We start from the raw sequence: 144179 nt of genomic DNA on the forward strand, positions 1-144179 counted from the left end.
CTGTACTTATCTGGCAACATAAGACTAAGACTGATCACTGATCAGTACTGTAATTCACCACTGGGGACCCCTGATGCATGCAGTGTTGTTATGAACGTGCATGACTGCTGCAGAGTATTATTGCATACCTGAAAAACAGAATATATGTGATCAATCAAGACAAAAAAATATAAAGTAAAAATGCCCAGAAATGCAAAAACACAAAGTTCAATTTTATTATTATTAGTTTGCCTATTTATTTTCTGATTTAGTTTACATGACATACAAAGCACTATTTTAGGAGCAAACATCAATGATCATTTAAAATATATGCAATTTACATAGTTTTTACATCAAAATATTATAAGAGTTGCTGCACTGGAATATCATCGAGTAGTTTTTCCATTACACCTATCCTTCACATGCTCTGTTCCTCATTTCAGTGAAAATCTGAAAGGTGTTTAAAACTTTATGCATGTCATCTCATCTATGTTTCACAGAAAACGACACACAGGTTTGGAACATCAGGGTAAGTAAATGAAAACTTTCATAGCTTTACAAATAGGACCGGAGACCATATCTTGCACAACTTCCTGCTTAATGCAGAAGTTAATTACTGAGAAATATTCTACAGAAGCAGCCTTCATACAAGCATTATGCTATTTTTAAAATGTGTTAATGCTACAAGGAAATGATCTCATTATCGAGGGGTAAGAACTAGAAAGGGCGTAAGTGACATTTCAATTTCCCAGTAGAGCCATAGTTTGATCTGACATGATCTGCTACTTTTCAATTTTTTATAAAACAAATTTGTACAGTCATGGATGACAGAACATTTGCCACGATCTCTAGAAAGAGATCATTAAGAGCTTTCGTTTGATGCGTGTGTGTGTGTGTGTGTGTGTGTATATATATATGCCTATTTAACCCCTAGACTATACAAATATAATTGCCTAAAGGACAACCATAAAACACACAGCTCATGTAAAATAAAAATGGTAATGCATTACCTGGAATTTAAACGCATATTTTCTTAAAAATCTGGCTTTGCAAAGCATTATATATAAGCTATACAGATAAAACAGAGCTCAACTTAACAATGTTAAATTAAGACTTTCAAAGAATTTATACAGAAATGTTCTTTTCAGTTCAAAGATTTACAATTAAGAGCAAAGTGAGTCAAAAACCTACGTTTTGTAATTAGAATTACTAAACTTTGTGGGGTGAAAATGGTTTTATAGATCAAGAAAATGGCAGTTTGCTGGTCATTTTAAAGTTTGAGTGCTCATTTCCAGGGGATGTGTGCAGCTCAAGTTCCCCATTCTAGAAAAAACATTGCAAAACCATACATAGGTTTCCTCTGTGGCATAACAACTGACCCAAAGGTGCAGCCTCCAGCATCCTCTTCACTCAAGAATGTCTACTGATATGAAATCATGCTTTCATTATTCTTAACACAGGAAGTAACACCACAGCTACACATTTCAAACCCCCCCCCCCAACATTGGAAAACATTTGAAGGCATAGTTCACAAACAAAAAACGTTTTTTGTCATCTTTGTGTTCCACAAAAGAAGAAAAAAGTATGGTCCTTTTATAGTGAATTTATTTCTTTAAGAGACAATATGAAAATATATAAATTAATTATGAGGCTAAAAAAAAGCCTCAGTATAACAGATGTAGCATCTGCACTGAATAATTTGAAGAGCTTGAATTCTCTTGTTTGTCTGCAAGGGGCAGCAGTTGAAAATCACGTCAATCATTTGATTACAAGTTCACCTAAAAATGGAAGTTCTATCATCATTTGCACAGTCTCGCGGCTACTTAAGTGGAACACAAAAAAGAGATTTTGACTGGCTTGTTTAAGGCATTTTTAAATAATATATTTAAGAATCCAAACAGAACCTCATTTGGAATTAAATTCCACTAAAATCTAAAGATTCTAATTAGAATAACCAGGCAACAAATATGTCTCGGCTGTTTTCTACAGCGAGAAATCTTCAATGTTTATAATTCGCTCTGATTTCTGCTCTTCAGTGACATAGCTGTGCTTAATGTGTTGCGTGAGCAGTGTTTGTTATTCCTGACCTTTGAGAAATGGTTCTGGATGTACTTGCGGAACTTTGTGGTGGCAAAGCAATACACCAGTGGGTCTAATAGGCAGTTAAGCGCCATGAGCAAAAGGGTGATCTGGTGAGCATCGTTTAAGCTTTGATGAGTTTTCTCGTGCCAATCTTTCCTCAAGTGCAGCACAGACAACACCCAGGGACCCTGAACCACATGGTGGGGCAGGAAACAGATCACAAAGACCCCTATAACAGCACACAGCATCCTCAAAGCTCTACGCTTGGTACCACCGGGGCGCTTTCCTGTGCTGGCTTGAGGCTGACTAATGGGTTGTGTCAGAAGAACTTGAGCAATCAAAATGTTGCAGATGATCACCATTGAGAAAACGAGAAAGAACAAGCCAATAATGATGAAGTGGGCGACGGCCACTGTGTTTTTTTCAGTGTCGGCATTGTTGTGATAACCTTCAAAACAGCGAGAAATGTTGGTTGTTTTGTCCTCGTTTATTCCTGGCTGAATGAGAAATGTAACCGAAAATGAAAGAGTGACGACCCAGATGAACGCTGAGACGATTGCTCCACGTTTCCAGCAGTCGGAAGAAGCGGCCACTAGTGGCCTGGTAACGGCCCAGTAACGGTTAATGCTGATGACAGCGAGAAAGAGAATAGAGCAGTATGTGTTGATGAAGAAAAAGGAGCCTGTGATACGACAGAGGAGATCTGTGAACCTCCAGTCACCGTGATTCGTGTAGTAGCTAATCCAGAAGGGTAAAGCGGACACAAACAGCAAGTCTGCAACAGTCAAGTTGGTCATGTAGATTCGAATCTCATTCATGGCTTTAGACTCCCGCATGTGGTGCAGCACATAAAGGGCATAGCAGTTGGCTGTTAACCCGAAGGCAAAGACCAGACCATAGACTACAGGAAAGACAGTGTAACGAAACTCTGAGTCAAGGAATACGTTGTCGGTCCTGTTATTTTCAGCGGCCCCTGGGATGGTTGGAGTCATCTTGTGCATCTGAGAACAAAACAGACCAAAATGGCAATATACAATTAAATGTAGTTCATTCCAATGTACTTTGAAATAGTCTTCAAAAAGTGCTATTGCCTCGAGCTGAAGATGGACGATGTAGTAGGCTATTCCCCTCTCTGTTTGTAAGGGTTAGGATTTATTAAACACTCCATAGGCTTTCAAGTTTTTTGTAGTGAGTGTTGCCTTAAAAGTAACGTGTCTAATTTCTGCACCACATTAAAATTATGGAAATGACTGAGTAAACTAACAGTCCTGCCCCGAGCTCAGACACAGCTCAGACGCAATGTTTGATACTGTCATAAAACATGATGTTTGCACAGGACACATTTTTTGAACTGAACATATAGGCCTTCTTTGGTCTTTAGAGTGGTCTCTGCATTCAACATAGGTTAAGTGAACATCACTTTAATTAACTAGAAATGTAGAAGTTGCATTTAGAGTGGTAACACTTATTTCTCACGGTTACATGTTCTGGAAAGCATTGAGGTTTTTTTTCTCGTCGTTGTACGTTTATCTGCAATCTCTTACCGAAAGCAGGAAATGAATTTGTGTAGCTTTTGTTAAAAAAAAAAAAACACTAAAAAACCACAGACACCATATTACATCAAATGTTTATCTTGTCAGAACTTACAGCGTCAGATACTATCGTACTTTTCATTAAGCATGTTCTAAATGCAAAACTTATTTAGTCTATTATTCTTCAGTAAAGTAGAAGCTATTGATAAGAGACCTTGAAGTCTTGACCTCAAAATCTTGTGAACATTTCAGTTGTTATCACCCAGGAGCTGCACTGACCATATAACCCTTTGTGGCTTGCAAGTGGCATCTTGCACTACATAGGATATTATCACATAACATGTGCAAGTTGTCGCGATGGAACCTGTCAGCAAACGGCGGCTTCTTGGGAAACAGTAAGGGTTTTAAAAGGAATGCAAATAAAATAGCATTTTATACAGTGACTACATTATACCCGAATTTGTTTTGTGTAGGAATCAAACGCTGGGCTTTTCCAGCATTACACGTGTGTGTGTGTGTGTGTGTGTGTGTGTGTGTGTGTGTGTGTGTGTGTGTGTGTGTGTGTGTGTGTGTGTGTGTGTCAGTCCAGACGGATTGACACACACGTGCAATGCTGGAAAAGCCCAGTGTGTGATTCATTACACGTTAAATTACACAAGCAGAACAAACGCCATTAAAATATCGTAACAGTCGATACTGAAACACCAACAAACTCTAAAGAGTTTTACAGAACTGGTATGTAGTATGATAAAAAAAAATAATAATAACAATAATAATGGTCATGCTGTTGGTTGGTATCTGATCACTAGTTATCGTCTATCGAACATCACCAAAAGTGAACAGGCTGTCTGTGCTGCGAGCTCCACCAGAACTATGTTTTAGTCAGTACAATTACACAAAACGACACATTTACGCGCGTTTTCCTCTGTCGTGCCACTCGCTAGACACAGTGTGAATAAATTTAAATAAGAACCAAACTACATTTATATCTTACCTTGTGAATGTGATACTCGAGCGCTTCGCTCTGCCTTCGCGCTTTTAGCTCTCTGTTATTACATCACGCGCCAACACCTCCCTCTGTCACTTTCTGTTTACCCGCCTCTTTCCAGCTTTGCTCGGTCAGTCAAACATTTTTATATGTTTTAGCATTTCTAAAGTAAAGCTTACAAGGTGTACCAGCAAAAGCGGTTTTACTATGATCAGAACCGCAGCAAGCGCGTGAGGTTGACACGAATACATTGCACGCGAATTATAGTAAAGGCTGCTCTAGCATTAAACGCGTTGAGTAGGATGCACCATAAACATGTTTAAATCACAAAGGCTTTTTAAAGCAATTTTAAGCAAACCAACGAGTGAATTACCCAGTGGTTTAGGTTAAACGCATAAAGGCAGACACACAAATACATTTAGTAACGTTAAATCTCACTGAAAATGGCCAGCTAAGCAGTTTATATTCAGAAATGTATTTTGTTCTGTGTGCATTGAATTACATGTGGATGTAAATGCATCTTTTGCTGACATAAATGTAAATAAATTCACTTAGCTGCCAACGGAGCGTCCTGTGGATCACTTTTATGAGGCAGTCTGGGTCTGGAGTCAGGGAATCATCATCTGTCTTTATTTTGGCTATGTTCAGCTGCTTCTGAATAAGGTTTTTTATGTAACTTTAACGAATTAGTTATTTGAGGTTTGTATCATGAACGCCGTTAAATGTAATCCGTTACTCCCGAACCCTGCACGTGCTACGCGTTTCCAGGTGTTTTGTTTTTTTGTTTTTTTTGGTAACTTACAGTGACGGAGAAACGAGCTGCATATATCATCTTGAAAGTTTTATCATATCATCAGTTTTCCACTCGAGCCACTCCAGTCAGTTTTGTGTTCTGTGCTCACCGCTTGATTTAAATGCTCACCTAACTGAAAAGCTTCTGCCGGTTAATGAAGGTTTGAAGACGTCGCTATTTTTATATCGCTTTGCTCGCTGTCGCTGTGGTTGCTGGTAAGGAACTGGCTTGACTCCCGTTGCACGTTCATACAGACGAAATTCTAACTGCAAGCTCAAATATAGGACTGACAAATTTATTCTGCTGCTGTGTCAAAGTGGCCTTTGATTTGTTGTTAATATTACAAGGTGGAACTCATTAAGTAGAACTCTGCAATGAACCTTCAAAGCCTTTGGCTGTTAAGCCAGATCTAGAAAACCAAAACCAAAGCACATACAGTGTGAGTAGAACAGTAGAGCGCTCTAAGATCATTTGTCACACTGTCCCAGACAACTGTTTACTGCTCTTATGCTTGTTTATCTAAATGTATGAGAAGAAGGAATTCAAAAGGCTTTCAAAAAATGTCACTTTTGCCCTTACAAGTGCATGGTTCAGTCCCATGTTCATAAATAAAAGTGTGTGGGCAAATTCATTGGAAAACCTCCTCTTTGAACTTTCCCAGCCCCAGGGCTATTTTTATTTTTAAATTCAATTTTATGGTCAAACTTAGTTTGGGGACTCCTAATTTGAGTCTTATCAATAGTTAGTAGAGTAATAGTTTATTTTTAGGTGTGAAGTAGGGTAAGGGATCTAAAATATGAGCATAAGTGCTAATAAGCAGCATATATGCTAGCAATATGTATGCTAATTAGAAACTAGTTAATTGTGAGAATTGCTTCCAAATCTATTAAGTTATATAATGTGTGAATATATGGTACATTGATAGCGACACTTAAAACAATCTTTGTACTGTTTTAACTACTAATAGACTTCAATACACTGTAGAATCCATTTCCACAAAGCTGTATAATATTGTGGTTGTCTGATCTGATTTGTTTATTGCCAATTTGCCACTGTATGTTAGGTTGTCATCTGTATGGAAGTATATTTCCAATAATGTGATGTATTTGAAGTGCTTATAAACATTTAAGACAATCTTATAGAAGTGCCGGAAATGTTTTTCCATGTCCTGTCATCGGAAGGGACAATAAAACACATTTTAACACTGCTGAACATGCAGGCACAAGACCCACCCTTATTATTTTCAAAAAAAAAAAAAAAAAAAAAAAAAAAAATCCCACTTCTTATTAAGCCACGGCCCTAAATGATTAAAGACTGCCTGAATCACTTTATTGTTCAGTGGTTTCCTAATGGAGGAAGCAGCACATCAACTGCAGATCCTGAACTGGCTGAGGGTTTCTCGTATGTGAATTTGACTGTTTCATTTTTGTACATTTGTGTGCTGTATGCCGACTAATTCTGTCATGAATATAAAAAAAATGTTTTCTGAGCATCTATATCTCTAAAGATTCTTTTAATCAGAACATGACATTTTTAAGGGTTTGAGTCATTTGTGTGTATCTACAAGCCCCTTAAATGGCTGAAAGTTGAAATCAGTCACTGAGCTCCTTTTTTTTAACAAAAAAAAAAAAAGAAGGCATGTTGGATTCAATAAAAAGCTCTCTATATCAATAACTCATATGACCTTGTAACATGCAAATGATGTCTACAGCAGAAATGCTAAATGAATATGTGCAATCTGCAAAAAATGTTTACTCATGTTCTCAGTTATTTGGGGACGTTTGGTCAAATCAAGCCTCCACGTGTCATGCAGATTATCTAGTTGATACATGAAGTAACATCTTCACCATGTGAAGATTAAAAAAAAAATACTGTGAAGTGTTTTCTATTAGAGTTTAAAGTTTCAAATGCAGTTAGCTGATGGCAAAAATCTCTATAATGACTCTCATGAAAGTGTTAGGAAGAACAAAACTCAAATTAGTACAAATAAAGATGAATATTGTTTGATAATTAGACCACTAATGGGTCCTTAATGGCTGACACAGGGGGCAGCGAAATAATTATCTGCGTAATGCATCATTAGTGGTTTGATAACACAAGATACTTTGTCTCTAACAGTAGTGCTAAATGTTCACCATCTAATGGGTACACCCAAAAAGAAAACATTTAAACTGTACATCATTTTTATTTTGTACACTGTACTTTATAGTGGACACTTCCTGTAATGTATACAGTTTGTATGTTTCATTCTTTCTATTTTTCATTTTGCATTCTTTAGTACTGTAGCCACATTTCAAAACTATTCATATAGACTGCATTACCAACATGAATCTTGCCCAAACAGTTGATATCTTCTCCAAAACTCACTCAGACCAATAAAACTCTTCATATGTCTCAAAATAAGCTTGTTTCACCATAACACTACCTTCAAATGTCATTCAAAAAACATACATTTAGTTCAGTAATAACAGGGAGCATTACATATGAACTTTGTCGCATTATGTCACAGTATTTCATTATAAATTATGAACAGCATATTTTCATTTTATTGACTGCACAAAGAATAAGAAAAGCATACCACAAAACCAAAGTTAAAATTAAAAGTTAAATAAAATAAAATTGTGAAAACATTCCTGAAGCCTCCTTGGGAAAAGAGAATACATTTTAAAAATCCACCAATAGCATATCTAGTAATGAAGTATATGCAATATTGGAGTCCCAGCTGCTCTGGGGTCTTTCCGTGTTGACATTGGATTGTGGAAAAACCTAGAAGAAACCAAATATATACAGCACAGGTATCACAACGTTGGACTCCCACATGCTCTGTGTGATCTACTTTCTGTCTTCAGTTCATTGTCTCATTGTGTTCAGCTGTGTCATGTTAATTATGTCATTTACTTTGTGTATATAAGTTCCTGTTTGCTTCTGTTAAATTATCTGTTCTCGTCGTTTATACGTGTGGTTATATTCTGTCTGCCTGCCTGCCTGCCTGCCTGTAGTATTATTGTTTGTCCTTGTGTAGAATATTAAAACTGTTAAAAGCTATATTCTCGTCGAGTGCTTCTTCCATGAACCTCACCGTGACACAAGAACGGACCTTCAAACAGTTTATATAGCAGCGTGTTTCCCTGTTTTGTTGTTTTCCCCAATGAACGACCCTAATTTTCAGCAGGAGGAATGGAGGAGTTTGTCACCCTTGCGTTACCCGGACAGCTTCCTGTGCTCGATCCACTTTTGCGGACTCAACACCTCCACGCGAGCGAAGCTGTCCGGGCCGCTTACATCGAGTGGGTGCTGATGTCGTGCAGTTCACCAGTGACTGTTCAGCCCGAGGTCAGCAACACCAGCCCCACTCCAGATCCAGAGCCCAGCTCACCATTTCACCCACTGCAGCAGAGCTGAGGGTGAGCTGATAATCCATCTGGGGCTGCTGGATCTACAGGAAGAGCTGGATTACTGTGATTTGGCATAGACCTGGCACTTCCCATGCGTCCTGAATCCCTGGCGTTCCGTCCAGCCATTCTGAGTCTGCTCCCTCCAGTGATCTCGCAGCCAGCACGCCCTCTAGAGTTTGCTCCTCAAGCGTGCCCTCCAGTGATCACACATAAATTTTCGTCCCTCCAGCTTCACCTTGGTCTGTCGTCGACCATCCTTTGCCTCAGGATTCCACTCCTCCGGTTGCACCTCGTCCCTCAATCCCTCCAGCTCTGTCAGGCTCCTCCATCCCCCTGGCTCCACCTTGGCCCTCTGACGCTCCTGCTTCGCCACATCCTTCTCGTTTCCCATCTTCGCATCGGTCGTCGGTGCCAGCGGTGTTGCCTAGGACCTCTAGCTCCACGGTGTCACCCTGGCTCTTTCTCTCTCCGCCTCTGTCTCTGTCTCCTACACCCCCTGCTCCGCCGCCGACGGCCATTCCTCCTCCATAGCTCCTCCCTCCTTTCAGCACTACCGTGGGTCATCAGGGCTGTGCTTTGGGTCCTACGGATCTCTTCTTACTCCGGATTCCTCCTGTCTCTTCCCTGGCTACTTCCTCCGTCTATTCCTCCCTGGATTCCGTCTGTTACTGACTCTGTTTGCCAACCCCCCTCCTGGGAGTTCGTCCTCCACTGGACCTCCTCCTAAGTTCTGTTATCACCTTTCTAGGTTTTATAAGTATATAAGTTCCTGTTTGCTTCTGTTAAATCGTCCGTTCTCATTGTTTATACGTGTGTTTATGTTCTGTCTGCCTGTCTGCCTGTAGTATTATTGTTTGTCCTTGTGTAGAAGATTAAAACTTAAAGTTATATTCTCTCCTGAACACCCCACCCTCACCCCCAAATATGTCATGCTTTATACATTTTTCCAAAGAAATCAATTCTGAAACCATCCATTCATCCATTATCAAAAGATTACTACTATAAAAGGCGATGACTAAAAATAAGATATTTGACTTTGCTACCAGCTGAAATTGCAGTTACATTTGTTAGGAAAAATGATTATTCAATTATACAAGTTCAAAGGAAATATCCTGCTATGATTATTGTATGTAACAGTTTGCCATCAGTCTGATTTCAATGTTTTTATCATTTATGAAAGCAGTTTCTGTGCTGAAAATGTACAGTGTTTTGCATAAGAATGAACAACAAAAGTATTGTGATTTTGAGAAATGTGGTCTTTGAATGCATTTTATCTGAAAGCAATGAAAAATGACTCATAGTTTGTTTAGCATAGACCTCTGTTCTGTTTGCCTGAGTATTAAACAAAATTGTTAACAATAAAAAAAAAATAATATAGCATTCTACTTGCATTTTACATTACACAGTAAATATACTTTGTAAAGATACATATAACACACATGTATACCCTAAATAAACAATCATAGCCTACATAATGTAACGGATGCAGACAAAAGTTATGTAGCTTGTCAGATAAACAGCCCGATTTTATGAGAACAGATGATTTGATGCAAACGCCAGCAAAGTTGAAACCAGTTCTTATCTTTTCCAGGGAATGATGATGCAAGGAGAAGGGGGAGATCCAGGAAGCACACACCAAAATCACAGAGAACGAAGACAGGATCACAGGAGACAATGAAGAGCAGAAGGGAACACAAGAGCTAAGTTTCAGGGTAAGTTTTCCAAGTAGTCCTTTGTAAGAGCAGGGAATTAGTCCACATAGTAAGTACAAGCTTAGACACTGAGTGAACTGTGGTTGTGCTTAGTTAGTGTTGGTGCTGAATGAAATTCATTTGGCAGTGTTGAGTTTAGGATGTCAGCTCTAGGTACTCAAGATCTCTCCACTGGACCATATCCATCCCAGTCCACCAAGCACTCTAAACGGCCACCACAACGTTGAGAATTCAATAACGGAGGAGGGAACTCTTCGGCAGAACCAGGTTCTGTGGGGATAGATACAGGGTCAACATAGGGCTTGAGCAAGGAAACGTGAAACATGGGGTGAATGCGATATTGAAGGGGAAGTTGGAGTGTATATGTTACCGGGTTAACCTGTTCCACAATGGGAAAGGGGCCAACAAAGCTGGGTTTTTTACAGGGCAGGCACAGGCGAATATCCTGGATTGAAAGCCACACCTTCTGACCAGGTTTGAACGAAGGTGTGTACGATCTTCTCTGATCTACTTGATTCTTATGCCTGTGCACTGCCGTTGCAGATGAGCTCTGTCCCAGACTCTCTCACTCTCCCGAAACCAGTAGTCGACAGCAGGAACATCAGAGTGTTCACCGGACTATGGGAATAGGGGACGCTGGAAACCAATCACGCACTGGAAGTCCAGAAGTTGGTTGTCATTGCGAATTCTGTGCATACTCTGCCCAGTCTAGGAACTGGTTACAGGAGTTCTGGTGGCCATGGCAGACGGTGCGGAGAAATCGTCCCACTTCTTGGATCTTTCTCTTAGTTTGTCCAGTTGTTTGTGGGTGGTATCCTGATGAGAGACTAATGGTCACATCTAGGAGAGAAAATAAGGTTTTCCACACCCTGGAAATGAACTGGGGCCCATGATTAGAGATTATGTCCTTTGGGGGTCTAAATAACCTGAAAACTTGATTAAACAATATTTCAGCAGTTTCTAAGGTGTGGGTAAACCCTTAAGGGGTAATAACCAACAAAACTTGGAAAATCTGTCCGCAGTGACTAGAACACAAGTGTTACCTTCCGAGGATGGCAGGTGGCAGTAATGAAGTCCACTCCTAGGTGTGAACAGGTTTTAATTTGGGATTGGCAATGGACATAGCTTGCTGGCTGATAGGTGTCGTGGAAATCGCGCAATCCCTACATCCGCTTATGTACCTTCTTGAGTCCCTGCCTTCTCAGGCCACCAGAAGTGATCTTGTAACAGTGAGAGAGTGTTGTTGGCCCCTGGGTGGCCAGTGCCCAAGGATGAGTGTGTGGAGTGATGAGTTGGATTAATGGGAGCTGGCTCAGAGGAAACTGGAGGAGAAACCCATTAGATTGAGTTGATGAAGAGTTTCTTGGGGAGAACCATCTCAGGTTCTTCTTGATTCTCATCTTTTACATGGATATGAGATAGAGTGTCTGAATTCACATTCTTGTGTCCCAGTCTGTAGGAAGTTAAAGCGAGTAAAAAATAGTGCCCATCGAGCTTGCTGGGGATTAATCTCTTAGCATCCTTTAAGTACTGGAGATCAGGTGATCAGGCCACACTACAAATGGGTGTGCAGCCCCCTCTAACCAATGTCTCCATTCCTCTAGAGCCAGTTTAATTAATAGAGCCGAAAATGTCCTGTTGCTGATGTCATAATTCATCTACGCCAGGCTGAGCTTCCTGGAGAAGTAGGCGCATGGATGGAGTCAAGTTGGTTTCCCTTGCTGCTGGGATAGTATGGCTCCTACTCCTGTGGTGGATGCATCTGCCTCAACCACGAAAGGGAGTTTGGGATCAGGGTGAACTAGGACTGGAGCGTTTGTGAATGCTTCTTTCAAAGTGATGAAGGCTTAAGTAGCTGCTGGTGTCTAGGACAAGGACTTGGGTTTGCCTTTCAGGAGTGACGTGAGGGGACTATTTATGATACTGTAGTTATTAATGAAACTGCAGTCATCGGGGAATCGTTAAAGGTAAACTAGGAAAACATTTGTTGTGACAATTATTACCCCACTTTAAGATTTCCCCAGTTTTCCAAGAGAGGATGGGATTGTGTTTTACCAACCACGGTCGTCCAAGTATGATGTCTGTGGTGGAATATAATTTTTGATTATATTGGGGTTGTGGTGGGGTACTTTTTTATTTTAAATATTCCTAAATGTCTTAACTGTATCACATTTTTATATTTTTAAAAAAAGTAATAATAAACATTTCTGAAGGGGTGACTGCAACTATAATAAAGACTTGTAAAGTACAACTACTATAGCTACTATATGCCTTAATCAAGTTGAGAAGATAACAGGATGTTTTAACCCAGATAGCAAAATTGCGGTGGCCCAGAACCAGCTCATATCTGACACCTTCATCTGGCCGACTGCATAGAATGGTGGCACTTGACAAATTTAGGCCACAAGCAAACCAATGAAAGGCCTAATGTCAGCCATGAATAAACCAAATAAAGCAGAACTGGCCCAAATCTGAACCACATTGATTTAAATTTAGGCCTATATCCAACACCTTGTTCCGCCCCACATATTATGTGGCATTTAGCAGGTTGTTTGCTACATTTGGGCATCAGGTAAACCTTAGCATTGCTGCATGTAAGCCAACCAAATGCATCAAAAATTGCCCTAATGTAGGCTACAGTTGATTTATAATTGAGCTCTAGTCTTCATTACATTCATCAAGCCGACCACTACACAGCCACATTTTAGTTAACAATGAACCAAATAAACTGTAAGTTTACATTATTTTGGCCACATTAAACCTTAGTGAGTTCTGCATTAACTATACTCAATCAACTCAAACAAGTTAAGCAGAATGCCCTTCCAGAATGTTCAAATAAGTTCCATAAACATGTCCTACTTGGTAAAACATCCCAACCCAGGTTTTGACCTCATTCACAATTTTGAACCTAAGTGTTCCTCACTCAGACTCTGCCTCCACAATCTGTAAATGTCTCAGCTTTACTATGTTAAAGAGCACATAATGAAGATAAAAGGTCATCCGTCTTTAATCCAACAAGGGTAAATGCAAACATGATGTAGAACAGCAACATTTAAAACGCATAGACGTAAGATTAAACAAACTCAAAGTGAACACCCAGGAACTTGAGTACTCAGACCAAACAAGAATAATAAAGGCACACCTGAACAGCATAATACAATCAGCACAACAAGGGACATTTTTCAAATTTTAATTTCAATTCTGTAAAATGTTTAAAGAAATCAATTGCCATATCAAATGTGGGACAACTTAGGCTTATTGCCACATTAGCCAGTGCTTATTGTGCCATATCTTCGCCAAAACTATATTCAGATAACATATTGCCATCTTTGCTAAAAAGGCCCATATGTGATTTGATATATTTGGCCCATTTTTGCTGCTATTTTACATGAGTGCCACTTACAGCGACCTTGAGTTTGAAAAAAGCACTTAAATAAACTATTATAAATAAACTTTTTACTATTATTATTATTAACTGAAAATGTGCCTTTAGTCAGTTGAGGGGCCTTTATAAGGTTAAGAAAACGTAAAACATTGCCCACCTTACTTTGCAGATCTTATAGTGGCCACATGGAGGCATCAAAGAATCAAGAATATTGTCTCATGCCTTCAATTCTGTACAAATTTCAAATGTTTCCCATTAGAACTCTAAAAAGGTGTAAGTGTCATTGTTATTTTTTTCAATTAGTATGATTCTTATATTCTTAAGCAATTTAATCCTACTGGTCACAACAGTGACCATAAAAAAGTTTTTCATTCATAAGGCTCTAAAAACCTTACAGACTGATCTTTTAGTGCACTTCCTACAAATGAAAAACATAAAAGCTCTCAATTAAATATTTTAAGTTTCACATGATTTGTGAAAATTGTCATATGACTAGAGCCATTTATTTCCAGTTTGCGCCTTGAGAAGATGATAACTGCATTAAAGCTCCGAAATGAAGGGCTAGTTAAGCATGTTAACATAAAGATATGACAGATGTTTGGTACACATTATCTTTAGGGTCTCTAGTATTAAAATACATCTTGATGGTCACAATAGTGTCTGGTGGGATAATGGCCAACTTTTTTATGCTTTTTTTTTTTTAAAATGGCAACAAAATGTTGCAATGCCAAAATATTGTGCTAAGTTAAAAATTCAAATGTTACAGAAATTGCCCAATAATGATGTTGTAATACTCTCGTAGCACTGATTTAAAAATACGATTTGAGCTTTTTGAAAAATGTACAAAAAAGTAATAATTTTGAAATGCTGTGATGAATGAATTTTGTTTATTTTTTTATCTCAGTGTTCCTTTCAATGTTGCATAAGTTTTTATGCATGTTAGTAACCTTAGAATGTGAAAAAAAAATTTAAATTGCTGATGTAAGATCTTTTTAAAAAATGATTTCGTACCTCAAGAGGAGTGCAAGTAAAACAAGCAAGAACACAAAATGACTAAATATTTGCTATGGCAAATATTAGCATGAAAAAAGTTCAGCTATGGCTACACTGCAACAGAAAATCAGATGCAGAGCAGCTACTCCCCCTTCAGGCACAACAAATCCTTTTCCATATTCTCTCACAGTGCTCATCAGAACAATCCAGTCTGTGGAACACATACAAAAGACTAGCACAGCAATATATATTCACAAAATTATGCAGCTTTTCTTTGTTAAAAAACAAAGCTCATAAATAAAAAAGAGGGGTGGAAAAATACTTGAGTTTATGGTTAAAGTGACTTGCCTCATGCAATGCTAGTTTAGTTTTAATAGATATTAACTTTAACAACAAACGCACAGCTCTAGCCCTGATGGAGCCATAGGCTAAATCCCGGATTAAGGTTAACGATAGTCTTTAACCAAACTGCTGTTATGATGGGTAGCACAGCCTGCAACATAGATGAGAGCAGAACAAACCACAGGGCACAATAAAAACACACTCCATGCTCTTATCTGCGAGCCATGTTTATGAAACATTCCCACTGTGGTTTTTATGGTCTCTGAGATTAATTCTTTTTAAATGTTCAGGACTTCACACTTGGGTGGCACAGAATCAGGATAACGAGAGGGGGTCTTAGATGTAGTTTTATAGCATTTCAGCAAATATGGGACTTTTTGACTAAATGTAGGCCTGCATGCACGCAAAGTTCTCTAGGTGGCATTGTTTCCTCTGAAGTTCATAATCATAACTCGCATCTGTCTGTCTGTTTGTTCTGGTCATGGTTTTAACACTGCCGATATGCAGTTATATCATTAGAAGCGAGTCACTAATTTATTCTCTGAACAGATTCACTCAAAAACACTGATTCGTTCTGGAATTAAACCAGTACTGTGGAAAAGTATAAACTTTATTCTGCTGTGGCTTCGAATGCAACCATTTTTGATCACAGAAATAACTGGCAATAAATTAACAAGTCACATTTATTTATGTAGCTCTTTATACAGTAAAGATTATTTCAAAGCAGCATCACATTAATAATAGGAAAATGCAAACGTGTTATAAAATGTGACCAATCTGAAACAAATTCAGTTTTAAATCATCTCAGCTCAATTTAGTTGTTTCAATTTAGTTCATTGACTTGTTGCAAAGTTTACCAATTATGAAACAAGCTCAATTCAGCTATAAGCAGATTTACAGAAAGCTCAAACTCAACGTTGATTCAATAATTTAATGTATCTTACTCTGTATTAGCTCCATTCTTTATCACACTCACACTCGTGTTGTTGGTAATAAAAATTGGAATTTCGCATAACTCTGGAGCTATGTCACTTTTATTGAGTGGATACTTTCAAAATGCACTCTGTCTGGGCAACACACCATTATTTTCATTGCATTTCTCAAAACTTAAATCATTCTGTCCTGCAGATGGAATCTGGGGAAGAGATGGGGCAAATGCACCCAGGTGCTCTTTGGGGAATGTTGGCTTGAAGCCCAAAGGCATCATGCGATATTGTGGAGATAGACTGAGCCACATTCCAAAAGAAGCTGAAAAACCTTTCACTGCATACATCCCCTCACAATTAGATGACATAACAACACGGTTTGGCTTACATCTCAGGACTGCTCTGTTGAAAATAGTGAGAAAGACATGATGGGCCATCTTACATCTCAATCTGAGACTGTTAATACTATGAATATTATATTATGAATGATTTACAACTCTGCACTACAGATAAAACGGCTTGTATAATTGTCTAAGTAAAAAAAAAAAAATGCGATAAAGGATGATTACATTGCGCTTAATGTAAATCTCTTCTCCTAACATCTGCAAACCCGCATCTGAATGTGGGAGAGAGTGAAAAATATACCAGCACAAGAGAATAAGAGACAAGAATACTCAAAACGTCTCTGTGGTGTTGTGACGCACTGATACCGGGGCAAGTCCCAGCATGCCTTGCTTTTGTATCATGAATTTCACATGGCTGAGGCTGTTCTTTTAAATGATTTAACATCATAATGATTAGCATACAAATGAATGCAATGAAACAATTGAACAAATAGATATTTTGTTTGTGATCTGCATACGTCTTTCATTTTATTCATACAAAATAATTGCACTTTGCAAGCAAAGCGTAAAACGCTTCAACGTTTCTGTGCAAGGCAATAACCTAAATAACTGGGGTGGTCATATGATAAAGCGTCAAGTATGTTATGCAAGAGCATATTTTCCCATATTTAGCTCACCATTCGCCAAAGTGAGAGCTTGTAATGTTCCCTCCACCTACAGCTTTTCCTGCCGTGACATGCAGTGGCCTTATACAAAAATAATTAAAGAGTGAAGGACTTTGTTTTGATTTAACCGGTGACAGCTTGTGTAGGAGTGAGAGATCTGAAAGCCACTTGTGCTTTATCCACTGACATTCAAATTCTTTACGTGTTCAGATGTGCAGATGCAAAAAGTAATCTGTAATATATTATCTTTAATTTATATTATATCTTTTATGTAATATATAATCTTATTATCTTTTTAATTATTATCTTGCTAGTAAGTTATTCCAAACTTTTGTTGTATGCTATGGCATTCCTGTTAACCTAATGTTTAATACTATCAGCATGAATATAAATATATAAATGCTGTTGCATGGCACATAAAATACAGCATAATTCTCCTAAAACAGGCAGATCAAAGTCATATAGTGAAGATTATCCTTGACCATGGCAGGTGTTACACTTCAACCACTCTGGGGCCACTAGGCTGTTTTTAGATTTTTATTTCTGCCATGTGCTTATTCAGGAGAGATTTTAACTGCCACGAACAGAGTGTGATGAATTAAGCTTGGTTCACTGATGTCTACTGACCTGATGCATTAACATATGACATGATTGGAGTCGCTCTTGTTTCACTAGATTGAATGAAACAAAACACATTATGTTTTCTACACTTTTCAGGTTGTAATAATACTAAACGTACGCCTGGTTCACCGAGTTCACTGAGTGCTTAAATAGTAAATTGCAGAACTAGGATGAAGCTTGGCCACCACACTATCATACTGTTGCTCTCAGAATTAAATGTTTTCCATTCTTTTTGGACCGAAAACAAGACTGTCTGCATTTGGAGTGGATATAAATGTTTGCACTGAATCCACCATAGAAAATAACACTGTCACGCGTTCTTTCATCTCGCCATCTAGCAGAAAAAGTGGAGCGAGAGAGTTGTTTTTATAATGAGAAACCGCAATGCGTTGCTTTGAAATTACTCTAATGAAGAATAAAAAGAATGTAACCTAAAACAGCGTCGGTCCTAAAAATATAAGGGTGTTTGTGATTTTGGTGGTAGCTTGTGGGTTGAGGCCGTAAACCAGCAATCAGATGCTGGTTCATATCCTGCTTTGGAAACCCAAGGACATCAACTTTCTGTTGGACTGCTGCCTTTTCAGCAGTGCTTGAACTGTTTCTGACCACTATGTTTATGAAAGTGTTTAAGTAAAACACCTAATATACGTCATTATATATATATATATATATATATATATATATATATATATATATATATATATATATATATATATATATATATATTAACACAAATATGCTTAATTTAACCTGCACTGTTGCCTTTGGATAACTTTTTTTTTCCCACAAGCACAAACGTGTAGATACAACATATACGTGCATTTTACACAGAAACAGACAGTAATGGAGATATGACTAGTAAAATTAAAAGTAACAGTTGTTGTTGTCACTATGTCTGGGTGTTAATGTTGATATCTTTTATTAAATTAAATGTTTTATTAAATAAATGTCTATCAAATTTTAGCTAAATACAATACATTTGTTAATGGGAGAACTATTTATATGATACAAAAAAAAAACTGCTTTAATGTTTTTACTGCCTGACAGTGATGAGGCAAAAGGAAAACACGCACATGAGAGAAAAAACATAACAAACAAACGACAATCAGTCAGTAGGAAAAATATCGTTTTAAGCCTTATTCTTTTTATTATGAATGCGTTTAAGAGATTTAACAGTAAGCTAAATCTCAGCAAGAAAGACATCAGATGTATTGAGAGGCTGACAGGGAAATGGAGCTCGCTCACCTTGTGCAGTGACGTCACACATTTTATTCAGAGCAAAAAAAAATATTTTATTTATTTATTTACACTTTGCGTTTCGTTTTTACATTTATTCTTATGTTTATTCACAATTTCGGGAAGGGTTTTAACACGCGCATTAACAGCGCTTGAAAAGTCCAGCTCCGCTCGCGAACGCGTTTCCGTTATTCCACGCGCTTCCTCTAGAGCTCAGCGCTTGTCGGAGCCGTCGCTCTTTCCCTCTCATCGGGGAAGGCGGGACGGTATTAGCCGGGCAGGGCGTTCTTTCCGCGGTCACAGGCGGCGTAGTCGTTCTAGGGGTGGGTCTTTCTTGGCAGAGGAAAACCCACCTTTTTCATTGTTTGGATCTCGAAGGAATGTGATGGTTTGATCTCGCGGCGCAAGGGAGGGGGTGAGAGAAGGAACTAGCGAGGACCCTGCTGAGAGCTGCTCTATTCATCCTCAAAAAGTCAAACGCGACTGAGTGCTTTGCCCTTCCAGAGAGCTACCTAAAATCGCCGTCGTACTTCTCCCGGCGCTCAAGGTAAGAGAAACCCGAAGCGGGGGCTATTAGGCTAGTTTAGTTGGTGGGGGAGCCGAATGGTGGAATCTTGCCCCCTAGACACAACTCCAAACTGCGGCAACTTTGCCACCCTCCTCCCCCTCCTGTTCTCTGCAGCGGAGGAGCTCGATAAGCCGGACTGCGGCGATTTTAGCCGAGCTGTTTTGTGACCGATGCCGGAATGATAGCGTCGCAGAGATGCGAGAGTAAACTTATCCGGGACTTTCCAAACGGCGGATGTTCGGTAGCCGAGCGGTAACTAAAACATCACCGAGCATGTTCTGATTTTCAGGGGGCTTTGCCAGAGATCCCCCCCCCGTACTCTGATTGAGTCTTTCTACGTCGGCAGCATCGCACCGAAATAAAGTTTACGTTTACGGCGTTCAAGCTCTATTTGCGCTTTACATGTTGCGCGCGAGCGCTGAAACGTCAAGCCGAATTGAATTCCTCGCCACGTACGCCAGACGTTCCCAGGAATATCGTGAGTTTTCAAACAGGAAAAGTCGCTTTCTTAGAGAACAATACCGTCGACTTTCAGGGAATTTGGGTCGGTTACAAGCTGGAGTCTAAATAGTATCATTCTTACAGAAAGCAGTTTTCAGCTCGCTTAACCTTGAACGCGTTTTTAGCACGTTTCTACGGAATAAGCGAGCAAACAAGCAAGACTCATTCCTGTGCGGGACTGTGTTAAGGGCTTCGGTTACGGAGCTCGTGTTCGCCTGTCAGATATCAGATTAAATTTGGATTTCTGTACCGTAACGTGTAGCTTTTTGACGCAGTGTGCGTCTCGACCTGCACTACCGTGGGACGCGAATAGAAAATGTATTTCAAGCCGTGGCTATTAATGTTGACAGCCGCTATTAGAGATGCGAGGTGCGTTCGCACGCGGTGACAGGCACAATCAAACGCGTTTGATGTCTTTAAACATACGCCTGACCTTACACGGCTCATGTTTAAGCTCATATTAGAAATGGAAAGCCCTGTTTTTGCCTTGGCCTAAAAATCAGGTGTTTATTTTTGACTTGCGTGCTGTAAGAACGGTGGGACGTCGAGTAGAGGTCAGGAAGACTGATGCTTTCCTCATGTGTTTTGCCAGTGTGCGCATAATAGAGTACGTTCACGGTCGAGAATACGCACGCACGAGCGAATTAGTAGCATTTTTAGTGATTCGAATCTTTTAATCCTTTCACCAAAGCTTTGTTCAATGACTCTTTCTTTAGGTTACTTTTCGCCAATAGCTGGCGAGAATTTAGTCCACGCTTGTTTGCTACATAGCATGTAAAAAGTATTTCAATTAAGTAAATTGGCTGAGCAATGCACAATATTTAATATTTATGAAGTGTCTGACAATGCCAAAAATACAAAGTTGGAATGTTGATCACTTCACATGTTTAAACAGACAGTATACATAATGTATAGTAAGTAATAGAAGTAATTTAGGGTACAACTGATGACTCATTGAGTAAAGTGGGTGTGTTCATTCAGTAGATCCAACCAATGGTGTTGCTTCTTTACAGCCCATGCTCGGATGCTATTGGTTTGCGCTACAGTTATATAGTGGTATCCAGTAGGCAGGAAGGCAGTTTTATGTCTCAAATAAAGGCAGATATTAGTGAAGGTTGGAAAAAAAGTCGTTAAATAGAGCAGGAAAGGTTTATTTAATTAAAAGATTCATTCATTAAAAATCTATATGAAATATGTACACATCAGTGTTCATTTTTCAGGTAAGCGTTAGTGGCAGTGGTTGGGGGGTTGGGGAGCTGACAGAAAAATGAAACACTGAGCAAAGAGAGAACAGCAACCCCCATACAAGCTCCATTACATTAGGCAGGTGGGGCCCATAAAGCAAGAGAGAGGGAAGACGAGTACAGAGAGGACCTGCCATGACCTGTCCCAGACTCAGATGCATTGACGGATTTCCAGTAAGGCTCTAGAACACGAGCCTTACTGGAAAGCCGTCAGTGCGTTTGAGTCTGGTACAGGTGCGTTTGGGTGTTTTAGTATGAGCACTAAACTAGCCCACTTAACTAAATACCATTACAGTTTACTGGCAATCGGTCGTATCTTGCAACAGCCCTGTCTTTGTGCTGATAAAGGAATTTTATGGAGTCTGTATTAAATATTTGCACTTTCTTCTCAAGTTGCTTTGATAAAGGTGCCTATGCGAGTCGATGCATTAAATTAACTTTACTGACTTTACTCTCACTGCATTCTTTCTCAGTGAGAGTATTAATTTACTTCAAGAAACGATACAAAAGAAAAGACAATGACCTCAAAACTAATTAGCCAGATATAAACACTGAAAGGACGTTTGAGATGCCCTCATCCTCAAAAACCGTCAACAAATTTATGTAGCGTCAAAGAAAATACAACCCTGCCCCTGACTACATTAAGCATTAAATGTAGGTGCTGTGTTTGGTTGTTACTTGTAAAATCTGGGTGCTGAGGCAAAGCCAGCGGACAGCCACTGTATTAGAGTATGTTCAGCTGGAGATCTGAATCACATTCTAGAGCTGGATGTATTTGGTTTCTGTCGAAAGCCAGCAGACACTCTCGTGTTGTTCTTTGTCCGTTTCTATTGTAGCTTATCTCTCTCAGTCTCTCGTGTGTTTCATGACCTGCTGTGCCTTTTCACATGTCTCTCACCTTAGACGGGCAAAGGTTGATTTCTGATGAGCTGTTATTGTTGGTTATACAACAGTACATGTGAACTTTGTCAGCTGAAACAGGATAGGTGGGTGTTTATGAGAGGGGGAAGGCAGGGGCAGTTCTCACTTGAGAAAGGAGACAGTTTGCACAGCGATCAAGCGATGAATGCCGGTGTGCTGTAATTCCTGCCCTCTCTCTCCACTTTTCTTTATGAGCAGGCCCTGCGTCTGGTTTTGCCAGTCTACTGATTGCTTTTCCACTTGGAGGAAGCATGCAGCGAAATGCTTGTGATGGTTATCTGTGTCCAATAAGAGTAATTACCAGACTTAGCACCAGACCCAAGGATTATGGAGAAGCTAAATGACTAGTTTGAGGTTTAAATTGAATATTGCGGTTCAGCCCTGGTGTTCCCGCTCTTAATCTTCTCTCATTTCTTTCTCACTCAGATGAACCGACAGATTTTGACACCGCGTTGTCAGTAGGTCTTTATTCTGTTACAAAATCGTAGTTTTACAGGAACATTAAGAGACAGTTTTGGTACTTTACATTGTTCTCCTTTCTCTGTGAGAATAAGGCTTTGATTTGGCCTTACTTGATCTCCTTAAATGCAAAAGGAAGTGAATTTTGTTGTGTATTTTACCACATAGATGTCAGGCGGTAAGGTCATCTACGGATTATCTTTTGGAGCCCAGCAAACTTATTCGCAGCGCTCCTCTCACATTAAAATGATCTCAGAAATGGCGGTGGATATAGTTTACACAATCTAGAAAGAAATGACACAACTTTTTCAGCTATTCTCAGTGTTCCTGTGAACTCTGACATATAATGAGGTGTTCGTGGGGAAGGGTGACCAGATCTGGTGCACAGCTGAGTCACTCTTCAGTTTTGTGATTTCAGGGAGTGGGAGAGCTTGCTGACAGACATCTAGCTTGAGGAAGAGGTGTTAAAGTGTGAACACAAAAAGATTACAGCAGCTCCTCCCACTCACAAACATACACTGAACCAGTCCAGCTGTCCCAGTCTGCCCTGAGGACTGATCTTCACACAGTACCACAGGACTCCATGCAAGGGTGTTTCTTCTGTGACTGTTTACACCTGGTTTTAGAGGGATTATGAAAATTCTGTAATCGTTTATTCTTTTATTCCTTTAGACCTGTAAAATGCAAAGAAAGGTATTTTGATGAACAAATCCACACAAAAACAACGCTAGACTCCATTGACTTTGGGTGTAAAGACATTTTAATAAATACGTTAAATTAATTTAGTTAGTTTGCATTGGTGTTTTTGTAGTAAACAGTTCAGCTGTGCAAGTCAGTCCACAAAAAAAAATTGTTTCTCTTTCTAAATAAAACGCCTTCTTTACTACACACAGTCAATTTGTAGTAGAAAATACAAGCCATTCGATATTGTTCTCATTCAATATTCTGTTTCTCTCTGAAGTGCATCACAATACAGAAGTAAAATCGGTCCCAAACCTTCATGCAGGTGTAAATCGCATTTGGAACACCTGAAATGGTTCTTAATACATGTTAATACAAGCAGGGCCTGTACCATTTGATTGATGCATCTAACCAATACATTTATTTAATTTGTTGATGACATTTGGGTTGTGGTTTTCACATGAAGAAATCTGCACGTAGTCTGAACATTTCCTTAAACTTGCACACATGCGCATTAAGTTTGTTTAGCACTAATGGGTTGTTCCACAAGGTTTTAACACTGAAGGACAGTGCAGACACTGGACCAGGATAAACCTTTCTAGAGTCGACCACTTGCTTTACTCTATAAAAATACTTTTAAGAGAAATAGTTACTTTTTGTGGAAATGGAAAGAGAAAGTGTGTCTGATGGTCTGAAATCCTGGTTCTTATAGGTCTAGTTGGAATATTTTGCCATATTGTGACCCAGACAAACAGTTGTCACCATTCTGTCTGGTGTAAGACAGACAACAGTCTTTATATGTATATATGTTTTTTTATTTGAATAAATTTCAGTTCAGTTTTAATTGGGTGTACAATGACATGCTGCATTTTTTTTTCTATATTATATTTGCTGTAAGTAAACTGTATTACCTCTAGTATTGACCATAGGCGCCCCTTGCTATTATAGGCGATGGCTATTAAAAATCCACATCAGTTGACCACTATTAGCATGCAAGAACTCACAGCAGTTAAGTAATGAAGAGGCACACAGCCAGAACAGATATCCCAAGTACTGCACCACGTCTGGAATTGCTGATTTGTGCATGGATCTGCTCAGACCTGCTCCTTCTGTGATGTTTTGCATCATAGAAAATACTTGTGAGAGGAACTCATCTGATTCTCCAGTTCTAAGAACTCAAAAGTCATTGGTAATGGATGCCAAATGTCTTTTCTCCTCAAAAGCGCCCCACCCTTTCACTTTTTCACCTGCGCACAAACACGCCCGTGTTTACATTTGAGCATGTGTACAGAATACAGACGATTTAGTGCGCGTTAAAGAGCAGGTGTGCATTTATATGGTATTTTTACACCTGGATCCGTGTTGGTGACCAGATTGCAAGCGGTCAGCTGAGACCGATCGCTGTTCACACCTTGTTATTGGCTTGCATCTCAAATACTTGTCAGTCAGCAAATCATTCCTCGTTGATCTTTGACCCTGTTTTTTTGCGTGACGCTGCTGTTGAGCAGTGTGGGTAAGAGAGTGGGAGTGTGTTTCAAATATCTCTAAGGACTCCTGAAATAGCTCAGCGGAACCGGAGTGATGCTCTCACGGCAGCCCACATGCTCGGTGATGGTGTAATGTTCTCTTTGTATCCGAGACGGCACGCCGGACACAGCTGCAGCGTTCTGCCTCTGCAGAACCAAATGGTTATATTTCAGTTCATTAGCTTCTGTGCATGTTTGTATTAGGTGGAGATGGGGAATTCCATCAGGGATATGGCGGATGGCTCTCAAGCACTGTCCTGATTTCCTTCTCCTGTGTTGTAAAGTCTGGTATGCTATTAGACATGTGCCAGTATTCGGTAATGCGATATATCACAATAATGAACGTGCATGGTGTTGTTATCATGGGCACTTCAAAATATTGAAAATAATTATATATTATTCTGAATTTTAAATGTATTTTAAGAACACTTTTCTCATTAACTGGTTAAAGGCTGTAAGCTGCATCAAAGATACGTGTGTACGGATGAGAAGCTCATGGCTGAACATGAGAGACACGCTGAATGAAAGCGCACAGCCCAAACTGTAATATTTAATCTCAATACGCTATTTATTTTAAAGTAAAAACTGTTATAAACTGCTTTTTTTATGAGCTAGCTAGTTGTATTTTTTTGAACAAAGATGCAAATGTAGCTTTTGTTTATTATGTAAATTCATTAACTAAGGTTAAATAATGATATCTTACTGCAAAAGGATACTATTGATCTTTTAATTCATTTGCACTTTAAAGGATTAGTTTACCCAAAAATGAAAATTATGGCTTATTTTGCCTCATTCCCAAGCCATCCTAGATGTGTGCGACTTTCTTCTTTCAGACGAACACAGAAATTTTTTAAAATGTCTCCTGGCTCTTACATTTTTGTGCATTGCTTTATTGTAATTAAATGTTCATATAATTTTTTTATTATTTTTTTTTTTTGCAACTAAATTTCAATATCGTGATAATACCATATAAAAATTGATACCAACATATGCTTATGTGCTATAGAGGGCTAATAGGCCTCTTCTGGCTCTTTTAGAGTGCATGGTATGGTTCGGCTCAGTATGGCACGACACAGCTCGGTTTGCGTTTCCACTGCAGTTTAGTATTGTTTTAGAGTGGGCGGGATTATTCACATGTAGTTTTGGTTGCGCCGCATCTACTGCCGTGACATCATTGCAAACGTGCCACAAACAAACACAACAATTGAGCATATTGAAGGAAGGTGTTGTTCATTCTCGGCATGTGGATGTTTTTAACTGCAAGATGAAGGAGTTTTAAAATAGGTGCGTCGTTTAAACAGAAGTTCAGGTCGATCCGTCTCTGGCTGTGCTTCTTCAAATCTAGCGGGTCAGTGATGTGGCAGAAGTTTTCTTCAAACAGCGACGTTGAATTCAGTTTTATTAATCTATTCTGACAGCCTATTTTAATTATGAACTCAAACTATTCAGTAATTCACCTATTAAAATTACTGCCGTCAAATGATTAATTAATAAAGTTTTACTTAAGAGAATTAATAAGGAAGAGAATATATAAATGCATTAAATGTAAATACTTTCAAAATATACTGTATGTGTTTTTTTTATTTTGGATGTGATTAATCGCATTGTCACCATGTTGTATTGAAATGAAAATAAATTATTAAATGTAATTTTTCCTAAATATTACAGTTTACTGAAATCTCATTTGGATTTTTAAAAATGTATTTGATTTGATCGTTTTAAGTCTAATTGCCAATAGCCTTACAGATTTCCTGGTTTCAGGACTCATTCACTTTTCACGGCTTTGTTTACAGTGAAAGCTTTGCTTTTTTGATTCTGCACTGCTCTGCCTATTTTTACCTTCCACATGGAAACACAAGCAGAGATTCTCGGGTCCAGTGCTGACCTGATTTCCAGTCTAGCAGAGAGGTTCAAGCATGGGCAGGGAAAGAGGCTGTGCCCTTTCTCACTGATGCATGAACTCTAGTTTTAGCTGACGCTTTAGCCACGTTGCTGTCTTTACACAGTACTATAAGTTCAGAGTGAGTGTTATTGAATAAACATTGAATAAACCCATTTGTCAAAGATCTGACAGATGAAAGACTTCTTGGAGAGTGAGTCATTGCTTTCATAATACTTGTGTTTACTGCAATCCACGGGTAATGCAGCAAGGAGAATTTAGGAGAATCAGATTTTCTTTTATATTGAATATCTGCCATTCCCATCATGTATTTGTGCTCTATATAGAGAACAGCAACTTTAAAACGTTTGAGTGGGCTTGAGCCTGTCCTGAATGCAACCTCAAGTCTTGCAATGTGTCTCCAATGGTCACACTTTGTCATAATGCTGGTTGCTAAGTTAGTACTCGGTCCCTGACCATTATGACATCCGCAAGTTCACATCAAGTTCACCATTGTTTGAGCTGATGTATGTGAGATGGTGTAGATGATGAAATATGTAACAAGTCTTTCTTTTGTTAGTATTTCTGTTTCAGATCAGTTTTCAGCAAAAATTTCACCTTTCTCTTTTCTTGGTGGCCAAAATTTCAGTACACCCCTATTTTTTAGTGGCCTACTCTTGATAGCCATTAATATTTTATGGCAGTTATTAAAAGCAATGTTTGACGTTTAGTAACGCATAACTCAGATTTCCTCTATTGAACTGTAACCGTAATGGCTGTTTTTAAAGTGGTTTTATTTTGCTTTTGCATTACTTGTCAAACAGACCTAATTGCTGTCCATCCTACATCCTAACAACAAGCTTTTTTTTATTGTAATCAACTACTTGCAAACTCTTAATCTGTTTAAAAATCAAGGGGCCTAGAACGTTGCTTAGAGGAACACCACATATCAGGCTAATGGAAACATAGCATTTGATTGGCATTTTAATGTAACGCTACTGCTTAGCATTAGGGCAGAAGAAGGAGAACTGTATCAGCTGCATCCACTTACTGGTGATGATTCAGCATCATACTGTAAAATCGTATATGTAGAACAATTCCTTATGAGGAACAACATAACGCATTCTTTGACTTATTCTTGACTTTGGCACACACAGATGCACCAGAGTTAAATGCAAGACGTCTCTATTGTGGTTTATCAAGGGACAGCGGAACTGCTCTATCTTTTATTAGAGGCAGGATAGCTGTGACCTGTGAACCGTTCAAACACATTGAGAAAGTTAAACTAAGGCTGATGCACATTTGGGCTGCTCTGGTTCGTGGCCTATTCTCCCTTATCTCTGATAGAAAACATGTTTCTACTGTGACACTCGATTGTAAACATTTTCCTGAGTTCTGTAATGGCTTGCATATGGTCGGGAATGTTTGCAGTTTGAAAGGGCATTTCAAGCCTAAAGACTGAAAACTCTGCCCTGCGTGTTCATTCCTGTCCTTCACGCACGATAAAATTCACTCTGCTGTTACTTTTACACCTGTGAAGCGACGTTAAAATAATGCAGTTACAGTTATTAGTTTATAAAACATCACCAAAAGCAGTTTAATATCTCAGAACCAACATTGTGTTTTTAGCGTAGACAAAGCCAGACACATTCAGGACATTTTCCAAGAATGTTCTACAAAAGCTCTTTTAAGGCATGGCAAAATAGAAATGACCTCTAGGAATGGTGCACATTGTGTGCAGATGTTCAGACTATTGTTTTCCCTTTTGTGAAGAAATGGATGAAAAGTGAACAACTTCTTTCACAGTCAAAATAGATTATTTTGTCCATCTGGAATGGTTTATTTATGATTAATTGAATACTCAGTTTCACTAGTACATCTCTCAAAACTTTGTTCTTAAAAAAACGACTTAAAGGATTAGTTTACCCAAAAATAAAAATTACCCCGTAATCTACTCACCCCCAAGCCATCCAAGGTGTATATGACTTTCTTCTTTCATATGAGCACCTACGAGTTTTATTTAAATTTAACTTTCCAAGCATGGTAATAATGGTGAACATTTAAAAAAAAAAATTTAATTGAATCTCCATAAAATGGCATATATCCGTAATAAGACTAACCTATACTCCTCTGGGGGGGTTATTTATATTTTTAAATTATTACCCAAATCACTGACTTCCAGCAACTGTCATATGTGTGTTTGTGAGAGAGTTGAGTTCCGGCTTGTTGGCTGACCTCTGACTCATTTGTAGCACAACTCAAAAGAGAATAGGATAGAGCGAACGAGGATAGAGTGAAAATAAATGCCGGTAACGAACTAAAAGTTAATAATGAGAAGTAACAAAAAATGTCAGAGGATTTCATCATACGTCAAAGAAGCCCGAACTCGACTCTCTCACGAATGTGCATACAGCATTTTTTAAAGGAGTTTCAAAATAATAACCACTATCCACCAGCATTAGCGAACTTGGAAGAGCCAGGATAATTTTCTTTTTTTTTTTTTTTAAACTCCAACTGTGTTTGTTTAAAAGAAGGAAGGCGTGAGTAGATTATGGGGTCATTTTTATTTTTTCTGTGAATAATTCCTTTAAAGAAGATTGTTATGCAAAAAAAGGAGACAAGATGTCACCTAGAAATGTTCAAAACATTTTTAAAAGTGTCACTCCTTGGCAGGAATCGTTATATTTGTGGAGAAGGAGAAAAAGGTTAAAACCTCTTTCATATAAATTCCCATCACATTAGCTCTGTAAATCTGAATCTTATATGTATGTCCGAGGCCTCTGAGGGTTTTATCAAGTCGATCCAAATCTGTAAAGGCTGTTGTCTCTCTTTTTTTAGTCATCAAAGCCAGGAGATGTCAGCTTAAACTGGGCAGTGCAATGATTTCTCTTTCCTTCTCCTCGTTCTCTGTGTTCTTGAGGTATTTTTGGAACTTAATGAAAAGAGAAATCTGAACTGAAGGCCTTAAAAGGGATGTCTGGGTCAGCTGAGTGGAAAGTTGTGTTATTAATGTGTTTGACGTCTCTCTCACACTGTGTTTTGTTAAAGGGGCTGGAGAACACAGGAATGCTCTGGGTTGGATGGTTAAGTTGGGCTGGACTCAATCTTTGGGGAGGGAGAGGGGAAAAGGGGCATAGTTAGCATTTTTTAGAAGCCATTCCAGCTCGCTTCAAGGTCCACTTTTTGCCCACTGGGACATGCTAAGGAAGAGGCTTGTGTAACACTCAGAATCCTGTTCTGTACCGAGGACTTGAAAGTAATTTAAAAGAGCATTTACTAGAGGAAAACAGCATGAGTTTTGCCCATTAAATGAATCTCTCTGTCTCAGCAGAAACTTTGGGTTTTAACAGCTCATCATGTGAATACTGATCTCTTTCTTGTGTCTTTCCCATGCATGATCCCCTATTATTCTGGAAATTGTACTCAGTTCATAAAGAAGTATTTTAACTGGGTGACTCTGTTACAGGCCATTTACATGCTTATTAAAGAATGGATGAAGGAAAGATTGTTGTTGAGATTGGAGCATTTTGGTGGTTTTCCATGATTATTATCTATAATTGTGATGAATTATAGAATGGGAGTTGCAGAAATGAGTCTGTTTGTTTGACGTCGATTTTCTGTGCTGCCTTTGTGTGTACCATTTGAAAAAAGAAAAAGTGAAGTTGTTAAACTTGTTAGAGGTTGATTTTTATGGGTTTCTTATGTTCAAAGATTTTCAAATAAAGGTAGAAATATAAAAAAACGAGTACACTGATAAAAAAAAATCAAGCATATACTAAAAAAAACAAAAATAAACACACAATTGTAATTATTACAAAAAACGTGTTTAGATGTACTTTGTCTTTAGCCAATTATGCTTAATAAGCCTGAAAATGCACTTCATGTAAACGCGGTATCCTGTTTTCTTTTTATCAGAGTAAGGCCATAAATGGCGTAAGCATACACCTGTTGGAACAGGTAGTTGTTTTTGCCTCTTTTTGCCATTTCACACGGCATGTAAACGCAAGAACCCGCTCTCTGTCTGCTCACTGAAGTGCTCATGTGCTATATTTGACAGAAACACATTGTCAGTGCAGATTAAGTGCATCTAGTCCAAACAAATGTCTTGCTGTAAAGAAAGAAGGTAATATATCATAAAAGCATACCTTTTTTTATGACACAGAAAATGATGAAAATGTGTTCTCACTCATGTGTTTCAGTCACAGTGCTGCATTTATAGTTTCGCGAGACATGTTGCAAACTTTAACTATCAAGACACTGTATGATTTATTTAAAAAAATACTTAAACATACATTTGTATGTATAAGTAGTTTTTAATGATTTAAAAAAAATTCATTAAAACATCTTAACAAAAAGACCTTTCACTGACCAACTAAAATGGTGTTGGTAGTTTAGTTAATGTTCTTCTGTGTAGTTTAGACCCATTATTCTGCTGCTTAGTCCGTCTTCATTCATGCGTCACTGCAACAGGGCTGCTCTTAGCTGCTTCCACTGAATAAAATGATCAAAAAAGCGATCACTGATGTCATGGTCACCCTGACAACACCCAAAATCAGACCAAGCTCTCAAAGCCTTTGGCACTGCCTGGTGACCTGCATTTCCATAGGAATGGCTGCCGCACATATTCTAACCATCCCACGTCCTACCGATTGGTGACAAGGTGATTGGATTTAGAGCTGTCAGTCTGTCTGAGTATACACACGACTAAAGGCCTGAATGTACAGACTGGACGTCTTACTGCCTTTTTGATCTTTATTTACAGCTGCAGGCAGATGAGACGGTTTCTTTGTAAAAAATTCACGTTATTATTTCTGTTGTTGTTCAAAACCGTATTTCTGTGGATACCGTGGTAACGTCTTGAGGACATTTTTTTGTATAAAATCTAAGATTCATTTGTTTTGTAACAATATAAATATTCTTACTGCCACTTTTGATAAATTGATAGTGTCCCTACTGAAGTATTATTTTAAAAAAATTATGTTTTTGTGTCTGGTCTCCATAGGCACATGGGAGACACAACTACATGAAATGATAGAAATCAAATGAGTAGAAAGAGGGTCTGGATGTATGTGAGAGAGAAGGAGAAATAGGGGCGGCGCAGGCACCTGTATCAACATCCTGAAGCTGACTTCAGAAATCCTGTGCCGTGGTTGGTGGGATTGATTGAGAGGGGAGGGGGTATCAGTGCAGACACACTGAAACAGGAAGCAGCATGCAAGCACGGAGAAATAAATGGGGAAATTCAATTGTAGATGCTCTCCTCCTCATCTCTGAACAAGAAATGTGCTTTAGTAGCTATATGTCTAACAACAGAGACAGAACCAAAAAGAAAATGTGAATATAAACGTAAAGAAGAAAAATAATGAATGAATAATAAGAAAAAAAGCTGAAACTTGGCATGTGTTTTACTCAGCGGTTGGATTGCAGCCCCGCTGTCAGTCCTTGTTATGTCATCATCCGTCATCAACTCTCAGTCCAAGAGTGGGACAATAACTCCATGTCTGTTTCTCACGTCCAACTTTCCATCTGTCAACGGTTGCTCTTTGATTAAAAACCTCATTAGACACACAATGTTCAGCCGATTTGTTTTGATTCGCCTGATTGAGTGTCAGCAGCGCTTTTGTGTTTCAGCATTTGCTAGCATGTATAGAGCAACATATTCACCATGATTTAAGAGCTTATTAACTTCATGATTCATTGTAAGCAGAGCTGAGGGCACTCGTGCATGTGTTTGCCACTAAAGTAAGATCTTGTTGTCACTCTTGTACTCCAATTTCATCAACACAGGAAAAAAAAGTGGTTTTGGTAGATTGGCTTTATTAAAATAAATGGTCTTTGCTCTGGTCTCTTATAAAAACGTAAACTTGAGTGAGAGATGTAATTTTGCTGTACATGAGGAGAACCTCCATCATAATCCTAACGTCTTGAAACCTTCTCAAAGTTGAGTTTCTGCCATTTTAAGTTTTTTTTTTTTTTTCAGCCTGGGTTTATTCGGTCACATCCACAATAACCTCTTTATCTTCTATAAATCTGGAAATAAATCAAATTGTGTTCTGTTGTTTAACATAATTTGGTTTTAAATATATTTAAAGTTTGTGAAGGCAAAATATAGATATAGATACAAATACTAAAGCATTTGAAAAATCATGTTAATTTTTTTTTTTTTTTTTTTTTTTTTTTTTTTTTAAAGGTGACATATATCACAAAAATCTAACATTTTCAGATTTTAAGTGCTAAAATCAGGTCCTCTGTGCATAAATCAGTAACTTTGTTTTAGTAAGCCTTTTTCTACAAGCCTCTGAGAAAACGAGCACGTCTGATCTCACTCCTCTAGAGACGTTGCAGAGGGATCTCATTATAATATTACCACCCACCCAAGGCACTATAATTATGATTTCACAAGCGACAACAGCCTCAGGGGAGACAAGAGAGCAGAGGATTTATTAATTTATTTACTGTTACTTACTATTGCTGTTGCCACTTCTAGTATAGATCTAGATAACGTGTGATTTTTTATATTTATATATATATATATATATATATATATATATATATATATAGTTATATATATATATATATAATTATATATATATATATATATATATATATAATATATATTGTGTTTTTAATGTAAACCTGTGTTAAAAGACAATGTTTTTGTAACTTGTGTGTTTTTAATGTAAACCTGTGTTTGAACGAGCATGCCTTTGACAGCAACTTTCTGTTTGTAACTTTCAGATATGTGCACTCATAACAGAAGTTTAAACGAAGAGGTTTAAATATGGTTTAAAATGCACAATTTCAAAGCGATAGACATGGCAAGCAGAAGAAAGGATGTGTTTAGCAGGTACATGCTGTAATAGTGTAGATCTATTCTGGAAAAGGGGGCCGGGAGTATCAGCTCATTTGCATTTAAAAAGACTGGCATGAAATTCAGCCTTTTTCTGCTTCCACTCAAAGAAGGCTTTTGCAAAAATGATATGATAAATGATCTGTGGGGCATTTTAAGTTGAAACTTCACAGAAACATTCACCAGAGACTCGTATTACATATTGTAAAAAGGGGCGTAATATGTCTCCTTTAAACATTTAACTTATTGTTATTTGTTAATGTATTTTTAATAAAATGAAATGTTATTGTGTTAATGTTTATTTTATTAATTCATTTTAAAATGCTCTCATATGTGCAGACTGCAATGTATAATATTACTATCTTCATATTTCTCATGTAGCTAAAAAAAAAGCTCTGGTTTGGTTCACTTCGAGGTTCTTGGAGGTGACCGATTCTTTGTGTGCTCGGAAGACCCAATTTTTTTTCTTCTTCCTCTGTTTCTCTCTCTCCAAGCGTGCGATCTCATGGCCCTTCTGTGCTGGATTGTTTTTCTCTGTGATCAGTGAAAATATACATGTTCTCAGGGAGAGGAATGTACAGGCTAACATGTTGCAGGTCTTCTGCCTCCTCTTTTTTTTTTTTTTTTTCTCTGGTTTTCTCGTAAAGTATAAAGCAGCATGGACTTAGCAGACCTTTTACTCTCTCGCCTTCTTTTCAGTCTGATAAATGTGGTGGTTAAAGCCCTTGTGACGAGGCGTTTGGTTTGTGAATAGTTTGAGGGGCTTTTGGCACCGCTGATGCTCCTAAAAGAAGGATGTTGTTGATTTTGGCTTGCGTTAAGTGAGCTTTGCTGTGTCTGCGCACACACCGATTCACGAGCACATGCGAATCTTTATGGTCTGACCATCTGGATGACGATGCATCTCATTTTCGACATTCTTCTACGCGCTCCTTCTTTATCAGGCTCCTTCTCTCCCCCGCAACACTCATCATTTCCTCTTCATCCCTTTTTATGACTATCTTCTCAATCCATTTAAAGTATTCATTAATTTCCTTTATGCCTGACGTCACTGTGGCTAAATCAAAGTCTGTCTTGTCTAGCCGATTAAAAGTGTTTTACGTCTTCTTCCCTGTCATTAGTTGCTTCTTGATATTTATAACTAAAAAAATACCTGTGTTCAGTTGGTTGAATTCCATACCGCATTATGTCATTTAGAACTGTGGAAACCCTTGGTTAAGCTGTCAGAATATCGGCTTGTAATGCCTTTGCGAAAAGGCATATAATTATCTTGTGCGATACATATCTTTTTAGAGTTTTAATACATTATATATATATGTCTTAATTAGAGAGAATCCTGTTGGCAATTATGTGTTATTCAAAAACGAAAATAAGGATGCTTGACATTTTAAATATATTGAAAGTGAATGTAAGCTATTTTCTGTTGCTTATTTAATGAATAGTTCAATCAAGCATGAGAATTATGTCATTATTTACTTGCAGCCTGTTCCAAACACGTATGACTTACTTTCTTCTGTGAAACACAAATGTTTTTTTTTTTTTTTCTTTTTTTTGATTTTCGGTGCTGTTGCATCATTGAGCAGAACTTTAAAACTTGGATCAGTCCAATTTTTGAATCATTCAGACTGGTTTTGAATGATTTATGAATGTGTGTCAGCTGATTTATTAAAGATCTGACTCAAAAGAACAATTCATTCACTAATCGGGCATCTCAGGAATGCTAATAAACCTACCAAGGAGAGTTTAAGCAAATGGCACAACTAAGCACAACTTAAATTTAAGTCTGTTCCTTTATAAAAAAAGATGCTGTATGACTTGGAATCTAGCGCACATTTTGTATGGACCGCTTTTATAGTGCTTTTCTGATACTTTCGAGTTTGACAGACCTAGTCCTAATGAACAGAGCAGGCCTAAATAATGAAAAGAATGTGTGATTGTGAGGAATTGCAGTTGTATTTTGTACAGACACAACACTCGCTCTGTCTCATCACGTCAAACTCTGGTCATATGACAAATAGAGCAGTCATCAGTCTCCCATAAATGGTGCAATCAGTCAGTTAACGATTATTATTTCAGTTTGTACCCGCGGCCCCAAAGCTGTCAGTCTGTCTGCCGTGCTGCCTGGAACTATGTCAACATGACTCTGACCTGACTCATTCCCACCCATAATAGGATATGGACATGGCCTCCTGCTGCGGCATCGGTGCCTCATGCAGAAGTCTCTGTCTTTGTCCTTCGAGGCACACACACGTCAACAAACAGAATCAGGAATTCTTTTAGGAGAGCGAGGCGGTCCAGGTCCTGATAGAAATCAGAATTTCCAGACTGTTTCCAAATGTCCAGTTACTTCACAAGATTATGAGGTTTTCTGCGCAGATATTCCCTTCGTCTGCAGGCCGTAGTGTGTGGGTAGGGTTATGTCAATATAGCTTGTGAATTGTGAAAACAAAGTGTTTTTATACATATTCTTTTACTGTATAGACGCTTTTAGTGTTTGAGGTAACGTGAGTTGTGGAAGCAACTAATAAAGTAACGCATTACTTTTAAATTCATAACAAAATAGTTTTTTTTTTCCTATTTTTCACTGGCACATATCATGTCCCTTAATGAGAAAAAGCCGGAGTCTTATTAATTACACTTTTGTTGTGAAAGGGCCTTTACAGTTGTCAAAAAAGATAAATTATGGGGTTTTTTTTGTTATTAAAGGGATCACTCGTCGTTTAATGTAAGACATCCGTTCATCTTCGGAACACAAATCAAGATATTTTTGGTGAAATCCAAGAGCTTTTTGACCCTTTACGGTCAAGGCACCAAAATATAAGGACATTGAATAAGCCTAGCTACCACTTTGGAAAGTACAACGAAGCATGCGCATCGTTTTCTTTCCGTGGTGCTGCTGCCGAAGAACATGCATATGCCGTGCCTTTTTTACATGCAGCGCAATGCACGCGCATTTGTGGTACTCTCCAGTATGGAAGCACAGGGTGATTCACAGGAGATGAATTGTTGAATAAAGTCGTTACTTTGGGGCTTTCACACACAAAAATGACACATGGGCTATTTTAATGATGTCCTTGGTCCTTTCTGGGCTTCGAATGTTGCAGGACTCTTGCTGTCCAGGGAGGAACAGAAAGTTCTCGGATTTCTTCATTAATTTGTGTTGTGAAGATGAACAAAGGTCTTACTGGTTTGGAACGACATGAGGAAGACTAATCATGACAGAATTTGAAAAACACATGAGCAAGCCCAGCCCAGGCAAGAAGGTAAAATAGGTGCATTACTTTGTAACTAAGTAACACAATTAGCCATTTTTTTAAAGTAAAACGATATTGTAATGCATTTCTTTTAAAAGTAACTATCCCCAGCACTGCCCCTAACTTGTGTGTATGTTTTCAGTGTGTATGTGTGTGTCCACCCAATTACTGAGGGCAGTTTGGAGAGGGCTGCACAAACATACCACACATACAAGCCATTCTTTTTTTTCTGTCCGTTTGCTTTCCGTCTGTTTTCTACCCCAAAGTCAAGACAGAAAACGGTGCCAAAGGTCAAGCGTATTAAACGCCCACCCACTTTGATATATTCATCTCTCTCTCTCTCTGTTTTTTCATTCTTGCTCTAGAGAATGCAGTGTAAATGATGTCGTTTTATCATTTTGGTCTTCTGGTATTGTGTTTGTAGGTCATGCCAACCAGATGGATTTAGAGGGAAAAGGCTCTTTATTCAGGCCTTATAAGGACATGATGCAGTCAAATCTCACATTTACCATTTGCTCTTGGCATCTCTCTTTCTCTCTGGTTTTATCCACTCTCCCTCTACAGCCAGGCACTTCACATGGATTATATAAGCCTCCCTGACACTTGTGCAAAAACTATTCCTGGATTTATTTGGAGAAAAAAAAAATTAAAACATGCGCCAAGTTCTTAGCAGCGAACTCCTGGAATTCACGTTGGTTTCTTATGCCTTTTGAAAAACAAAAAACATGGTAACTTTATTTAAAGTCTTTATGCATAATGCATTATAAACGGGTGTTAAAGGTTGTAATGTATTAAAATGATCCATAATGTGTGTTTTAATAGATTTGAACTTGTAATAGATTTTAAGTATAAAAATAAATGCACAATGTAACATTGAATTAGACAAGTTGTTTTATGAAGTGTGGCAATTTATTTACCCCAAATAATATAATTATTGTGAGATTGCACACTGCATTGTGGTGCTCTACAAGGCCTGATTAATGTATTAAAACTACTTTTATAATGCAGTATAGATAAAGGTGCTAAATAAAGTGATTATAATTTGAATATTTGCGTACACGCATCTGAATCGTTATATTCAATAAAAATATATAATATTGATAATTATTATTTTATGTTTTTATTATTTATTAAATCTTAAGATCAAGATGTGTGCACAAGAATCTTAAATTAAAAATTCATAAATGTAATTAATTTTGGGGTGTCACATGACTTAAGTAATGCTTTGTAATAAAAGATCATAATTTTTCAAATTAAAGTCTTACCCCGATAGCGTTCTGATAATATAAGCATGTCTAATAATAATAATAATAATAATAATAATATTACAATTATGCAAAACTACTTACGTTTTTTTTTTTTTTTTTTTTTACAATTTTTTTAAAATCATACTTCTAAAAAGTCTTTACATTATGATGTCAGGACAGTTTTCTTACAAAAAAATGACTGTCATGTCATTGACCCGAGCTATTGTTTTGTTTTTCTTCACCTTCATCAGTCTTCTGTAATTGCTCATCCAGTTGTGAATGCGGCCTGTCATTTGAAATCACACTCAGGTTAATTCCTCGGGAGGTGGGTGTGAGTGTTTTGCATGCTGCAGAATGTGTGTGAGTTTAATAACGCATTGGAGAACACGTTCTTCAGGTCAGACTCAGGCGTTTTATTCAACATTCTTGCCTGTCAGAAAATACGAACACAAACACAAAACATTCAGCTGCCAGCCTAATGTGCCAGTAGACAATAAAAAAAAATGGATTCCAAAGATGTTACAAGGTTTTTCTTTTCTTCTCTTTAATCGCCCATCCACTCACTCTTCCCTCCCCCCTCGATTCTCTTGCACTCTTTCTTTCTCTCTCCTTCATTCTCTCTCACGCACACACTCTCTGCCGTTCGTGCCATCTTTTGAACCTTGTACCTCTTTGGGCGTCCTGAATTCCACGTGTTTAATTCGGGCATTCCTTCCCTTCACTCGCAGACAAAACAACAACAACAAAGAGAGAAAATTCTCTGGACCGTGATCCCCCCCCTTCTAATCATTCACAGGAAATGGGCTCCTGTACAGCATGAGAGAAAGAGGGCAAAACAGGCTTCGGATATACCGTGTGGAATTGAAGGAGATAATGAATGTTTGTGCTCAGGTAGGTTTTAGTTTGCTTTAAAGTTTCTGTTAGTGTGTATTTAAGTTTAGTTTGTGTAGTTTTTGAAACTGGTTTCAGAATGTGATTCCTAGTAGCGGTTCCTGATTGGTTGGTTTCTGTTCCAATCAGCTCATTTGTTGTTGGCACACTAAGCTGGGTTAGCTCGTATCTGCACGTCCATAATCTGCTTTTAGGCTTCCAGTTTTATACAGATTGTCACATTAATGAACAGATAGTTATGAAAGTCTTTTTCTAAGTAATGTTTGTTCAATGATGTATGTTACGCATGGTGGTTTTTTTGTTTGTTTTTTGTTTACCTCATTTCTCACGTGTAATTACTATTAACAATGATATTAATAATTCATCTGTGTGTCCTGTGTACAGTGTTAGTGAGCGAGAGAGATTAAAAACGAATTGAAAGTAACATGATACAGCTAGAGGAAGAAAGACTTACAACAAAGCAGCACAAGAGTGTGTGTGTGTGTGTGTGTGTGTGTGTGTGTTTATCTGACTGACTTCTGTTTACCTTGGCTAGCGTCTTACAAACTGTTTACTCATACAAGCATGAAGCAAAGAAAAACCACCAAACACACACATACATGGCTGTCTAAATAAGGACATGTTGCATATATGTTATTTATTTATAATAAGCTTATAAATACTGTCTTATAAATACAGTGTGTGTGTGTCCCAACAGCATTTAATTTTAATCAAGCTAATAGCATTTAATTTTAATAATCATACAATATTCTTGAGTGTTTTTAATTGTAATATTAAATCATTCTCCAAATTTTAAAAGATAAATTAATATTTTAAACCTTTAAAATTTAAATATTTTATATATATATAATTAGACATCTTTATAAAAACAAAATGTTTACTGACTCCAAATTATTACTTATTTTCAAACATATGGAGATACAGTTGTCCTTAACAAATTGCTAATTAAACCCACACCCATGGACATATTTCTTTTTGTTTGCATAGTGGCAATAATAATTTATATAGTTTTAATCGTCTCAACCTAATTAAAGTCCTAGATATTGAGTCAGTTGATGTGTGTCCCACAGTAGGTCGTGATGACTGATGGTAGTAAGGTGATTCACTGATTTCTTTTTTTTAAATTATAATTTTTATTTTTATTTTTTTTATGTGTCCAAAAGGAAGAGTAAAAATTGAAATATGTGCAACAATGAAAATGAGTGAGACACACCAAAGCTTGAACTCCTAGTACTTCATAGCTGTAGAGGGAAGGAACAGTGGCGCCGGGTTTAAAGGAAGTCACACACAAAGGCTTCAGATGGATTCTGGGACTGTGTACACACTAACAAACCATTTCCTCTTCACAAACTCACACATTGTGAACACTTTAACTGATTTTACACTAGCAGTCAACCCGTGGTTATCTGGATGTCAAAGTAAAAGAATAAAACGCTTTCAGAGTGTGTCAGTGAGGATGATTCAGTTATTAGTGCTGTAGAGCTGTAAACACACACGTAACAAACAAGATAATGAAGAAACACATCACCATCATCAACACTCGTGTTCCCTGTGGACAGTAACCTTTGACCTTTTTGTTTTTAAGGAACTCTCATGTCTCAAGATTGGTTTGTTTTGCATTGTTGGTATAACATTTTCTATAATGCCATGTTTGTTGCGCCTTTGTTGCTAGGTTGTGTTGTGTGTCTGTGCTTCGTCCAGGTGGTTCTCCATATTGTTTGGGGCAATGATACTGGCATTAATCTTTTGGGGTTAATAAATATTAATGGACCTCACGGACTAATCCTCCAGTGAGATCTAGATCTTTTTTTTAAGGTAATAGCTGCAGGTCTGTGATTTTATTTAAGTCTTCTGGTTTATATCCTGCTGTGCTGTAATCCACAGGCAGCAAAAGCAGGTCATCTAAACGGAGCTCGATCAAGACACGATTTCTGTGTCATCCAAGAGTGGGATTAGAAAATGTGGTCACTAATATACATTCACTGTCACACTGACTTCAGAAGTTTGGGATTTCTTAAATATATTTTGCAACTAGGCTGTATTTATCTGAGGAACATGCATTAATATTGTAAGTATTATTATTGTATTTTTGTTTGTTTGTGACTAGAGTGATAAGATCAGCCTGGAAAGTCTTCCCACTGTCTTTACCACTTTATCACACCCAACCTTTAAACCTTGTGTAACTGTTACACTTGTTTGCTAAGCGCAATGAAATGCACACATTTTATTTCATTGAATGATTTGAGCATCGGTGTAATACTACTTCCTTGTTTGTTTTTTTTGTTTTTTTTTTAATAATTCTGTATTTTGGGAAACAGGTGGTGTCTGCAAGTCAGTTATTGTTATATTACAGTTGTTCAGTTTTCAGGCGAGTGATTTATGACTGTTTCTTGAGAGGTTTTTCTTCAGAACCAAAGATTTATACTTGTTCAAGAATATCATTTCAGTCAGAGATTGAAGCTCATATACATATTGAGACACACACACACACACACACTCACACAATTGCCACATTTGATTCTTAACAAAAAACACTATGAAAAGCATTTTTATTCCTTTTTAAAAGTTTAAAAAACTGTTCATTCACTATTTAAAATATGCATGCGAATGCGGTTAGTTTAGCTTTTAATTATCATCATTTTTATTATTGTTCAGAACTGGTTCATTTTAGGTTGTGACCTATCAGTTGAAAACCACTAGTTAATGATATAACAGACATTGTTTCGTTTAGTTCCTTTCCCTTCCCGTTCAAACTGCCAAAACTAATAATGAGAAACAATTAATCTCTCTCTGATGTCATAATGTTTTTTTTTTAAACGGGCAGACTTTCTCTTACAGCTGTTATATGGCACAGAAACGTGTTACACAGACTCACACCGTTTTGTAGCCCTTTGGATGATTGTAAACTGCAATTATGCACGGTTTTCAGTAATGGGTCTGCTGTGTTCAATCTGCTGATCCTAAGGACAAATGCTTTAGAGTTTAGCTTAGCATCTTGAAATACACTGACACAGCATGCAGCGCTTCAGAAACGCCAGTGAAATTTTGTATCCCTGCTTTATAGGGACTGGTATTCTCAGAAATGCACACATAATCAAAAGACAATTGCAAACATACACACAGTGAGTGAGTCCCAAACCTCACTCGAAATCTCAACAGAAACTCAAATATAAACTCAAGTACCTGAGTTTATAACAAACATATGCGGCTGATCTCTCTCTCTCTCTCTCTTGCTCTCTCTGTCCTTTCCTGTTTAAGTGTCTATGTTGGACTGACGGTTTGTTTGGTTCTGCTGGGGTCATGATGCTGGGGGGTCATGATTTGTCTCTTTATTAAATCAAAATTGATGTATAATTGTTTGCTTGCTCTAAGTCAGGAGCTATAAACCTTAAAATAACATTTTACAACTGTTTGTTGTTTAACGTATTTGTCCCTGTTGTCCAGGAGATGGAGGAGAGTGTTTCTGTGACTGTTGTTCTGATACAATAAGGATACAGGAAAGAAAATGAAAGATTATTAAAGAGTACAGCGGTTCTGCTCCTGTTCACCATTATTACAGTAATGCCACATAGAGTTTTGCACTTTTTATTTACAGTAGCTAGTAGAAAAAGACACTTAAAAATTTTTAATGTATGATTTAAAATGTATCATTTTCTAAAGTGTGATCAATGAAAATTGCAATAAAAAAATATATATATATATATATACTGATAATGCCATTGTGTTGTAGGCCGCAAATATATATATTTTTTGACATAGAAGTAGTAGCTTGTTGGCTATTGAATAGTAAAAAACAGACACATTGTTTTGAATTATTCTAAATATTTTGACAGTCTGGTTGTTGAAAGTTAGTAAAACAAAAAACTACATAAGAATGAGTAAATGAATGAAATTTTTGGGTGTACTGTCCCTTTAAGTTGATGTGATAAACTACACCTGTGGTTGCTCTGACATTTTAGTTTGTTAAATGTAATCGGAAAAACATGTCTTAAAGTCAGTTCTGAGAAAAGCCCTTGAAGCCACTTGGTTTGCTATGTATTTATCTAAAGCTAAAGATATTTTCAAGTGTCTTAAGTGTCCAGATACTTTTTGAACTGACTGTATATTTATATTCAATAAAATCGGGTAATGCAGATGAACATCACATCTTGTTATTCTGGCATTATAAAGCTGTTGCATAAACCAAATTGTCTAAGTTTTTATGATGAAGGGTTTGTTTGCTTGTTTTGTGATTTGTGTCTTCCTTTGGTCTGATGGGGCTTAAATGAGCCTTTTGAGACATTTTTTTAAATCTTTAACTCTTTTGGAAAAAGACCAAACAAATCTGAGTTCAACATGTCTTTATTTTAAACACTAGACCGTTCTTTTCTCACCCGAGTCTTTTTGTAGCCCTGCTGTCTGCTCGGCCGTTCAGACGTACAGCCCCACTAAAACATTAGACTTCCTGTTCTTACTTTTCCATTTCTCCAAATGCGGTGAAGAGAGGGAGAAGAAAATGACATGACTGCACAGGAAACAACAAACTGAACATTATAGGCTGGTTTTTGCTTTCATGGAAAAATGTAAAAAATTGCTGCTTCAAGATTCAGGTTGCCACTATTTTGTGGTCTGTCAGTTTCTGCCAGAATTGCACGAGTTCAGAGGAGGCCAAACACACACTCATCACCATCTCTTTCTCTCTCTCCCTCCCTTTCTCTGTCTCGCTTTTCAATTCAGTGTGCTGTCTTGGCATTACTTTTAACCGTACAATATTGGAAAAGCATTCAATCAATACAGGATCAGCACTAGTAGGAAGGTTCGAGCACAGCATCGCTGTGCAGCAGCAAAGGACGCAGAAGTCATTCTTTTACTGCAAATTAGTCAAAAGAAACTATGACGGTTAGTGATCAGATAAGAAAAGATATAATGCAGTGACTTCCAATAAAAATGAAGTTACAAGACCACATGTTGGCAGATGGAAGAGAAGTTGATGTGACTATAAATCATTCACTATTTTGTGTGGGTTTTTGTCCACAAACAGAAACAAACTACTGCAATTATTCCCGTACACTTAAATGTTTTAGGTGCAAATCAGTTAATTGCTTTTAGAACAATGTTAATTTTATATATTCTATTTTTACTTATTTTCTAGAATTATTCTTTTTTTTTTTCTTGTGTCGTGACATTTGTGTGACTTTAAACCTCACCTTGTAGTGAAAAAAAAAAAATTCATCTGGAAACCACGTTTGTGAAACGTGCGCTGCACTCCCTCTGTCTCTTGTTGGTTGTGATTGGCATGATTTCTGGGTTTGAGGGATTATTAAGGGATGTTTATAAAGAATAAAGAGCTTCAGGCTGGCCAACCAAACTGATGTCAAGTGCAGGGGAAAGTCTTCCCCTTTCCTCTGGGGGAACAGAATGTTCAGGAGGCCGACGAATCACTTAGCGTGGCTTGGACTAATGATATGGTGCATGATTGCATGTGTGCTGCTCTTATGGAGGAAAGAGAAAGTGTGCGCGTGAGAGACTACAAACTAAGAAACAAGATAATTAAGTATTTCCTTTGCATTTAGGTAATTTACTATGCCTTTAGTTTCTGTGATATTTTTATTTATGGTTGTTTTTAATTTCTTTCCCACCACTATATTGCCTCGAGAAATTGGAGGACTTTTACTTGTCATGCGAAATGCACTCTAGCTTGAGCTCTAAAGATATTACATCAGACATTTATATTTTATGCTCCTTCTCAAGCTCTGGTGCAAGGCAAACCTCAGAGTTCAAAGCACGGCAAAATGTGGGTACAACAAAACTTGAGCCCAGTTATTGATCCACTATAAAGTTCTTTTAATATGATTTTTCTTCGTAATTTCCTGATTAGGTGAAAACTTGTTTGAGCATTTGTTTCCTTGATACCTTCTTTTACATGTCCATATGTTGAAGAACTTTTTTATATTTTCTTGGCACATTTTTAAATTTCACGTTTTTGCTTCTCCACACTTTCATTCACTTTTACAAATCTTTTTTTTCTTATTCATAGTTCACACTATTAGTTACCGATGTAGCTTCTGTAGCCTATGGATGTAGCTTCTGATTTTCTGTAATAACCACCTCTTATGTCACCGCTGCTGATTTAAGTGATGTTACCCCTTAAGCTGGTAGTTTGACAGCCCTGTTTGTGCAAGTTTCTTTGCATGTGTTATTGTTATGGTACATGGGCCTTATAGATATTCATATCTTAGTTTGCTCTTGTGTGCATGTTAATCATTGTGTGTGTGTGTGTGTGTGTAATCCTGACCTTAGAAGCCCCGTCACTGAGAGATCTTGCCAGAGTGATTATGAATGTCATGTGTCATGGAAATCTGTCTTGGATGTGTTGGATCTCCTTCCTGCTTGGCTGGTACATTTACTGGATGACTCGTTTCCTTTCAAAACCCAGAAGTACTGCTGCCTGTGCCTCTCGCACCATAAAATTATGGGATTATGAAAGTATTATGACAGAATTCCTGCAATCCACACACGGCAGCTCATTCATTTGGGCCCGTCTCCATCTTGGTGGGCCTGCCAATCGAATGGTCATATTGAAATTCACTTTAGATTAAGTTGTATAAAATGCTTTCTTCCCTCTGGACCTGCTGTTACTGTTAGTGCTTTCATTGTATTTAGTAGAATATTTAATAAGTCTTGGGATTTTTGCCAACAGAAAACTATTAAGACATGTTGCATTAGACTTGAGATTAATTTTGGATATACAAAGATTTGGATATAGATTTTGATTGGAAAATTAAAAATAAAAGCATTAAATATGTAAAAATGTATAATTAAAAATGGCTACACAAGTTTTATTTTTAATTTGAGTAGCACTGTCCTGTAGGCTACTTATAGTGTGCGTTGCTGTGGCCAGAACTGTCCTTGGCATTCTAAATCTTGCTCAGCATCCTGAGGGTGTGATTAGGGGTGGCTGAATGTTGCCATAGAGACAGGGGGCAATATCAATGAGATGTGCTGCTGTCAGCAGAAGTGCAGCGAAAAATCGATGCTGCAATTATCATAGGTTGTGGTGAGAGCCAATGAAGCAGTACATGTCCCTTCTCCTTTGTCATCCACTTCCCACTTCCAAGGTCTTCCTGAGCTTAGCAACCAAATCTTTCCATTTGCTTATAAAAATGCACTTTTATTTTTTAAAAGCACAAAAAATGGTTAGCCGAAGGTTGAAACTGAATGTTTATAAATGTAAAATCATGCACAGATGCAGTATATATTCAGTATCTATCTAAAGATGCAGTATAAACAAAAAGGACATTTATCATATTGTTTTTATCATAAATATGCCTGTATTTGTTTTACAAATGGCACTTAGGCTTTGTTCTTTTTTTGTCTTGCAGGTGGTCAGAACTCACTTGGATAACTAGTGATAGTGGAGAAGACTGAAATAAAGTATTCAAAGCACCCTCCTGAAGGCAGGAGGAAAACGGGGACCTTTCCTTTTATAATTTCTTCTCAAGAGTCCCAGACCACTTAGAAAACACCGCCATACAAATGTGTACCCCTCCATCAAACAATCATAAAGACCTCACAGTAGATTAGTATCAGAAAGAAAAAATGACAGACACAACAAGTCGCCATCTGAGACACAAGTTGCAGAGCTTAGGACGACGTCTGGATGAGCTTGAAGAGGCCAGAGGCAAATTACAAAAAGCTGAAGATGAACTTCTTGACATTCAGGACAAAATTATTCAGGCCGAGGGGAGCAATTCCTCACTGCTTGCCGATGTGGAGACAATGCGGAAGAGATTGCTCAAAATTGAAGGCAAAGATGAAGAGGTCAGGAAAGCAGAGGATCTTTGTCGTGAGGTTAGGGAGAAATTAGATCAGGAAGAGAAACTTACCAAGGATCTCAAATCAGAGATTGAGCGCCTTCAGCGCAGAATGACTGAACTTGAGAAGCTTGAAGAGGCTTTTGGTAAAAGCAAGTCGGATTGTACCCAGTTGTGCCTTAGTCTTAATGAAGAGAAAAACCTGACCAAAAAGCTTGCAGCAGAGCTTGATACCCTGAAGGCCCGTGTTAAGGAAGTGGATACCTCTGAAGCTCGACTAGACAGGGCAGAAAAATCCCTTACTGCAGAAATGGAGAAACTAAAGAGTCTCACTCAGACTTTTGTGACTGAACGCAAAAGACTTTTGGAAAGGCAGAGAGAGGATGAGAAAAACATACTCAAGTTGACTGAGAAGCTTGAACGTCAAAAAAACAAACTAGGCCCAGCTGACCATAGCCGATTTGATTCTAGAGATCTTCGAATTGAGGATGAGTTCTCAGCAGGCCTTACATGCAAACTGGCCAGGAAGAAGAGTCTTGATTACTTAAAGCTTTCAGGTGACCTAGATTTGAGGAATGAGTCAGAGAATGAGAAAAATAGTTTGGAGGGGCAAGAAGATAATAAGGTAAAAGACCTCAGCCAGGAAGTAGAAAGATTGAAGAATCGTTTGAAGCAGATGGAGTTAGTGGAGGAAGACCTGAAGAACATGGAATCCAAGAATGCTGAACTGATAGAAAAGTACCAGCAGGAGAGAAACCGTAGTCAAGCTCTCCATGATCAGGTTGAGCAGATGAAAATACAGCTCAATGGTTGCAGCAGCAGTAATGGAAATTCTGCAATTACTAGCACTACAAAGGTCCTAGAGAATGGTAAGGCAGAAATTGAAGAGATCCATGTACGAGGCTTCAGACAGGAGAAACCTAAATTGCTAAATAGGAGTCCTGCTGCTTCTGAACCAGTCACCTCAAAGTATAAAAGCAGAGAAGCATCCCCTCAGCAGAGGCGAGAAACTAAGCAAAGGAACAAAGACCTGTGTCATTCCACAGAAAGTTCCCCAAAGACTGTACGAAGGACTCTTAGTCCAGCACATAGTGTCAGGAAAGGTGTGAAGTCTGCTTCTTCCAGTACTACTTCTGATAATGGGACAAAAGATGGAAAGAAAGATGAAAAAATTGTAAGTGCCTCATCAAGTACTCTCAGTGAAAGCAAGAAAGTTTCAGTCCTTAGTCGCTATCCTCCAGCTGCTAATGATCAAAAATCTTGGAAGCCATCTGTCAAGCAAATCGACAGTGATAGCAATAAGAGTCGAACAGAGAAGTTGTCCAGGTACCCTGGAAATGATAGTGAATCGAACAACTCTGATGGGTCACTCCTTATTTCAGCCAGTGCTGCTGTCATTGCTTCATCTGAGAAAGGACTAACTGAACCAACAAGTCTAGATCAGGATGCTTCTTCAGTGTTGACTATGTCCAAGGCAAATGGATCCTATACTGCTTACAGATCCCATGTATCTCCATCTGTTCTGAGTGACCACGGTTCTGATGGTCACTCCTCAGCTTCCGAAACAGAATCTACTGGCTCCAGACGATCTGCAGGTGAGCAAAATGACCCCCTGATGTCAAGTGGAAGAAAATACACTAGATATTCACGGCTGCAAGAATCTTACTCTGATGGTTCCTCTAAGATCCCCTTCAGTGAGGAGCAACATAAGCCTCTTACGGTGGAAGTGGATACACAGGAAACTACGCATTCTACCTCAGGTATTGAGGTCCGCAGGGTATGCAGCCCTCGTGAAGCCCTCCGGTCAAAAGCTATCATCAAGCAAGCCATTGTTGAGATTGATAGAAAGGAAGTGATGTCAGGAGGAGTCACAGAGCCTTTGACAACCAGTGGGAAACCCAAGATCTCCACAAAGCCAGTACTGACTAGCAAGATGACCAGCAGTATCACCTTCTATCCCAATGACCCTAGCTCTTCTCGAACTAGCAGTCGGAGCAGTAGTTTATCAAGCGAGCCCCCTTCCAAGGAAAGGCACACTTCCACAAGTAATATTGTCATCAGCCCCAGTATTGAGCACAGAGGTAGCATCTCTATACCTTACGAAATATCCATCCCTAAGAGTGAGATTGCCCTACGTCAAAGTGAGGCTGATGCTGACTTTTCTGAAACTCACAGTTACCTTGAGACTGCTCCTGTTGAAGCATCCCTTGTATCACAAAGCAGCTTCAGCCTCCAGTCTTCAGAAGCTTCAGACTTGAACAATGACACAGAGTCTGGCTTTGAGAGCAGCAGTAGCAGCACCATGACCAGCTGGAGAACCCACCACAATCACCGCTCATATGATGACACTTTACCCGAAATGAGAAATGTCACTGTCAGGAGCACTTGGAGGAGCCGTGGGGCAGCTTCTGTGGATGAATCTGCTCGAGCACTAAGGCAAGATGGCTCAGAGGATGAGGTTGAGTCTGCAACCACCTGGAGAGCGTATAGGGCAACTACAGTGATGGACACTCCATCGAACTCCAGCACTGTTGCTAATTGTGGAGGTAAACCAAGCCCAGTCGAAGTATACATGCGTAGGATCAACAATGCAGCACCATCTGTCCCTGAACTGGGACGACGGAACAAGAAGACTGCTTCACCAGAGAGGGCTATTGCACATGAGCCTGTCAGTGCTCAGCAACTTCAGCCAAGAAGCCGTAAACACCCCATGGTGAGTACTGACTTCGTCCATATTCAGTAAAAAGATGTAGATTCCATTCACAGACTGGACATGCATAGTCATGCTAATTTTATAAATCAATTTAACCTTTTCTAAATGTATTTGACCTTGAAGATTTAGGGCATATTTTCACATTTGTTTTGAATTCTCATCATGCTTTAGGCTTTATGCTTTAGTTTGTTAGTATGAATGCATCAGTCCACTGTTTCAGCATGGTCAGTTTAGATAAATGAAGATAAAGTTAAACAGGTGCAGAAAATGAAGGGATGTCAGGGTTTTTTTTTTTTTTTTTTTTTTTTTTACAATTACCTAAATCCCAAACTTTGGCCATATTCCCCAAAGTTGTTCAATAACAATCAGTAGCCAATCAATTAGAGTACTCCTACATAAAATATCCTGGCAAATCATCTGATTATCCAAATCCAATCTTGCTTGTTTATTAATTTGGTAGTTAATTTTAACCATCCCCCCCATCCCCTACCCCAGGTCTGTGAACATATTTGGTGCCTGCATTTTAATATTTGGCCATAGAATATAGCACTTTCTATTTGATTTGGAAGTTTTTCTTATAATCCTCTGCATCTGGAAGAAGGTGAAAAGGACAGATATTTCGTAAGCATGAAGTATTTTTAGATCACTCTCTGTCTGCCGAAATAGAAAAATAGGCCCTTGAGGTATCTTTTGTCTTCTGTTTATCTTGATGTGGAATCCTAACCAGGAAACTGTTTTCCAGTTGTAGCCGGTCTATTTCTTCAATCATTTGAGCACATTATAGGCATGTAGGCTCCTATTATTTATATTAGTAGTTCAAACTGGCTTTCTTAATGGGTTTAACCAGCTTTGTGTAGGTCTCTACATGTTTTTAAAGTTAATAAAGTTGTTTTAGTTCTTACAATATTTCTTTATCAATAAGATATTGATACATGTAAAGAGTGTTGAAAGTTAATGATGAACCGGTCAGAGGCCATGCCTTTGTTTTCAGCCAAACTGTTAGTTAGGTCAACAGGCAGTTTTTGTCTCAGCAGCTAAACCAATTTGAGCCTGGCGTCACCCCAGCAGTCAAAACAAAACATGGAAAACAGGCTCTTTTCACTAGCTTTCACCCTTTTTCACTTACTGAGAATACAAGTAAAAGAATAGAGCTGCATCCTATCAGTGCACCAATTACCATCATCCTCTCATTAAACATCTCAAACAGCCCAGCCCACAAATTTACCAACAAAAACCTAATTAAATTACTGAGATGGCCTTCAAATATGGCCCCTTCCTGGCACACGACTTCAAAAACAAGAACCACCCCTTTTTCTCTCTTTTCTTCTCAGTCTCTCTTTCTCACATTCAGTTTCATGCCATGTTTGTTTTTTTTTTTTTTTTTTTTGGTGTCTATTGCTCTGATGAATGGTAAGTGTCTGTTCGTTTATCTGAAAAAAAAAACCCGAAAGATTAATGCACAAGTGAATTCTAGCACTTGCAAAACCAGAGGTCAGATCATTTGTCTCTCTCTTCTCTTTATATCACTCAGTGCATGTTAGTTTTCTTTGTACTACAGATGGTTCTTCATGCTGTCATTGCAGCTGTAAGTTAATATACTGCTATTGTGATCACACAATCATTCATTCGCTCTTATTTCTCTCTGTTGGGGATTCTGTCATTAATCTTTTATCTCTTTCAGCCTTTAAGCATCTTTCCATCTGTAGAAGTAAATGTGATTTGTACCATAAACCTTAACATTGAATGGAGTAAACAACAGATCAAAATGTTAAAATAACTCACTCCATGATATTGCTATTTCATAGCTAGAATTTGTAGGAATACTAAATGCACATTACTGAAATACAAAAAATTTTATACTTTTTTTTTGTGTAAGGAGTGACACTTTAAAATGGATTTGCATAGTCTGGGTCAGGGCTAAAACAATAATATCTACATATTAAATAGAAAACTAGCATAAATATAGCCAAACAATTAAATGTTTAGTTTGAATACAAATCAACTAAGATGTAAAAATGGCAATAGTCAAAGAAGCAACTGCATATTCTCAGTCTAGCAACTGATTGAAAGCAATCTTTATCCATTCCCACTCAATCTGGAGTCCATTAGGAAGGATTTATCTAATCAGCCATGGTCAGGCATGCATTCAACTTTATCTCCAACACATGTGATTTTCCTTCTTTTTTTTTTTTTTTTTTTTTTTTTTTTGTTGTGAATGTATACTAATCATCTTATTAAATACCTCACCCAGGGTTATCACGGTCTGTTACAAAATTGATGTTTGAATGAAGAAACCCTATAAACTGAGAATGTTTCTTTTTTAGCTGTTTGTTGATAATTACAAGTTGCATTGTAAGACTCCTCAGACATCAGCTAGTAAAACAGATCTGCTAAGTGAAATGTGGTCACAGCTGTGGATGCAGCGTTGAATTGTTGATTCCATTATTTCTATTTATTTCTCTGTAGCTGTAACTTACTGTATCACATGACATGGTTCCTTTTTTTTCATCTCAGTTTATTTATAGTGGAATAGTTTGACCGTGGATGTCTTTATTTAAACCTTCAGAAGGATTTCCAGACTTTGTCTTATATAAGATCAATACCACGGTGATTAGAGGGAGATTGAATCCGTCCATCAATAATTTGTGCTGTTATGCTGACGGGGCAGAGGCATTATCTCCTCCATTATTAATGAAAGCACGTGTCCAGGACTGTCCTCACAGATCAAGGTCATCTGTTTCATGTCTCTGACACAAAGCCTATGTGAGTCAAATATATGTGCTAAAGTCATTAATACTCCTGCTGAGTGGAGAGCAGTATAAAGTAAAGTAATCCTGGTTGGCCAGATGTCGTGTTATGTTTAGAGCTGAAATGACTTTTCATCCCTGCGTTTAAAAATACACAAATCTGGAGTGATTTATGGAGGAATTTTGATCACAAGTTCTTTTATTTATGTCATTTATTTATTTATTTATCTATCTTTTTACTGAAAATTAATATGGGACAGTTGTGCTACTTAAAAGCACTTTGCTTAATATCATAACACTTTTTTTTTTTTTTTTTTTTTTTTTTTTTAACAGGACAGAGTAATTTTTTTGAATTCCTTGGGCTTGAATCCGTAATTCCTTTACTTTTGGTGCGCTTCTATCTTATTTAATGTTTCTTAAAAAAACATGTCCAACTAAGTAAACCAAAAAGTCACACTAAATAGAATTGATTATTTATTTGAAATCATTGTGTCTTTTATTTTAAAAAGATAAACCAGACATTTGCCATTTCGCACAATTACAATGAGCAAGATACATCTACAAGCTGTAACTTCACGTTATTCACATAATGAGTTTTCCTGTACCATGGATTTACATGGAACCCATTTCGTCATGACATCTTTCTGTAAGATTGTGCTTGGGTCGTTTCCACCCATTGCCCCTTCCTGAGTGACACAGGAAGTTACAAGGTTGCGCCTGCCCATTTGGCAGCCGATGCATCGTAACTGGTTTCCTGTACACCCACCTCTCGTATACCAGCAGGCCTCAAGCCCTATTATGGACAATTAGCATCTGTCTGCTGTGTACGAAATTCCACAGCAGTGTGTGGCATATCCTGCTGCCTCATTTGGGAACTTTTTATAACTGACGTCATAAACCATTTGGTTGGCTGTGTAAAGTCTCCACCTTCATGGTAAAGAAAAGAGACAATAGTCGTTCTATATTAGGACTTGCTCTGTGGTCTGAGCAATTTCTCTTCTCTGACGTGACTATTAAATGTTTGGCCTTATACTTATACCTTTTGTTGGAACTGACAATGAAGATTTTAATGAAACATCTAGGGCCGTTTAAAATTTGGTTGTTCACACAGTTTCTTTCTTTTTGTTTCATTTTGGAACTCAAACTTGCTTTATATATTTGATCCTGGACCTCAGATCTGGTAATAAGGGTCTTTTTTATTGAAATATTTTATTTATTTTATTGGGTTTTTTTTTTTTAGGATATGACAATATTTGGAAATCTGGATTCTGCAAAAAAAAAAAAGAAAAAGACCTTTAAAGTTGTCCAAATAAAACCCTTAGCAACACATACTACTAAAGTTTTTTAATATATTTAATTTGCAATAAATTTGCATTTCATGGAATTTCTTTATTTGAAGAGCAATATATGCAACTGGCATTTAAAGCAAATAAAGAAATTTCCTGTCCAGAAAAATCAGTTTTATTACATTATAATAAAATGTATAAAATCATTAGTATACTGTATCTCATTTGCTGTATGATTGTTCTCTTCCCAGCCTGCAGATGATCGAGAAACTGCTCCGTCCCCATGGCGAAGGCAGCCTGCGGGTGACGTGGACCTGTACGATAGGTCTGGGAGTCGTGGAGCGTGGTCTAGCAGAAACCGCACAGCTGATGGAAGCCGGTCCTGGTCAAATCGCCATCTTGACAACTGACCCAGATTACCCACATTTCCAACTAGAGGTATGCGTTTTTAACTTATTCAGTTAAAATGATCTAAAATCTACGGTCCATGGAGGATTCTGGGTTGCAATTAATTAAAGCAAGCTAGAAGCTAATTACTCACATGTTAATGAGTCTTGACCTAAAGTATCCTCTTGTGTTTTTATTGCCTCAGTTCTTGCATCTCAAAGCGGCTCTTGTGCCCAAGGAACCAAGCTCATCTCATCGTTGACCCCTGGGAACCTCTTTGTCATACTCTTACATCAACCACACCTGTATTGATTCACCATCTTCCAGCTGTCATTTGGGAACGGAAGTCACATGTTCCTACAGCGATGAATCCTCTTCTGCTCCTCGTAGTGTATTAAGTCTTCAGATGTGACAAGGGAGAGGCGCAGACATGTGACATGTGTCTTGGTGTTTGAAAGATGTGAAAGGGGCTTTGGATCAGCATTTTGAGAGCCCCACACAGTCCTCTCTGGTGCCACACAGGTCCTGGTAGATGTCCAAACTTGAGTTTCGTGTGTTTTCACAAGGAGCAAGTTACAGGCTTTTTAAAGTAGTCTTTTTTCTGGATGGTGCTTAATTCAGGAATTCATTTGGATTATTGCACACAGCTAAAATGTATTGATTATTCAGCAATCTCATGTAGAGCCAGTAATCAACAACATGCTAAGTCTTTAGTATGCATTAATGTACATAAGTTTTCATGCCCAGTGCCCAAGTTTATTTGATCTCATTTGTAATTTGCTCCTTGTTGCTGATCATGTCTATTGAACTGTATACTTTTACTAGTCTGTTTAATTCCTTTATCTTCATCTCTTTAACTGGATTTGATGGTTTCATAACCAGCATAGCGAATTCACAGGACCACCAACACTAAAAAGCTGGGAAACGCATCTGCATGTTGAATCTTCCCATCTCAGTAGCTCTGAAGGGATATTGGTTTTGGATTCCAAACCAGCTAGAGAAGAATCCTATCATCTAGAGCTTGTCTCGGTGTGACCTCGTCTGTCTGGGTAGCTAACTAGGATTAACCCAAATGCTGGACATTTATGGAGGATTTTCAAAGCGGACTCCTCACAGCCGTTTTGTGACTCTACTCGCAAACTTTGCACAGAAAGACTCTCAGTACGTCACAGGAAACCAGCGTTAGAGATTCTGCTGGTCCGAGGCAGTCTAAAAAAAAAAACCCTAGATGGGTCGTGTTTTCAGTTATTTCAGCTGTAAAGCTTGTTGAGCCTTGAGGGTGGCTAGCATGACACCACAGAGGATCCAGAATGCTTAAGTTAGGAATGCCTGTGCCTGGATAAACGACCTCACCATTGAAAACATTGGAATGCCCATCACTTTGTCCTTGTGCGGAAATATTATTGAATAGAGCTGCTGCAGTTGAAATGTCTTGTACTGTTTCTATTAGGTTTTAAACTCTAGTGCCGCCAATGATTTATTTTCTCGTTCAGGCTCAGATTCCTCTTGCCCTTGAAGTGTCTGTGTTTATTAATATCTCTCTTATACAATACCATGTCTCGATTGAACCCGACAATGACAGCCAAGGGTCCGCCAGATGATCTGTCTCCAACGTCACTGGAATGTGGTTATTTTTTTATTGTTTTAATCTAAAGCTTTGTGTAAAGTTTTGGGAGTGAATGGGCAGTGTGCTTTCTTTGCAGCATATTCCTTGGTTATCACCCTCACGGTCAGTTTTGCTTTTTTCTGGTTTCGCGTGCTTCTGTGTCCTGTATTTATCTCTCTACTTGGGCTGGATGGAGTCTTTGAAACACTTTTTGTTTATCGATTGATCCATTTTATTTAAGCCATTCTAAAGAATTTGTAATTGCTTAATTAATTAAAACAGTACAAAAACTAAATCCAGACTAAATCCTTGTAAAAATCAGTCATTTCTGATGTATAAATAACGTTTTTACTGCTTTAGTTTGGATTATACCTCAGAAATGGAGACTTAGCAGCAAAAAGTGTAACGAATAATGTAATGATTTTAACACCCAGAATTAATTTTCTACACCATATATTTTTTTCATTAATTTCTGAAAGTTTTTTTTTTTTTCTCCTTAGACTTTGTCGGTGGTTTGGCGTTGTACTTTCTAAATTTTGGTGTCTGCTTTGTTCTGCACTGTAAAACCAAGCATCTGTCTTTCCAAATGCATCCCCCAGACTTCACCTCTACTTCCTGTTCAGGGGTCTTGGGCTGAAGTGAACATGCTGGTTCCTGTATCTCATGCCCTTGCTTTCCCAGAATACCTCAGTGCTCTGGACTGCTGTAATCCAAGATGCTGGTCCCTAAAGCCGTTTTATTAGCTGGCTAAAGCAGTGGCAGCAGGCCTGATATACGACCCCAGTGTTGGTTGCCGGTCGTAGGTCAGTGCTGCATTTGATGGGCGTATAACTTGTAAGGGAGGAAGTGAGACTAGCTGGCAGCAAAAGAGGAAGCAGAAAGGCTGAACGGCCAACTCTTTGGGATCCATGTGTGGTACCAAGAGGGTCAGCCTGGATTCTGTAGAGTTTTAGCCATTTCTCAACTTCCACAAATAGTTTGAGGCATTATAAATTGTAAATCCCTCTATAATAAAATTGTACCCGCTCGAAGCTTGCAAACATGATCCTAAAACTGCAGCATGACCCAAATGGATGTGATGATATAGTGCGAGTCTGTACTGGAAATACCAGCAGACTCTTCCCTCCCAACCCCCCGGCCAGGCAAAGGTCTCTCGGCTGCTCTGTGGCTTCAACGCGCAACCACAGCTGTCGGAAACCGTAGTTTTTATGTGCTCACAAGACAGTCCAAAGTTTCTGAAAGAGGTCTTTTTAAAGAGGCCGACTGAAGCCGCAATTCTCAAGGAATTCTTCCTCATTTCTCAACCCCATTTACTAATGTGTCAGTGTGCCGTTCGCCCTCAGAAGTCATCTAACACATGTCTCTGATTTTCATTCCTCCACTTCTGTCTTTAGCTCTCTGTGGAAATGATGGCTACGAGTTTGTATTACACGTCTCAGAACGGATCAAAGGTTCATATAGTTTCACATACTGTTCGATTAAAAAATGAAATCATGAAAATATATCTCTACGTCAAGGTTTTTCCATCTGCATCACTTTTGTGTACATTTGAGGTCAATCTTAGCCTAGTTATAACGCCAGTCGGTTAGCATAACCATGTTTAGCTTCTGACGGTTGGTGATGACTCAGAATGGTTTTTAATCATTTTTAGTGACAATTTTCTAAGCCTTATTGAGGAGAGTGGTTGTACTTTTTTTTTCTAAATGTCATTTATAAGCAATAAAGTAATATTGAATGTACAGAAGAGAAATTTTGAAGGCTGTGTTATACCCGCATTGTGAGCCGGCATTGGTCCTGAAAGGTCAAAAATAGGTCATGGTGTCATGAAATATCACTCCAGAATCTGCACTTAACCAGCACTTAACGTAAAAGACTTTTAACCTTTTCCTTAACCTTTATGGATTTCATTTTCTAATAAGCCTGTTTCTCCCCTAGTTCACTTCCCCCTAATTAATTGAATGTACAGCCATCAAAGATGTGTATATATATATGTATGTGTATTTGTGCACTGGCCAAAATGAAAGAATAAGTTCACCTGCAGCAACCGAGAAACAGATCTTGTATTTTTGGGGTTGACTGTCCAGTCCACATCATTTGTATAGACTGCAAGTGTTTTATTTTAATTTGTCATTTATTTTTTTTTTTTTTTTTCTGTACGGCCAAGTGCTCTGTATTGTCTGTTTTAGTTGACACTTAACGTGCCAAAAATCATTCCAAGATATTTTTGTAGTTTACAAGGAAACAAACAGCTTCTTAAGCATTATTGAAATTAAAAGGGTAAATATTTCTGTCGTCAAGCTTTTCATTCTTTATCTGCTTTTTAGTTTTTTCAAACTACAATTGGATAGGTTTTATTTAAAAGTATCTTGTAATTTTGTAAAGTGGGCCATGTTTAAGATATGTCAATTTTTTCCCTTTTTTGTTTATTGTGTAGATGTGTACCTTATTGGGCTCCTGGAGAGTGTTTTTGGATTATTAATTTCAGTATGATGTTTTATTCACAATTTGTATGAACTATTAAAGTTAGAAGACTCAGTTAAAAGTGTTAATTCACCAGCTTTTCAAACGTTGCTTTTTTTCCTTTCATTCTAAGGGAAGTGTTTAGGTAAAGTAAGATGGATATGTTGAGCCAGAGGCTCAGTTTGGTTCAGTTCTGTACTCCTCTTTTATTATCCGTTCAGACTGTGGGTTTCCCTTCTGTTCATTCAGGGTTCATTCATCTCCTGTGCCGTATTAAAAGCGCTGCCAAAGACAGATTTCAGGCCTTAAACACACACATACGAAAACTTGCTCTAAAAAACACACACACACACACACAGACACACAGTAACTGAAATTAAAGTTCACTGATTTTTGCTTACACCGTCTCTCTAAGACACTGCACATATAAATACAGGCCTGCATCGTCAAAGAAGGGAGAAAAAGAATGGTTATGAAGCAGATGTTGGTATAGCGTGAACCTGCGGTGAGGACACAGGTGAACATGCTCATTGTATTCAGCCTCTCAGTGTCAGCAATAACACTGTGTTTCAGTCTTACACCTTTGTACTGTAATATTTGTGCATGTTTCAGCTTAACATGTTTCAGCATTGTGCATGGAGCTAGACATCTCTTTAGGCTGAACTGCAGACTATATGTATTCCAGCTAATATAATAAAAGCAACTTGTTTGTAACAGGTTTGGATTTTTGTTTTCATTTAGTGTCTTTTGATAGTAGACACGATGGACTGAATGTACAACCAAGAAGCTCGGCCAACACGTAATACACATAATGGTAGTAACGGTGCGATGAAAACACACCGAAGGTGTTTGGGAGATATTTCGTATATTTTACTGTCACATCCCTTATTGTTTCAGCTGATGGAACGTAGTCTTTGTTAGGCGGCAGATCCAGCTAAATACTGCAACTCATGTAGAACAAGCAACATTCATGACTAAAAATTTGGTTTGCGCCTAAAAGTGTGGGGTTTACCTGTTTTTGAGAGCCTGATTCACATCTTTAGAGGCCTGAATATTACTAGGTTTGAAGGCCCATTTAAGCCCACACCACAACTATACCGATGATACAGCAGCATTATTATTATTATCACTTTTCAGTTTTCCATCTGATAAATGCTTAAAACATTTACAGCCAATCAGAAATCAGGCAACTATTCAGAAAGTGAGGTAGGTGACCGTTGCAGCAGTACATTTCTACTCAGTAGAATGATATTGTCTGTTGGTGTCACATCAATGGCGTGAACAGTTTAGAACGACACGAGGGTGAATAAATGACTTGTGAACTATTTCTTAAAGGCATCAGTACACAGTAACGTAATCAACATTTTATGGCTTGGCACTGACAAATAATATTAACTATTTCAGCGGGTTCATAAAGTAACTGAAAGACTAGAGGGAAAGACACCATAAATCTGACGGGATGCTGCAAAGAACTCTAAAACCAGTTCACTCAGCATCCAGAGTCTTTGAAACAGCTCCTAAAGCTTTAATCCTGTTCTCAGACTGAGAGTTATCAGCCTAACGCGATGGGTTTTTTGAACGACATTCAAAATGGATAAGTTCGAAAAGTCTAGACAGTGAAGTCAGTCTTATTCCCGCCTTTTCTTCCAGTGTAGAACATTCATCAGCATTACCGAAGACGAGTTTAAAAGCAATTTAATGGAGCGTTAACGTGAAACCGACTAGCTGATTTAAAAAAAGAAACATTAGATGGCCTACGTGAGCGTGAAGGTGTTGTATGACTGTGTGTGTTTTATATTTCTGCAGTGTGTATGGGGGTTTCTGCGCTGTGAAGTAGTTGTAGTGTGTGGGTGATTAAGAGTAATATCCGCCTGTGAACAGAATGAGTCAGGTTTGAGTTGTACTCGTTACTGCAATACCTGTGCATCAAAAATCACATACTCTGAGCATGACGCAGTGAAATATTAATCAGATATCCCAGAGGGCATCCAGGTGTCTTTGAGAATATTGTTATACGTCAAAGGTGTTAAAATACTGAGTCGAACTGTCAATCAATTTCAATATTATGCAACCAGATGATGGAGTCTGTCCTGAGGCAGAGCAAGTTCGCGAATCATTTCCTGCTATCCGGCTAACGCTACGGGCTCTAGAAAAGACAATAAATCTAGAGGGACTGGTCTCGAAGTTGCCTGCAGTTAACAGTTCAACATAAAAGCATCCACAAAATACCGTAATATCTAATAGACATGATTTGAGGCCAATTTGGCTCTGCGGTCAACGAGCCGAATGTACTCACATTATCAAAACCACTGGACGACTGCAGTATTATGAATTAAAGTACGGTTGTGGCATCGTGGTGCAGCCTGCTCAAGGCTCTAATCATGGACTAAACTGCAGGGGCCAATATCAGCTCAGGTCCCTCAGACTCCCACAATGCAGCACAGCTGCCAGGGCCCACACCACACAAACTGGGGCTGAGGCCAGAGGCCTGGAGGGGTTATAGCAAGAACAGGGAGCGCCAAAAAAGAGGCCAAAAAAGCCTCTGGGCAGCATGACATGCGAAAACACTGGAGAAACTAAGAATAAAAAAAGCAAAAGCATACAGAAATGGGAAGGAACCAAAAAAAAAGAAAGAAAAATGAGACCATGAGGCTTTAGGGGCTAAAGAAGCAGGTTAACAAGAGTGTTTGACCAATATATTGTGTATTCTATATGTGGATTTCTATAGAATTAATGTATTAAGCACAAACTTCTACAAAAACATTTTTTACTTTTTAATATTGTGATTTGAAAGAAGTAATGAAAGAATATTTTAAAAAGTGCATACTATGACAATCTAGGGAAATAAAAAAAATAAACAAGACAGTGTCTTCAGGTCTCTCGGCTGGCCTGGGAGCGCCTAAGAGTTCCCCCGGAAGAGCTGGAGGAAGTGTCTGGGGAGAGGGAAGTCTGGGTGTCCCGACTGCTGCCCCAGTGACCTGGACTCAGACAAGCGGCAGAAAACGGATGGATGGGTGTACTGAGGACTCGAATGGAGAATGACTCGAGTTGTCCAGCATACATTGCCAGAAAGTCAGCTGTCATTTCATTTATAACATTTTGATTCAAAACTTTAAAAAAAAATACACAAATCATTTATATCAAGACCAAGAACATTTAGAATTTTAATTTTACTTCAACTTTAACATGACTTGCAGTATTGCTAGAAAGCTTAAATGTGTTTAGTATGAAACTGTGAACAGTTCTTAAAATGAACAGGCTCTTAAAATGTTTTAAATGTGAAGAAAAAAAAAAGTATTAATATTATATTAATATTAATATTCACAATTTATACAGCATCACAGTGGAGCACAAAGTATGCATCCATTCTGAACTCTCTTTAAGGAAAACCTAATACTGAAATGGAGGAAAAAAAAAAAAAAAAAAAAAAAAACACTAGAAAGCAGGGGGTATGAAGCAGACTTCATGTTTATTTTTACTACCAAAAAAACACACATATAAAAAAAGATTGCAATGACAATAATTAAACGCATAAAACTTAAGAAAACCATGAGCTGCTCAAAAAAAAGATACAAAGCTATAACTGATATTCTATTTTAACAGAAACAGACCTATTAGCAACACTTCATGTGCATTCCAGCTAATAAGCTATTTTTCCTAAACAAAACATTCAATCTATAAAGTGAGGGACATAGCAAAATCATAACATTTGCTTTCGACTTTCTTTTTGTTCTTTTCTTAATATTCTGAAAAAATAAAAAGGAATGGGTTGGGTAGGCAGTCGGGTTTCAACTAATGCATCCATATCCATCTCCTATCTGGTTTTTACAATTGTACTTTTAATGCTCGTGTTCGAGGGCGTCATGTGCTGCGTTACGTGTGAATAACAGCCCCTGTTCTTATATATGCCTCAGTGGGAACAAACCATTCCAGGTAAACTCCAGAACACCCAGGAATTCTTCTGGAACCATCCACCTGTCCTTTCAGTTGCCTTAGAAGTTAGCCAGAAAAGCTACAGCAGCAGAAAGTAAATGAGTGAAGGGTTGCTTTAAATCTCCAGCTCGCCGATTAGTGAATGATTTCCCTAAAGGCATGTTCTTACACGCAGACAAACTCTCCCATTAACACACACACACACACATTCCCAGTCTAAGGAGTCACCCGGTGTCCTTACTTGACCTGCCCGCTCTTTATCTAGCAAGACATTCTTTCGCTGAAAATCCCCAACTCACATACTCTCACTGTGCACATCATGAGTGGGTTTAGATGTTTATTGGATGCTGGGGGATGGCTGTGGGTTTGGATTGGCAGTGGCTTGGCGTGGCATAGTGTACATGGCTCCTAGGAACTGATCAGCGATCCTTCCTGCCTCTCTCAGCCCACTCAGCAGAGCGCCGTGGACCGTGGCGGGGTAGTTTCTGATGGTGTGTTCACCAGCGAAGAACAGACGTGGAACGGGCTGCAAAACGCACACAATCAGCATGACATCTGCTTCTGCCGACATTAGCATCTCGGAGGAAATGAGCTAAGACACTCACCTGTGAGGCTCCAGGTATGGCAGGACCAGGTGTGATGGGCTGGGCCATGAGATCATAGTCATTACCAGAGGAACCGGCTGCTACGTACGAGTAAGAGCCACGGGCCCAAGGGTCGGCACGCCAGCGACTCACCACCGTCTCCTTTGGCTGCCATGACGACAGACACAGAACACATAGTCGGTTTGTTGTAGTTGGAGCAGAGCCAGATGCTCCATACCACGGGAAAGAGCCGCAGAGTCTCAGTGTGTGATATATTAGAGGACTCAACTCTTTTCATTAGATTTAGTTTGAGGTTTCCTCTCATGACTGTTATTCACACAAGCTTTTGTTGCACAGTGAAGAACTACAATTAAGTAATATATTCTGACACATCCGAGCTCACCTGAGGTACTGCGCTGCTTCCAAAGATGCCCTTGAGGATTGCCAGACAGCGGCCAACGATGACATCATCACTGATGTTCTCCATGATGCCTGCGGCCTCTCCTGCCATCAGAGCCAGCAGTATAGGAGCTGAGAAGACAAAAAAAAGTCAAATTCAAAGTGAGCTCTGAATTACAGAATTCTGCCACTAAAATTAGACGATTTTCTTCCAATATTTTTATTACTGATATATAGTCAGTATTGGAAGCTTCAAATTATTACATTATAATAACGTGAACTACTTAAAGTCTACTCATTTACACAGGTGAACACCCAAAATCATTATGCAATTATTTATACATGCAGCTATCCCGGACGAGCCTGCATTGTATAACATGACCTGCTTTTTTACAGTCACAACATAAACGGGAGGCCACACAGTAAAGTTAAATAAATGTAAATGGTTTTATTTAATTTACCTAACAAATCAACAGCAGCTTTATTATGTCTAGGAATAGTAAAGAATATAAAGAAATAATGAATAACCCCAAGTTAAAATGTTTGTTATGGTTGTATCACAATACACAGAAACAACCCTAAACTGAAGGATGATTACCTTTGTAGAGATTCCAGAAAAGAAACAGTTCCCCTCGACTGGCCGTAGTACTTCCCACATGTCCAAATAGGTTAACACTGGGGTCCCAGAATACTCTATCAAAACACAAGACCACCTAGGACAAGGACAGCAAAATTAGGAAGGAATGGGTCTTTTTAAATTTAGCTTTCTTCAGTGAAACAGAAGATCTTTTAAATTAATTTTTTTTTTATACAATGAAAGTCAAATGGACATCAAAACTGTTTGGTAACCAACAGTCTTCAAATGATCATCTGTGTTACACAAAAGAAAGTCATACAGGTTTGGAATGGCATAAGAGTGAGTAAACTGCCAGAATTTTAATTTTGAAGTTAATCTAACCCAGTGGTTTTCAAACTTATTCCTGGGGACCCATACCTCTGCTAATTTACACACCTGATTCAGACCATCAGCTCATTAGGAAAGAGCTCCATGAATTCAAATGAGTGCGCCAGATAAGGGAGACATGCAAAATGTGCAAAGCAGTGGGTCCTGAGAAACCACTGATCTAACCCTTAAATGAAGCCCAATTAAAAAAACCGTAATGCAATTTTGAATCAAATGCACATATTTTAGCAGATACTTACGAATGCAACGTGTACGTAAAATGCCACAAAGACGCCTAAAGCTACTACCAAGAGATCATTTTGATCACTTAAATGATAAAAATGCTAAAGAAAAAAAGTACAAAATCTTAAAAAAAAAAAAAAAAAAACTGCATGTTTTCAATGGAGTCATTGAAAAAGTGTTTCAGTGAACATTTCTGACATCCTGCGGTGTGTTATACACAGCTGTTTCTGATAGAACAGAACTGTGAATGAATCTGGTACCACACTGTGCCCTCTTGTGACAAAAACAGGGAAACGGAGCAGGACAATTGCATAATACTGCAGTATTTTTTGCTGCAGCTGAACTAGGAGATGAAGCGAGGGGGGAGAGAGAGAGTGCAGAGGAGGATGACGCATCCTGCACATGCAATATGTGAGGGGGTAAATTAAGTAATCACTGAACACACACCTATATGTATCATATTAAAATAACTTGATCAAACCACTCTTTTTTTAGCCAAAGTGGATTAGGTAGATAAACGCACATAAAACGCCCAAGCTGATACAGGCTGGAGTTGTCATTACATCAACACCCTCCCATCTGCAAATAAATAAACAGGAAATATTCACACCTTGTTGAGGTTCCCAAAGCCCATTCTCTGGATGGCAGCCGTCTTCCATTCTGGCAGAGGAGGCACAAACTGCACGGCTGGTGGCTGCTGCTTCAGCACTCCCAAAGGAAGAGTACACAACACAGCATCACACTTATAAATGAACGTCTGGGTAGTGGAGCGGGTATTCACCGCAATCACCTCACAACCTGAGACAGGGAGGAAATGACGGTCATAAATGTAAATACACAAACGCACCGAAATATAGTCCCAAAACAGCAGGAGCTGGACTGACTGACTCACCAGATGATGTGTATCGGACCTGTCTCACTGCAGTGTTGAGTTTGATATCCAAACCCTCCGCAAGTGCCACTGGGACACACGAGTATCCATTTCGCACTGTTAGGTGACTGCCCGTGAACTCAAAATCATCATCCTACACAAACAAAAGGAAAAGGAGCAGGTTGCAGAAGCAAGCTTTGTTTCATTTAAAATATAGAAATGTCATTGGTTTGATTCCCAATTTTTTTTATATTGAGCACCATTCTCTAGACATGTAAGATGCTTGGTAAAAAAAGTGGCAGTGGTGTACCTGATCCCAGTGTTTGAGTGAGAGTGTTGAAAGGGGTGTAGCGTTGGCAAACTCAAGGTTTGCAAAGTGCCAGTCAAGAATCTGTCGGTCTCTCGAAGACAGATAAACATCACTGAAATAGAGATCCAGAATGACATTACTTGGAAGTCCATTTGGAAGGAAAGACAGGTATGCTAATGTGACCTCAGAGGGTTTTATTACTTGCATGTGTTATATTTGATTACCTGGGTGGATTGGCCTCCAGCTCTTGCAGTCTCTCCTCTAACTTTACCTGCATCTCCACCAGCTCATCATACTCCTGCAGCAATAGGACAGGATCAGAAATCAACACATATGTGGGTTTTTCAATAAAAGATGGTGAAACCTTTATCTAGAGAGCATGGTGTCCAACATAATGCAGACAATGAGAAATTTTTTTTGGACAATTTTACAGTTGAAAAAATGTATAACTTACATTAGCCATAATATTAGTATGACCAGAAGTTTATTCTTAATGAAAGAGTTCAAAATAAGCCGTTCCTATCTCTCCCCCAGCACCTGAGTGTAAGACTTTTGGAGGTCTACTCATTTCTGAACGGCTGAGGGCAGCGGTAGTGGCTTCATCCCAGAGGGCAGAGTCATCCCTCTCTGAGCGGGCTAGCCGTTCACCCTTCTAACCAGGACATGACTATTTAAAGAAAAACCTCCCCCTAAACCACATCACACAATTATGAAATATCCAGCTACAGTTTCTCTGTCGGTCAAACTGTTACAGTCTGCAAGAACATGTTTTTTAGGTAGCATGAAATCGACAAGCACACTCTGTGACATTATTCTACACACAAAATGAAAGTATACTCACTTGTATTAAATTTGTACTTGTATTAAACTGACCAAAAGTGATAGTAAAGACATTTATAGCCTCTTTCAAATTTTTAACTGGATGTCTGGACTTAGGATTTGTACGCTTAAAAATTTCCTCCAGGGTGGCGGGGGTCGAGTGGGAAAGCGTCCAAGAAGTTGTTGATATAAATTGCTTCTATTGCCTACCTCATTTGTACGTCGCTTTGGATAAAAGCGTCTGCTAAATGTAAATGTTTTAAATTTTAAATATTATATGGCCTATAAACAAAGGACATCTAGTTAATTAATATTACTCTGTACTTAAATGTATAATTAGACTGTAACAACTACACAAAGTGCCACCTTAATTTTTTTTTTAGTGCAGCCTTAAGAGTCAAGCATAAGAGACGCTAGTGCATATCAAATCAAACAGTTTTTTGGGCCTCTTTAAAAACAATGTATATTGATCTGTAAGCTGTATCATTTTCTTCAAAAGTCATGTTTTGATTGAATTTATAACAATGTGAATAAAACAGTTTAGACTTTCTGCATATCTGCTTTATCTACACAAGTCTCACACAAAAAGTTTAAAATAAAGTCAAAACCCAATGCGAGTGAGCAGGCGTCAAAATTCATGCATCAACCGTAAATGGTCTGAATGCCTCTAATGGCTACAATTGAGAGTGATTATGTGAATTAACACGCTAAAACCTCACCAGTTAAGACCGTTAAGTTTGGAATTTAACTTTCGGCTCTGTGGGCACTAACGGGACTACGACAGTGTTAGACTGCGGTTTGGAAAAAATACTAAAACAACCTAACTGAAACAGCAGGCTGAAATGGTATTATGCTCCATTACCAAGCACAGAGGTGTTTGGCATGGCTGAAAAACACTGCTGTGCAGTAAAGAGATATTACGATAAAGCATGACGGATCCAGAGGCGTCAACAGTCGCTACCTGAGGAGACATTGTGAGAGATGCTTGGCTTTTAATTGTGAAATCAGCATTGCTGGCGAGTTACTCAGTTTCTATGACAACAAATGCGTTTATGCTTTCATATTTTAGTTTATAATTTGACTTTAGCTTTTATTTTACAAAAAAAGGATAAACAGAGGAACAGAAACAGAGTTTTCACAACCCCTTTTTTTTTGGCCTCTAAAGAAACTGAGAATCAACCAAGCCAGAATCTGAATTTGTCATTGACGTGGTTTCCTATACAAGTTTCTATATGTGTACGCGGGCACAATGTTTATATGGTCAGTGTGGGGTGAGGTCATGTGGATTCGGCCAATGTGGCGAGTTTGGTCTACTACCTTGCAAAGTGCTGTGAGGTCTCTGTGTTTGCTCTTCACCAGGAACTCAGCTGTGATGTCTCTGGGTGGCTTCACCTCACCGGCCTCTTTATACTGCTGATGCAGCTCCTTTACTTTCTCCTTAGTAGCCACCATCTGAACAAGGGTAGGCACAATCAAACCAATTGTGTGTGATGAGCTGTAAGTTGTAACAGAGGGAGGTAGTACACGCATGCATTACCTTGTTCAGAAGGTCTCTTAGCTCCTCTTGAGTCTTCACAATCTTCTTCCAGTGTTCAATCTGTTCATCCTTCACATGTTTCTCCTGCAGCCTGAACATAGACGAACAAAGTCAATAGCAGTCTATTTTCAATAGACTTTTTAAAGACAAGAACTGCTTTTACTCTGAGGCTTGATTCTCAAGATATGAAGCAAATAAGCAGAATTCACTCACTGTATGACTACTTCCAGTGCTTGTCCCAGAGACACAGGCTTGTTGTTAAGAAAGTTGAAGTCGAGCTGGTGGCTGAGGTATGATGTTGCCTCTAACAGGCGATTGAACTCTTGCTCTACCATCTCATCCTTCTCTTTAGGGACCTTGAGCAATTACAACCATTAAATGGGCATCAAACAAACACAGAACACTTGACGTTTCGGAGGATAATCTATCCACATATACACTGTCACCGTGTTATGTTTGGATATGTACAGAATCAAACCGTAGCATTGTTATAATCCTTTTCCCTAAGGTATTATAATGACCTTAACTGACACACAAAGCTTAATAATTCATAATTTTGAGTCCCTAAATAATTCAGATAATTAACTCGACACATTTAGAAGATCAGCATTATGAAAGCAGGATGTCTGCTATTAAACAGGTGTTCATCTCCATCAAATATTTGGTGGCGAACTGTACTGAACAGGAAAGTGTTCATAAATCCAAGTGTGAATCCAATAGAACAGTTCCTTTAATTACATATGATGTATGGTATTACAAACAGAAATACTTACGCTTGTGCAGCGCTCTCCCTGTATAAGCAGGGCAATCCATCAGTTTAAGAAATGAAAACAGAGTGAAAGCGAGTAAGAGATAAAAACAAAAAGGATGGGATGTAGCAAAGAGAATATGTTCGGGGTTTAAGAGGGGGCAGAGAGTGAGAGAGAGAAAAAGACAGTTAGATTGTTCTTTCTACTAGTTAGAGTCTTCATGTCAAGTTATGCCATGAAGAGTTTGTATGCTTTAAACATACGACGAGAGTAACACTGACATTTCATGTTTTAAATACACAATTTTAACTATAACACTATAAAAGCACTGAAGTGTTATGGATGGCGTACATCAAACTGTGACAAACTGTTTTCACACTATATCACTATGTTTAGAATTTCTTTTACTATTACAATACTGCATACGATCAGAATATTTATGCATATGTAATATTAATAATAATGTATGAACCCAAATATGACACGTCTATTTTCGTTTCATAAGCACTCACAGCTTGTCCATTGGCCTCATAGAGCGGACACTTCTGTTTGATCTTGGCCAGCTCCATGTTGACCTGTTTGCTGACTACAGCCATAGGATTTCCACCTAAAAGAGAGGTGCATTTCCATTTTAAACTGTTGCAAAAATCTCAGAGATGTCTGCCTAAACATATGTCTTTTTCCCATGGTCAACACTGCCACCTCCTGGAGAGCATTTGATAATTCTTACCTAATCCGGTCACCACCATGGCACCCAAGTCAGCTACGTAGTTCCCTTTTCTGAATGTAGCCACTCGCCCTCCTACTCGATCCTACCACAAACAAATAAGATTTGTAAAAATAAAAAACCTCTGTAGAGAGTTTCAAAGCAGCATATACTTACTCTTGCTTCCAGAACAGTCACATCCATCCCAAAACTCTGCAGTTGTCTTGCTGCTGCCAGCCCTGACACCCCACCTCCAATCACTATGACTTTTCCAGTTTTCTTTGCTGCAAGAACATAAGAGATTTTAATTAAAACAACGCGTGTGAACAGAGTGCTTTCTGTGTTGTGGTTTGTTACCCTGTCTGTCTTTGCATTAGTACCATTTGTCTGTTTAAATGCCTGCAAACAAGCTGTCATTGTTCTCTACACCAGACAAATCAAATGTGATTGTGGAAAGACTTGTACTGTTGTCATTCTGTTTGTTTGGACATTATTATCTCTAGATCTGCTCTATTGTAACAGAGTGTGTCTCAATTACTTGGCAGAGGCTTTACTCTCTTGTAGACACCAAAGTTGATGAACCCGTGTCTCTCCAGGTAGCTGTGTATCCGGTGCACTAGGACAGCATCACCTGCAGAGAAGATCCAAAGACAAATTAAGAAGACACACGTCAACATTAAACACACAATTAAGTTTATAGTGAAGTGTAATAGAAAAGTTCTCGGAGAAAGGGGTTTTGAATCAGAGCTATGCGAGGCAAAAACAGACTCACTATTGTATGGAGCTTCTAGTTGCTGCACAGTGGCCTCGAAGGTCAGCTGGACTTTTGGGTTGTCCAACCATAGTTGAAGCTGAACATTCAATGAAAAGACATTTTCACATTTCAAAACATTATTTTTGCTGATTCTGTAAAATTTCTGCTGCATCAAATACGTTTTTTAAAAGTTTAGGGATCTCCAACTTTCCTCAACAATAGCTTTATTATAAAATAATCTTATATTAATAGTTTATGTTATTTATTTCTGTGTTGTCAAAGCTGTCATTCTTCAGAAATCATTCTTTGTTTTTAAGAAACATAAGCATTTGTTACCATGAAGCACAATATTTTTTTTTTTACCATCTTTGATGAAGTGAAAGTTCAAAACATTTATTTCAAATAAACATTTGTAACATGTTACTGTCACTTTTGACTAATTTAATGCAGTCTTTTAGAATAAATTATATAAATTTAAGAACAGTTTATTATTAACCAATAAGACTTCTAGAAAGTTTATATTTCTATTCTACTGGCTTCTGCTTTTCAGCTGAAAAAAAAAGTAAATAAAATGTTTTAATTATTGTAAAACAATGGTTGCAGCTATGAATTTACCGTTCGGTTTCGTATATACAGGAACACTTTCTGAGTATGCTGCGGTCCACCAATAATGTCAGGGAAGCATGCAGCTTCCTGTGATGTCATACGGTCATGTGGGAGTCGGCTCTGGAAGGCAGCCCCCTCTACACCTAAGAAGTCACAACATTCATGAAGGAAAGCATTCTAACAGATTTTAAAAATGTTTAAAAATTCTGTAAAAAGATGCAAATGTTTTATCAAGCCAACCTCTTTCCATACCTGACGGTTCCTCAGGTTCACTGTCATTCTCCTCCTCTATTGGTGGGGCTGGTGGAGGAATCACTTGCTTCCTTTCTTTCTCAGCTTTAGCGTTCCTTTCTTCCTCTGAATAATACTCATCCTCCGACAGATTAGCGAGACTCTCATCCATCTCCCTGTACTCCACCTGCAGCAGGAGGCACAATAAAAGCTTCATTAAAACCTTGTTCTGCTTCCCCTAGGGTAAGACATGACATTATTTCCTAAGACAAAACACAACTGTAGTACTGGTCTATTAAGTTTTTATTTTATTTGATCTATTTATTTTATCATTAAATTTTTTTATATTCAAATACTAATCATATTTAGACTAGTAATTAAAGTCTCCATGCAATAAAAAGTTATATATTATTTGTGCAAATAAATGATTTCTTGCATCTCAGTTTGAGTCAAATAAATATACATGCCTGGCTCAATCATCCCTGTCCAACGAACGGGAAAAGTTAATAGAGATGTTTACCTTTGCTCTTTTACGGCGGCTGGTCCTGCGTCCCTCTGCCGAGTCTTGATCAACCCCCCCTGGGCCAGGGGGGTGCGAGAGAGGAGGCCCACCTGGTTCTCCACTTGGAGAGGCTCTCTCTTTCTTTTTTACATCTGCTAAACCTGGGGCAGAGGGACCGGCCGGACCAGCCTGAGGAGCAGAGAGGGTTTCAGGAGCACGGTCTCCGCCGTTACCCCCTGAGGAAGAGGAGGAACCTGGGTCTGACTTCTTACTGGACAGCATTACAAGTGAAAGAAGCCTCTCCTAAAATGAAGAAACGAGAGCTGAGTGTAGGTGTACAAACAAAAAGTGACCAGAACATATAAAATAAAACATGCTCTCTCTATATATACACCTACATAAAGATAATAATGATAATCTTAGATTCCTTCCACCGCTTGGTCCTGTACCTATCATAATGAATGTACTCTTTTCTAATACAGAGCACATGAAACAATGCCCAAAGCAACATGAGGTTTGCAGAAGTATGATGTCGCACCTGCTTTGAACAAAAAAAAGCACTGCTGAAAAGACAAAAGCTTCTCGGGTATAAGAAGATATTAAGGTTGAGAGTAAATACTGAACTAAAACTGAAAAAAATACTAAACTTGTGATATTTTGGCATGATTTCTCTGCTCAATAGACCGTAAAAAACACCGTTGCATAATAACAAATTCGGCAACACTGAACCTATCTAAAAGTGTATTTGAGGCAAACGGACTCTTTTAACGAAACACCAGCGCAATAATTAACCGTCTTTAATATAAAAGTTTAGCTTTAACGTATTAATCGAGCCAGCAGATAAACGCTATAAAGCACACGTTTTGGATCACAACACCAAATAGAACAAAAATAAAAAATAATGTATTTTACCAAACGTTTACAAACGTTTTGTAACCATGAAGAGATAACAAAATAGCTGGTGTACCCGTGCACTGCTTAGCTACCATGCTATTGCTAGCGACACGAGCAGCTTTCTCTCTGCTCCAGGAAAACCGCAATTCTTCATCACAGTTTATTCATTCTAATTATAACATTAACTTGTAAACATTTATAAATTACATGCATCGGACTCATTTGACGTCTTCCGTTGTGTTTCTAAAACATTATTCATATTTACCTCCTCGCGGCTGTGGGGAGTCTAGCACAAAGAAACAGACGCCTGTCCCTACCGGAATCGCCCAACCAATCCGGGTAGACGACGAGACAAAAGAAGGCGGGATCTAAATCGCCCAGTGTTCTAATTGGCATAAGAGCAATCAATCAAATGTTTCATAAAGTCAGGTTCATTTTATGCAAATTTGGCATGCAACGTTCACCTGTATGCAAAATCCATGTCCTAAATCAGTGAGATAAAAGGTCCCTTGCCCTTAATTGACTGAATCAGGGGCTCTCAGGACCCACTAGAAGACCTCCCAAAGGATATAGATAGTATTGTCTTGTCAACAATAAAGTATATTTACAAAATATATCTTCTAAACAATATATATAAGTGCAACATGGGCATCCTAATCGTAGAAAACTGCAACAACGTTTTCATAGAAGCAAGCTGTAAAATGTTTCTTTTTTAGTTATATTAATTTCAGTTACATTACTAAACATGAGATTTGGCCAATAAATAACAAGGTTTAAGACTTGCAAACAATTTTTATTCTGTAATAAAGCTCCGTGTGGATCTGGGAGGAGTCAGGTATGTGACGCAGGCGGGGTGGGAGGAGCGAACTCAGAGCGGAAAAGTCGATGTAGTTGCGGGACAGGTAAAACAGGTACGAGACTGTGCGAAGGTGTGTCTCCTTCCGATGCACAAATCTTCCCGATTTTATAAAGCGGGCGCCTATAATACGCCAGAACCCCCGCGCTGATCTTTTCCCAGAGGTGAGTGGAGTATTTATAAAGCTTTAAAGTTTCTGCTCTCAGTAAGTGGTCGAGATTCGTGAAGTATTCCTGTATTCCTGCGACGTCACCCGCTGTTGTTGTTGTAGTGCAGGTCATTCTCACAAACATCCTTCTTTGTCTTTATCACGTTAGACAAACTTTTGAGCTGTTTTTATTACCACGTATGGAGGGTTAATGCATTTCTGAGGGTCCATTAATATCAATTCCGTTCATTTAGGTCCAATTTATTAAACCGCTTCTCTCTAGATTATTTGTTTTCATTGTACGGTCAGTAGACATTGTCGTGACATGCATCACATTCAGAATACGTGTCATCTCACGTAATCTTAACCACCTCTCAAGTAATGCATAGTCATGCATTTAATAATTGCTTTTTCATGTTTTATTTATCCTGAATACACATACAGGAATCTAGCCTGTATTTAATTTTTTTTTTTTTACTTTTTTTACATAATGCAAACATATTGTTTAAAAAGCTTAATTCATGTAAATTTTATGTTTACTTTTTATTTTTAGTTAATTGTATATTTTGTTAGCTTTTTGTTTGTTTGTTTGTTTTCATCACACATCAGGTGTCATGCTGTTACCTGTTATTGTTCTGTGGGATGGAAATGATGCCACAACTGAGGAGTTTTTTTTTTTGTTTGTTTTAATGAATGTATATAAACTTTATGCAATAAATATTAAAATAGTTTAAGGCAGTCATCGATAGTTACATTTAATAAGTTTTTGTATTTTAAGATTTATGATATTGAGCCAGCTAAAGTTATTTAGTCATAGTAAAAAGGTTTCTAATACATCTTTAAATGATACATTTTTAATAAAATATCTCCTGGTTTAAAAAATCCAGTGTCTGATGTATTATTTGCTGCATTGCACTCTGATCTGTTTTCCATGGGGCTTTTTGGTATTGTTTATTTTATCTATGAACTTGAGTTGCACAAAGTAAGCTTGTCCTTTCTTTCAGAGGACATCGGGATGAAGAACGAGGGAGAGTCGACTGAGCGGCCTGACAACACGGCATTCACACAGCAACGGCTCCCGGCATGGCAGCCTATACTCTCTGCTGGCATCGTCATTCCTGGCTTTCTAGTCATTGGTTTGGCTTTCATAGGCATCGGAATTGCCCTCTTTTTGACCTCACAGACCATCCAAGTGCTGGAGGTAAGCGTTTACTGCGGGACAACAACAGAAAAAAAACTTCACTGGGTGGATCACATTGGCATTTTACAGTAGAGTTTGTTCAGTCTTTGGTTAAGTGGCATATCTAATAGTTTAAACAAATGTACTGGGGTCACTTATTGCTTGCTTGTTTGTTAAGGGATAGACAACACTATTTAAGCATTCAAGTCTGTTTTAGAGTTAATGAACCTCTGACTCCACATTACCGCCTAGTTGTTAGTTTGGTTAGTTAGGTGTTGACATACCATTGTGTTTTGTGCAAGGTGAGAGACGCTAATTAAACATTAATGCTCTCTTTTCTCACCATGTCAAAGATGGATTACACCGGCGTTGAGAAGGATTCAGCCTGTTTCCGCTGTACAATCCAGAGTATCCAGAACTGCTCCTGCGAAATCACATTTTCCCTTAGTTCATTGTTTACGGTAAAGTCTTTTTTTTACTCCGTCTTAAACTTAACTCCTGATATTTCTCCCTCAATGTTAGAAAGTGACTAATAACGTCTGTGGTGCTTACAGGGCCCTGTCTTCTTTTATTATGGTCTGTCTAATTACTACCAGAACTTCAGAAAATATGGCGTGTCAAAGGACTATTATCAGCTCACTGGTGATACGAAATATTTCAAGGTTTGCTTTTGGCATGAAAATCTTTTAAATGCTATTTTATCTTTTGGATCTTTGATTTTATGTATTAATTCCCACTTTCACTACCTAAATTTCATCTGACTTTTCAGAGTCCTCAAGATGCTTGCTCTCCATATTCGTATGACTCCAATAAAACCCCTATTGTCCCTTGTGGAGCGATAGCGAGTAGCATGTTCAATGGTATGATTTCAGATTTGTAGATTAACTTTATTTTTGTATGCGTTAAGCTCTGAAATGGATTACTAATAACTTGTGTGTTTTGTGCAAAGACACCTTTGAGCTCTACCAATTAATCAATGATACGAAGAAGAAAGTACCATTAGATGGTAAAGGAATCTCCTGGTGGACTGATTACAATATAAAGTACAGGAACCCTTCGTTTGTGAATGGCTCCTTTGCAAGCGCGTTTGATGGTAATTTGCCTTAAAATTGTAATGTAACGGTACATTATAGGATTTAATACGAGGACTAAACTTACGTTCTTTATGAATGCTGATTAACAGGTACAGTGAAGCCCACAAACTGGCCTAAGGCGGCATATGAGCTGGACCTCAAAGACCAAAGCAACAATGGTTTCCTGAACCAGGACTTTCTAGTGTGGATGAGGAGAGCTGCCCTTCCTCAGTTCAGGAAGCTGTACCGGCGAATCACAGAGGGTGATTATGCCGCTGGGCTCCCCGCTGGAAACTACTCCCTGTCAGTCCAATACAGTATCCTTCTCATGAAAGTCAAAACTCACTCAAGACAGGGATTAATAATAGGATTTTCATGTTTTATTCATTTTACCAAGTTCTGAAGTTCATAGGATTTGAAGCCTCGTCATGCTTTAAATGAGGAAGTCTTCAGATGTTTTAGTCTCTAGACCGCATATGGCGTCAGTCCTGTTTCTCAGACGTCCTTTGACTATGTTTGCCTGTGATCCAGGCTAACAGGTTTTACAGGTTGGGTGTGGCTTTTAGCTGGTCCAGAGCAGAATGCAGAAGCAACAAACAGAGGGCTTTGAATATGTAAATTGACCAAAAGGCATGACAGTCAAAAGAGCAGATGAAATTTGTCTTAAAGGTACCCTTTTGTAAATATTTTACCATGGCACAAGTTTGTACATAAAAGGAAGAGCCAAGAGCTCTCTAACCTTCCCGTTGATGGCAAGGATCCTAACATGATCAAGGCTCAGAAAGATCCATAAAATAGTCCATATGACATCAGTGGTTTAACCGTAATTTTACAACGCTACAAGAATAGTTTTTGTGCGCAAAGAAAACAGAAATAGCGACTTTATTCAGCAGTTCATCTCCTCCACTTCACCATGGTGCCACTGTGAAGAGCATCACATACGTAAATAAAAGAACAGCATATGCTGTTTACATGTGTTACTGCAGCTATTATTCAAGTCTTCAGTGTCATATTATCCTGGAAATTATTCTAAAATGATGATTTTACCCAAGAATCTTTAATTTAATTAAAAAAAAAAAGTTAAAAAGAACAGTTGTTGTTTAAATTTCTTTTGTAACATAATGTAACATGTAGTTTTTAACTACCACTTTTGATAAGTTTAACTCATCCTGGTTGAATAAATATTAATTTCTTTAAAAAGGGACCATTTTTATAGCTTGTGGAATAATTTTCTATGGGGAAAATTGCTCTCAGGATTTCTATAATGGTACTGGTGACAGAAAACTTTTTTTCTGGTGTCAGTATCCAGTGTCCAAAATGACTGCCTGCACAATGTAAACACATCACTTAGTGCACCTTTAATGCAAAGTTTTCAGAAGCACTTTTTTTCTCTTTTTCACTTTTTTCACAAGAAGTAGAAATGTTCATATGCAGCATAAACGAACCACGTTCGCTCCTTGACCGTAACGTTTCCAGATTACCCAGTACTGAGTTTTGATGGACGTAAGAAGGTGGTCTTCAGCAACGTGTCTTGGATGGGAGGGAGGAACGACTTCTTGGGCATTGCTTATTTAGTAGTTGGCTCCTTGTGTGTGGTCATGTCAGTAGTTATGCTAATTGTCTATGCCAAATTCAAATTCTCAGATGATGACGCGTGATGATGCAAGGCGGCTGTGCTTATAAAGACCACATCGTACGTGTATCTTAAAAAACAAGAATGAAAAGTAATAAGGGGTTCATTATGATGGAGACAAATGTTGTTTTCAGAAAGAAACATTCACGTGCTACAAAGTTTTAACTTCAGGTCATTTATTTATTTTAAACCAGAAATAATTTGTTTACTAAAAGAACCTTCATGACAGGATATTCCTGAAAAACTATTATGCTAATATGCTAAGAGTTTGTTCAAATGTCTCAGAATCTGAAGATCAAAATTATTATCAGAGAATGTTACAGGTTTCAGGGAATGTTACAGGTTTCTTTTATACTACTTTGGCTGTCTCAGGTATAAAATACAAAGTAGTTGTTACTTACAATACAGATAAAACAAAGCTAATAATTGGTTTTAAATTTGCTTAAAACTAGTCAAGAAATGTTTAACAAATGTATGGACGGAGACGGTCTCAGGTGCCATATCTACCTGTCAGATGCATAGCTTGTTTAAAGCTTTGTATGTTTAGTTTAATATATTGAGAATTGAAATGTATTGCTGCTCGTTCTGTAATAAACTTAAAATTCTGTTTTATAAAGCAGTGTTTTTTTGTTGTGAGCTTTTGTTTCAAGCATGAGCGATTTTATTTCCAAGCAAGGGAAATGGTGTGCTTTTACAGTGCCATTTGCACTGGACAAGTTAAATGAAAGTGAAGGGCGAATCCTGACTTTGTTTGCACGCATCGGTGATATTGATCCCTGTTAGTGAAGCAGATCTTATTTGGGAGCAGAATTCAGCTCTAATTCTGCACTCTTGTTCAGTGTCTTTTGAAGTAAAATGTTTGAAGAGCGAGGACAGAACTGCACCGGGATTGAATCTGCTCATAAATATCGCTGTGTTTTAAACGTTTAAAACTTTTAATTGTCTGGACTGGACTTGATTTAATGTTACTTAACAAGGCATTGCCTTCACAAGTTTGGCGAGCACAGATGACGTAATCAAGACTTGTGATAAATGTAGAGTATTAGTGAATTGTTTGATGTTTAGAATATTCAAAAGCGCTGTATTTATTTGAAATGGAAATGCTTTGCAACTTTCTTCATTTCTTTACTGCCGACACTTGATCAATTTAATGCCTATTTCCTGATGAAAAGAAAAAAAAATCTTACTGACCCCAAAATCTTGGAACAGCATAGTATAGTAAGAGAACTGTAAATGGATTTTGATGAATAGCTGCTAAATAATAACGACGCCAATGAGATGATGTGCAATGAAATTCGTAACACTGCTGTATGTGCACTAGGTGGCATGGTTGGGTCAAGGTGATGTGTTAGTGGGCCACAACTGCTGCAAAAATGGTCTACTTCCATCTCTCGTCTTTTACACTTTTTTTTATAAACTTGTAACTGTTGTTTAAATAGCCAATCTTAAATGTGTAATTAATCATTTTACCTTACAATATGGCTTTATAGTTAAAACCAGAGTAAGCTATACGCTCAAATCCCTATATTTAGATTTTTAACCTTCGGCGGGATTGAAATCCTGACTTGTTAGGTTTGTGGATGTGAGGTGCAGGATGCAGGGTGCAGAGTGTCTGTATGGTGGCGGCTCTCTCCATGATGACTCTGTACCGTCGACACCGACTGTTTTGGCCGGGCTGCTATCACTGTTTTTGTATTATTAGCCTGTGATATGGGTGCCTTCATTTCCTGTTCTTTCAGATGGTTGAAGCAGGCCTGATATTGGAAAAGCCGAGAAGAGAGAGCAAAACACAACAACAAGGCCAGAGGTGGATCTCTCTCTTTCATTTCTTCCTTTCGCTTTTCTTAATATAGGCATTGCATTATAAGTGTAAGTGATGATGGTTGGTGTGTGGGTGTCACTCTGGAGAGCGAGGATCTTTATGAACAGAACAGCCCTGCAAAAAAAAAAAAAAAAAAAAACAACAACAACAGAAGCCCAATAAAAAACAATAAGGAATTGAAATGGTTTCCATTAAAGCACCACCATGAACCATTTGATTTTTCCAGTAAAACTAATACAAAATTCCTAATTGTAGTGTGTTTTGGGCATTTTTCCAATAGGATTTAACGTCACACCAATAGAATCCATTACATACTAGTAGCCAGGCATTATAGTTTTTATTAAAACCAATACAATTCCTGTTATAACCAATTAAATTTTCTGCTGTGTTTTGGGCAGGGTTCTATTGTCTTTTTTCTCAGCAGGAAGATATTAAACATTATCCTACTGCTTCCGCTCTACTTGAAAGCGCCATATATTGTTTTAGCTCTCCATTTGCCGGACCCCGACCAATAATGCAAACCACTGTGTTATTATTTAAGTGTTAAGTGTTGCCATAACGACAGATCCTGTATGTAATGACCGGTTTCATGACCGTAACAAGCACGAAAGGTTTTTATTACCGAGCGAGGTAGAGCGGACAATTTAAATGAAAGTGAAGAGCCGAATCTTTACTGACTCACCAGGACTTTATTAGCCCACATCAGAGATACTGATGCTGGAAGTGACTGGAGAAAATTTTAGGGCAATGAAGTGTACATTCAGCCTTATGTCTTCACAGTGATTCAGTCCCGCAGTGTTTGCAAAGTGTTGATAAACAAACATCAATTCTAATGAATTCAAGCACATCCTACTGCAACAACACCCTTATTTAAATGAGCGCACAACTTCACTCAGGCTCTAATAATAGATTGATTCCACATTATCAAGCAATTATGAACCCGTGTTATGGTTTCTGAGGTGACAGGAAGCCTTTGTGACGCCTGTGACTTTTAGAGAGGGTTTTTAGTGTGGATTCCGCATCACAGAATGCAGAATGCCGAACAATTAGACAGCCAACGTGACTGCAGGCATTTTATGCAAAATAGACATGAGCAGATGAAACCAGTGATGGTCTGGGTGTCTGGAAGCACCCATCAGTTTCAAACAGATAACAGCTTGCTCTTTTTAGCTCGTTTTTTTTAACAATGATGGATGACAGATAGGAGAGAAACAACAACACTCATCTGAAGATGTGGGTATTGACAAGACTGTTTTTCGGAGGGAAAAAACTTGTTCTTTCAAAAGAAATATCTGAACATTTGAAAAGCTCAGATGTAAAAACCCTTTAAGTGTTCTAAAATGTTGTTGTAAAACCAGCATTGCTTCCAGCCTCCTATAGGTTTCTCAGCCATTTCAGTTGAATTGCAGTGAAGTTATTTGTTGCCATTAAAGTGAAATAACTAAACATAGACAGAAAAAAATGCCAATTAAAAAAAAAAAAAAATTAAATGCAGATTAAAAACAGATTTTTTTAAAGAAGCAAAACAAAATACTATTGAGATCCAACTTATCACAAAACGGACATACAGTTGTTTTTACATTGTTGCAAGAGTTATATTTGAAATAAATGCTTTTTTTCAGTTTCTTTGCATCAAAGGATCTTACCAATTTTCATAAAAAAGTAATTACACAGCCTTAGTGAGCATATGTACTTCATTCAAACGCGCGCACACACACACACACACACACACGCATAGTATACACATTTTTGAATGTGTGCTTAAAATAGGAAAAGGTCATATACATTGCCTTCCTGTTTGAACTGGGGGTTGAGTTTGATAAATTATTTGCATTTCATGCATATATAATGTAATTATAAACTGAAAATGTGAAGTAAATAAAGCTCAGTTTATTCATGAATTGGATTAGATATTGTGCCATTCCAGTTGATTAATTTGTGTGTTCAATGCTGATTTATAGCTCAAAAGGACAATCAGCGTTAAAGTGGAGTAACAAAAATGATAAATACCCTAAAATAAGCATAATACCCTGAAGTATTTAAAGATTCCTCTTAAATGGCTTTCCATTAATATAAAATGAAATGTCTGAGAACTGCACCCTGCAGCTGAGTTTTGCAAGTGATCATCAATCTTGACGTTAATTAGAAAAAGATTCCCACACAAGTGGACACTGGTCCTCAGTCCCTCTGGCCACCTCCGTTTGGAAAAGAACTGCTTTTTTTGGTCGTCCCTTTGGGAGAGACATTTTCAATAATCCCATAAAACATTATAAATGTCCAAAAGAATTACTATAAACGGAACAGAAGTGTCTTAATTGTGAAACACTATAAAAAAAGTAGCCAAATTTATGAAGTATACGTAAATATATGAACTTGATCTGGAAGAGATGTGACGGATAAGCTTAAACTGGGAGAGGGATAATAAATTTTAAGCAGTGGGAATAAGAATGATTGAGAGTCTTGACCTCAGGCGTCACTTTAAGCAGGTCTGGATGGAGTCTTAAGTTTGCATTAACATTCACGATTTGTATCATCTTTCTACATTGTCTCTCTCATTAAACCCTGATTTGCCTCTAATTGGAAGTAAATGGCTGGCAGTTCAGTGCTAATCACTGTAATTGTGGTCTCATTTGGTTGTGCTTGATAACTGGCCTGCTCTGACTTCATCAGCCACCCAAACGCAGAAAAGAGGTTGAGTTATATTCAGCCAGTCGACCGCGCGTGTGTGTACGTTTTTAAAATTAATATCGATTTAAAGTAGGGCACAATTCATGCGTTTTCCAACACCCTGTCAGACAGATTCAGAGGGCATCGCAGAAACGCTGTCGCAGTGCCGCGGTGACCCTAAATTCAATTATTTGAATTGGCCTCGCGTTTGTATGTCGAGTTGCTAAATTAGAATTTGTTATTTTGTTTCTCCCGAGTAAATCTGTAAGTAAACCTACACAACAGATTTGAGGAAGCGCCTTGCTGCGTTGCTCAGTGTGACGGTAATGCGAATTGGCATCTTTATTTTGGATCCTGTGAGAACCCAACGGTTACCCCTCATTGAATGACTGAGGGACGCAAAAGTTTGTTCTAAAATAAGAGACTGATCGTCGCGTTTGACTGTCTGTTTAGGTTCTGTTTCTTTCATGTCACATAGAGCCAGAGAGATGGGCCGATTCTATGCAAAGCAGGGTGTTAGTTGCGAGTCCACATGGATAAATTTAGCTTCTTCGTGTCACCTCACTGTCTCCGATATAGACATAAACTCACTGGCTGAGTTTGGGATTCAGGCCATTGTGGTTTCTAGGTTGCCTTGTGACTTTGTCTGTTTTTGTGGCAGTCCTCCTGAGAGTTTGTGCTGTTTTTATGCGCTTATCAAATCTTTAAGACAGTAGATTTAGTATGCAACTATGTATAAGGTGTTTTCATGATGAACTTTGCTTTGTTTGCACGGATAATCATGTGCGTAAAAATTCATATCATGATTTCAATCAGGTCGCATACAAATGCACAGAGAATTGTAAATTTGTTTTTTTATCTATCATATTAATATATTATTTTAATATAATACATTAAACAATATAAATATGTCATTCATTATTTTGTTATATTTCATATATAAAATGTTATAATTATCATGACGTTAATGCATTAATTATTATTTGAAAATAAGTTACTTTAGGTTTCAGCGATGTTCTTTAAGTCAGTGGATCTTTAAGCAAATGATGCACATTTATAAAGTTGCATTGGGAATTTAACTTTTAGTTATGACCCAGTGTTATGCGATGCAATGTCATAAATGTATTTTTTTGTGTTGTTTCTTTTTCAGACCCAAAGATTACTGCCATTGAGAGCAGTAATCATTCTGGACAGACAGCTTGGCTTCAGGGCTTAAAATTGTTTCATATTTGTCATCTTTGGCTGTTTCTCCTAAGGTTTCTTTTTGGCACTTTAGACTTTTTATTGCAGTGACCTTGTGCTTGGTCACCAGGGGGGCTTTAGGTTGACATCCTAAGCTGCTTTGTGGAAATCTCTATTGTTGAAAGGCAATTTACAAGTTGAAATCTTTAATTAGAAAATACATTTCTGTGCCAATGCAGTGTCTATGTTACGTGCATTTATCTCTCGTTCACACTGCTTTTAATCTACTACGTGACTGATATTCATCTCCTACTCTGACGCTGCCTTTCTTTTTCTATAGTGTCCCTCAATAAATGTGTTACGATAACATCGGTAATGACTTCAGGTCTACAAGTATTTTTCTGAACACAGAGAGGGAAGACTGTGCAGAAATTGGCCAAAGGTTTTCAGTCTGAATCTTTATTTGTGCATCACAGCTTCCCACACTCAAACGGCACTGATATTTACCTAAAAGTGTAGATATTGATGGATCATTCCTCCCAAAGCTGCCATTCGTCTTCAAATAGTCATACAGACAGTTTTATGGCCTCTTTTTGTCCTTTTTTAGAGCATGACAAGCGTATGAATTGTACTTGTGGACAAAAGCCCAAATATCTCTTGCTTCACAGAAAAAACAGCATATGGGTATGGAACAACATGACGGTGACTCAAACGATGATAGAATTTGGGTGAACTATTCCAAGTCTTTCTGATTTTGTCCTGTCTAGGAGAAACAGCGGAGATATTACAGAGGTCTCATTTGGGATTTTTCTTACTTGCGTGATGCAATAACCTTGAATAGATTCGCTCATCTTTCCACATTTCACAATTTTTACACCTCTCATGTATTCCTGAGCCTCATAAGTGTAGTTTTAGATTCATGCGCCGGTGTTTGATGGCGCGCAGCATGGAAACGCTGAACAGGAAAGCGCTTGTTTCACACTGCCACATTCACTCAGAGCTGAGCAGATGACACTGCCCTTCACATACTCTGTCTTCCTCTGCCCATCAACCCTGAGGCTGTCTCGCTCTCAAACAATCCCGTTGGACTGACAGAGCAGTTGGCATGTTGTTGCATTGTGGAGAATGACTGGAGCGCTATAGGGAGCGACAGCAATGAGAGAAATACTGCGACATTACGTGAAACGTATGATACTGTGAGACCACATTATTTGGCACTGAGGGGAAATTGTATGGATTGGATTAGTTCACCAAAAAAGTTATTCAATCTCACAACTTTCTTCCTTCCTTCTTTTGAAATTTTAAGTGATGTGTCTCTACTATGAAATTGCAATGGCTGGAGACTTCAAAAAGGGCATAAAAGCCCCTTGAGACTATCATAAAGGTGGTCTAAGTGAATCGTTCCGTGTGTTCATAAGAAATACGATGGTTTTGAAATTGAATTTGTTGTTAACTTATAATCTTTCCCTACAGTTAATTGCTGCAACTGGAGTCTGGATTCATAAATCATACATAATGCCGGATGAAACCGATTTACTGAAAATATATAATTCAAAGAATGATTCATTCACCAGTCAGACTGCCATACTTCTCTCATGACTGATTTTCAAGGAATAGTGACTTTGGGTCTGTAGAACTTTAGAAGGCTTGAAATATATAAATCTTTTATGGCGCCTTTTTGTTATTTTGGAGTTTGATGGTTCCATTGCTCATTGACTTTCATTATATTGAAAAGAGTGACCAGCATACTCTTCAAAACAAGAAAGACATTCATACAAGTTTGGAATGACAAGAGGGTAAGTAAAAGATGACAGAATTGTCATTTTTGGGTGAACTATCCCTTCAAAGCATTTTCAGCCCAGAGCTTTTGATGAACCCACCAGTGTCTGTTTACATGAGCCTGAAGAGCTGTCCAACTGTTTTTCTGTGGGTAGCAGGTGTATTGCCTTCTACTCCTTTTTATTACATAAAAAATCTTCCTCACTACACTTAAAAAATGTATGCTGCGTTCTTTTGTTTTGCTCTATTAAGTTTTAAAGTTTTAATGGGATCACTGTACGCACCCGTATAGTGGTGTGAACATCGGCTTTACCCTCTGGCCGGTTTCTACAAAAGTACAGGATAGTCACTTTGCTACAAAAAAAACAGATTTTTCATAATCAGGACAGTTAATGTTTAGTCTATAGCCTAATGCAATATACAGATTAGAAGGTAGAGTGAGAAATTGCTAACATTTGTTATATATACACTACCAGTCAAAAGTGTGGTGTTTAGATTTTTTTGTTTGTTTGTTTTACATTTTTTAAATAATAATAAAAATTATATAATAATTGTAATAAATAAAATATAAACAATAACCTTTAATTTATTTGATCAAGGAAAACTGTAAAACTGTTATATTATAATATTATTACCATTTAAAATAACTATTTGATTGTTTAAGATACTACAATTTAAAATAACTTTTAAAATAATCTTTTTTGACATCATAAATGTCTTTACTCTCACTTTTGATATAATTACAATCTTGTTGAATAAAAGTATTCACTTCTTTTACAAACTGTACAATAAATAACGCATTTCACCAGTTGATCTTCCATGATGTCATGCTGAGAAGCCCCACCAGCTATAAAATTGCATTTGTCCAAAATCCTGCTCCTTGTTTAATTTTTTACATCACATAAATCCAGATTGGCTGTGAGTGTAAGTACTCTTATACTTTGAGTTTAATTTCAGTCAAACTACAGCAATAACTCTTAAATGTGATGTAAGTGTGCCTGAAATCATGCTAGCCCGACAAAATATTTTGTGCACAACGTGTATTTAATTCTTCAAATATTTCATTTATTGTAAAATGTATATATAAAAAGGCATATGAAACATAACTACTCAAATCCCACTGCAGCTTGATTATAACTGCGCATTTAAAAGCACTTCGTGTCATGCAGCAGTTTTGCGCTCAGTGTGCATGGATAAATTATTTGTCACAGGAAATGTGTCATGCGAGTTACAGTCACATTCTCATACCCGAGAGACTCTGTGGCACATCCCTACTGGCCAGTAGACATAGTCAAAGAGGCCATAGCTACCATGGGTATGTCATGAAAGAATGCGGTGTGTGTTGATGTACATCATGTAAAACTCTCAGCAGTCCATGTAACCCCTGACTGCGGCACGAATGCTGCGCCGCTGTGAGAAGAGTGCCGGACAGCTGTATTTTCTCCATGCTGACAGCAGTGTCACAGAGGTCAGGCATTCCCTCGTTCTGGTTAAGGGCTCGTATCTGGCAGGAGCTCATCACAATGAGCGTGACATCAGTCTTTTATCAGCGTTATGACAGCTCCTTTCTTTACTGGGTAAGAACTGTCAAGCATCAATCCCCTGGACTCCCAAGCAGGAAGGTGTACGTGTGTGTCTTACTCTCCAGGACTCATTTTTATTCACCTTTCACAGTGAAGACCTAAAAGAGAGTGTGAAAGGGAGAAACGCAGCTTTTTGTTGTACTGTGCTCAGTTTGAGCTCGGAGGAGATTAAAAAAAAACGATAGCTCTTTCCTGAGAAAACACAAGTGCGCTGGTTTGCTCTGACAGCAAGGATTATCGACCCTAAATGCAAATGATATAACAATATAAACAACACGTATAGGTGGGATAGCGACATAAACAGGCTTATTATCCCGTGCACTGCAGTACTTGATTCTGATTGATCAGCCGCTGCTTTTAGCAGTAAGATATTTCTGATTTTGCTTCATCGTGGAAACTATCCAATCACACTGCGGCCTCACACTCTCTCGTTTCAAACAAACACAGCATCTAAGTCAACTCAGCTTGTAGTGACAATAAGCGCTCAAAACATGTCACAAAGATCGCATTCATGAGTTGAGCAAACATGAATGCCACCATAATGCCATTTTAATGAGCTGGTGTGTGATGAGAAAACATCTTGTTGTAAATACAAATGTATTTTACTATTATAATTGAATACCAGTTCTGTTTACATAACCTTCATAAATTGAAAAGAAAAGCACAGACAGGCCTGATGCGCACATGTTTTATTCATAATTTCTTAGAAGTATTTTTTTATTTTAAATTGTATTTCTTGTTAACTTGTAAATATGAACTGTTTGTCAAGTTGTAATAGACATCTTCTTTTTTTTTGAAGCTTACAGGCAATATTAGAAAATAATTTCAACCAAATTAATAATTAGTAGCCATGTAATAATTGGGTTAATAAGGTAATTATTGCAAAATAAATCCCGATCTGAATTTTGACTTTCAAAATGGCCTGTTTACACCAAGGATGGTAAATATAAAGATAATGTTAAAAATATAGGTCTAAAAATCGTTCACTACTGCTAAAACGATAAAGGCACAGAACAAATTTTCCAGCGGATGCACAATAAAAAACTGACTGACACCCAGTCAAAATCATTCCTGCTATAGTGAGCTTGAGAATTTAAAGCAGCAGACAAGCGTGCACTTAAACTGATTATATAGTTATCTTTATAGTTATCGTTCTTGGTGTGAACAGGCCTCTTCTTTTAAACAATGTCAGTCACACTTCTTTTTTCCTGTTCAGCCTATTTTGACAGAGCGATCTTTGCAGTTCCGTGTATTTTTATGTTTAATTTTGGTATTTTGATGGATTTAATAGAGAATGAATTGCTTTGCTCTCAATTATGGGACAATTTTGTATTATATGGGATGGTTGTCAACCTTACACAATGCGTGTTGGTGGTCCTCAATATCTCCAGGTTGTTTTGATCACAGTTGGAGTGGGAATAGTGGAATGGATTTCTCCCCATTTCGTCTTTGCTGTGAAGTTCTGGGCTCTTTACGCCCAGATAAAGTTCACAAACTATAAAGTGCTGCTCACCTGCCCTCTCCCTCCTCTGATCTGTGTAATGGCCCATCTCCTTATCCTTCTGTCATTTGAGTTTCCATTTACACTTTCTCAGACTCAACCCTTCATCTCTCCACTCTCAGTCTGTCCTGCTGTCTCATTGTCCATCTCCCCTTTTTTCTCGTGTTCCTGTTTATTCAGCTTCTTTCTCCAATTCACCATTCCTTTCTGTCTCTCTTCTGTCATTTTGAGTTCCATCACATGTTCATTGGCTCTTGGCCGATAGAGCTCTTGGGCTCTGAGATTAAGTGGCTGTCTGGCCTAATCTGAGTTGTGCAGCAAGCTATGAAGTTCAGGTTGAAGCAATGGCCAGCCTTTCGAAAGAGATAAGAGGCCGAAAGAAGATTGGAAGTGTGGAGTGTGGTATTTGACCTATAAACAGAAATGATAACCAGCCAGGACACAAAAATATCTTGAGTCCCTTTATGGGCGTGATTCAGTATGTTCTCTGCGACATGTTGAATAAACACACAAACTCTGTTCCAATTCCTATACTGGTAAGTAACTATAGCTAAAAGTAGCAATGCTACTTACTACCTTAGCTGGTGTTTCAAATGGTTTACCTACATGGCAAGCTGGTTTCTTGAGCTGACAAGCTAAAAAGTGGCAAAAAAAAAAGACCTGGGAGATTTTAGGCCAGACGTTCTCAACTCTGGCACTTTAGTTCCTCAAACCCTAAGCAAACAAAGCTTAACAAACTAATCTTCACGATTGCTAGAAAGTTTAAAGGTAGGTGAGTTTAAAGGTTGGAGAAAGAGGATCTCGAGGGCCAGAGTTAGGAATTAATGATTCTGTAGCATTTTATGAATTTTAGAAACTTTAGAAATGTGCCCTTCTAAGATATCCACCTTTTTTTTAATATGAAGATTTATTTTAGTGAATCCAAAAAAATATTCACAGATTTCACAGTCCCTACAGAGAATACAACATAATTTTAATATTTACCATAAGTATAAATAATAAACTATAAAATGGTTATTGGCTAATCACAGTGCTACTGCTACCACAGTACAACCTAGGAACATGTCCAACTCTGAAAAATCAGGACCTGCAACAACTGACTTAAACTAACCAAACAAATGACAACAATTTTAAAGTTGATTTTTGAATACAGAATATTGAGAAACAAGACCCATCCACTACCTACATGGTTAACATTTGTTGGAATTTGGACTCACGGTGTATTTTCCTCTATATAAACACACAAATAAATAACACACAAACATTGTATTCAAGTTGTTTTCAGTATTGAATGTGCTTACATTGATTGCTATGCTCATGCATTTATAATATCTTTGTCATAAAGGATTCTTCAAGTTTAGATGCAGTACTATCTTAGATGTTGTCTTCTTTGGATGCCTACTGTTTATAACAGCCTTCAGGTGGTGACTGGGAATGGAGCTTCTTTCTCTCCTGCAGGGTCTTTTGACAGACACATTCTTTACACTTTTCCCTAAATGCGAAGCGAATGAGAGGCAGATGAATATTTAGCCTGCATGAAGGTTGTTTACCAACTCTGAGGCTTGTAACCAATTAATGATGATTTGTTGCACTCAGACGCCATTAGGGAGGCTTGAGGAAAAGAAAAGTTGAAAATACTTTAGGCCAAAACAGCAGAAACAACTTCCACTAGACCTGAAATCTAAACCTTGACTCCACTCAGACTTTCTCAAGCTCTGCGATCATTATTCAGGAGGATCCCAAAAGTGTTTTGTACATGAAACACTGGCCTTTACTCTACGATTCCCAGTAGGTTTGGCTGTGGTTGAACATGAGCTTAGTGCATAAATCCTTTCTGTCTCTCTCTGGACCTTCAGGTTCAGTCCTAGTCTGAGAGATGGAGTGTTGTTGTTTGACAAAGTGCCAGTCTTTAACGACGGCGCTGACTTTGAGAGGGTGAATGGCGGTAAATGAGCAGGAAAATGAAAGGCTAACAGTAACAAACGAGTCTCTGTTTCGCTCTAATTAATCCCATCATGCTCTATGGCAGGTTATCAAAATATCGTGGCAATTATGCTGATGGAAACAGGAAGTGTGATTTATTTATTTTTTTCATGGCGAGTCAAGTATGTGAGCGTTCCTGTCTCCACATGAACACTCATCTATGACACCATAATGGAAGTTGTATCTTCAGTATGCCTCATTTCCTGTTTGTGCAGGTGGGCGATAACATGCATGTAGAAAAGTAGGGTAAGGCTTCTGTAATTTCCTCTCATGCCAGCGGGTCTCCGTTGGGGAGATATGTTCAAAATTTTCATGATAGACTGGAAAAAAATTCCACACAGACAAGATGAGAATGATTCAGCAGACGCAAGCCCACTCTTCTTGATGCATCCCCGCAAAACACGTTAGTTCTGTTAAGCGTATTAGCTCTGTCAATAACCTAGTTATCTGCTTCTGAAGGCAGCTTTTTTAGGTATCACAGGCACGCTTCCAACAACAAGCTTGTTCCAAAAGTACTGTTAGATCGTGCTGATATCCTGCCGTCCAAAAATGTTTTAGATCAAATCTCCACACCAGAAATATTTCATACAGTTTTTAAGAGATCCTGTCAGATGTCTGGTATCCAGACATGTTACAAATTTGAAATAGAGGCATTCTCTATTTTCTTCATTTGTAAAAGACTGGAAGCAGGTAGCTAAATATACAATATATATATTTTTAATAATGTATGCGCTCAATAAATTTTCTCTCACCTGTGCTGAATTCAGTTGTGAGTTGAGTCTCTGCTTTCTTTGAGGAGCGCGAGTGTTTTGAAGTTCATGGTTATGTAGAGTCTTTCAAATCAATCACTAATGGGTTCCTTTTCAGTTAGTATGCAGTCATAAGGACAGACTGTAAAGCAGCTCAGTAGGTTTTGGAACATAGATGATATTTCAGTAAAATCATTAGTAAGATTTATTCTTATAGATATGAACTCCATCTTTATAGTATTCAAAAGGAATCCATATATAATAGAACTCTTTTCTAGTTCAGAATTATTCATAAACGTCAGATCAGAGTCTGCAGTGCAGTGTTTGTTCAATAGCCTTGTCTTTAATACGGACAAATAAAAGAAAAACATAAATTTTTATTCATGTTTATACAGTGCTGATGCTTTAAATCACAGGGCCTGGGGCAGATCAAAAACATTAGTAAAACATGAGGGAAAAATGCATTTGTTCTGTGTTAAGTATCTATTTTTATTTTCTTTGTCACAGTATTACACTGCTCATCAATTTTATTGCCCAAACGTGAGGGCTTTAAGCTATAAAGTGAAGATAAACATGAACAAATGCATGAATGTGAAGTAAACACATAAAAAAAAATCAAATACATAATGAGAAAAATATAAATATATTTTTTGCTTTTTTTTCTTAGCAACAAGTAATAGCTGCCTAATGGCTATATTGGAGTAAGTTGCAGTTCAGTAAGTGCTGTTGATTCACTAGACGCTGTGATGGTTTTATTATCTAGTAGAGGACTTATTAAACTTAATAAATCTGATCTGCAGCACACCTGTGGTCATTTTAATTTAACTTCTTTTTTATATATTTGTGGAATAAACCTAAACTCTAGATTAAATTACCAGTTGTCTCACATGGCAACTTGAGTCATGTCATTATGTATACGACTTTGTAATTACAAAGATTTGAAATCCTGATTTGAATCCCCACTGAGTTCAAGTGCAGCTTTAGAGATTATTCAGCTTTTGTCTGAAGTAATATGGACACAAAGGAGCACAGATTTCAGCCCAACATCTAGCTAAGTTTGACAACAGATGGCTGCAGTTCATTCATTATTGCGACTGGTGGTTTTGATGAAGGGCTTGCCAGACGTCGCCTTATCCCTCCACTTGTATTATATAATATGGAGCAGACCTCAGCTCAGATTGATGGCAGGCCAATACAAAAGCATTCATATGTAATACTTATGCTCCCTAAACTATCATCCATTGCCAAACTGGGTTCATATGAATTAACCTGAGCTCTGGACCATGTGTTTCACATCAAGATCTATTATAAAGATATCACTTTGTGTATTCTCTCTTTCCATTCGTCTCGGTCTATCTTGCACTTCAACTTTCCACCTCCATCAGTTGTAGCATAATTCATATTTTCTCTATAATAACTCTGTTCCTGCAGGGTTAAGCATTAAATCAGTTTTGCAGGAGACAGAGAGATGGGTGAACAAGAAGAGTGAGTGATCTCAGTACAGAGACTGAAAAGTTCACTTTGTTCACTTTTCACCGTGCAACAAAAATATTTTTTCTCAAATTCTGCTCAATTCTCATTGGCTGTCAGGTACGCTTTAATGCACAGGTAGTTCCGAGTCAGTTTAATCACTGTTCCACAACACCCCAATCAATGCCATAGATCAATAATTAATTCAAATAAATGTTATAATTCATTCAGATAAATGTGATCTGACTGCTCTATTTCATCTCTGTGTCTGATTTAAAGTGTGCAGAGCTAACGAGATTAAAATAAATGTTCAACCTTCTGGTCAAATATTGCACTGCAAAGAACAATACTAGTTTTATATTTATAACTAGGCAACTGACCATGAAGTAAGCGGAATAATCAAAGCCAGGGGTCGTGAAAATGCATATAAATTGCATGCCAGATAAAAACAAAAACTTGTGGTGTTCATACACAAAAATGGTCTTTGGCATACTGACGCAAAGAGGTTGTACTTATGTGTAAAATACTTACTGTATGTACTGTGAATTTGTGCTGTTTTATTTGCATTTTTATTTTTGCTGCTTTAATCCATATATACTGTATATAAATACACTTTACACAAATTCATTTAGCTGATTCATGTAACTGATTGTGTACTGTTCTGACAATGGATGGACATCTAGAAAACAATCAGGGACAACAGGAAGAAGAGAAGTAAGGATACTTGGTGAAAAGGTACAGAGGCAAAACCGAGGAAAGGCCATGGATAGAGGTACTTATCAGATGAAATAAGGGCCACCATTGTTGATTTCAGTCATGGCCTTACAATGGCTGAAGGGTGCAGGTAAATATTGGGAGATCAATAATTCAAACATTTTGAAACAGTCTTTTTAAATATATATCATAGATACAGTTATGTGTCAATTTGTGCTTTTAAAATGAATGTATGACATGCATAACAAGTGCAGCCAGTAACTCATTCAAACCGTTGCCATAGTTTGCATCAGGTAATACTAACAGAGCGCACTTTTATATTGACAACATGACTAAGCATTGTTTGTGAACAATGGCTTTTTATTCTGATGGCACTGATATGTTCATGGACATAAATACTTACTTTTGAATGATGAACTAAAGATTTGAGTGTTGTGCTGTTTTTGTGAATTGTTTGAGAAATGCACATACTTCTTTGCAAACATACACTTCATCTGATGTTTTTTGTGCTCAGAGCAAATTTGCATGATATATTAACGCTATGAAATTAAATCATGTTTTTTAAGGCAATTTTTTTTCAAGTCTGTCAGATGTTCTAACAATTTTAACCACCACTGTAGGTAGATGAATGGACGGTATGATAGATAGATTTTAGTTTTATTTATGTCGGTCCACTGTTTAATCAACTGTATTCAGATCCTTTGCTTGACTGTCACTGATTGGTCTTCTTAGCAGCTCTGTGTGGCTTGTGCAAATCTCTTTGGCTCAAGGACTTGGAATGGAAAGAAGAAGTTAGACTATAGAATCAATAGCATAAAGCCAGTAATTACAAATGTGAGCTCAGTAATGCCTGCAGTCTTCTACACTCTGTTTCTCTCCTAATTCTCTTTCGTCTACGCTGCACGTCTTTCCACACAGCAGATAAGAGCAGAACGACTCTCCAGTGCTCTCCATGCATACCAATGTTTAAACCTACCCACAGGCAGAGAGAGTGAGAGACGCGCACACACACACACACACACACACACATAGTGAGAGAGATGATCACTGACAGGAAACCAGGCCAGAGAGAGAATACTGGGAATTTTACAGCCTGACAGCAGCCTAATGATGGAGCCACTTTTTAAGTGATTAATGAGCTTCATGTACTGAGATGTACTGTATAACAGCTGATACAATAATGCAGCTTTACTATGCTGAAAGACAATTTTATGCATGGAACAAGTGTTTTGGTTTTAGTTTTAATAGTATGACAAGAAAGGCTTAGTATTGATGATCCATTTGTGTGTGTTTGCTCTGTGCTTCATTACTCGTTTCAAGTGTATTATATTTCACTGTGTATAGTGGTAAGATTTATTATTTCTTTGTTTATATTTTACATTGTGGTTTCACAGTAGAAGAGAATTTATTCTAATAAGCTCATTTAGAATAATAATCACCGGTGTCAAAACATAATTATCCATGAATTCTTTTATTACACTTTGTGTTGTGCGATTTTATTGTATCAGACAAAACTTCACTGATCAAAAGCTATTTATTATCATGTACTCGTGGCTTTAGCTCCCCATTTTTAGACCTCATCGAAAACAGCGCGATGCATTTATTACAAAGCAATTAGAAATGTTTTCACATCATTTAAATGAAAAATGTAAGACTTTCTACTTTTAGTTTGACTTTAATTAATTCTGACTTTTGCGGTGCAAATATGTACAAATATATTAGGAGCTGTACCGTCACTAAAAGAATAAAAAGAACAAATGATTACACCATGCTGCTACTATTATAATATGCATTTACATTCATGCATACGGCAGGCATTCCTATCCAAAACAATCATGCATTCCCTCAATCAGACCTGTTGTCATTGCTGTATTACTATTTAACATATACAGTATTGCATGCGTGTAGTCTGTGCAAGCATACCATTATTGATGTTGTACTAATACTAACATACAGTAAGAAACTTTAAAACTAATTGGATTTGCAAATGCTTTTAGGTTTGATGTGATTGTCGGTATTTCTCTACAAGACTCTCACAGTACAGAGCGTTGTTATGCATTAAACATGAATTAAAATATTATCTTTTTATGACAACTGCTTTTTCTCCATGGCGATGATTCAAAGCAATGCGTTCTGTTCAGCTTTCTTATTTTCTTCAGTCAGTAAACTAAAAATGACATTTCCTTTTCTTTTATTATTTCTTTTTTTATTATTATTCAATTTTTGGCTGAAAATTGTCAGTGGCTGAAATTGTCTCTTTCTAGTTAAAGGAATAGGTCAGCTGAAATTGTGCTCACCCTTAAGCCATCCAAGATGTAGAAGAATGTATTCATTGGAGAAGTTTAGCATTATGTCACCCACTCACCAACAGATTCTCTGCAGTGAATGGGTGCCACCAGAATGAGAGTACAAACAGCTGATAAAACTTAATCTACATGTAATCCACATGGCTCCAGTCCGTCAATGATTGTCGTGTAAAGGGAATAGCTGCGTTTATGAAGTCCATCATCTTCATAATATTGTTTTCTCCACTGAAAAAAAAGTGTCTTGTCTTGATTGGGAGAGAATTATGCTGAAGCACTGCTGTTAAGCAAAAAGCAAAAAGTGTTCTAAAAAAAAATAAATGTGAGAAAAAATGTGAGAAGACAAAAGGGCATATAATGAATAATACACTTGTATTCCAAAGAACAAGTGAAACTCTGAAGTTTAAATATTTTAACAACAGTTTTGTTTCTTACAAATGCACAGCCTTTTGCTTTACAAGACGTTAATTTAGGGAGTCGTGTGTATTACTTGTGCATCTTGTTATGTTTTTATATCAACAGGACTCTCATTTTGACGGCACCCGTTCACTGCAGAGGATCCACTGGTGAGCAATTGATAAAATGCAAAATTTCTCAGTCTGTTTTGATGAATTAACACACATATATCTATATCTTGGATGGCTTGAGGATAAGTAAATTTTCATTTTTGTGTGAACTATTCTTTTAACCCTGACATTTACAGTCCTTCATAATCTTATTTACCCTTGTTCATAAAACTTGTTCATTTTCCAATTTTTTTGTTACACACATAGCGCACCAAGTGTCTTATCGAACAGTCTAGTATATTCCCCTTAGGTGTCACCACAGAGGAAATTCATCAATGATGTTCTACTCTGCCCAACAAAAGCTCTTCTTAAAAAACATTGCGATTTTAGCTTCTCACGCTTTTATGAGCTTAAATCAATGCATTATTGCACATTGTTTTTCCATTTCATTCAGTGTTACGGTTTGATAAAAGCTACCTCAGATACAATGGAATTCACACAGCATCAAAACCACCGCAGCAGGAGTCCTCAAGCATGCGTTCAACTTGTTTGTGCTTCAAATCAGCTTTTTATGCAGTGCAATGTGCCCTGGGATCTATATACGAGAACATGACCATGATATGGTGCATTGTGCCTGAGTCTCTTGAACACAAATGCAAGTGTGACTGGATTGAAAATGTTGCACATACTGTAAAACCCACACTGCAGATATATCCAGGATGATTAATTCATGAGCGGCTGAATCTAAAGTGATTTGGTGCAGGTGTGTCCGGTGTGAAAAATTACATATTCTGTAAAGGTCTAAGCACAACATGGTTTATTTATGAACAGTTGGCTCTGAAGCAATTTAGATTTGTGTTTTTAGGAAACATTACTCCACATAGTAGACAGCGTTGGAGATAATGTGTTTGACATAAAAGACACTTATTGTGGAAATGTTTAAATGGCACTTTAACATGTAACTGAATGTAGTTATAGGAGGTCTTACAAAGGTTTCTGCAGTCTCCAAAGTTCTCACCCATCTTCTTCACGAGAGTGAGGCAGATTTTAAGTGTTCAGTTCAGAAGAGGCTCGGCTAAATGGAAAGGTGTTGAGTCCAGGTGAGACAGTGGTCAGGGTTCAGGAGAGAGAGGTGTGCTGCTGTGGGTTTTGAGCACTTTTAATAGCTTTTGTGGTCCTCTAAAAGCTTCAGTATGATGGAATGTCCTCAAGATCAATTTTAAAACATCCACTGCATGCACATGTATTATATATCTCCGAGAGTGTGTCTGGGAGAGTGAACGCCTGTGTCTGATTTCTCCAACAAGAACATTTCCCTGTCAAGATTATCACAGACAAACCCCATCGGGATTGAGAACACTGAGATTTCAGCTATTAAAGTGTCAAGTTTGTTAAGCCCTGTTCAAACCGACTGTGATTCGATTGCTGGAGGTCTGCTGTGGTATTCAAATTCGTCATGAGGCAAATTAATTCCTGTGCTCCTATTGGCGGACATCAAAATGTATAGTATTGTGGCCAGTGTCAATCAATTTTTTTAAAAGCTTTTGTTTTTTGAGCATTTATTCAGCATCAAAATGATTTCTAAAGCCTTCTGTAATACTGAAAACTGTTTTAATGGCTGCTAAAAAATTATCTTTGCCATCCAAGGAATATATATTCTGCATATATAACGTATGCTAATTAGCCCTCCATACATAATACATTAAATTGCACAAATTATATAACACATCTCAGCAGGTGGAGCTAGGGAAGAGGGAGGGTTTCTGAAGTACATTGCAACTGCTACAGCCAGCGCTACCCATGTATTTGAATGTTGAGCAGCAAGCTTATTGGACCATATAAATAAAGATGTCATTGTGTCAGACGGATTTAGAACTGCGGCAAGTAGAATTACATAATGGAACTATGCATTTACTGTACTTAAATAATGCTGCCTAAGAGACTTCTAGACTAATGCTGCTTAAGAGACTTATTTTAGATTTTCATTATAAAGATTAGTATTAACAGTTAAAATCTGCAAAGAACAAATAATGGTTTTGAAGCACAGTAATAAACTAATCGTTATTCTATATATATATAGTTCAGTTTCAGTAGTTGTGCTGTTTGTACATTTATGCTTGCATATATCCAAAGACACAGTAAGACTGAGATGACTGTAAAAGGCTGCTGAATTTTACTGAAATCATCATATTTAATTATATGAACGTAAAGGAATGCACATGGTCTGCAAAAATAAGAATCAGGCAGGGTTTCCTACATTGTGTGTGCGTATGTGTGTGTCAGAAACACGCTTCTATAACTGCCAAACTAAGCTAAGCCTCATGGTTTATGTCAAGCAGAAATTAGGACCAGCCAGGCTTCTGTCGAGTTTCTGTAGCCTCAGGTGTGCTCTTCTGCTGCTGTAGGTCACACACATTAAGGTTTAGTGTGTTCAAAGATGTTCTTCTGCACAGCTTTGTTGTAACATGTGGTTATTTTAGTCATCTTACAGTTAGCTTGAACCAATTTACCCACTCATCTCTGACCTCTCTTGCTAACAAGGTGTTTTTGCCCAGACAGAACTGCCACTCACTGAATATTTTTGTATTTCAACCCATACTCACTTTTCTGCGGGAAAATCCTAGGAGTTTATAACATTTTATAAAAATACGCATGTGCTGCACATGTAAAATATATACTAAATAAATGGTGCTCCTTGAATACTTTATCTTTTCTATCTAGTGCCATATAGTGACCGTCAGCCATGCAGTCACTTCCCAGTCTTTCTGGGTCAAGCCCTCTTGATCCTGCCCAGTGGCAGTGATGCCAATGTGCATCACTATCATGCCAGCAGCCTCGGAAAATGTCAGAATCTCCACACTTTACCTGCTTATCCACATGGCGCTTTTAATGTAAAGGGGTAGATGTTTCTGCACAGAGCTACATTATTTTTTAATATGCAGTAAAATTTATTGCAGGTTGGTTGCTTTAACTTACTGATGCTATTCATTTATGAAGGACAAAGCACAAGACAAAGGCAGATCAGCTGAGCCTGTTCAAACACATCAACCTCCCAAGGGACCACCAACTGGGATCAAAATTAATGAAGGTTTGCTAAGATTTCTTGCAGTACTTGACCACTCCGATGCAGCAATGCCCAGTGGGAATAACACAATTCATATGCGGATTTGGCCATCTTTGAATGAGAGGTATTTAGTTGTTCTGCCATCGTAATTGTTCTGCCCATTTAGCATTTACTTTACCTTATGTTGCTGAATAGAATAAATCTTATGGACTATTTCAGGTGAAAGAAATGTTGGGTGGCATTGACTACACGTATAAAAGAGGCTATTTTGAAATAAATGGCTTCTATATATTGTACTGGCAACCTTAGTCAAGCACTGAGCTGATAAAGTTGTGCAGTTGTTTCCGTAAAAAAGCTACTGCATTAAGCTCTTATGAGTTGTAAGATAGCAAAGAATGACTGTATAAGATGTTTACCATCTGCTAAGCTTGCTTGTTGCAGATGTTCATGTGTCTGTTAGTGTCTGTTAATGCTCTGATTGTGTGCAAGGGCAATAGTAATCACAAAAAGACTGCGAACAGATATCAATGAAGAAATCAATGAAGGACATCTGGGGAATTGAAAGTGCAGAAAAGGGCATGTGAAGTTCATATTGGCTAAGAATGAATCAAGACAGTAATCTCAAAATGTCCAACATGCATCGTACACCGGCACAACATTCCTAGAGATCTATTTAGTGTGCACAATAATGATATTATGCAAAGGTCAGCTGGTGATATGAGAAGCGATGAGAAAAAAAAGGAAAGAATTGTATTTTCAAAATGTATCGTGCAATTTATTGAATATGGCAACAACAAAGTCCTTATACATGCTTCCTGTAGTCATGTCAAGTACAGTCAACTTTATATTCATAGTGTTTATACAACAGAGATTCACAGTATTACAAAGATCAGTATTAAAAAGGAAAGTCACAGTGCAAATGGAAATTAGTGCAACTTTCAAAATTAATCCAAATTCTGCTAAGCACCTGTATGTAGCAGGGAAATACAGTTTTTAGCTCCAGTCATTTCATTGTTGGATGATTCAAGTCAGTCTAGAAATAGGAGCCACTCACTCAGTAATTGTAATAATTAGTTTAGTAATTTAAATTTTAATCTAGAGCCCTGGTAAAATAGCGTGGTGCCCTGTAGAATAGCCTCGGTGCAGTGATGGAGTGTTGTTTTTATTTTTCATGCAAATTATTGATGTCATAAGTCAATGTTGCAGTGGAATATGTTTAAAGAGAAGGTTCACCCGAAAATGACGACGGTGTTATTTACTCAACCTAACATCTCAGCCCTAAGCATGTCTGCGAAAAACAAATTAAGATATTTTTATTGAAAACCTAAAAAGTTTCTGAACCAAAGCTTCAAAAGGTCATTGTGCAAATGAATGCATAGAAATCCAGTGGTATAATAAAGTCTTGTTAAGCAATATAAAATAAAAGAGATGTGTCTATCATATAAAACAACATTAGAGTGTGAAAATTATGTCAGGTTTTTCATTATTAGGTTTAACCATGCCTTTAAGGGAGTACAATAAGGTATTTGTCCATATTTATGCAATTATCCACCATGTGCTACAAATTAGTACTTTTTAAGGACTAATTTATAATTAGCAATTTTTTTTGTACTTTTTAATTTGTTGAGTGTGTAATACATACTACCGTTTGAAAATGCATTTTTTTATTTGCATGCAGGCATTAGCATCAAGCTTTAATTAATGAACTACACTTAATTAAATTTAATTTAAATAAAAAATTTCAATTGATTACTTTTGGGTTAAAGCTTAGGATAAAGGTCCAAATTTTTTCAGTGTTTCCTCCACAATAATGTCATTTTTTAAATTATCTTGACGATAGCAATTACTAACATGCATTGTGATTTAATTAATCAGCATGTGCTTAACTAAACTGAAAGTTTAAATTGATTCTAAGCCTATATTTATACACATAAAGTGTTATATAAAGGGTTTATGTAAACTCGTTCTGAACACTCTAGTCATTTTCAGTGATTCATTCACATGGATGCCATCCTGACAGTCGTGCATCAATGTTTGACTGACCCACTGAGGTAGGTCATTGCAGAAAGGAAAATCCTGTTATGTTACAATGACTGTATGGATTACAGGTCCAACATTATGAAAGGGGTCAGCAAAAGTTTACAGCAAAGGTCCTTCAACTCAAAGAAAATATCACTTATGGCTTGTAGACAGCACAGATCTGGGTGAATGGTGGGCTGGCTGCCCACACGCCATGGTCATGTATAGCAGGTATTGTCATGGCAACCCCCGAGGACAGCTTGTTTCTGTAATTTTACAAATGCACATCACTCATCACTTCATAACGTTGTTTTCGCAGAGGCTGTACATGCTCCAGGACATCATTCGCTTGTACTGTGCATCTTGTTCTACACTCTGCTCTATACTAAATTACGTAAATGAGTCACGTAAATAATCTCCACAGTTTACAATCATTTAACCAGGTACTTTTAAAGATGCTTTTTTTTTTTCGGTGGAACAAAAAGACTATGAAAGATGTTGTTTGGACTCCAGCACTCTTGATGCCCTATTTGAGTTCATTCCTTTCTTTAAGATGTATTGTTTATACATACAGGTCACCCAAAATTACATTCTGTTAGGGTTTACTAACACATTTTGTTTCAAACCATCAAAGTCATAAATGGGCATTAAGGCCAGTGTTGCCAAGTCAGTTGTTTTCATGTGGTATTGGGCTACTTTAGCACTGTTTCCACGGGTTGCTTTTCATGTTTGCGGATTGAAGAGACCCCAACAATGTGACATTTAGCCCAGGATAACCCCACCAAAAAATGTAATTGGGCTAGCTTTGGGTATTTTTTTAATAGCAATTAGGCAGGTTTTACTGTGAAAAACTGGCAACCTGATGTTGGCTTACATTACCAATTTTGACACTAGTAGCTGGAATATGTGTATCTGCAAAAACTTCATATGAATGCATATAGACTGATTTTTATGTGACAGATGTTTTTGCTGGAACGAAACAATATGATGTGACGTTCACACGCACTCTTGAGAGCCTCTTTTCCTTTCTGACATATGAAATTAATGTTTATACACCTTATTTTTCCCATAAGAGCGAGCGCAGCCATTTGTAAATTTTATGGGACTGGCTTTTGGTGTCATTTGCTTCCAGCTATTTTTAGCTGTACAGAATTGCTTCTTTTGCCACTCGATATTGCAAAATTGTGTGTTTTACCATATTATTTTATATGTTATCTTAATACATTTTTTAATGCAAACAGTTTTACTGCACCTTGTTATAAATCTCATTCATACTGCGGCCAATAAACAGGAAGTCTTGTGCATTCACAGAAAATGATATCTATAATCTATATACTAAATGCGAGATCTGCTAATCTACAGTTTCAAATATACTTTATAATTAAACCATCATAACCTTGTCTGTCGACATGAAGATATGGACATGTGAAACATATCCTGTTTTCTATTATCACAATCTTTCTTAAATGCTGCTTTCCTGCTGCTGTCAGGTTTGTGATGAGGTTATTATGTTACTGAGAGGAAAACGTGGCATTTATTAACATATTCATTTAAATGTCGCTCTTAGCAGCGTGGATGGTGTCTGGATATTTGTTAACCTACCTGGTCTCATGGCATTAACGTAGCTTGCACTTTTTGTTGAGACACGAAATACGCACCAACAAGTAGATATGACTGTAGTTTCCAGAAGAAATGAACACTAGAGGCAGTAAAACTTACACCTTTTATTCCCTTTCACACATCTCGATTAATAACGTGTCATTTTCGCATAGCTACTTGAAGAATATCATGTTACAACCTAAAACAATATTAATATGCTGGGAGATTTGAAAACCGAGGCTTTCGATTGTTCACATCCTGCATATCCAGCTTCGTATCTATGGCTTTTCATAGACGGTAGATCACAGAGTACAGAGACTGAGAAGCGAGGAGCTCCAGTTCAAATCCTGTGTAGCTACGGTTTGACAAAACAGTTCAAATATGCGTAAAAGGAAGTTGAAATGACATGGTTTCATCAACAAATGCAGTTTTGAATTTGCTAACACTATCGGTTTAGGGTTGGATTTGCTGCTGGGCATGTGTAATAATAATAGCAATGTAATAAAATGTGACAGGGTTTACATATTGGACCTGTGTTTTAGAGGAAGGCATGTAAAAACGATGTTGCACAAAAAGCACACACAGGTCCAGGTTGTTGTTAACAGTATTTCCAACTTATTCTGAATTCGTTTTTTGTCCCATATATTTCTCCAAAAATCATATAGGCCAATTTTCTGATGCTTCTTTGGCTTGACAACCCATAGTAAATGTATTTTTTTATTCCATGGAAAAGAGATGCAAAAATTTGACTAAACTTTCATGGAAGAAAGTCACAGGTTTGTAATGACATGAGGAGATTTGATTGAACTATTCCTTTAAAGAAAATCCATGGTCATTAAAAGAAAAGTAAAAGCAAAGGAAATGAAAGCAAACGAAGAATATTTCATACATTTAAGTACCAACTGTTTTTTTTCTTATGATAATGACTAATAACCCTCTCTTCCCAAGAGTGAAGTACCCTTTTCATGATGCAACAATGTGATAGTGACAGAAGCCCTTTTTTAATGTCAGACTGCAGTAACCTTTTGTTCTATAATTATTATTATCTCTGAATCGGTGGCTACTGATCTTCATCAGGTTCTCCCACTCAATTCTGTGTGCTGGCGCAATATTTTTGCTCTCTTTCGAAACTCCCCTTTCATCTGTCGTAGATTTGCTTTCTAGTCAAGTCATTTGTCAAGACAACACCACTAGGCTCATGTGGTGTCCCTTGATTATTTGTAATAACTGGGAATGAGAGGGAGTCTTATTAGAAGCATACCCAACTGAGTACCTCCTGTCTGTAAGCAAAACTTCCTCAGCCAGATCAGTCTGTGCTGTGATGGATTTCAGAGAGAACCATCATCATTACTGCTGTCGTGCTTCATAATTAGCAGTTGTTTTAGAAATGCTTTATGGAAAATGCTTCTCTTTTTTTACATACAGTTAAATGAAAACAATAGGACAATAATGAACGCAATAAATATTATATTATATCACTGTTCAAAAGCTTGAGGTTGATACATTTTTAACATTTTTGAACCTAAATTATGCTCAACTAGGCTATTTGAAAAACAGTGTTATTGTGAATTAGTATTACAATTTAAAAGAAATTGATTATTTGAATGTACGTTTTATATAAAAATAAAACAGAATTGAATATGTAATTATTAATATTAAATACTATTATGCTGTATCGATGCATTAAAAAGTGAGTAAAAGTGACAGTAAGGACATTAATGGTATTAGAAAAAGTACACAAAAATATTTTTAACATAACCACAGGAACTAAAATACATTCAAAATATAAGAAAATATAAAACACTTATTTTAAATTGTAATAATGTGTTACAATATGGATGTCCTCACATGCAGCCTTGGTTTCTGGTGAGCATAAGAGATTTCTTAAAAAAAAATAATAATAATAAAAGTAAAAAAGTAAAGTAAATAAAAACTTTTGATTGCTAATGTTACACAGTATAACGGCACACTTATGACACATGTTATCGTATTTCAAAAATATGTTTTTATATATGCCTTTGCCAAGGTGAAACCAGACAAAAACAAAGTCTGCAAACGTCTGACAAGTGGTAAACTTTTTCAAGTAAATAATAGCTTAATTTGAAAAATCATAAACCATTGGAGTCATTGGGGGCAAAAAGTCGTTCTGAAGAGAAAAAGAGGGATCTCTTCTTGATTCATGTTCACATCGTCCACAGCTTTAGTGCTTGTGTCTTTCCCCAGCAGCAGTTCTTGAGGCACTAGTTATGTCTCTCAGAGGGAGACGTCTCATCGATGTGCACTCAAAGGGCAAACTCTGTTTGTTTTCTTGGCTGTCCTTTTCCCTCCTGTCTGTGTGTTTTTGTTCGGTGCTCCCTGTGCATGCAAGTGTTTGGTAATGTTCAATGTTGTCCTCATTTAAACCCCGTATCTCTCCTCTGTGGGTGCAAGCGTTTTGTTTGTCCCTTGTCTCCTTCTTTTTCCATATCTCTGTTTCCTCTAAGTGCCGACAGACAGACACCACCCAGCGAGGTTAAATGCATGCCGACCCACTCCAACCCGTTTCAGTGCAGACTTAACGTTATCTGAAGCTCCTAGCCCATTTTCCTTTAAAGCGAGGTGTCAGGCCGTCTCTCCACTCGGACCCCCCAACCGTAATGCCTGTTTGTAATTTACATTTCCATTTGCTTTAAATTGATTCAGCGATGCTGTCGATTTAAACGCTTCCTGAGGCTGAAATCAGGAGATATCTAGCTAATTGCGTCTCTGTGTCACCTGTGATTACCTTTCACTTATTGAGTGCTCTCTCTCACGACACCCTGCTTCAGCTCAGAAAGAAAAGAGAATCCCGCTGAAAGCGTGAAACGAAGAGAAACAGGTCCTCGGGAGCCATACACATGGTTTTTCATCTGCTCACACTAGTAAATATCGTTTTGCAAATCAATAAACTCATTTGTTGCTGTGTTTAATAGGCTCTGTTTACTGATACTGTTTTAAAATGCATGCGTCTTAATTTATGAGAGTTAATTCATTTGCAAATTTGTTTTGCGAGCACCGAAGTGAAAATGAATAATGCATCAAGCGAAAAGGCAAAGCGTGAGAAAATTATAGGAAGGCAGAAGGAATGTTTTTACCGAAGAATTGCAAGTTTAGAAAGCTTGGGGTAGATTCAGCTGTTTAGAACTCAATTAAGAATGCATTTTAAGGTCCAATTCATGTCCTGGTTTTCAATTGAATATGAACTGGAGTATTAAACGTGAAAAAATTGCTATTTGAAATTACGTAATGAAAATTGCTATAATTAGAGCTAGAAATAGCAAATAAACTTATATAATATATATTATATGAATTGTATGATAATTAATATAAAACAAATATAATGTGTAGTCTGAAGGTTATATAACACTATAGATAAATTCAGATATCTAAATTTCACGTTTCAACTTTTATAGATAATTTGCCTTGGAACTGCCCCGAAAAAACAAACAAAAAAAAAGCCATAAGTAAGATGTCAACGAAATATAGCAAATATCATCATTGCTTTTCCTGGACAGCAATAAAGTTCAAACTAAGATTTTCTTTTTTTCATAAGTGTTTTTTTTGGCGAGATTTTTCAGTTTCTGTGCAAGTAATAATTAGAAATTTAGATATGAGCTCAAATATTAAATTTTTCAAGACCAAATAATGAGAGCCATGTTATCCATATTAATTGTACAGCCCAGTAGTCTTGCTGTATGTCAATAATTTGTCTTTCTCCTAAGGAATTGTGAACATCTCAGACAGCATTAATACAGAACTTTATTAAAAGAAAAAACAATAAATCTGTAAATATTTGATAAATGAACCTGAAATGTGTGTAACATAAGGGAGACATACAAAATATGCGGTGTTGGGGGGTGCCCAGGAACGAGCATACTGTAGAATATATATGAAGATATGCTAATGCTAAAATGCTATATCAGTCTTTCTGCTTGAAAAATTGGCATGTTTACATGATGTTTCTTTGTAACTTTCTGAACTAAGCTGTTTCAAAGAAAATCCTACAAAAATAGTATTTCAGTGTAACTTTAGAGGATAGGAAATCTTAGAATAGATGCAATAGTGAATGGAAAGCCCCCACCATGTATATATATATATTTTTTTCAGACTGTACCTCCTCTACATCACAAAGATGTATCTATTTGATCTTCTAGTCCATCTCATGGTGGCCATACTCTGATAAACATCACACACACATCGCACCAGCCTTCATGTACCAAACACACGACGGAATACTAGCGACAGAAAGCATTCGTGTTTAGATTTACTGATGGTTCTGAATGATAATGAGCCTCTAAAGATCTATTTTATGGGGTGTAACCTCATCCTTGCTGCATAGCTTGAGAGAGAGCTTTTTCTGTTGATATACAGACTGTGAATATACAGACCATCTATCTCGACCAAACAGCCCAGCACAGCTTTACCCCGCACTCTCAAATGCTGTTTGAGAACCTGCAGGCAACGCATTCAGGGGATATGCCTCATTATTTCCTGTCTGACTCAGGTCTACTAGTCTCTTATTGCTGTGTTTTCTTATCAAAAAAAAACTTTTGAACCAACACATCTGACCTTCATCATAAGAAAGAGTGATGGGAGGGCAACGTTTGCCAATTTCCTGGATGCCATTATTCATATATACCACTGCAGTCAGAGGTGCGTTATTGGGATATTTGATGAAATAATGACCTTCACATCATAAAATTCCTTCAGTAGCACTTTTTTTTCTAGAAATGAGCTAAAGCTGCACCTTGTGTCAAAACACATCATTCTCTCTCATCAGGTACATCCGGAATTTGAACTTTTGATCATTATATGCTCTCTTTCTGCTGCATCATGTCCTGAAATGAGCCACATAGCCCAAAGCCTGTTTTTCATCTTCATGATCATAAAACTCCTCAAACTCTGACATCAAACCTGACACCAAAGTTCTGTCACACAAAAATACAAAACCACAAAATCTAAAGCTTTGTTTAATCTTATATAATGAACAGTTTTATTAAGGGAGTCTATGCTAATGTCCATGAACTTCAGCTTTGTCCTCAGGGGACCCATATATTTGTTGGACTTTGGAACAGCAACCTTTATTTATTTGAGTTATTTTTAAATAAATAGTCTTTCATATTAATATTGGTCTGTTTCTGGTAAATAAGGCAGTTTATAGACAGCTATTAGTTACAGAGACAGTAGAACGTCGCTCTCTAGCGAAGGATTCATAATCTTTGCATGCATTCATAAACTACGAGGAAGCATCAACAATATGGCACAATATTTTACAATCTGTCTCATGAGAACAGTAATATACATCAACCAGACACTATGTGCGTGTTTAGGAGCTCACTTAAAAAAAACGAACGGCAAGGTACGTTGGGTTCTCGACAGCAGATGAACGATGATTGTTCACAGGATTCAAATTTTTCTGCAGAAATCCTCTAATTAAGTCATGAACGTGTCAAAACACATGAGAGGCGTGTAACATCAGTAGCATCTTTTAAACTTGGTGAGTTTGTGGAAGGCTTGTTTGAAGTCATCATTGAAGGCAGTGTAGATGACTGGATTGATGAGCGAGTTGAGGTACCCCAGCCAGGTGAACACATCAAAGAGCACAGGATGAAACCAGCAGTCTTTACAGACCCCCATCACCAGCGTAAACACGAAGAACGGGAGCCAACACACTATAAACGCACCCAGGATAATCCCAAGAGTCTTGGTGGCCTTCTTCTCCCGAGCGGCACATAGACGCTTTCTTTCAAGCACACTATCAGCCAGCTTCACTTTCACACTGTTCGTGAATAGAGGAGACCCTCCTCCCCCACCTCCACCACCACCTCCTCCTCCTCCTCCTCCAGGATGATGCTGTCCCTCCTGATTAGAAGTGGAGTTCAGCGAGCACAGCGAAGAACCCGCAGAGTTCTGGATGAGCTGAGCAGCAGTGAACCGCTTTCCTCTGGTCGCCGGCGTTTTGAAGATCCTGGAGCGAGCCGCCACATAGATACGCCCGTAGAGGATCATCAAGAGGACCGTGGGAACATAAAATGCGCCAAATGTGGAATAGAGCGTGTAGGAGATCTGGTCGGTGTTGACCATGCACTCCGTAAGCTCCTCGTGGGCCTTCGCCTGCCGCCAGAAGAGAGGAGGCAATGAGATGGAGACGGAGATCACCCACACTACGGCGATCATCAGAGCCGCTCGCCGCATGGTGCGACGCTTCGAGTATTCCAGTGCATCGGTAATGGCCCAGTATCGGTCGAGCGCGATAACGCACAAGTGCAGAATGGAAGCCGTGCAGAAAGTTATGTCAGATGATAGCCATATATCGCATACGATCTGACCCAGGGTCCAAGTCTTACTGACCGTGTACACAATACTGATCGGCATGACTAAAATGGATACCAGGAGGTCTGTCACTGCGAGAGAGCCAATCAAGAAGTTAGCAGGGGTGTGAAGTTTGCGTGTGAGAAAAATGGTGGCGATCACGAAAGCGTTGGACAGAGCGGTGGCCAAAGTGACGATGGCTAGCATCGCAGAGATGGAGATCTGAAGGCTGAGGAGTGTAGCGTCATCCCAGGACTCCAGGGTTGTGGGACTGACTGTGGCGTTGATGAGGAAGAACTCATCTGAGCTGTTTACCAAATCCATGTTGCATGGTTCACCAGCACTTCATATCATCTATGCATGATTCTAAGCATAAAGGATCAATTAATCCGTGAAAACATGTTGAGTAAAAAAGTAATTTAGTTTATCAGTTTTAGATATTGGTGATACTTTGCCTTTGTGAAGGTCATGGCTGATAAATGTGAGCAGTAATTCATGGCTAAAGATACTGTGACTGTTTCTAATGTTTGTTTTTTTTGTGCAGTATGTTGACGTGCGCAGAAAATTAAATGCCACAGAACAAACAAGGAAGCAGTTTTAACCTTTGCGTTTGAATTTGAGTTATAAAAATATTCCTTTAGCCCTTAAATCACTGCTCATTATTTTCTTTATGGTCTCTTATTCTACCATGAGAACTGAAGATCCTTCAATTTCGGGTCTTGTGAACTGCTGGAAGACTTTTTAATTTATTCTCCTGTTGGTCTGCAAAGGCTTTGCTGTTTCAGACTAATGGGACTGAATATTTCTTTATTTCCTGTAGATCCACTGATGGCTGCGAATGGTTTGTAGAAAGTTTTCTAGAACACCATAAGCTGTACAAGCTCTTGTTTTGAGTGTTGTCCTCGTGAAGGCGTTAGTCCAGATGAAAGGATTCAGTCCAAATGAAGATCTGGAAGAGAGAAAAAAAAGAATGAAGAATGGGAAAGTCAGAGAAAACTTTATTACTTTGGGTGAACTGATTATTGACACCAATATGAATGATTTTTATGGTATCATCATTTTCAAAACTGATGATAAAATAATTGAAAAACATTTAAATAAAGTTGTTGTCAGAGCCCTTATCCTTATTCTTAAATTTGCCTTTCATTTTTAAACCAGACATATATTTAAAAAATATCAGCCTACTTGATTTGTAATTATTGCTATTGGCATTGGACATGAAAATAAAAAATTAGTTTAAAAATTGCTAGAAAAACATAATACAATTATATTTTAATACAATAATTGTTTGGCAATATTTCCTCACAAATGTAACATATAATTAGACTAACTGTACCACTGTATAATGTTTAACAAATATATTGAGATGTAAATGTACAATGCATAATATTAAAAAGTATCTTTTGCATAAAAATTAAATAATATATATAAAATTATATATGTAAAATTTGAAATATATATATATATATATATATATATATATATATATATATATATATATATAAATGACTGAACTGGGAAAAAAGAAAGAGAGTGTTTAATGGCTGTGAATCAGAAGATCATTTACAATTTACTGTTAGTTTTTTATTTATTCATTTGAAAGAGTGCAGAGTTAGCTAGCAGCTGGAAATGGCCTTTTCTGATTCCAGAGCTCTTAATCTTCCTACACACTATTTTGCAGCATACACAAGAAAGTACTTGAAAATATTAAAAAGCAATATTCATATTTTTTTCTTGCACAAACCAACCCACCATAATATCATTCATTGTGCAAGCACAAATCATGATACTTGTGAAATTCATTATTTTTCTGATATCTTCATCAAAAACCTGCAAATTTACATAGTAGGTTTTGTCTCCATTAACATATTTTTTTCTTTACCCTTGGCTCTGCTTTTCAGACTCAGCTTTGATTGATGAGTATCTAGAGTATTATAGAGCCTCCAGGGGAAACCTGTCACCAAGGAGCTTCCAGAGTTCCTGTGTCTGAATAACAATGTGCCATGACACCTGCAAGCATTCTGGTTCTGGCCTGGTGAAAAAAAAAAACCAAATCGTGGAGCTCACTCTCCTGCCGTCAGGTCACACACACGTCAGTCACATCACCTGCCAGCATTTTCACTAAAACATTAGCAGTTTCCGGTGTGTGGCTGAGCACACTCACATGGCCTTTTCTTCAGAGGGATATACATATCTGAATATTTATAGAAAAGGCTATTGCGAATCATAGCAAAACCTGTCATGTCTCCGTACATGTCAAACTTAGAGTGAAAAACAAATTAATTGTGGTGCAATTTATATTCTACAGTATGTGATGCTTTTAGGGCCAAGCATTCAGATTTGAAATTGAAATTCTGCCAAGAAAACATGCCCTTCATGTATAAAACATGCCATTTCCGTACTTGTAATTGAAAGCATAAAGGTCATACATCCCAGCAGGACCTGACACCTTTTCTGGTAAATGGTGTTGGTGTACGTAGTAGCCAGGAAGAACGCAAAGCATCTCAACAAAACTGGAAATTAACCCAAAAATATGCATAAAATGGCAATTCCAAGTTCAGTACAAGTTGAGCTCAAATGACACAAATTTGACTGCCACTGAAATTATTATTATTATTTTCTTTTTTTAATGATGCTTAATATTGTGAAACATTTTCCAGGATTCGGTGATGAGCATTTATTTGAATTCTTTTGTAATATTATATAAATGTCTTCAATGTCACTTTAGGTCAATTTAATGCATCTTTGCTGAAAAAAAGTATTTATTCGTTTAAAAAAAAATCTCACAGATCCCAAACTTTTAAAACAATACTCTATACCACAACGCAGTCCAAAACAACATGAATTGTGGCCAGCATTTGAGAATGGGCAAAGACATCAAAATGTGAATTTCAGATGTTAAAGAGGATTTAAAATCTACAAACTAAAGAACAGAAGGTAGTGCTGTTGTTGTGGCTTGTATCTCTGTAAAACAGTGTCATCATTAGCATATACTTCATGTGAGACGGCAGGAAACAACAGCGGATTATCTTCACACCAGCAGATCCAACGGGCTGCACGCTAATGAGGCCAACCCGAGGGTATTACCATGCTCCAAATGTTGGCCCAACGTTTCTCTACTTTTGTTTGGTTCTGTGTAATTGGTGAAAGTCAAAACAACAAAATTAAAAACCCAGGTCAATGTATCGGGAAGGAAGGAGACTTTGAGACCGTCAGGTAAATTTAACAACACAAAATGTCTGGCCAGTGTTATTGCCACTACTGACCGAATCCTCACATACCCTCTCACGCTTTTTTTTTACAATGCCTTTGTAGTTTGTAAAAGGCAACTTATATCTGTCAATTTTCCGGTTGGTTTTTGGGCTTGACTTGACGGCACAAACAAAAAGAGGAAATAGCTTAGCACCAAACACGTGTCCAGAATTAAAATGTAAACGCCTTCAGGTGCGCATAAAAATCCAATCATAAATGAAAATATAATGAATATAATGAAAGCAAAAGTGTGTAGTGCAGCAAAACATTTGGTTCAAACACCCAATGTTTAACGTCACTAAAAAACTTGGGACAAAAAAGTTTTTATACAATTGAAGTCAATAGTTGTTGTTTTAGCGCACACTGAAGCATTGCTAATATTGTCATTTTTTGTTCTGCAGAAGAATGTCATGCAGCATGAGGGTGAGGAAATTGTGATAATATTTTGAATGAATTATCTTTTTAAAGTAGAGCTTCTGGATTGCGTGCACGTACAACGACAAGCCATCTAAAAGTTTGGTATTAAAATCTACCCATGTGATGCAAATAAAAAGCACAGAACAAATACAGATATAGCGCTACTTAATGGAGTAAGAGAATTGTTTGTTCTGTGAGTGGAAAATAGTCAGGGATGAGGGTTTATTTTTATTTATTTTTTACACTCAATTTATCTGCCAGTGGTTATAAAATGAAACAGACTGCAGCCATGGTAACAGAGCAGATCTGGATGTTATTGAATGATGTCAGTCTTGTATGTTTTTGAGATGTGCGTCAGTGGAGTGTTTGAGTGGCATATCCTTGTATTTCTGTGCGAGTACTTGTATTTTGTGTAACAAACAGCTCTAACCTGAACTCAAGCTCTTCTGACGGATAACAATCTCTCACACAAATTTTTCTGTCTTGCTGGAGTAAGACTTGCTGCCTAGCTCTATCCATAATAAGTTAAATCTAAGTCTTCCATATTTTTTGTTGTTGTGACAGGCGGATGGACCGGGGACCGTTTAGTCAATGCGACATATTGCTTCGAACAACTTTTCGTTTAGAAGGTTTACGGTTACAGCTGCAGACAGCAAGCCAACATGACTCAAACTACAGCCAGTTCATCCTGCCGAAAACCTAATTTAACAAAACGAAACAAAAAGCTGAAATTTGTTTATAAAATAACATTTTATCAACAATTTTTGTGAATCAGATTTGTATTTAAGTAAAAAATAAATTATATATGTAAAAACAAGTTGCTATTACCTGATCCTTGTAATACGTAGAGATATAAATTCATACAAATGTTTTACTTTGTGAAAAATGATGCATATTTGGCAAATTTGGAGGAATTCATAAGAATAACCAGCCATAAACCAACCTCAAAGAAATCAATCAAAATCTTACAAATCAGGTTGTGCAAATTTCAACAAATTAGCCACCTCGTAAAATATCTTACAAAATGGCCACTAGATAGCTTAATAACCAATCTATCTTATATTTGAATGACTTAAAAAGACCCATGAACTCAGTATTAGCTTTGATAAGTGATCTGGAAAGGTCCTGATTTCAGAGGTCCTGAAATCTCCTCAACATGCATTTATACGGGACAAGTTTTGGAGGCAGTGTGACACTAACACATACACTGTAAATGTTTTCTGTCTTAGATGCAGCTCAGATGTGTAGGAGGAACACTGGTCCAGAGTTAACAAAAACCATTGTGCCTCTTCCACCACTCTGGATGATTCACCAGGTAAGTACCACCATTTCACACATTTTCTATTAAGAAGCACCTTTTGTGGGCATGTGATAACAGCTACTAGGAACCGTAGGAGGTGGTGATGCACTCCTGGAAGATAAGAACAAGGTTTGAAGTTTCGCTAAAGCTTTTGAATTTGGGATTGCATCGTTTCTGTACCCTCTGTAAAAGCACATGTGATTCGATGGGTCTTGGGATATACCTTATTGAGTTAATATATTCAGACACTTGCCAAACTTAAAAGAGCAGCGTGTTCTTTTTGAAGATCAAGCTGTTGTGGGCAAAACTGAGGGCAGAGGGACTGTCATTGTCAGTTTAATGAGGTGAATTAGGCTGGGATGTAGTGCAAAGGCTGAGTTAAAGGGTAACATCTCCACAAAATTCTGCTTCACAGTGATCTGAACCGAACCTTCATGATCACATTACCTGTGAACCAACAAAATATTATAAAAATACACTTGAGAGTCTTTGAAGGAAAAGTTAGGTTTAAAAACTAGGTTTAAGTTGTTAAAAAAATATATATATATATTGTAAATGTAAAAAATATCAGCAGCTGATGTTTCAGTCCTCAGTGCGGGTACTTCAAATTCTTTTAAATGAATTTCAGCTTATAATACGTAAAATAATTAATGTGGAAAAATTAAGTGTATTCTTGTAAAAATCTATGTTCTACAATATAACATAAACTATATAATTTTGTTTTGAAGCATTCCAATCGTTCAGACCTAGATGTTTGGGTGTCTATATTCATTTAATGCAAAAGCAAGTGTGTGGTTTGAATGTGGCACGTTGGTAAATGGTTGCCCAAGGTGACTTTGTCCTGTATCCCCAAGGTGACTGTATGTCCTAGACTCGTCAGTAGGTATTTCTGTGCCATACTTTTTCATTTCTTACAAGAAGTTATAATCAGGTCAGATCTTCACACTTTTGCAAGGACATGTGCTTTTTCTACCTTTCTTCCCCTTTCTGTTTTTAAATAGTAGTTGCTTTTGTATGAAAGCATTTGCCCGGTACATAATTGTAAATTTGAAATGTAAATGACTGTGTCCAACAAGTAGGTCAGAAATTGTAATACAAATCTACCCAAGGCCCAACTGAGAGATTCTCTGACCTTTCTCTTCTCCTGTCAGGTCTGATAAGTGTCACATTTGCACCAAAAAAACACTGAAAAAAAAACTTGGTGCGAAGTACGCCGGCAGGCTTCACATGTCTCTTTGATACCGTTTGACCTCCTCCATTTCTGCCTTTCAACATCATCTCCTCCCACTCTTGCCCTTGTTGTTGTGTTTGGCTTTGGCTCTGAACTTTGTGAAGTTTTGAGCAGGGATAAGTGGACAAGTGGTATTATTCAGAGTCTGGATGTGTGTCAAAGCCTACCGATGTAGAAACTGGAGACTTAAATTAAATACCCAGAGCTTCATATGAGTTACTAATAAACCTAGGTCGACCAGGACACAATTATTGGTTACTATATTGCGTCAGTGTCAGTAAAACTAGAATTTAATTATTTGTAGAAAGTTCACAAAAAAATGTAACTCTGCCGTCATTTGCTCCCCTTGTGTTTCCAAACCTGTAAACAGACTTTGACTATATATATATATATATATATATATATATATATATATATATATATATATATATGATGAGACAATCCCTTTATTTTCTATTTGAAGGTTAAATACAAAATCAAAGATGTATTTGTATTGTATGAAACTATATACTTTATCCCTACACACATGAATTGTTGCTAAGAAATAGATAAAATACATTTTTGATCTAAAAATGATAATTGAAAATATTAGCAGAAAAAAGTGCAAATCTGAACTACCAGCAGAAATAAAGCGTTGTTGAATTATATATTCATTATTTTTTTTGACACAAATCGTTTTTCTGACATACATAAATTGTTGCTTAAGTAATTTTTTGATCAATAATATAATTTAAACCATTTAAATAATTATTATAGAAAATATTGACAGGCCATGTGCATTTCAGAACTAGCAGCAGAAAAAAAGCATTATTGTTGATCCCTGTAAGGTAATGAATATGGAGAAAAACATAAATCAAAAACAGACAGCAGCAATCAAGTTGCGGTCTGGTACTGTAATTGACACACAAGCACGGAGACTACACTGTCAAACAGCTCAGTGCATCTCTGCATTTGTGTATGGAGCCAGTCAAATTGATTTTTCAGTTCTAGTTGTCTTCACTGAAGGATTACGATTCTAGCAAGCTCCAAGGACCAGTTCAATATCGCCGCACAAGCAGTGACCTTAATTTGTAGAGCTCTATGCAGTCCTATTGAGTTTCTAAGGTACAGGGTAAACTTTCATTCAGCAGTAAGGTATATGGTCACACAAGTTTATTCAAATAGAGCTTTAGAGAAGAGCCAATAAGTGCACGATGTAATGACTTATCTGATCGGTTTCCCTTCTCTTTTACATAGAGCGGTGGGTTTATTTCTGATAAAGCAGGTCGTGAACCCTACATTGCTCCAGAGGGCTGGTGCTGTAATTACTGCACCATAGGTCACTTTGGGTTGAAAAGGATCTTGTAGATAACAACCGACTGAACTGATAAAAGAACTCTTTCTTAAGAAAACTCTTACTGCAGTGTTATCACGCCCCGGTGGTCTTTCCAATCAAATAAGTGCTCAGCTCTGTAAATAAATTTTCTTGCCCTCTCAACCTTTTCACTCTTGGTGTGAATGTCCTGTAGATGTGATTCATCAGACCTTTATGAACCCAGCCATTAACAGAGGCCAAGAATGATAAGTGTAAAGGTGTTTTGTTGAGGCAGGACGGCTGTTTGCTTTTCTGAATTAAATATTGAAGACCAGGTGAAGTGTGTGGCTTGAGTTTGAAACCTGGGATTCGGTCCAAGCGCCAGAGACTCCGGGCAACGTGCGCTGCATTTGAATTATAGATTTGAGAGCTTTATGATCACGGGTCAAATATCGTCAGACTGACACGTAGAGGCTGTGAATATCAATAAAGAGAAGGGTCTAAACACACTTGTTCATTTGCAATGATCAATGTATCTGGGAACAGTCAATATCAATGTAACCTAAGGCTGATTTAACTCATTAAATGGTTGCGATTGAATGATTTTCCTAAGAGTGATCAATAGAAAACCTAGCAATTATCTACTGGCAAAGCAAATTACGATTTTACGAACGGAACGATTGTGCTCAGTACAGAGTCTGAATTGTGTTCATCAAATAATAAAAGATGTTTTCCTTTATAGTTGGAATAAATGTGTCAGATACAGATACAAGGTATCAACTCCGCTTTGATCTGTTCATGGGAACGTCCTCAATCACCTCAAATCTGGAAGCTTGCTGTGCTGAACAGAAGATGCTTGTCGACTCTCATCGGCTGTTCAATCAGTGTCTCTACAACTCCATAGAATCCAACAATGATGCACAAGCATGTGGGAAAAAAAACTGAAAAGGCAAAGATTCTAGTGCTGCGGTGTTTTAAAATGTAGTTTGGAGTCTCATCAGTGTTAAACCAGCTAAGCCTCAAAAGACCTTAAGCCTCACAGTGTTCATGTGATTTTCATCTGTTGCCTTCTTAAACCTTCACTAATCATGTAAACCTCTGACTGAATTACATTGCAGAACTCAGAATCCGAGGCTAAACAGTTAGCACTCCTAAAATAGCTGTAGCAGATAAGCCTTTGCCATTTCAATCATAAAATATCTTTAGCTGTTTGAGGGTAGCTGTGTAGTAAAGACGTTCTGAAGCAGAGTTGAACATTTTTTGCAGAGTTTTGAAGAAACAGTTCACCTGTCATCATGTACTCACCTTCATGTTGTTCCAAACCTGCATTACTTATTTACAGACTTCAGGTTCTTCTCAAGCCATGCAATAGGCTTGTGTGAGGAACATGCTGAAACTTGGGTCATTATTTACAACAATCTGATCGGTTTGACTGTCAATAAGTCAATGATGACATATTTAGTTTCTTCCACTAAGATACCACACGGCTTTGAAAATTTGTAATTATGCTATTCAAATGGAATACCTGCATGATGTTGTGTGGAGATTGACAGTAGGGATGTACTGATATACCAGTTAGCTGGTAAAGCGGACTAAATAAATGAAAAAAAAGATCAATACATTTAAATGCTAGCACCACCTAGTGCCAAATCAGCTGTATTACTGGCATTAAAATGGTTATTTTATTTTAAGATTTACTAATACCTACATTCAAAAGCGTTATTTATTATTAGTCTTTTTAAACATCTACCTTAATTAAGTGATAGATAATAGAAATAGTTATCAAAATGATGAAAATATAGGAAATTTAAAATCTGATGAGTCAATAAATATCCAATAAGAAAATATATATATATATATATATATATATATATATATATATATATATATATATATATATATATATATATATATATATATATATATAAAACAATATTGTACATATATATCATGCATCCTGCACTGTTCCTCTCCCAAGCAACGAAACTCTGAGGACCAATCCAAGCATATAAGGTGAAGAGGTACCATCTGCGGTAAGGAAATATAGATCATAACAAGGTAAGGCTGACTGTCCTTGTCAGATGAACTCATAGCATTCCTTTCTTTGAAGCATGTTTGGAAGTCATGTTACAATCTTCAAAGCACATGTGTAGAGAAAAACAAGCAGACTTCTCTGAGAGTCAGGATTTCAAAAATAATGGAAAACATGTTTTAGCCAAGGAGCTTTGAAACACAGAGACACCTCTGAATGCTCGATGAACACGTTGAGTTCCTCTATCACGTCAGGCTCCACAGAACACAAAGACTGCAGTGACATGGTGGAACCTGGGAAGTGATGAATTTTTAATAGTTCAGAAGAACAGCATTCAATCATCTTTGCTGAGAGCTTGGCCGGCACTGAACCTGAACCTGCTGAATCAGATAACAAGATCACCTGTCTTTTTTTTAAATGAATTCAGCTGGACTTGACCTGAGTTTAAATTAAGCCACTTACGAAGGTCAAGACTTGTTCTAAACCTGAACAGCTCCAGGTGGTGGAGATACAATGCTGTGGGATTTTCTCCTTAAGACTAACTCTTGCTGTATATAACAATCTGGCCCTCAATGAGAAAAAAATCCAAACTTTTATCCGCTTCTCCACCAAGATGTCCTATTATTTCTATCCTTCAAGGGAGTGATGGACAGAACCTTTTAAAGGGTAATGATTTTTTCTTTACCACCAAACTTTGTCTATAACACGCACATGCATATCCAGCAAGGATATCCTCAAAGATATCTTGCTTACGCAAAGCATCTTGCAGTTGCATCAGATGTGTTGAAAGAGCTAGAATCGAAGAAAACCTTGCTACAGCAGAGGTGTTATATATTTAATTCTCTAAGTGAACAGTAAAGTGGGACAATCCTTGATGCCTAACACATGCCGTTATGTGTGTGAGCGAACATGCCTGTGTGTGAGTCAAAGAAAATGCAGAGATTGTTTGTAATGCTTAGAAAGCAAGACTGAGACAAACCCTCAGAAGACAACTTACAAGAGTCTCAGCACTGCACACATTATTCACAGACTGTCTTTGGTAAACGAGTTGATCTTTTAATCTGTCATGTCTATCAAAACAAATATTTGATGTCCTTTTTCTGTGGATAACCCAAAAAAAATAATAACCTTATTTTGTGTTCTAAAATAACCCAATACTTTTAAAGAATTTGTTGTTTTATTGCTTAGTATAGTGCTGTTTGAAAAAACTTAACTAATAAAGCGACTACAAATGCACGCAAAAATAATTTTAAGTATTTATATACTTTAGAACCCGTCAGGGGTTTTTAAACTAAGCATGAATATGAATTTAGTCAAGTATAACCAAATCTGTTAGTATACATTACATTATGGCAAGATATAGAAAGACATAGTAACTTTAACAGAACACATCAGCAAAGCTGCCAAAACTGACTTTAAAAACTCTTTTTTTATGCCATATTTGTCTCATGGGTAGAAATTGACTGTAATGACTGGACAGAAATAGAACAGAGAGGCAGTAAATGCTAATGATCTGGAGGTAGTTATAGATATTATGTAATCATCCATTACAGAGTAATGAACTCACACACTGGGGAAAAACAATTATAAAATACGGATGACAGAGAGAGAAAAAAATCATATCCACAAATATGAGTGAGTTCTGTAGAGCAGAAGGTGAAATTAGAAATTAGAGTACTTTAAAGGTTGTATTTTGTTTTTTAAATTACAGGCAATTTATGGCAAATGAAAAAGTACATAAGCTGCTTCAGCTGGCAAATATTTTAATGGAATATTGTGTATACCTTGTCAGTGAGTTCTTCCTCCAGAAAATCCCAGATTAAAATGATCTCACTGGGATTAAGGGAAGTTTTTTGTTTCTTTGGTATTGTGTTGAGTTTAATATGTGGGACTCCAGAATTACCGCGACTAAGACACACAGGTTTAGTCAGAGGTTTGGTAGCAAATATGCAAATTTCAAATGCAAATAAAATGATGTATATAGATTATTTCCATGCAAAATTTGCTACCAACACTGGTCACCCCTTACTAAATTTACTAAATAAGTTGAAACCATCACACACATATATATATATATATATATATATATATATATATATATATATATATATATACATATATATGAATCTGTATTGCTGACAGTGTGTTTTGCTAATTTACAGGGTATAGGGCTCAACCCCTATATACTAAATCCAGGATAAATTGGGTTCAGTGTGGAACTGGCAACCAGTGAATATCCCAGTACCTTCTTCATGCCAAGTCAATTTCACAGGCTTATGTACATGTAATTGGAAAGAAAATGACATACGTTTTCACACACTGACACCTAACTGTCCTATTTCTGAATTCCCATACCTTTATTCTGAAAGCATTAATATATTAATGCACATCCATTTACACATTTGACATTACCTTATAGCCAAAGACAAATTGTGTGTAATCAAACTGTGCAGAGCAAGTTATTTAAAAAATGATTATATAAGATAAAATATAGTAATCATGCTTACTATAAACCCAAAAAGCATAATTATAAACCATTATGATTATGAATTGAATCCTTATCTACCTGCCATGACTAGTTATCTACTAAAATGAAGACCTGAATTGCTTTGTTTCGCCAGAGATGTTTCCAAGGTTACACAAATGCAACATTCCACCGCTTGTGAGCTGATACAGAAAGACACACTCGTGTTTTGAGCAAAAAAAAAAAAAAAAAGTCCTAGGTCTCCTCCTATCCCCAGTCTCCTGCTTTCTACTTTTTAATCTCAGTATAATTTATCTCTTTCATTGATTTCGTATAGCTGGAGATGGACAGCCATCCTAAGAGAATACCTATATGGAACATATGTGTGGAGGAGTCAGGTTTTACCCTTATTGTGAGGACCAAATGTCACTACAAGGACAGTAAAAGCTAATATCCCCTAGAACAAGGAGAGAAATGGTGTGCAAAAGGAAACCGGTGCAAGAAATAAACTAAACGATGTATTAATATAAAATATAACCATATAATGTTGGTTTGAAGTGCCTATCCAAAACATTCCTAATTTAAAGCTGAAATGAGTCGAAATTTAAACACAAAATTGATTTTAGAGACAAACACACATGGTAAATCTCACAAGAACAGAGAAGAATGTATTCCTCCCACATGGAAAAACCTTTGCAAAAGAAAAATGAACTTGACTCAGCATTGTGGTAATTAAAAAGGTAAAAAAGTTGCTTTAAATGAGTCACCACAGTAAACTAACATGTCTCTGCGTTTCCCACTGGATTAGGCTTACGAAGCATCACGTTTCATAATGCTCATATGCAATCATTTCTCACATTTATACACCAGGTCTGGAGATCATTCGGGTAGGTTTGGACCGAGGATTTGCTCGGAGAGGTCACAGCTATCTGCTGACGATTCATGCTGAGCTTTCAAAGAGCCAACACATATGCTCCCCTTTCACACCAGCTATCTGTCCATCTCGCACACTGCAGTTGTGCTGTGTGTGCGGTGTGTTGGCATGAGAATCAGATGAGGGAGGGTGACAAAGCGGGGGGAAAAAGACGAGAGAAAGGCAAAAAAGTGAGAGAGGAGAAAAGAGCAATTCCGCTTATGTGATTGAAGGACCTTGTCGTTTCGCAAGCCACAGTGACCGGTATTGCTCTGTCCTTCACAGGCTATATTATCACACCGCTGCTGAGACTTTACACATCCTCATAGACTGTAAAACTCAAACACACGTTCACGCTGATCATGGACATGACCTTTACCACCGGTCATCCGCGTCAGGCACGATGCTACTCAGACATTTAAAAACTCAGCATGATGGATCGACCATCACACCGCAAGGGTAATTAAGGCTGTTAATTAACACCACAGTGGGCTTCCTTCTTTAAAAAAAAATGTGGTAGGTGGTGTTAGGAAAGAAAACAGGGAAAAAAAAACATGGTCTTACTGGTCATGTGCTGTGAGATTTGACTTTTGGCTGTGCTAAAAACTATTTAAACAACCTGCAAACACAACATTAAACCAACAAACCCATTTAGGCTGTGTTTTTGAAAGGGTACGCATCTATAAACCATCAATGTTGCATTATGAGTTTCTCTTCGCCTCGGGTTTGCATTAACTTGAAATATAAATCATGATGCTAACTGATTACATGAGACACACAGAGCACCTTTCTGATTGAAATTCTGTCTGAAGATGCTGTATGTGATTTTGAAACCTGATACCTGTTTTCTACCTGGTACAATCATAAGCACCAACAACTAACTAATAGCCAGTACACCAGCTAAAAACCAAACGCAGCTCTTTTAAACATGGTTCAGGACATCAGAGGAAACAAACACCACCTCGAGTAATTCATACACATTCAGCTTTTACCCCAAAACAACGAGCTTTCTATGATGCGATTTCTATTTTTGTTAACTAAATGAACGTACCGAACAGGAACGTTTTAACTGACCCACTGACACGCATCAATGTTGACTGAGATTTTAACGTTCAGAAATGAAACGAGAGTCTCTGTATTCTGAGCTCCCATCGTTACAGATTCGGACTGGGCAACATATCGTCAGGTGTTTCAAAAACTTACCAAGCTGAAGTTGCAGGTTTTCATCATTTCATCACGCGGGAGACTTCAAATCAAAGTCGCCAGTCCGTTTCAAGTCGAGTATCCAAAATAACTTTTACTTTTAAGTCGTTCGCTTACGCTTTGCATGCTGTGCGTTGCGCCTTTCGCACGGTTCAGGATCATGTATAGTTACGTTAGACTCCAAAGCTAGACCAGAACACACTTCATAGCGTACAAAAAGCAAAAGGCTTTGCATATATTATCACCACATGAGAATAAAAAATATATTATTTGATTTACTTAGTGCGAAACAACGAGTACGCAACAGTACACTGTCCCGTTTTGTGCTGCTGTCTTCTCTGTTCTCTTTCTTCATCCTCTCTCTCTCTCTCTCTCTCTCTCTCTCTCTCTCTCTCTCTCTCTCTCTCTCTCTCTGTCTTTCTCTCTCTCCCTCACGATCACGCACCCTTCCTCTCTCTTTCCGTATCTCTGAAGTCCTGCCGCAGCGCTCCTTCCACGTTCTCTGAGGTCCGTCAGAAAATGTCAACAAGTTTTTTTTCTGAATTTCTTTGAAAGCCTTTCTTGCTAACGATATAATTAACGAACAGAATATTAAACGCTACCTTTGCACTTCTGAAATCTGCGCAATGAGAAACAGGTTCATTGTTCCATACTCCCTACACACTAAGCAGGGGGCATCTCTATCAGTCTATTCACCTTGAAAATGCATGGTCTTGATTCGCAAACAACACTTGAAACATAATATTAATTTGGATATACCCACCATTTCTATAGCGTTTCTGAAAACGGCAAAGAATAGTTACAGTTACATTTCCACTTGAGCTTGGTTCGCCATGTCAACATTATAAAACGTTCTTATCCCAGAATTCTCAACGCGAATGCAAGACTCAAGATTGGTCACTTCTGTAACTGACAGAGCCTACTATTTGAACAAAATAAACTGAAATATCCTGAAATATCATAGCGTGGTCATTTTTACTGTCTGTTGTCTGTACTGTCTAAATTCATTCCGAAGAGCTCAGGGAATTCAGGAGAGGTACTGTGACTGGATGCCACGTTTCCAGCAAAGTCATTTTGTGAAAGTGCATCCATGCCAAATATTAGTCTATTGTAAGTGGCATTACTGGAAAGTGGAAGAATTACGGAACAGCAGCAAGTGAGCCACATGCCATCAGCATGTGATATGTGTTGAGGTGCACGCCTGAATTGTAAAAGCTGCATTAATGGAATACAGTGGTTGAGCTGATCACCAAATGCAACGCTGAGTGTTAGATGGAGTGACGAATCAAACATCTCTGACAGGTGAGTCTGGATTTGGAGGATTTCAGTATAATATTACCTGCCTAACTGCAGCTGTAAATTTTGGTGGAGGGTGGGGCATTTTTCAGGGTTTTCGTCCAGTGAAGAGATACCACAACATTTTGGATAATGCTGCTTTCACCATGTTATGGAACAATTTAGAGGAGGCTCTTGGCTATTTCAGTGTGACTGTGCACCAGTGCACCATCCAAGGTACATGAAGACATGGTTGGATGATTTTGGTGTGAAAGAACTTGACTGACCTGCATTGAAAATCTCGTCTTTAGAACAAACTGGAATGAGAAATGTGCGCCTGCCTTCATAAAGGCTATACAGGATACTAGTCTATGTATTTATAATGCATGTCATTTCTAATGTTATTAAAGTCTCTGTTGGTGTAATTATCACATGTCCCCATAATTTTGACCTACAGTGTATATTTCAATGTCCACTCATATAAAAATGATTAGGAAAAAATTGCTAAAGCTAAATATGGCTCTACCTTCTGTCGCAATGACTTGCTGATGACTATATCTATAATAAGCAGAAGTTGGCAATTAAAGCACTCAGTAATCCTGAGGCAACCATGCGTACAAGGCTTATCGCATCATTTGAAGATGATCTAAAGTTAAAGTCTAAGGCATTCAAACCACGAGCAGGACATTTAATTAAGATCTCTTACGTGATCAGTCAGTTCTAGCTACGTGAATCAGCAACATGAATCAGAATTTGATCAGCTCTGAGAAAACCTGACTCACCTCTGACAGGCTGTTTCGCTAAAGAATGATGATCCACCTAAGAGTGGAAGCCCACAAATTGGTTTGGGAAGGTGTCACACTGCCAGGAATCATTATCAACCCGACGATAACATTAAAAACCTGGCATGATCTTATTTTCACTGCAAGGAAAAGAAAGCTCAATGTGGCTGAGCGCATGACACCGGTCTATAAATCAAACAGAGATGTGTGACAAAAACCCAGAACCACTGTGTATAATGCCCAGCCTTGAGCAATTTAACACAACTCACTCTGAGGATAAATTGCCATTTAGGTTACCGAACATGTGCAGAATCCTGCATAGGAAAATATGCTGAGCATCAACAATGTTCATTTGCGATATCTGAAGAGGAAGAAAGTAATGTAGCCTATACTATGCCTGTCACACATCATAATAATCATAGACAGATCCCATTGAGGCTGTAATCACATAGGGTGCTTCGTGTGCGAGTGTTTGAATGAATAGGTGCTTGTATTAAGCTGTGTTTTGATTGAATTGTATGGAAAATTTGGAATCGTTACACTCAATCTTCACTAGCCGTCTGCACTAGATAGATATGTCTATGTCATTCAATCACCACACAACGACTTTGCCAGTTTTATGGTGGGCCATGAATCATTGGTAATCTATGGGATGTATATTTGGGTAACGCTGAAAGATTACCAAAGACTAGTTAATAACCCCTACCTATATTTCTAGTTACAGTACTCAGATTGATTAAACGCAGTACTAGTACTGACTGTTTCTGTGCTATGTTTCATTTGTAAAATGAAAGCATTTGATTTCCTTTTATAAAAACAGTTGGTCAGACACAAGTCGCAACTAAACTGATTTAGTGGGATGTTTAGTTAGGTAACACAGTCCCACTCACACTCACACCGATGATGCAGGTCTTTTGTGTTGCTTTCTGCTTTCAAAACAATACTTTATGTAAGTGAGGTTACTGCAAGCAATGTTTTAAAATTGTGGATATGCTATAAAAACCGGTCGTTCAACCTGTAAATAAAACAAAGATTATTAGAGTACGTTTTAACTCTTTATTATTATAATGTCGTCATATTCACCAGCAATCTCTGAGTAAAAATAGTCTCTACACCAGTGTTATCCTGTACTGGTCTGAAATGGCATAGTGATTAATGAGAAAAAAAGTGGCACATTTTGAAAATAGTTTGGTAACAGTCTAAATGCAATAGTATTTTTAAGTGAATGTAAACAGAGTAAGCAAAACTAGTTGTCAATAGTGTGCATGCAGCCTAAAATAGAAAGTTGTGATAAATCCTTTTGTTTTGTTTCTATAACATGACAACAAGTAAAACGCAGCTTTAAACTGCATTGCTTCTTAAAATGAGATTTTCAGGAAAATTCAAACACTTTCACATGCAGTTCAGATTCTTAGCAGTTGTATTAAAGGAATAGTTCAACCAAAAATGAAATTTATGGCATATTTTATTCACCCCAAAGCCATCCTAGATCTATATGACTTTCTTCTTTCAGATGAACACAGATGATTTTAAAGCTTCTTAAATCGTAAATATCTGCATAAGTACTGCATAAGTTTACAGTGTACATTTTTACATTCTTATTTTATTGTCATTATATATTGTTATTTTTATGTATATTTTTTGCTGTATTTATTTTACATTCTACATTTAATACATTTTCTTCTTTCTCTTTGCACAGTCCTAGAATGTACCAGAATAACATTTCACTACAAGTTGTACTTAAATCTTGAATCTTAACTTCTGGCCATGACCAAATATACGTCCCAGAGAATGCGTCTTGGTGTAAGCTGTATCATACGTCGAGTCAGAGGTCCAAGTATAGGTCTCTGCAGCAAGGCAATGGGAGTTACCACATCGGGGTGTTTTTATTTTGACTGCATGATTGAGAAACACCCAATAGTTTGAAAACGGTCAAAAATTCAGAGGGCGCTTTCATGAGCGCTCATATGGCTTTTGCCCAGAGTCAGTTATTAAGAAAAAATTAGAAATATTTTTGTTACAAAAACCCATCGGCCTGCTTCAGAGAACATGTGATAAGGCGTAAAGGTTAGTTTTCCATACTTGCGGATATATCCAATTTGCAGAACTTCAAAATAACGGCCACCATCCACCATTATTACCAAGCTTGGAAGAGCCAGGATAAATTCAAAAAAAATTCTGACTGTTTTAGTCTGAAAGAAGAAAGTCATATTTACCTATGGTTTGGGAGTGAGTAAAATACGCCGTAATTTTCATTTGCGAAACTATTCCTTTAAGTGACAACACACATACAGACTGACAAATTAGAGATTTCCATACAGTATGTATCTGTGTAGTTTTGCTGATTTTAGGGATCCACTAAATAAAATAAATAAATAAATTTAAACGTTAAAAGTAAGTTTGGCCATCACAACAATACAATTTTTACTGCAAGAAAAAAAAAAACAAATATAAATTTTAACATTTGTGTTTATATTTTTAAAGATTTACAGAAAATATAAAAATTGGGGAAATGGGAAAGCACAATTAGATACAATTTAGGTCAATTATAATATTGAAATCTGATCCTGCATCCTTGGTCTAAATTACAATTAACTCACCCATTTAATGACCATGACTGCAGTCTACTTGCAGTCCAATTATTGATTGTATTGGTAGGTGAAACAGTATTACTTTCCTTGCAGAATATAGTTTTCTTCTCACACACACATATTTGAACACACAACTCTTCAGGCTAACAGGACAAGGCCCACCAACATTGCTGAATGTAAAGAAAACATATTCATCACAGATGCAAAAGCATGTCCTCGCTTTTCCAATAATAGTCCTAAGGCACTGAAGGAGAAATATCTGTGGATCTGTTTATGCTCTGGATGAGTACATCACCAAAATCACCAGACATCTCGGCCCGGCCCGTCTCACATCCTCTTGCACACACACACACACACACACACACACACACACACAAACAACACACAAATCTTCATGCCACGAGTGTCTCTCTCAGGAGTTTCAGTATCTACTTTAAGAAAGCCAGGCTCAGAGAGGATTCTCACCGACAAGAGTGCAGTGCTGTTAGAAACAGTGTGTGTGTGTGTGTGTGTGGACGTGGGTGGTTGGACTTTGTGAGGTTGCGTAGCGGTATATAATTATTTTTGGTTTCAAGTTTGTCTTTGCTGTCCAATATCGCTTGTTTTACCAGTTACCAGCCAAAAACCTGACGAGTTTTCTCTAGAGGTCTAGCAGAAAATGATCTCATCAAATTTATTGAGAAGATGACAAGCCGTGCCGCTCTTGTCTTTTTAATTACAGCTGTTTTAGCGCCTAACAAAAGAAAAATCAACACCTTCTTAAAGCTGAGTGGCCGTTTATCAAGGCATCATTTGGAATGATCCACAAAGGAGCTTCTGCTGGCTGATTATACAGCAAGTTAATTATATATCCTCCTAGGAACCATCCCAAATCATATGTCAGCTTTAATCCTAGGTGTCAGATTTTCTCTAAAAACCACAACTGGCACAGAAATGAATACAAATCTCGAAGGCTTTGAAAATTTCTTTGTACAGTGGATTTTATTTAACTTCCTAAATCTCACGAGGCGCAGGTACAAGGCATCAACGCCCGACCGCATCAGATTGTATCCGATTTCAATACCACAGAGTGTTTAACTTTCATTTAATGTTAGGCAGTCTCAGAGTTACTTACTCTATTTTTGCTCTTTCAAAGGAACTGAAGAACACTGAGAGATTAATGATAGCATCTAAAAGGACAATGGACATCAAGCCTAAACATGACAGGCAGCCCACAGGGTAATCGGGCCATCTCTGAGAATATGAAGCCTCATTGATTTCCGTGTGATGTCTGGCTGCTTTATCCACTCATTCATTCCTCTTTCTATTCTCCCATGAGGCACCATTGTGTGGATCTCGCTGACAGAGCTGAAGTGTAAGGCCGGTATAAGCTCAGAGTCCCTGCACTCCACCGCCTTAAGGAAAAGCAGCGGAGGTCCGCAGGGGTTTGTGTTTACAGTTGTTTCTTGTTGTTTTGTGCACCACATCACTGAGATAATCATCAGTGGTTTATTTCATTCTGACCTTTAAAGGGCATCTATGAATATGAGTCCGTTAAAAACACCAGCAGGAAGGAGAAAGTCTGAATTGCTCCGTATACAGATGGTGTGTTTGTGCTGTTCCTGTCAAGTTCTGACTTGAAAAAAAGTGAAAGTGAAGGAAAGCCAGGGTTATTGTGTCTTTGAAATCCCATTTTTTTTAGTTAAAAAATAAGAAGTAGTAGTAAAGAAAGTAGTAATAAAAATGTTTTTTAATTTTAGTTTTCAATCTATCATTGTTCACTTTATTTTAGTTCAGTTAATGCTCCAAACACTTATATTAAAATTTTTCAACAATGGAATATGCGAGTTGTAAAGGCTTTTGAATACATCTCGTATCAGAAACTAAAATCTAAATTAGTTATTTATTAAATCAGATATCTATTATTTTAGTTAGATTTGAAATTTAACATAGTTAATTGTATCCCTCAGCCACTACAGTTTATTTGGTATTTTAGTATTGGTATTTTAGGGCTGTCAAAGTTAATGCACCAAGACTGAATAAAAAACAAAAAAAAGGTCACACTTTATTTTAAGGTCCAGTTCTCACCATTAACAAACCCTTAATTCTACCTCAATAAACTCCTAATTTGCTGCTTATTGATAGTTAGGATAGTTTAGGTATCAAGTGTGACGCGTCGGCTGCCCCTCCCCTTTATTGTCATCATCACCCCGTCCTTTATTTGCCGCCGGGAGTGGGCGTGTCTGAGAGGAGGGGCGTGGTATTGGACAGGTCTGGCGGTGTGTGACGAGGCCTGACGCCACGCCCACTGTGTCTGTCGTTGGCTCCTCCCGCCACACAAGATGTAGAATATGGTCATGCAGAATCTGTGCTTCATAAGTAATAGCACTAATTTTAGCAAATCATGCAACAACAAATCATTTCCTTTCCTGGAAACTTAATAATATTACCGGCATATTCTTATCAGTTCAGGTGAAACATCAGTGTCAGTTCAGGAATGAATAAATGTTTTCAGCACTGCTGGGAGCATAAAGAAGCCCATTTTCGATACCTCTACCTTTTACCTTCATGTGGTTTCCCATGTCCTTGGGTAATCAACATGTCATCGGTTGTTTTATTGTCCTTTGGTGCGGTTCATAAAATGAAATTGAGTCAATCAATTCAAGTTCAATCAAGTGTTGTTTGCTGTAGATTAAACAGCGTGTTAGTGTTCAGCAACACAGAGAGCTAAATTAGCGAGTCTCTTGCATGTAAATTCATGTAAACTTGAAAAGTGGATGAATCTGAGTTGAGTCATCACAAACCTGAATTTAAAATGTCCCCAAAACACAAAACAAACAGAGCTGCCACATTTGTTTATCATCGTTTAACTTACTCGGACAAAATATGATCAAATTTATGCCGTAAGATGCCTTGTTTTCTTACAATATTACCTTTCGGCTGATACCTTTGGCTCCTTAAACAATAGTTGTTGTTTACGTGTGAGAAACAAATAAAACCAGTTTATTTCACGAAAGCTTTTATAGATTTTACATTCATGGTAATGCTGCCAGTGGAACATGTTCACGGCTCAAATGAAATTGCCTCTGACCGGTATACAGATGAATTGTGGCTCTCTAGATGCCGTAGATAAGTAAATACTTAGCCAAACAAATGGATGAGACTTTGACAGTTCATAACCAGTTGCCATGGTTTTGCTCGTGGCAATCAGCCGTGTAAACGAAGGGCTCAAAAAGCCTGAAATATTACAATGGCACGTGTTACAAGGACAAAACAAGTACACTTGCATAGACTCTCATCCAAATATAGGCACTCATACAGAGGGAAATTCATTCTCATAGTTCATATTAATAATCCATCTTCTGCTTGGGTTTCATTCATCAATTTCCATTTTTTTTCTAATAATAAGCCCCTTATGATTTAAACATAAGTACACTGCTGCAGAATCTGATAAGAGAGTAAGATGCCACTCACCAGGCTTTTGTGCCAAGAACCAGAACACAAGTGTGTTCTTGATTTGCTACACTTGTGAAGGCCAATTTTCTGAAAATGTCCTCACAAATATTATAAAACCTCTCAAATATACTTGAGTGTATGAGCCTTGCTAGTAAAAAGCTTTATAAAGGAACTGAATAATGTCCCTTTTCACATATTGTTATGACAGTTATTTATGAATTATGAGACCACAATAATGCACACACTGACCAAAAAAATCTAGCAAGAGCAGTGCAACTTAACAGATATTGTCAAGAGCATTATTTTAGAGTTAAATAATGCTGCAAATAACTCTAATGCCGCAAGCCTTAGTGCATCACATTGCTTGATTTACTGAAATACTGTTTGTTAATGCCAAAAGAGGGTTTGTGTTGGCGCAAGCTGTTAGTAAATCTAACCCTCAGTATATTAGCTATTATTAATAATAAAACAACCTAAATAGCTACTGAACTTGATAGCCAGTGATTACCATATTCTTTTTTTCAAAGATTTCAGATAACACCAACGCTTACATAGACTTCAGATGATGCCAACTGTGGATCAACAGACATTATTATATAAGACTTTCAAATAATTTCCACTGTGTCTGTTTACACAGAAGAACACATAACATATATAGTCTTGTAGCTGTACTGAATGTTACTGCTATATAAAACTCATCTTCGGTTGATTACAGAAAATAGTGCTTTCTAATTCTGACAGCATTTTCTGTTAAACTGCACGGAAACAGTATGTATTGTGAAAACTGCTACTTAAAATGGAAATTCATTTGTTGCATATGGAAAGATGTGAAAAATCAATTCCTGTCTTACTTTTTTTTTTTTTTTTGAGAAGCTGTATGTATGTCACAATAGGGAAGAAAAGGAATAACAGTTTAAGTTCCTTAATTTTTTTAAATGACCATGTTGCTTCTGTTTCTTAACAAAAACATAGACCGATCAGTTTCCTGCCCAGATTTCGAATAATAAGCCTCTTATGATCTCACCATAAGTACATTTCTGCAGAATCTGATAAGGGCAGTTGGACTTCATTCACCGAGATTTTGAGCCAAGAATGAGTGCAAAAGTGTGTACTTGATTTTTTAAACTTGTGAGAACCAATTTCCTGAAAATGTCTTCACAAATACCCCAAAATCTACTTGTGAGACAAAAAAAAAAAAAAGCAGTCTAAGAAACCGGAAAGTCTTTTCTGCTAGTTTAGGGTTATGGGTCGGGTCTGAAGCAATTACACCTGTAAGCCTAAGTCTTGTCAGGTGTGTGCGCTGAAGTTTTGAAGGACACACTGTCACTCTCTCCGTGGAGTCTTTAAACAGATTCAAGCTGTCACACCAGATAATCACAGCTGACTACAGGTCCTTAGACAAGCTGGTGAACAGACTCTGCCTGTCAAAACACCCATCGAATATATGTCTATTGCATACAGGCCATATTACAGCAACTCCTTTGAGAAGCCTTTGTAAACCAACACTGTTTCCATGAAATATTTGTCAATTTAAACCACTTTGCAGCTCCTAATGTAGAGCTAATTCTGTCAGGAGGGTCTTTTTTAAGGTGAAGCGCTCAAATTACAGTCCTAAATGAAATGGAAATGATGGTGGGCTCGTGAAAGCTTCTAGGGCAGCTCTTATGATAGATTCAACGTTGATGACGGAAGCGGTCAGAGAGTTATCCGGAGAATACTAATGACCAGGGCCTGGCGGCAGACACCTCGACAAAGCTTATTCTCATGGGGGATAAGAGAAGGGATGTAGATTATACTGTTTGTTTGGTGAATAGAGATGGAAGGATTTATGGGCATATGTGTAAAGGAGAGAAGAAATGTCAGGTTCACTGATCCATTCATGTTTTTTGCTAGTGCAATGTGACTAGCACACTTATAAAGTAACAGAACAAATTCGATCTCATCGTTTTTTGGATCGTATATGTATAAGCTGTTCTGTTAAATTAGGAAAGTTATTTCCCATTCGGTTATAAAGCAATCAGGGCAGAATCTCCCAAAAGCTTCTGCTTCATTAAAAACATTATCAAATTTCTCTGGAGGAACGACCGTAGCGCTGATTCCAGCCTGCCATTAAACAGTCATTATTGTCAAAGATCAATGTCGTGCAAAATCAGTTCGTTATGTTATAGATGTGACGCTGTGCAGTAAATAAGGCCTGATGAAACATTCAGTCTGGCTAAATTCATAAGTTGAATTTTTTGAAGATGGCACGGTGTAATAGAACTTTGTACTATTCATATTGCAAGTCTACATCTTAGCATTTAAATCAAATACTGTGCTGTGATTTGAATTTAAATGCACTCGAGTTAATGAAGCTCGTGTGGGACTCGAGGGAAAGACCCTTCATTGAGTATTTTGGGACATGGAATCAGTGACCGAACTTATGGACTTACAGACTTGTGACCGACAGTTTTGGGGTTTATGTGCTTTAATTAATTCACTCAGTAATTCCTTATATTTTTTTGCACACAAGGGAGCTACTCTTCTGGTATGCTAACTTTGATTAACTGTATGCGATTTAAAATTAATTAAAATCTGTGATAAATAAATCTAAATTACTCCTTTAAAATCACATCAAGTCACCAAAGAGCGTGGTTCGCACCCATCATACTCTTTAAATTGTTTTAACTCCATTTGCTCTCATTAAATTGATATAAACTTTCTCCAAGAGTACTTTAGAATATTCTCAGTGATTTAAACAGAGTTTCTGTGTGTTTTGTTCCTCCAGAAACTAGTTCCAGCTTTCCCTTGTGCAGGAATCTATCCAGCTTGCTTTGATTTACATTTAAATTCTAGATCTTTTATTTAATATTTTATTATATTTGCGGTGAACACCTAAACAATTAAATAGCCACATATGTGTGTGTGTGTGTGTGTGTGTGTGTGTGTGTGTGTTTTTAAATGCATTTAAATGCATTAATTATGCATTAGTTATTTATTAACAAAAGGAAAAATCTTAAAGCTCCAAAATCTAAAGCTTTCCACTGCAGTTAAAGATAATTGTAAACATTTCTGTGATGCTTTTGTCAGCCATGTTGAATTTACAGTATGTTGCCATAAATAAAAAGACAACCATAAAGAGGACAGTCATAGAGATTTATGGACAGGGGTCAAAGGTCACCATTCACGGTGGAATTAATGTAACATCACACAGTGAATAGTTAACAAGGGCTTTTGATGATCTATACACTGTTGTTGACACCAGCTTTAGAGGCTTCAAATTTACAGTCCCTCTCAAAAGCATTGCCGGTTCATCCTATGCTCACTGCCATACAAATTGTTCAATCAAATGCTTTTCTAAAATGGGAATGTCCCCTCGTACTAATACTTCTAAATAACAATCACACAATTTTACATTAAAATCTCTAAACTACCTTATTGCCTTTGGTTCAGCCTTAAAGGGTCGGTGTTATTGTGTGAGAGCAGCACATGATGAATGTCTTCCTCAGACTCAGTGAGGCATGAATTAGGTATGTTAGCAGCCTCAGGAAAACACAGCATACAAAGAGAGTGGAATAGTTTTAACGTTGATGTTGGATCAGACTGTCGGTGTGGGATTAATGAGGTTTGATCTAAAACTTGAGGCTTTAGCATGTTAGCGTGTGTGTGTGCAAGTGTGAGGTGCTTACGTAAGTGCGTGTCACACAAGCAGTTTTTAATCCTCTTCAGAATCAAGAATCTGCCCCACGGTGGTTTTCCTTCCACCTGTCTGATAATATTCATTCAGCATGTTCACTCTTTTAGTTATCTTTATTTTTCCTCATTTCCTCTGTGTTGTTTCCTCATTTTTGTTTCTATGCTTTAGCTCTTTCGTACACACACACACACACACACACACACACACACACACACACACACACACACACACATTATTGTAATGGCAATGATGGAGTCATCTTCAGCACTGCTGACAGGAAGTCTGATGAAAAGAATCAGGGTGCTGTCCAGCACCTCAGGGTTGTCAAGTCCAATCCTGTATCTCAAACACACACACACACACACACACACACACACACACACACACACACACACACACACACACACACACACTTGCATGGTTTGATATGGGGGTGAATGTATATATAAACAAAGAAACACACAGTCTGGCATCTTCTCAAAAAATGTATCCCACTGAAGCAGTCAACAAACGTGAAGTTCAGCCCTGCATTCAAGTCTGTTGCGCTTTTTACAGTGGCTATTGTAAACAAACATTGAAGAGAATGTTTGAATTATGCGTAATGGTCTCTCATTTATATGCAATTAAACAAAAATGGAGACTAGATATAGATCACCAAGATGATTGAGTCAGTCAGTTGATAAGCGAATCAATCTGATTTGTGAACAAATTCAGACAGAGACAAACTGATTCTGTGAAAAGATTCCAAATACATGGATGCTTATTTGCATCACTGAATAACAAGACTTGCAAAAAAACAACAACAACAACAATCAAACAAAAAAAAAAAACCCACAGAAGTCAGAAAGTCATAAAGGTTTAGAATGACATACAGTAGCTAAATTATGAGGTTTTCTATTTAGGTGAACTTATATATCAACACCATATATTGTATTGTTGTTGGCGTAAATGTTTCCAGGTTATTAATAAAGAAAATATAATTAGAAAGTACTGATGAGCAAGTGCCTAAAATCAGCACATATTAATGAAAAAATGTTAGTCTGCTGTTGAGAACTGAGACAGCTTGCAGTAATTACTGTCACATGTAAATTTCTCAATGTTCATGGCTAAGAGCGCAGCTTTTCCCTCAAATGACATGATATTGATTTGCATACTTGAACAATCCATTATAAAATGTATTATTCATAAGGTGGAGTACTGAATGTGTTCCGTTGCATGAGTACATTATCTGAAATACACTTGACTGGGACTTAGTGATGTTGTACAGTGATATACTGTTTGCATCTATTGATACTCCTTTAGGAAAACATTGCATGCAGATAAATATGTTACACAGTATTAATATCGGGTTTATTACTACGTTACTCAACAGAGGTTATCAATGACAGCGAAGTACCTCTAAATGACTTTTCCGTATGTGATCTTCTTCCAAAAGCACAAAATCACAGCGACATTTTTGGCTCAGCTGGCTGACTTTGACGGCAGGCTTGACGCACCTGAATGCTTCAATCCTTCCCACACATAGACACACCTGTTCACTAATCCATTAGACACAGCGGAAATGTGTGCCTGCTGTGTAGGTTTAGTAAACAAAGAGCTGAGAAGGGCAAGAAACTAGAGTCATTCATACTGTATGAAGAGTTCCTCTGAACCTTCTTATGAGACTATTGTGCTATTATCATGCAGGTCATGTCGCTATGCCAGTAGGTGGCGACAAGTGCCTGCTATTATAAGTGCATTATTTGAATAACTCACTAAATCACTGGAGTCACTGTACAAAACAAGTGATTGTCTTTATTAGTTAGTCAATGAATCATTCGCTCAACTAATTTGTTCAAAACTGCGTATGCAATCAGGAAATAAACAAGAAGTAACAGTGAATCTGCTTTAGCACAAACTTTACTGGCAATATATTGTTTAAATTGTAAGCTACTCAGTATTATTTTTATGCTGCTATCCTCATCTGTTTTTGAAATGGAAAGTTATGCAGGTGAAATGGAGAAAAAAATATTTATTTAAATGTGAATACCAAATGTATAAGATAATTCACATTCACAGCAAAATGTAGATATTTGCAAACAGCAATTCAAGGCCTCAAATTATTTTATGTTCACAAGGTATGATTTGAAAATGCACAACCAGATTTATATTCACAAAATATGATTCACATATGCAAAGTGCAATTCATAAATGCACAACTGTTTTTGCACATTTCTAAATCTTTCTTTCTTAGAAATTGAGTATTGAATCTGCATTTGCAAATCATCAAATTTCTGTAAAGTTGTGCTTCCTGTGCACATAAAAACATTCAGAAATATGCAAACATATTTGTGTATTTATGAACTGAGCTTTTTTTGTGATTGTAAATTTGGTTGCGCATTTGCAAATTGTATTTTGTGAATATAAATTAGGTAATAAAATTGCAAACAGATGTTTGCAAATATATAAACTTTGGCAAATGTGAATTAAGCTTATGCGTTGGCAAATCACATTTTTTTAATGAATTAATTTTTAAACTAAGGAACACTTGGAGGGAAAGGAAACAAACTAACGTGTAAATGCATCCTCATTATACACAGTCTAATTATTTTCTTGGTAGCTGGAAGTGTGGATATGCTCCATCTTTATGTGCCAGACTGAAAGAAATTGTGGAGAAAATGAGGGCTCGTTCGCTGTTGCTGAAGCTGTAAAAATGTGTTTTAGTGCTGTCCGAGGATGCACTCAGGCCTTCATGATCTCATACAGAATTTATGTCCACAGAGGCTGAGCTTCAGAATACCTGAAATTTAGCAGGAAAGGAGCCTGTCCTGGACTCTACGAAAATAGTCTCACAGTTATGAGTCCCTTGAGTGAGGCATAGGCCACAATCTCCTGCGCCTTACAACAAGCTCTCTAATATCTCCTTTAAGGAATCGTTCAGCCAGAAATTTAACTTTGCTGAAAATATTGAAAACTTTTCCCTTAGGTCAACCTATAAATTTGCTAATTCATCAAGCATATTTGGAGAAATTAGCTTTGCCATTGGATCCTCTGAAGTGAATGGGTGCCATCGGTCTGAGAGTCCAAACAGCTGATAAAAAATAATCCAAAAGTTTTCCACGTGGTTCCAGTCAATCAAGCAACATCTTGTGAAGTAAAAAGCTGTGTGTTTCTAATTCTTCATTAAAACATGTGGATTACTGTGGATTATTGTGATGTCTTTATCAGCTGTTGGACTCTCATTCTGACGGCACCCATTCACTACAGATGATCCAATGATGTAATGCTAAAAGTTGTAAAAGTGAATTTTCAGCAAATGTTAATTTTGGGGTGAATTAGCCATTTAAACTTTTTATATTACATTACACGTTTATTTTTTTCAATTCTGCCTATAATTCTGAATGCAATGAATCAAATGTTTTCATTCATCCCCTGAAACTCTATGGATTGATCCTCTGACATTTGGGCGTAGATACCCAAAGAAATGAAGCGTAAAACATGCCATTACTCCTCTAATTATACACTAATACTTGTGCTAATAGTCAGAAATGTTTTTCTGGGCCCTCATGCCAAACCGCACTGAATAAAGAACGTTCTTATAAATCAGCTGTTTGTGTGTGTGAGCTGTGCCAGCAAAAAATCAATTACGGCGTGTCAGACTGTCAGCGAATTGACTAAGACCGTGAGGAGCTTCAAGCCATCAGCATCATCTGTTTTTCACACAAACGTCTTCCACCGTTCATTTCTTTCCACAAATTCAGTGACTTTTGTAGCACTTTGCATAACTGATTCCTTATCTCGTCACTGACAACTTCACACAAATTACTGTGTATCAGCACCTCGAATGCTGCTTTCTGTACAACGTCGACGCTAATAGGCTAAATGTTGCGTAATGATCCTAAATGTAAGCAGGCATTGTCAAATTACAAATAGAGGTTCTCTAAGCCTCTCCAACACTGACATACATCAGGATTTAGCGAGGTTAACGTGTAATTTATTCCGTGGGCAGAGCAATTAACATTTAAAGCCATTAGCATACTTGGATATACATATAAACCCAATGTCTCGCTGATCTGTTTGACAAGAGCCACTAATTATACTCTAATAATTCATCTGTATTAGCATGTGCCTCTTCGGCAGTCCTACAGTATGCAGACAATATGTGTCATGACCAACACTAACAATTGTCTTCTATAATAAACCAAAATTAAGCTAACCTCTATTTGGTGGATTGTTGATTATCCAGTGTTTTATATCCAAGTGTATTGGACATGGTAGAGTACATTAATTGGAAGGGCGTTCTCCCTAGAGTGGGGTAAAATGCTATAGTCTATTGATTTTTTTTGTGTAAGAGTGTGCTTTCCCAAGCAATATGTGACATACAGTACACAGTGTACTGTACAGGCCAGTCTCCAGGTCTGTTTGAGGATTTTTCTTCTCAGCTGTTAGATCTGTGAACGTTGTCCCACACAGGCTGTAACAGGGACCACATAAGTGAGAATCATTGGAAACATTAAGCAGTTGCAAAAAGAAAAGTGAAAAGGTTATCCTGAATAAAAAGGATAGTTTTGTCCCAATAGTGTACGGTTCGTGTGTATACTGTATGTGTGTGTGTGCGCATCGAATAAAAGTGTGAATTATTGAACTTCCCTCTGATATATACACCAAGGATTAAAGAGTTAACGATTTGATTCCGGTCTGTTCCTTGCATAAAAATATCGATTACTTGCAATACAGCACCGTTTAGTCGTATAACTACTTTTAAGGCACTTTATCATTGAGGGGGTCTTAAAAAGTCCATATACATATGCATTGTGAATTGATAAAATTATAATATTAATAAGTGCATGAACTTTTAAGCTAATTTGTTATTGATTTTATTGCAGTTACAGAAACTGTCTGTTTTTGCTCCACTAATGAAAATGATTTCAAAGGCAACTGCAGTAGAGCTGCATCTCTGCTCAACATGTAGCAGTGTGGGAATAAATTGGTCACTCACTTCTTTATGAATCATTCTCTGATTGTTACCACCTATTGGTTCAAAAGGAGTGATTAGTTCCACAGTTGGACAAATTTATCAGAATTCATGAAACTCCACTTGGCCAATCAAAGCTGAGGACTGGAAATAACTGTACATTTATTAGGTAACCACAGAATCAAAATTAGAGTGTGCAATTACCCATTTAAGAGTATTTTTTAAGATTTCTGCCATATGTACTTAGATACTATATACTGGGGCAGTGCCCAGCTACTAACTAACTAACTAACTAACAATACAGTACTTTTAATAGGTAATAATATGTAATATTTAGGGGTAAGTAAAGCAATTTTTTTGTTTGTTTGTTTTTTGTAAACTTTTATGTGTGAACTTAAATGTTGTGTAGGCATCAAACAAGTTAATAAAATAAATAAATAGATTCTTATGACAAGGAGGTAAGAATCAGCTCCCTTTTAAATCATTTGATCCGTGAGAATAAGAAGTTCTGTTAAATAATGAATGCAGTAATGTGAAATGATCTTTACATCTAAATACCAAAGGCCTTCTTTTTGCACTCAAATTTCACTTACCATTGAAAATACCATGAGCAAGAGAAAGGGAAGGGAGAAAAGCCAGCGACTGAGAAAGTACACGAATCCTTATTAGATGATGAAGAAACTTTTCTGAAGGTTGAAAAGAAAGAGAGAGAGAAGGAGTGAGACATAATGACATTTGACTATGTCCCTCGCAGCCATTAACAGCACGCTGAGCATGGTAAGTAAATCACAGCTTCATTGTGAAAGTGAAGGTGCTGGCCTTCTCCTCAGCAACACTTCATCAAGTACCACGGTCATTTCCTCATCAAACTCTTAACTGTGAATGTGGGGGGAAAAAAATCTAATTAGAGCATGCATGTGTGTTTGCGTTTCCATAAAATATGGCAAGTAACTCTACAAGGGCAAGGTTCATTATCGTGCATCCTATATAAATGTCTATGCATTTACTGTATATCAGTTCAGCTGAATGTCTGAGAGTAATATATCCTCTATAAATAGCTTTGCTCTTGTCCTCTTGTAATAGCTTTGTGGTAGAGCGATGACACTGCTTGTGAAGTTCAATAATGTTGTGCATCTGAAATGCATTATGAAATCCAGGTTTAACCAGCCTGATAAATGTGTCCGAGACATTTAATTTAATTACAAAACACTTTACTAAATAATTATGATAATGTTTGTAAATGAAATAGGTAGAATGACACTGTGTAATGCTTACAAGAGTGAATGCATTCCTCTAAATGATTAAACAGGAAACACTTTGATGTTTAGGCTTATTTATCTCCTATATTTTTCATATTAGTTCCAGTGTTATAGGCAGAAAGGGTGGGAGATATTAAGGTTAACAGAGGACACAAACATTTTGAGGAACGTAGGAAAATATGTGTTTTGGTGAAGAAAACAAGGCATCACCAAAAAAGATATTTATCTTCATATGTTAATGGGTAGTTGAACATTAATAAGCATTTGTTGTAATTGTCTTTTACATTTGGCTAAAATTGAAGCTTAAAATTACATTTTGTCTTTTTGTTTTATTAAAAAACAGATACAAGGTTTTTAGACATTCATTAGAAACTTTATTGCAGTAGGGTTATATTAAATTCACTTCAATGGATTTGACGTTATGTAAATATTATGAAGTAAAATCAATGCCCTTGTTTTATTAAAAAAAAAACATTCAAGGAAAATATTTGCTCTTTAATAATTTAGCATGGGTGTTGTCACGGTGTGGTTAAGGGAAGGAGAACTCGACGTGAATCTCTTTACAGTTTTAATCTTCCACAAAAGAGTAAATAATAACACTACAGGCAGGCAGGCAGGCAGGCAGGCAGGCAGGCAGACTCGAACCACACATAATCAAAGACAAGACCGGATGAAGGACAAACAGGAACTTATAAAGCCTTAAGTAAACGATATAATTAACTGAACACACCTGAATACAATGAGACAATTAACTGAAAGCAGGGCACACCGAGCACATGGGACATGAAAAACAACAACAGAAAGTCCAAATATGTGACAGGTGTAGCATGATTATTTATTTATTTGTACGTTGTTTATTCATTGATAAAGACAAACCGCTTAAGTGCTTGTTACCAGATATGCAATAAGTAACCAACCTTGTAGTGAATCGTTAAAGGGTTCCTCCACCCCAAAATTAAAATTTTGATTCATAACTTTATTATAAATATTTTAAATGAAACCTGGGAGGCTTGTGACTGTCCCGTTTACTGTCAAGTAAATTACACTGTCAAGGTCTATGAAAGACATCGTCAAAAATAGTCCTTCTGCCATCAGTGGTTCAATCTGAATTTTATGAAGTCACAAGAATACTTTTTTGCACGCAAAAGAATAAAACACACAGTAAGCAGTTTGCATTAAGTGGATATTCTACAAAATGATTCTACGGTAATGTGGAAAGGCACAGAGAGGAAAAGTTCAATACAAAAGTTCATACAAAAAGTGTTCTCGTTGCTTCGCTGAAGGCAGGTAGTCTATTTTGACGATTCTTTTCTGGACCTTTACTTGCCAGTCAGTGGAACAGTCACAAGCCACTTGGTTTTCATACAGACTGTCTTCAATTGTGTTCCGAAAATGGACAAAGCTTTTAAGGATTTGGAACGACACGGAAGTAAGTGATTCACGAAAAAACTGAGTAACCCTTTAAAATACTTCTCCCCTCTCCACTCAAACCGAACCATACCAAAACCACACCACGTACCTAACCGCGTGAACTTTGAATCACTGCATCCCCAGTAGATAAGATAGACAGACACATAGATAGATAGATACTTTCTTCATGCTGTGTGCACTGAAGACTGATTCGATCCACATATCAGTTCACTTCAGCCCTTTTCAGGGTTTGTGTTGAGAAGCGCAGAGGCGTTCAACTACATCATTGTTCTTCAGAGAAAGATCTAAATCCTTTGTGCCTGACAGTTACACACTTCTCTTCTTACGCTCACACAGATGGTGTCTCTGTAGTCAAGTTGTACTTATAAGAGGATATCAAACTAGGTGATTACAAGAATCATTTGTGTAATATTAGATGAGGCATTTGATGTATGCGGCTTTTGATACTGAGCTGTTTTACTAGAAAGCAGGTGTGTGAGAGTTTGTTTATTCCCTATAGACTTGATACTGAGAGCTGACTCAGGTGTGAATACAAATAGAGTCTAAATGAACTGGTTACATGTAGCACATGTGGACAGTAATACATCATGTGCAACATGAGCAGTAATAACAAATGTCTGTTTGTTTCTTCAGCTTTTTTGTTATATGAACATACCTTTAATTCTCTGTCGTTTCTCGAATCATGAGATATTGCATAATCCAAAATAAAGCGTGAAATAAACATCAAACATTTACATTTTCAAGGCCGTTTTTGGTGTAAATAACGATGTATGTGAGCGTTCAGGGGAACTGCAATAAGTCTGTTGGAAGTTAACTGAGAAAGTAGTTAATCTAAATTAATAACAAAAAAAAGCTAAAGTAGAAGCTGATGAAATTTGAAAAAATGCCGCATTTTAGATACCCAGCACCTCTGCGTCTGTTTCCTCCGAGGGCTTGTGTAATTGGTCTATGAATTAACTTCTTCCTTGTTCTCTGAGACAGAGAATAAGTGGTCGGATTTTGATGAACGCCGGACTCCTATCTCTATATTAAACCCAAGAGATTGCGCTATCATTCCTATCTGCCTCATTAAACTAAGCATTTTTTTTAGTAGAACCGAAAGCCAGAATTTTGCATTGCAGATGCAGCATCATGAAGTGAATTCTAATGTAGTATGAGTCAATACACTTATAATGTCAAAAGGGACATCGCTCAATAATCAATTAATTACAGTTGTAGAGATTGATCGAGGGAAGTTTTTGACTTCATGCTAGAGTAAGGACAGGGCGGTTTTGTGTGAAATCAGAATAAAGTGAAGGGATGAAGTGAAAGAAAAGCTAAAATCAAATAGGTATGACATGATGTTGATATTTTCTTATTTAATGCAAAAGCTGAGCAAAACAAGTTGTCTTCTCAAGCAAAAACGGCAAAGAACAAAAAAATTAATCTTTTATGTTCCACAGAAAAACAAGTCATACAGATATGTAATGACATCAGAGTGAATATATAATTTTAATTTCTGGTTGAGACAAATAAGCAAAATAACAATAATGGTGTGGTTGCAGGAAGGAGCCCTCAACGAGAATATAACTCTGAACAGTTTTTAATTCTTCCCCAAAGGAGCAAATAACAATATAGACTGGAACCACACACGTACATAGACGTGACCAAATGATTTAATACAGCACAAACAGGAACTTATATAGCAGAAAGTAAATGACTTCATTAACTGAACACACCTGAACACAATAAGACAATTAACTGAAGACAGAAAGTAGGCCACACAGCACATGGGACATGAAAAAACAACATCAAACTGTTCAAATGTGTGACAATAATGCCATTTAAAAAACATTTGGTCAGTTGATCAAAAATACAGTTAAAACAAGAATATTAGGAAATATTATTTCAAGTATTATTTGGAAATATTTTTTATTTTTTTTTTTGTTAAATGTATTTTAAAATGCAATATTTTCCTCTGATGGAAGTGCTGAATTTCACCCAGTCGGTTTTCAGTGTCACAATTTCATCTTCTAGAATTCTTCTAGAATTAATTATGCTTACTAACTGCTCATGAAATACACCTTATTTCACCTTTGCTAAAAATATATTTTTGTGAAAACTGTGATACATTGTTTCGGGACTATCCAATCAGCAATCATTTTATTTTGTCCATTATAAATGTCACTTTCAATCAATTTAATGCATCCTCGCTGAATACATTTTTTTTAAATAAATAAAAATCGTACTAAGCCCAAACAACTGAACCGTAAATGACGGACAATTACACACTGTTCCAACAGTGTCATTTTGTAGATGGGAATCATGCTGAAGGATATGGACTGTAGGATACAACAGAACTCAAACCTGAGCTCAAGGCAGCCCAAAGCGGCATTCAGGCATGCTGTAGGGAATTACTGATGAAAGTCTCTGCGGTTAACCC

General features: G+C 37.5%; 5 protein-coding genes across 13 annotated transcripts; 2 read left to right on the forward strand and 3 right to left on the reverse strand.

Moving 5' to 3' along the window:
- Positions 1-959: 959 nt before the first annotated feature.
- On the reverse strand, positions 960-5527 carry ptafr (platelet-activating factor receptor). 2 transcript variants are annotated; one of them, XM_043262210.1, is made up of 2 exons: positions 5384-5527; positions 960-3062 (listed from the first exon to the last, which is right to left on the reverse strand). In XM_043262210.1, exons 1-2 carry the CDS (start codon positions 5411-5413, stop codon positions 1986-1988), a joined length of 1107 nt encoding a protein of 368 aa, XP_043118145.1. In that variant the 5' UTR covers positions 5414-5527; the 3' UTR covers positions 960-1985. The 2 variants fall into 2 exon arrangements, with proteins under 2 accessions (XP_043118145.1, XP_043118146.1); XM_043262211.1 differs by lacking the exon at positions 5384-5527 and adding an exon at positions 4588-4676.
- A 13695-nt stretch (positions 5528-19222) lies between these two features.
- Positions 19223-58720, forward strand: luzp1 (leucine zipper protein 1). 3 transcript variants are annotated; one of them, XM_043262676.1, is made up of 4 exons: positions 19223-19540; positions 46376-49520; positions 53805-53991; positions 54146-58720. In XM_043262676.1, exons 2-3 carry the CDS (start codon positions 46593-46595, stop codon positions 53961-53963), a joined length of 3087 nt encoding a protein of 1028 aa, XP_043118611.1. In that variant the 5' UTR covers positions 19223-19540; positions 46376-46592; the 3' UTR covers positions 53964-53991; positions 54146-58720. The 3 variants fall into 3 exon arrangements, with proteins under 3 accessions (XP_043118611.1, XP_043118613.1, XP_043118612.1); XM_043262678.1 differs by lacking the exon at positions 19223-19540 and adding an exon at positions 19905-20039; XM_043262677.1 differs by lacking the exon at positions 19223-19540 and adding an exon at positions 38889-39014.
- A 2736-nt stretch (positions 58721-61456) lies between these two features.
- kdm1a (lysine (K)-specific demethylase 1a) lies at positions 61457-72442 on the reverse strand. Of its 6 annotated transcripts, XM_043263242.1 has the most exons (21): positions 72353-72442; positions 71212-71496; positions 70701-70881; positions 70470-70603; positions 69873-69951; positions 69639-69731; positions 69278-69384; positions 69125-69206; positions 68907-69001; positions 68419-68436; positions 67859-68001; positions 67646-67736; positions 67426-67560; positions 65514-65587; positions 65290-65401; positions 65001-65133; positions 64719-64906; positions 63521-63635; positions 62927-63054; positions 62545-62691; positions 61457-62465 (listed from the first exon to the last, which is right to left on the reverse strand). In XM_043263242.1, the coding sequence occupies exons 2-21, from the start codon at positions 71473-71475 to the stop codon at positions 62277-62279; spliced, it is 2508 nt and encodes an 835-aa protein (XP_043119177.1). In that variant the 5' UTR covers positions 71476-71496; positions 72353-72442; the 3' UTR covers positions 61457-62276. The 6 variants fall into 6 exon arrangements, with proteins under 6 accessions (XP_043119177.1, XP_043119180.1, XP_043119178.1 ...); XM_043263245.1 differs by lacking the exon at positions 72353-72442 and having other exon boundaries at positions 70713-70878; XM_043263243.1 differs by lacking the exon at positions 72353-72442 and having other exon boundaries at positions 70701-70878.
- A 513-nt stretch (positions 72443-72955) lies between these two features.
- On the forward strand, positions 72956-77596 carry tmem30b (transmembrane protein 30B). Its single transcript, XM_043262298.1, has 8 exons — positions 72956-73107; positions 74096-74292; positions 74625-74732; positions 74826-74933; positions 75041-75131; positions 75221-75364; positions 75455-75661; positions 76821-77596. Exons 2-8 carry the CDS (start codon positions 74107-74109, stop codon positions 77000-77002), a joined length of 1026 nt encoding a protein of 341 aa, XP_043118233.1. The 5' UTR covers positions 72956-73107; positions 74096-74106; the 3' UTR covers positions 77003-77596.
- Positions 77597-102057: 24461 nt separating this feature from the next.
- Positions 102058-122721, reverse strand: htr1d (5-hydroxytryptamine (serotonin) receptor 1D, G protein-coupled). The gene is made up of 2 exons (XM_043262254.1): positions 122355-122721; positions 102058-109197 (listed from the first exon to the last, which is right to left on the reverse strand). Exon 2 carries the CDS (start codon positions 108570-108572, stop codon positions 107412-107414), a length of 1161 nt encoding a protein of 386 aa, XP_043118189.1. The 5' UTR covers positions 108573-109197; positions 122355-122721; the 3' UTR covers positions 102058-107411.
- Between the last annotated feature and the right edge of the window lie 21458 nt (positions 122722-144179).

The sequence above is a fragment of the Puntigrus tetrazona genome, chromosome 17, assembly GCF_018831695.1.
Source record: "Puntigrus tetrazona isolate hp1 chromosome 17, ASM1883169v1, whole genome shotgun sequence".
NCBI lineage: Eukaryota > Metazoa > Chordata > Actinopteri > Cypriniformes > Cyprinidae > Puntigrus > Puntigrus tetrazona.

Bases quoted from the DNA above. Each gene is read 5' to 3' on its own strand.
- ptafr (XM_043262210.1), bottom strand. From the start codon at position 5,413: ATGATATATGCAGCTCGTTTCTCCGTCACT. The intron at 3,063-5,383 runs GTAAGTTACCAA...TTTTGTTCTCAG, and splicing joins CAGCTCGTTTCTCCGTCACT to ATGCACAAGATGACTCCAAC.
- luzp1 (XM_043262676.1), top strand. From the start codon at position 46,593: ATGACAGACACAACAAGTCGCCATCTGAGACACAAGTTGCAGAGCTTA. The intron at 49,521-53,804 runs GTGAGTACTGAC...TTCTCTTCCCAG, and splicing joins GAAGCCGTAAACACCCCATG to CCTGCAGATGATCGAGAAAC.
- kdm1a (XM_043263242.1), bottom strand. From the start codon at position 71,475: ATGCTGTCCAGTAAGAAGTCAGACCCAGGTTCCTCCTCTTCCTCAGGG. The intron at 64,907-65,000 runs GTGAGTCAGTCA...TCCCTGTCTCAG, and splicing joins GGTCCGATACACATCATCTG to GTTGTGAGGTGATTGCGGTG. The intron at 62,692-62,926 runs GTGAGCTCGGAT...TCGTCATGGCAG, and splicing joins GAAGCAGCGCAGTACCTCAG to CCAAAGGAGACGGTGGTGAG.
- tmem30b (XM_043262298.1), top strand. From the start codon at position 74,107: ATGAAGAACGAGGGAGAGTCGACTGAGCGGCCTGACAACACGGCATTC. The intron at 74,733-74,825 runs GTAAAGTCTTTT...TGGTGCTTACAG, and splicing joins CCCTTAGTTCATTGTTTACG to GGCCCTGTCTTCTTTTATTA. The intron at 75,662-76,820 runs GTATCCTTCTCA...TAACGTTTCCAG, and splicing joins CTCCCTGTCAGTCCAATACA to ATTACCCAGTACTGAGTTTT.
- htr1d (XM_043262254.1), bottom strand. From the start codon at position 108,572: ATGGATTTGGTAAACAGCTCAGATGAGTTCTTCCTCATCAACGCCACA.